The sequence below is a fragment of the Vulpes vulpes genome, chromosome 13, assembly GCF_048418805.1.
Source record: "Vulpes vulpes isolate BD-2025 chromosome 13, VulVul3, whole genome shotgun sequence".
In the NCBI taxonomy this organism is placed as follows: Eukaryota; Metazoa; Chordata; class Mammalia; order Carnivora; family Canidae; genus Vulpes; species Vulpes vulpes.
Window position 1 is genome coordinate 37630205 of NC_132792.1, and position 144179 is coordinate 37774383.

The 144179-nt window shown below is 41.8% G+C and overlaps 1 protein-coding gene across 7 annotated transcripts; it reads right to left on the reverse strand.

The window, feature by feature from the left end:
* Positions 1-53570: 53570 nt before the first annotated feature.
* Positions 53571-110342, reverse strand: MTDH (metadherin). Of its 7 annotated transcripts, XM_072734247.1 has the most exons (13): positions 109654-110342; positions 97993-98094; positions 83722-83806; positions 82823-82999; positions 81359-81424; positions 79748-79984; positions 77176-77265; positions 74883-74981; positions 69212-69336; positions 63284-63391; positions 60111-60251; positions 57322-57478; positions 53571-56638 (listed from the first exon to the last, which is right to left on the reverse strand). In XM_072734247.1, the coding sequence occupies exons 1-13, from the start codon at positions 110050-110052 to the stop codon at positions 56568-56570; spliced, it is 1857 nt and encodes a 618-aa protein (XP_072590348.1). In that variant the 5' UTR covers positions 110053-110342; the 3' UTR covers positions 53571-56567. The 7 variants fall into 7 exon arrangements, with proteins under 7 accessions (XP_072590348.1, XP_072590349.1, XP_072590350.1 ...); XM_072734248.1 differs by lacking the exon at positions 81359-81424; XM_072734249.1 differs by lacking the exon at positions 77176-77265.
* Positions 110343-144179: the final 33837 nt, after the last annotated feature.

The window sequence follows — 144179 nt, forward strand, 5'->3', positions numbered from 1 at the left end:
TCGAAAATCCTCAAATCGAATCGAAAATACTCGAATCGAATCGAAAATACTCTAATCGTATCGGAAATAATTGAATCGACTCGAATCTAATTGAAAATAATCGAATCGCATCGGAAATCCTCAAATCGAATTGAAAATAGAAAATACTCGAATCCATCAAAAAAACTCGAATCGAATCGAAAATAATCGAATCGTATAGGAAATAATTGAATAGACTCGAATCTAATCGAAAATACTTGAATCAAATTGAAAATCCTCAAATCGAATCGAAAATACTCGAATCGACACGAAAACACTAGAATCGAAATGAAAATAATCGAATCGAATCAAATCGAATCGAAAATACTCGAATCGAAACGAAAATACTCGAACGAAATTAAAAATAATCGAATCGAATGGAATCGAATCGAAAATACACAAATCGTAACAAAATACATTCGTCAAATCGAAGGTACGCCAATTGAATTGAAAATATTCTAATGGAATTGAAAAGAATCATATCGAATAGAAAATAATCGAATTGAATCGAATCGAATTGAAATTACTCGAACCGAATCAAAAATACTCGAATTGAATCAAAATAATCGAATCATATCGGAAATAATTGAATCGACTAGAATCCAATCGAAACTACTCGAATTGAATCAACAATCCTTGAATCGAATCGAGATTAATCAAATCGATTCGACAATACTCGAATCAAAAATACTCGAATCAAATCGATTGAAAATACGCGAATCGAATCGAAAAGTCAAATAAAACGAAAATATTCAAATCGAAATGAAAATACTCGAAACGAATTGATAATGATCAAATCGAATGGAATGAAATCGAAAATAATCGAATCGAATCAAAAATACACCAATCGAATAGAAAATAATTGAAACGTTTGAAAATACTCGAATCAATGCGAAAATACTCGTATCGAATCGATTACTCATATCGAATCGAAAATACTCGAATTGAAACAAAAATACTCAAATCGAAATGAAACGAGTTGAACATGATCGAATCGATTCGAGAAAACTCGAATCGAATCGAAAATACTCGAATCAAAAATACTCGATTCGAATCTAAGATATTCGAATCGAATCGAATCGAATTGAAAATACTCGAATCCAATCAAAAATACTCTATTCGAATTGAGAATAATCGAATCATATCGGAAATAATTGAATCGACTCGAATCTAATCCAAAATATGTGAATCGAATCGAAAATCCTCAAATCGAATCGGATTGAAAATGCTCGAATCAAATCGAAAATACTCGAATCGAACTAAAAATACTTGAATCCAATTGAAAATACTCGAATCGAATTGAAAATCCTGAAATCGAATTGAAAATACTCAAATCGATCAAAATACTCCATCGAATCGAAAATAATTGAATCATATCGGAAATGATTCAATCGACCTGAATCTAATCGAAAATACTTGAATCAAATCGAAAATCCTCAAATCGAATCGAAAATACTTGTATCGACACGAAAATACGAGAATCGAAATGAAAGTAATCGAATCGAATCAAATCAAAATGAAAATAATCGAATCAAATCGCATTCAAAATTCTCGAATCGAATCGAGTCGAAAATACTCGATTTGAATCGACAATACTTGAATCGAGTTGAGAATAATCTAATCAAATCGACAATACTCGAATCAAATAGAAAAACCTCGAATCAAATCGAAATCCTCGAATTGCATCGTAATTCCTCAAATAGAATCCAAAATACTCGAATCGAATCCCAAATACTCGAATCGAATCGAATCGAAAATACTCGAATAGAATCACAGATACTCGATTAAAATCGAAAATAATCGAATCGTATCGGAAATTATTGAATCAACTCGAGTCTAATCTAAAATCCTTAAATCGAATCGAAAATACTCGAATCGAATCGAAAATACTCGAATTGAATTTAATTGAAAATACTCGAATCCAATCAAAAATACTCGAATCGAATTGAAAATACTAGAATTGAATCGAAAATCCTCAAATTGAATCGAATCGAATTGAAAATACTCGAATACATTAAAAAATACTCGATTAGAATCGAAAATAATCGAATTGTATCGGAAATAATTGAATCGACTCAAATCTAATCGAATATACTCGAATCCAACTGAAAATACTCGATTCTAATAGAAAATAATCGAATCATATCGGAAATAATTGAATCGATTCGAATCTAAACGAAAATACTCGATTTGAATAAAAAATAATCGAATCGTATCGGAAATAATTGAATCGACTCAAATCTAATCGAAAATACTCAAATCGATCGAAACACTAGAATCAATCAAAAATAATCGAATCGTCTCCGAAATAATTGAATCGACATGAGACTATTCGAAAATACACAAATGGAATCGAAAATCCTCAAATCGAATGGAAAATACTTGAATCGAATCGAAAATACTTGAATTGAATCAAAAATAATCAAATTGAATCATATCAAATTGAAAATAATCGAATCGAATCGCATTGAAAATACCCGAATCAAATCGAATCGAAAATACTCGAATTGAATCGACAATACTCGAATCAAATCAAGAATAATCGAATCGAATCGACAATACTCGAATCGAAAATACTCGAATCGAGTCAAAAATACTCAAATCGAAATGAATCGAATTGAAAATACTCGAATGGAATTGAAAATAATTGAATCGAATCGAAAATACTCAAATGGAAACGAATCGAATAGAAAATAATCGAATCAAATCGAAAATACCCCAATCGAATCGAAAAAAGCGAATCGTTTGAAAATACTCGAATCGATACGAAAATTCTCAAATCGAAATGAATCGAATTGAAAATACTCGAATCGAATCGAAAATACTCGAATCGAATCGAATCGAATTGAAAATACTCGAATTGAATCGAAAATATTTGAATCAAATCGAATCCAATTGAAAATACTCAAATCTAGTAGAAAATACTCGAGTCGAATTGATAATCCTCAAATGGAATAAAAAATACTCGAATTGAATCGAATATACTCGAATCTAATCGAAAGTACTCAAATTGAATCGAAAATCCTCAAATTGAATCGAAAATTCTTAAATCGAATCGAAAATAATCAAATCTAATCAAATCAAATAGAAAATACTCGAATCGAATAAAAAATACTCGAATCTAATCGAAAATAATCGAATCGTATCAGAAATAATTGAATAGACTCGAATCTAATCGAAAATACTGGAATCGAATCGAAAATTCTCAAATTGAATCGAAAGTAATCGAATCAAAACGAAAATACTAGAATTGAAACGAAAATAATCGAATCGAATCAAATCGAATTGAAAATACTCAAATCGAATCGAAAATAGTCAAATGAATCGAAAACACTCGAATCGAAACGAAAATAAACAAATCGAATTGAAAATAATCGAATCGAATGGAATCGAATCGAAAGTACCCGAATCTTATCAAAAATTATTCGTCGCATCAAAGGTACACCAATTGAATCGAAAATGTTCTAATGGAATCGAAAAGAATCATATCGAATAGAAAATAATCGAATTGAATCAAATCGAATTGAAAATACTCAAACTGAATAAAAAATACTCGAATTGAATCAAAAGAATCATATCGGAAATAATTGAATTGACTAGAATCCAATCGAAAATACTCGAATTGAATCAACAATCCTTGAATCGAATCGAGAATAATCGAATCGAATTGACAATACTCAAATCTAAAATACTCGAATCGAATCGATCGAAAATAATCGAAAATACTGGAATTGAATCGAAAATAGTCAAAGGAATCGAAAATACTCGAATCGAAATGAAAATACTCGAAACGAATTGATAATGATCAAATCGAATGGAATCGAATCGAAAATAATCTAATCTAATCGAAAATACATTCGTCGAATTGAAAGTACTCCAATCGAATCGAAAATATTCAAATGGAATCGAAATGAATCGAATAGAACCGAAAATAATCGAATCCAATTGAAAATACACCAATCAAATGGAAAATAATCCAAACGTTTGAAAATACTCGAATCGATGCGAAAATACTCGAATCGAAACAAATCGAGTTGAACATGATCGAATCGATTCGAAAAAACTCGAATTGAATCAAAAATACTCAAATCGAATCAAAATAATCGAATCCTTTCGGGAATAATTGAATCCACTAGAAGTGAATCGAAAATACTTGAATCGAATCGAAAAATCCTCAAATCGAATCGAAAATACTCGAATTGAATCGAATAGTCGAATGGAATCGAATCGAATTGAATATACTCGAATCGAATCGAAAATACTCGAATCGAATCGAAAATACTCAAATTGAATAAAAAATAATCGAATTGTTATGGAGATAATTGAATAGACTCGAATCTAATCAAAAATACTTGAACCGAATCGAAAATCCTCAAACAGCATAGAAAATACTCGAATCGAATCGAAAATACTTGACTCGAATAGAAAATACTCGAATCAAATCGAAAGTAATCGAAGCAAATCTAAATAATCAAATCGTATCAGAAATAATTGAATCGACTGGAATCTAAACGAAAATACTCAAATTGAATCGAAAATCCTCTAATCGAATCGAATTGGATTGAAAATGTTCGAATCGAATCGAAAATACTCAAATAGAAATGAAAATACTCGAATTGAATCAAATCAGATTGAAAATCCTCGAATCGAATCAAAAATACTCAAATCGATTCGAAAATACTCGAATCGAATTGAAAATAATCAAATCGTATCGGAAATAATTGAATCAACTCGAATCTAATCGAAAATACTCGAATTGATACTAATCGAATTGAAAATACTCGAATCGAATCGAAAATACTCGAATCAAATCGAAATAATCGAATCGTATCAGAAATAATGTATCGACTAGAATCTAATCGAATATCCTCTAATCGAAATGAAAATACTCGAATCGAATCGAAAATGATATAATCGTATCGGAAATAATTGAATCGACTCAAATCTAATCGAAAATACTCGAATCGAATCAAATAGAATTGAAAATAATCGAAAATAGTCAAATGAATCGAAAATATTCGAATCAAAATGAAAAATCTAAACGAATTCAAAATAATCGAATCGAATGGAATCAAATTGAAAATAATCGAATCTTATCGGAAATACATTCGTCGAATCGAAAATGCTCCAGTTGAATCGAAAAGAATCGAATCGTTTGAAAATACGTGTCGAAAATACTCAAATCGAAACAAATCGAATTGAAATACAAATGGAATTGAAAATAATCGAATCGAAAATACTCAAATCGAAACGAATCGAATCGAAACTAATCTAATTGAATCGAAAATACTCCAATAGAATCGAAAAAAATCGAATCGTTTGAAAATACTCGAATCGATGCGAAATACTCGAATCGACTCGATATAATTGAATCGTATCGGAAATAATTGAATCGACTCGAATCTAGTCGAAAATACTCGAGTCATATCAGTAATCCTCAAATGGAATAAAAAATACTCGAATAGAAGAGAATATACTAGAATCTAATCGAAAATACTCAAATCAAATCCAAAATCCTCAAATCGAATCGAAAATACTCGAATCGAATCGAAAATATTCAAATCGAATCAAAAATACTTGAATCTAAACAAAAATACTCGAATCTAATCGAAAATAATCGCATCGTATCGGAAATAATTGAATCAACACGAGACTAATCAAAAATATTCGAATGGCATCGAAAATCCTTAAATTGAATCGAAAATACTCGAATCCAAAATACTCGAATCGTATCGGAAATAATTGAATCGACTCGAATCTAATTGAAAATAATCGAATCGCATCGGAAATCCTCAAATCGAATTGAAAATACTCGAATCCATCAAAAATACTCGAATTGAATCGAAAATAATCGAATCATATTGGAAATAATTTAATCGACTCGAATCTAATCGAAAATACTTGAATCAAATCGAAAATCCTCAAATCGAATCGAAAATACTTGAATCGACACGAAAATACTAGAATCGAAACGAAAATAATCGAATCGAATCAAATCGAATCGAAAATACTCGAATTGAATCAAAATAATCGAATCGTATCGGAAATAATTGAATCGACTAGAATTCAATCGAAACTACTCGAATTGAATCGACAACCCTTGAATCGAATCGAGAATAATCGAATCGATTCAACAATACTCGAATCGAATCGATCGAAAATAATCGAAAATACTTGAATCGAATCGAAAGTAGTCAAATGAATCGAAAATATTCGAATCGAAATGAAAATACTTGAAAAAAATTGATAATGATCAAATCGAATAGAATAGAATCGAAAATAATCGAATCTAAACGAAAATACATTCGTCGAATTGAAAGTACTCCAATCGAATCGAAAATATTCAAATGGTATCGAAAAGAATTGAATCGAATCGAAAATAATCGAATCGAATCGAAAATACACCAATTGAATCGAAAATAATCGAAACGCTTCAAAATACTCGAATCGATGCGAAAATACTCGTATCGAATTGAAAATACTCGAATCGAATCGAAAATACTTGAATAGAAATGAATCGAGTTGAACATGATCGAATCAATTCGAGAAAACTCGAATTGAATCAAAATACTCGAATCGAATCTAAAATACTCGAATCGAATTGAAATAATCGAATCCTATTGGAAATAATTGAATCCACTTGAAGCGAATCGAAAATACTCGAATCAAGTCAAAAATCCTCAAATCGAATCGAAAATACTCGAATCGAATCAATTGATTCGATTCTAAAATATTCAAATCGAATCGAATCGAATTGAAAATACTCGAATTCAATCAAAAATACTCTATTCGAATCGAGAATGATCGAATCATATCGGAAATAATTGAATCAACTCGAATCTAATCGAAAATACGTGAATCAAATAGAAAATCCTCAAATCGAACAGAATCGGATTGAAAATGCTCAAATCGAATAAAAAAAACTCGAATCGAACTGAAAATACTCGAATCCAATCGAAAATACTCGAATCGAATCGAAATAATCGAATCGAATCAAAATACTCGAATCGAATAAAAAATAATCGAATTGTAACGGAGATAATTGAATCGACTCGAATCTAATCAAAAATAATTGAATCGAATCGAAAATCATCAAACAGAATAGAAAATACTCGAATCTAATTGAAAATACTCGAATCAATTCGAAAATACTCGAATTGAATCGAAAATAATCAAATCGTATTGGAAATAATTGAATCGACTCAAATCTAATCGAAAATACTCGAATCGAATCAAAAATCCTCAAATCGAATGGAAAATAATCAAATCGAATTGAAAATACTCGAATCAAATTGAAAATAATCGAATTGTATCAGAAATAATTGAATCGACACGAATCTAATCGAAAAAACTCGAATCGAATCGAAAATACTCGAATCAAATCGAAAATACTTGAATTGAAACTACTGAATTGAAAATACTCGAATCTAATAAAAAATACTCGAATCGAATTGAAAATACTCGAACTGAAATGAAAATACTCGAATCGACACTAAAATATGACAATCGAAACGAAAATAATCGAATTGAATCAAATCAAATTGAAAATAATCGAATCGAATCACATTGAAAATACTCGAATCAAGTCGAAAATACTCGATTTGAATCGACAATACTCGAATCGAATCGAGAATAATCTAATCGAATTGACAATACTCGAATCAAATCGAAAGACCTCGAATCGAATCGAAAATACTTGAATTGAATCGAAAATCCTCAAATCTAATCCAAAATACTCGAATCGAATCCAAAATACTCGAATCGAATCGAAGCGAAGCGAAAATACTCGAATAGAATCAAAAATACTCGATTAGAATTGAAAATAATCGAATCGTATCGGAAATAATTGAATCGACTCGAGTCTAATCGAAAATACTCGAATCTAATTGAAAATCCTTAAATCAAATAAAAAATACTCGAATCAAATCGAAAATACTCTAATCGAATCGAATTGAAAATACTCAAATCCAATCGAAAATACTCAAATCGAATCGAAAATACTAGAATCGAATTGAAAATAATCGAATCGAATCAAATCAAATTGAAAATAATCGAATCGAATCGCATTGAAAATACTCGAATAGAATCAAGTCGAAAATACTCGATTTGGATTGACAATACTCGAATCAAATCGAGAATAATCGAATCAAATCGAGAATAATCAAATCAAATTGAGAATAATCGAATCGAATCGAAAATACTCGAATCAAATCGAAAATCCTCTAATCGAATCCAAAATACGCAAATCGAATTGAAAATCCTCAAATCGAATCGAATCTAATCGAAAATACTCGAATCCAATCGAAAATACTCGATTCGAATAGAACATAATCGAATCGTAACGGAAATAAATGAATCAACTCGAAACTAATCGAAAATACTCAAATGGAATCGAAAATCCTCAAATCAAATCTAAAATACTCGAATCGAAAAAAATACTCGAATCTAATCGAAAATAATCTAATCTTATTTGAATCAATTCGCTTATATACGATTCAATTCAATTCGATTATTTTCTACTTGATTTGATTCAATTTTTTCGATTCGATTCAACTTGATTCGATTACATGTTTTCGATTCGATTCGATTATTTTCTACACGATTCGATTGGATTTTTTTATTCGATTCGATTCTATTTAATTCGATTATTTTTGATTCAATTCGATTTGATTTGATTATTTTCACATCGATTCGATTCAATTCGATTTTTTTTAAATGATTGGATTTGATTTGATTCGATTTTTTTGAATCGATTCGATTCCATTATTTTTGATTCAATTCAATTTGATTTTTTTCGAAATGATTGGATTTGATTTGATTCGATTTTTTTAATCGATTCGATTCTATTATTTTCTGCTTGGTTCAATTGGATTTTTTTCGATTCGATTCGATTCGATTCGATTTGATTATTTTAGATTAGATTCGGTTCGATTATTTTTGATTCCATTTGATTTGATTCGTTTCGATTATTTTTGATTTGATTCGATTTGATTCAATTATTTTCGATTAAATTCTATTCGATTCGATGATATTCGATTCGATTCAATTCCATTCCATTGTTTTCGATTCGATTCAAATCGTTTCAATTATTTTCGATTCAATTCGATTCGATCTTTTCCATTCGATTCGATTCAATTTTTTTATTCTATTGGATTTGATTTGATTCTATATTTTCAATTTGATTCGATTCAATTCAATTATTTTCGATTTGATTTGATTCAATTCGATTCGATTTGATTCGATTAGATTTTTTCGATTCGATTCAACTTGATTATTTTTGATTCAATTCGATTCGATTATTTTCAATGTGATTTGATTCGATTCAATTATTTTCTATATTCCTATATATATATAGATAGATATATGTTGAGCAGGTGAGGCTCAACAGGGGATCAGAGCCAAGGATGAGCCAGGTCAGCCCAGACAAGGAGCATAGTCACCAGGAACAAGTGAGACCCTGGGATGGTACCGGTGTCAGTAGGAAGTAAGGGTCCATCCTGGATTACAGTCATTGGTAGTTGAGGAGACCAGTCACCAGGTCCAGGTGAGCCCAGGTGGAGACCAGAGTCACCAAGTTCAGGTGAGGCCAAGGTGGGGACCACAGTCGCAGATCCACATGAGGCTCAGGTGGAGACCAGAGTCACGTAGGTGAAGCCCAGTTGGGGACTAGAGTCACCAGGTCTGGGTGAGGCCCAATTGGGGACCAGAGTCACCAGGTCCGGATGAGGGCCAGGTAGGGATCCGAGTCACCAGGTCAAGTGAGGCCCAGGTGGGGACCACAGTCACCAGGTCAGGTGATGCCCAGGTAGGAACCACAGTCACCAGGTCCAGGTGAAGCCCAGTGGGGGACCACAGTCACCGGGTCCAGGTGAGGCCACGGTGGGGATCACAGTCACCAGTTCCAGGTGAGGTCCAGGTGGGGACCAGAGTCACCAGCTACAGGTGAGGTCCATCTGTGAACCACAGTGTACTGGGTCCAGGTGATGCCCAGGTGGGGACCACAATTACTGGGTACAGATGAGGCCTAGGTGCGGACCAGAGTCACTAGGTCCAAGTGAGGCCCAGGTGGGGACCACAGTCACCAGGTCAGGGGAGCCCAGGTAGGGCCCATGGTCACCAGGTCCAGGTGAGGCCCAGGCAGGGCACCACAGTCACCAGGTCCAGGTGAGAGCCAGGTGGAGACCAGAGTCACCAGGTCCAGGTGAGGCCAAGGTGGGAACCACAGTCACCAGGTCCAGGTGAGGCCCAGGTGGGGACCACAGTCACCAGGTCCAGGTGAGAGCCAGGTGGAGACCAGAGTCACCAGGTCCAGGTGAGGCCCAGGTGGGGACTACAGTCACCAGATCTGGGTGAGGCCCAGGTGGGGACCAGGGTCACCGGTTCCAGGTGAGGCCCATGTGGGGACCACCGTCACCGGGTCCGGCTGAAGGCCAGGTAGGGATCAAAGTCACCAGGTCAGGTGAGACCCAGGTAGGGATCAGAGACACCAGGTCCGGGTGAGGCCCAGGTAGGGATCAGTCACCAGTCCAGGTGAGGCCCAGGTGAAGACCACAGTCACCAGGTCAGGTGAGACCCAGGTAGGGATCAGAGACACCAGGTCAGGTGAGACCCAGGTAGGGATCAGAGACACCAGGTCCGGGTGAGGTCCAGGTGGGGATCAGAGACACCAGGTCCGAGTGAGGCCCAGGTAGGGATCAGTCACCAGTCCAGCTGAGGCCCAGGTGGGGACCACAGTCACCAGGTCCGGGTGAGGCTCAGGTAGGGATCAGAGACACCAGGTCCAGCTGAGGCCCAGGTGAGGACCACAGTCACCAGGTCCGGGTGAGGCCCAGGTAGGGATCAGAGACACCAGGTCCGGGTGAAGCCCAGTGGGGAACCACAGTCACCGGGTCCAGGTGAGGCCCAGGTAGGGATCATCACTGATAGATAGAAGCAGGTGAGGCTGTCAGGCTGTGCCCACTGGGCAGACAGGCCCTTCCTCTGGTGCCTGGCCAATCTCAGAGGGTTGGCGCTCCCTCAGTATTCAGGGGAGGGAGGAGCCCTTCTGCTCCCTCCTGTCCCCATTTCCCTGCTCTGATCGGTCCCCACCATGGAGCAGGCGCACCAAGCAGGGTCTCCGCAGGACCTGTCACTGTGCAAGGTCACCGACCACCAGGGCTTTCTGCAGTGAGTCCCCTGGACACCCCTCATCCATCTCAGGGGGGGTGGCGTTTGCAGGAACACCTCTCTGGAGGCTGACCCCCGCCCAGGTCGGGACCTCGTCCCCTGGAGCCCTCTGAGGGCTATGTCTACGCTGGGCTGCAGCTGAGACACCCTGGAGGCCGACCCAGGGCTTGGGCAGGAAGGGAGCTGGGCCCGGGGGAGGCCCCTGGACACTCAGAGGAGGGGCCCCCATGCCTGCTTCAGGCAGGCCCAGATGTCTGCCTCCTACATCCGGCGGGGGGTGTCCAGTCCCTTCAGCAGGGGCTCCCGCGGGTGAGGGACTCTGGGGCCGGGGCGTGCTCTCCGTAGGGGGAAGGCCTGGTCTGGGGCGAGTCCGCAGGGGTGCTCTCACCCACACCCCCCAGCCAGGGCCCCCACAGTCCCGAAGGCTTCTGCGGGGCTCCAGGTAGATGCCGGGGACCAGGCCAGGGCAGGGAGAGGGGGAGTCCGCAGAGGGAGGGCCTGACCAGGCAGGAGGAGGGAAGAGGAGGAGGGGGCTGCTCTGGACGGGAATGAGGGAGGGGACAGCCCAGTGGCCTCGGTCGCAGGGGACGAGGCTAATGGGTCAACAGCCCCATGAGAACCTGATGGAGGCTGGAGACCCCAGGTGGGGCCCTCTCAGCCCTGCTCACGGCCCAGTGGCTGCTGGGATGGCTCAGGGGTGGTCGTGCTTTGGGGCTCCGACAGGACAGGAGGTGAAAAGGGCCAGAGGCAGAGGGGACAGCAGAGAGGGGAGTCAGGGGACAGCAGGGGGACAGCCAGGGGGCAGGGCGAGGCCAGCTGGACACTGGGCAGTCAGGCCCTGGGGAGGCGGGGGGACCTCAGTGGGATGGTCACGGGGCACCCGGGCCACACTGACAACACTCAGGCTGGTCCATCGAGGAGGGGGGCAGGTCACCCCCTGGGGGCGCCGAGGGGTCCCCGCCCAGCCCACCACCCGCAAGCATCCTTCTCAGACCCCCCAGAATGCTGCCCCTGCTCACCCTCAGGCCGCTGGCAGCCCCTGCCCTCCCTGGAGGAGCCCCACCCTCCCCAGGCTGCTGGGTGCAGACGGGGAGGGGGGTGGCTCTGGGGCCTGGGACTCAGGGCTCTGCATCTCTTGCCTTCCAGGGACAAGGAGCTGTCCGGCCCCAGCTCCCGGGAGGCCAAGGTGAGAGCCCGTCCTGGGCCCCAGGCAGCACGTGGGGGGGCTGGGGCCAGCAGTCTACACCCCGTCCCCCAGGACATCCCCGGGCGTCTCCCCAGTCCCCCGCCCCAGTGCTGCATGTGCCGCCGGGAACGCACCCCAGACCCGGAGCCGCGGTCCGCGGGGGGCCCTGTGCCTTCCTGGTTCCTCCGGGTCCCGCGGGGGACTAGACGCGACCTGAGCGCCCACCTCCCGGGCTGGAACCTCACCTGCGGCCCCCGCTTGTCCTCTTCCAGAAACTCCGCCAGGAGACCCGGCGCACCAACAAATGGATAAAAATGCTCAAGCGATGGGACCACTACCTCCCCAGCGAGAAGGTGGGGTGCTGGGTGCTCCCGAGGGCTCTCCGTCCTGACGGGGCTGGGGGGCCGCCCTCAGTGTCCTCCTGCCCTGTCCTCGGGGGAGCCCCCTGCCTGGGGAGAGTCTGCTGGGAGCCCGAGCCTCCCCAGGCCCCGGGACTGTGGTGGGGGAGCGTCAGGTCGGGGCCATGGTCCCTGCTCATGGGGGATGGGGCCCAGCTCCAGGGAGACCCAGCCTCTCTGCAGATACCCTAGAGCCGAAGCCGGAACCTTCTAGATGCCTCGCTCTCCCTGGGCCCCTCTCACCAGCACTGCCTTCCTCCCCGTAGCTGCAGCGCAGGGTCTACTAGGGGGTCCTGCCCCAGGTGCGGGGACGGGTGTGGCTGCGATTACTGAACGTCGACCAGGTTAAGGCCAGGAATGCCGGGAAATACCAGGTGGGACCCATCCACTCCCTGTGGACCCTCAGTCCCCTCCCCACCAGGGCTGACCCCCTGTCCCCTCCCCACCAGGGCTGACCCCCTGTCCCCTCCCCACCAGGGATGAACCCCCATGTCCCCTCCTCACCTGGGCTGATCCTCCATGTCCCCCCCTGTCCAGGGCTGACCCTCAGTCCCCTCCCCTCCAGGCTGACCCTGCATGTCCCCTCCCCACCCGGACTGATCCTCCCATGTCCCCTCCCTGCCCAGGGCTGACCCCCTGTCCCCTCCCCTCCAGGTTGAACCCCCATGTCCCCTCCCCACCCGGGCGGAACCCCCATGTCTCCTCTCCACCCGGGCTGACCCCCCATGTCTCCTCCCCACCCGGGTGGATCCTCCATGTCCCCTCCCTGTCCAGGGCTGACCCTCAGTCACCTTCCCTTCCTGGGCTGACCCTCAGTCCCCTCCCCACCTGGGCTGACCAACAGTCCCCTCCCCGCCCACGACAGCTGGACACAGGCCCTCATGCAGGCCCCGGGGGCACGGTAGGCCCTCCCGCCGTCCCCGACCTCCCAGGGAAAGGGTGGAGGTTCCTGCAAGACACACTCCCATGGTGGCCCCAGGGCTCCCTGCCCAGGACGGCAGCTGCTGACAGGTCGGGGTCTGTGTCCCTGACGCTGGCTCCTCCTCCCGGGGTCTCCCCGCAGGAAATGAAGGAGGCGGCCCTGGTCTCCTCCCGGGACATCATGCAGATCGACCTGGACGTCAACCAGACATTCCACAGTCACATCATGTTCTGGGACCGCTACGGGGTTGGGTGAGGCTGCTGGGCTTGCGGGGTTCGGGGGCTCGGGGGAGGCCCGGGGGCTTCTGTGCAGGGGACACGGGGTCTCCGAGGCCAGGGGGAGCAACGGCAGCAAACAACACACTGCCACGTGGTAGGGTGCTGGGGATGACCCCCGTGCCCCCACCCCCAGGGTCTCGGGGATGGGGTGGCCCCAGGATGGGGCCTCCAGGGGTCACCGTCTGAGCTGAACCCCAAGGGGTTGAGGGGCGGCCCCGTGAAGAGCAGGGGGCCAGGGTGGGGGCGTGGGGGGCAGTAAGGGGACCTGCGGGCCAGGGTGCATGGCCGCAGCTGGACCGGGACACATGGACCCGACAAGGGTCGGACAGGTCAGGGTGACACCCACCCTCTGTGCTTTATGTACTTCTGAATTCTGGGCATTTTATTTTAGACAATTGGCACTTGGTGAGCACACACAGCATGATGACCCCCAGATGCCGCCCCCGGTCCAGGCAGGCCCTGCGCTGAGCACACGGGGCCCCAGGGGCAGGGGCAGGGTTCACAGCAAACCCCAGAGTGGAGTCGCCTTTATCTGTAGACGTCTCCGTGTGCACCTTAGAGAAGGGGGTGCCCTGTGTCCGCAGCCCCCCACCCCATCCCCTCAACCACCGCCCTCACGCCATCCCCCTACATCACCCCCCACACCATCCCCCACAACCCCAGACCCCCCACCCCTACCTATCGGTCCCGCCCCCACCCCCACCCCCACCCCCCAAGGACGCGGTGCAGCTGCCCCCTGTGGGACATGCTCAGCCTCCCCGGCCACCTTGGGTTTCTCTGGACGGCCTGCTCCCGTCAGAAGCCCGGGTGTCCCGTAGAGTCCCCAGGGGCCGCGGGGAGGTGGCGAAGGCAGGGAGCTCCCAACGGGGGGGTGCAGGTGGGTGGAGCAGAGGGTGCAGCGACCTCTGTGTGCAGCGGGTGGGGTGTGTGGGAGCCTGGGACCCCAGGGGTGACCTGCAGGGGCGCCAGGGGCGGGGCTGGAGAGCCACCAGGCAAGGGTGGCTGGGCTTCCTGGGGGGCCACTTGGAGTGTCTCCCCATGAGAACTCGGTGCTCCTCCCTGCAGGGAACCTGCTGCCCCCCGGGGCCCCCGCGGCCCTCAGAGCGCGGCCGGGTCAGGCTGACCTGTGACCCCCGGCCTGGGGGGAGCCGGCCTCCAGCAGCCCGGGCCCGGGGGCCGCGGAGCCGGGGTGCAGACTCAGGCCGCCGTGCGGGGGGCATCGGGCAGCTCCTGGCAGCGCTGAGGGGGCCGCACCCCGTACTCCCCTGCGGGCTCAGATAGTGACCCCAGGGGTTCGCAGCCTGTATCAGGGTCACACCTGCACGACGTTCCCTGCTCTCCTCACAGCGGCTCAGACCTGGAGCCCCGAGATGCTCTGGGATGGGCGGGCCCGGGGTCCCCCCCACAGAGTCCAACCCAGGGACACCTGGGAAGGCCTGGGGGTGCGCTCAGGGCCACGGACACCCTGGCTGCATGGGCTCGGGGCAGGGGCCACGTGGGGCTGGTGGTGTTCCCAGGACACGGGGCCAGGCCAGGCCAGGGCAGCGGAGGAGAGGCGTCAGGGGCTGCGGGGACCGGGGCAGGGGGATCGCTGGCTCCCAGGGGGCGTGCGGGGGGGGGGGCGCTCCAGGGCTGGAGGGGGCGCTGGCGGCACTGGGGGAGCCCGGAGCTGCACACCCCACGGCGGGAGCCGCTCGGATACGTCGGACACCCCAGGGTGCACTGAACCCCCGGCACGCTGCACGTGTGAGGTTGTCGCCTGTCCCCGTGCACAGACCTGACCCCAGAGATCGGCCCCCGCAGAGGGGCCCTGCGGGCCGCAGGGCCTGCGGGGCGGGTGTCGGCACCTCGGCAGCCTTGCTGGGCGGGGGCTGACTGAGCAGAGCCCCCCGCTGTCCCCCCTCCTAGGCAGCGAGCCCTGTTCCACGTGCTGGCGGCCAACTCCGTTAATGACACCGTGAGTGTCCCTGCCCCTGCCTCCTGCCCCGGGGGCGGCCCTGTCCTGAGTGCTGGTGACCAGCGGGACTCACAGTTAGGGCCCCAACTCCACGGCTCCGAGATGCCGGGGAGGGTCTCTCTCCTCCGGGACGGGCAGGGGGCTGGGTGCAGACCTCCCAGGGGAGGCAGGGCCTGCGTGCCCGAGGGCCGGGGCTGCCAGGGGCCCCCGCGTGCACCGCGGCCATCCTAGAGCTCGGGTCTGGACCCTGACAGACGGCACTACTGACGAGAACCCGGGTGGGGAAGGCTCCCACTCCCCTGAAGGGCATGAGGCCGAGGCGCCCAGGAGGCCGCCCCCTTCCACGGCGCATTCCAGAAGGGTCCCCGAGGACCCCAGCTCACACGCTCCCCAGCCCCGTGGGGTGTCCTGGCCCAGCTCCCCTCGTGGGACCTGCCAGGGGCCACAGTCAGGCCCCCCCCTGACCTGCCCTCCGGGGGGTCTCCAGACCTGGCAGGTCCCCCGCAGCCTGGCACAGCTCACGGAGACCCCTCCTGCTGGTCTGAGGACGGGGGTCCTGGCATGGCGGCCGCAGGGCTCGGTAGTGGGTCCCGGGGTGCTGGCGCCCGAGCTGGTCCGGGTGGCCCTCACCTCCCCCCCCTCGCCCTCTGGGAGCCCCCTCCGGGAGCCCGGGCTGGGAGGGAGCTGGGGGAACCTCATGCCCGCAGGGAGGGCTCAGAGGGGGCATCAGGGCACACGTCCTCCATGGGGCTCTGGCTCTTGCAGGAGGTGGGCTACTGCCAGGGCATGAGCGATCACGGCCATCCTCCTCATGTTCCTGCCCGAGGAGGATGCCTTCTGGGCGCTGGCCCAGCTGATAACGGACGACAGGCACGCCATGCACGGTAGGGGCCCTCCGGGCCGCCGGGCGGGAGGGGAGCTCAGGAGGGCCTCCCTGCAGGCTGCTGCACCGGGGGGCAGGCGGGGACCCCCCAGCCCGCCCCCCCATGGGCAAGGGTCCTGCCTCCCCGGTGGCCTCGGGGTCTCGGGGCCTCGGCCACCCGCCCCACCATCTGCAGGCCGGGCTCGCACTCCCGCTGCTCCCGCAGCCTCCCGCCCTGCTGCCTGCTTGCCCCCAAGGCCCCCCTGCCAGCCCACGGCCACACGGGGCCCAGGGGGCAGTGTCTCTCCCTCCCGGGGGCCCCCAGCCTCACTCCCAAGCCCCACAGCAGAGGGCCGTGCACGCCCATCACCCTCCCCATGGCCTGCACCCGCTGCCCCTTGGAGCTGGGGACCCACATGTCCCTGCGGTGGCCCCTGCAGGAGAGAGGGTGCTGGGTCAGCTGGGCCTGGTCCTCAGCCCCCAGCCCATGCCCTGCGGGGTCTCTGTGAGGACCAGGGTCCCCGGGCCCCGAGCCCCCGGCCTGAGAGGCAGCCCTGCCCTCTGGGAAGAGCGGGTCCAGTCAGGGCTCCGAGGCCGGTGGGCACATGGGGGTCGGGGGGGGGAGGCCCCTGCCCCGACACCCCCCACCCCTCCTGGTGCAGGAGGAGGCCCTGATCATGGGGGGGCCATGATCATCCTTAGTCCCAGGTTCCAAGCTCATCTCGAGTGCATCCTCCAAAGAGCTCTCCCCGACCTGAGGAGGCACAAGGCAAGTGGGAGCTCCTGAGACTCCATCCCTGGGGCTCGGGGCAGGGGGTGGGGGGCACGGCCCTCCAAGCTGCCCAGAGTTGGGGTCACGTTCCTCCCCCTGGGGCCCAGGGGCGCCCTCGGGGCTGGGGGGGCCGTGGGGAGTGCGTCCACCCGGCTCCAGGGGCCGCGGCGTGGGGCCTGAGCACCTCTTGCCCTCCCACCAGGACGAGGAGATGTCCACTGGCATCTATACCCCAAAGTGGTTCCTATAGTGTTTCCTCGGCCGGGTGAGGCCCCCCCGGGACCCCCGCTCCCAGACCTGCCCCCTCCCCCGGGGAGGGCCCAGCTCAGCCCCACCCTCCAGATGAGCCAGGCCCGACCCCGGGGCCCTGAGGCTGAGGCTGAGGCTGAGGCTCGCAGCCCAGCCCGTCCTGGAGAAGCCCAGAGGGTCCCTGGACGAGGTTCCGGGGGACGGGCCGTCTCTGCCTCAGCTCCCCGGGGGAGGCCGGGTCAGCCCGGGGTGTGGACGGGCCCTCAGCCCATCGGGCGGCCAGCTTGGGGTCCTCTAGAGGCGTGGTGTCATCATGTGCAGACAGAGTCTGTGCCCCCAGGGGTGCGGGAGGTGCTGGCCGGGGTCGGAACCCGGAGTGGCCGGGAGCCCTGACTCCATGGGAGGAGGGCACGCACGGGGGGCTGTGGGGCCTCCTCCGAGGCAGCTGGGAGGCAGATGGCAGGCCCAGCCCCCCAGGGGCCCTGCTCAGGCCGCTCCTCCCACCCCACTGTCCCCTAGACCCCTTTCTCGCTCACCCTGAAGCTGTGGGATGTTTACATGCTGGATGGGGAGCAGGTGCTCACAGCCATGGCCTACACCATCCTCAAGGTGCACAGGAGTAAGTGAGCCCCTGGGAGCCCAGGGGTGCCGGGGGGGCAGGGTGGGTGACCCTGTGCTCTGAGCAGCACCCAGACCTGGGGCGGGGGGATGGCAGGGCAGGCGGGTGCAGCAGGGCTCCCTGAGAGGAGCAGCGGGCAGGGGCCACTCCGGCCAGTGCACTGCCCACAGCGCTCCTGGGCACAGCGGGACCCCAGCCGCTGGCCTGGGGGCACCGGGGGCCCCAGGGCAGGGCCCTCTGGGTCTGACTCTTGCCCACCGCCCAGAGCGCCTCCTGAAGCTGCCCCTGGAAGGGCTCTGGGAGTTCCTCCAGGACTCTCTGGCCCAGCCCTGGGCCCTGGAGGACGAGGTGGTGCTCAGACACCTTCGGGCCTCCATGACCCAGCTCCGGAGGATGCGGTGCGACCTGCCCCACCCAGGTGGGCTCAGGGCCCCAGCCCCTCCCGACTGGGCCTGCTGGGGCCGCCCACAGGGGAAGAGCCCCCGGGGCCCCTGTCCTCATCTCTGGGGCTGTCCTCTTCTGCTCCAGCCTCGGGGACCCCAGGCCAGGGCTGGGTGGGTGGGCACCCACAGCAGGGCCCGGGCACCAGTGTGGGGGGCTGAGCACAGGGTCAGGCCGGGGGGCCACGCGGGAGCCAGGCCGCTCCCCCGGGGACCCCCGGGGGCCCCCAGCGGGGGAGACACAGCCTGCCGGAGACGCTGACCCTGTCGGCCTCTTTCCAGCGGGACCTGAGGAGTTCCCCACGAGGCCCCTGGGCCTGGAGCGAGTGTCCCTGGCGCCCGGGCCTCTCCTCCCTTTCCGGCCTCTGAGCCACCGCCCAGGGTGGAGGAGCCGGCCTCCCGGGGCCCAGCCACCCAGCCTGAGCCGCCCGGACCCCCTCCCGGCCAGGCCATCGTCCAACTTCCCCCCCCGCCACAGCGATGGAACTCCCTCCCAACCTTCCCGGTGCAACAAGACGGTGCAGGCAGGTGGCCCCCGGACATGGTGGGCTTGAAGACAAAAAACGGGACTCAGGCAGGTCCTCTTCCCTTCGGCACCTGCCTGGGCCACCCCAGAGGCCCCGCAACGGACCAGGCCCTGGAGCACCCCCGGGACTCCCATCACGGGGTCCCCCCAGCCCTCTAGGGACGACGCTGTCGGGCCCAGGACACCCTTCCTGCCCCACGGCCACTGAAGCTTGTGCCCCTCGCTGGGCAGTGACGGGCACAGCCAGGGCACAGCCAGGGCGGCGCTGAGCCTGCTGCCCCGAGGCCCCGCACAGGCCCGGGACCCTCTGCCCTCTGCGTCCATGGGGCAGCTCGATGTTCACGGGCCTCGGGGGCAGAGCATGGCAGTGAGTGCTGGGGCCCAGAGGCTCTGACCCGCCGTCACCGTGCTCTGCCTCGTCTCGCTGTCCCTCCTGGAGGGCGGCACCCCCCGCACAGGACACCAGCCCCTGACCCAGAGAGACCTGGGCTGGCCTGGCCCCGGGCTCTATGGGGGCAGGGGCGACTTGAGCCCCCCCCCGCCCAGGCCCAGCACTAATGGGATCCAGCACCCCGGGGCCCTGGCCAGGCCTGCGTTCTGGCCCCAGGCTGAGTGAGCCCTCTCACAGCCGCATGTGGCCTCCTGGGCCCTGGGCGTGTCCCACAGATCCAGGTCGCTGACCTAGGGCAGCCCTGGGGATCCCAGGACACCCCAGGGCAGGGCAGCAGGGGCAGTCCCGTGGGCCTCACCCGCACCCACACCAGGAGGCAGGTTTCTCCATGTGCTGGGGCTCCAGCAGTCAGTCACCTGGCCCCAGGGGGCCCGAGGCCAGGGTCCAGCTGCCCTGCTTGTTTGTTTTGTTTCTTAAATTCCACATATGAGTGAAATTGTATGGTATTTGTCTTTCTCTGACTTATCTCACTTAGCATAATACTCTCTAGCTCCATCCAGGGCATTGCAACTGTCAAGATTTCATTGTTTTTCTATAACTGAGAAATACATAAATATGAATATGAATGTGAATATATATGCCACTTCTTTATCCATTCATGAGTCAATGAACACTTGGGCTGTTATAAACAATGCTGCTGGAAGCATCAGGGTGCATGTGTCCCTTTGAATCAGTATTTTTGTATCCTTTGGGCAAACACCTAGTAGTGCAATTGCTTGATCATAGGGCAGTTTCATTTTTAACTTTTTGAGGGAACACAACTGGCTCCACAGGTTTGTATTCTCACCAAAATACAAGAGGTTCCCCTTATCTTCACATCCTCACCTATTGTTTCTTGTGTTCTTGATTTTAGACATTCAGACAGATGTGAGATAATGTCTCGTAGTTTTGATATGAATTTCCCTGATGATCAGTGACATTGAGCATCTTTTCATGTGTCATGTTGATGAATTCATTTATCAGTTCTAACTCTGAGCATTTTCTGAATTTTATCTTTGGCCTATTGGTTGTTTTAGAATATATTGTTTATTTTGCTTAAAATTTGAAATTTACCACTGTAAATGTTCATATTTAAAAGGAAGATAGAACGCAACACAATAATATCATTTTATATATAAAGAAACTAGAAAAAGAGGAGCAAATTTACCCTAGGTCGCAGAAGGAAAATGATAATAAAGATTAGGACAGAGAAACAAAACAGAGTAAGAATACAATAAATTCCGTAAAACAAAATGTTTGTTCCTTGCAAAGATTGACAAAATTGACTAATCTTAGATGGATTGATTAAGAAAAAAAAGAAAGAAGATTCAAAGCACTAAAATCAGAAAAGTAAGTGGGCACATGACTAACAATTTTACAGAAAAAAAATATTATGTAAGAATATTATGAACAGTTTTATATCAACAAACTAGATAACTTAGATGAAATTGACAAATTCCTAAAAACATAAAACTTACCAAACTTACTCAAGAAAATATAGAAAATATGGATCCCTGGGTGGCTCAGCGGTTTGGCGCCTGCTTTTGGCCCAGCGTGCCATCCTAGAGTCCCAGGATCGAGTCCCACATCGGGCTTCCGGCATGGAGCCTGCCTCTCCCTCTGCCTGTGTCTCTGCCTCTCTCTCTCCCTATGTCTATCATAAATAAATAAAATCTTTAAAAAAAGAAAACATAGAAAATAAATCTAAACAGCCCTAAACAAATAAAGAGCTTAAATTAGTAGTCAAGAACCTTTCCCTTCAAAAGAGCTCAGGATCACGTGGCTTAACTAGTGAATTTCCAATAAAAAATTTATCCTAATGCCTCTCAAATTCTTCCAAAGAATAGGAGGGAACAGGGGATCCCTGGGTGGTGCAGCGGTTTAGTGCCTGCCTTTGGCCCAAGGCGCGATCCTGGAGGCCCGGGATTGAATCCCACGTTGGGCTCCCGGTGCATGGGGCCTGCTTCTCCCTCTGCCTGTGTCTCTGCTTCTCTCTCTCTCTCTCTCTGTGTGACTATCATAAATAAAAAATAAAAATAAAAAAAAAGAATAGGAGGGAACAGTGCCTAACATATTCCATGAAGTCAGCATTATACTGATACCATAGCCAGACAAAGGCATCACAAGGAAAATAAAAGGGGGGGAACAAAATCCCTTATGAACATAAATGCATAATTCCCCAACAAAATACTAGCAAACTAAATCCAGTATCATATTAAAAGGAGGACATACTATGATCAAGTGAAATTTATCCTAGGAATGCAACAGTGGTTCAACATATAAAATCAAATACTGTAATACAGCACATTAATGGAATAAGGGGAAAATCCATACCATCATTTCAGTGCATTTGGGAGGAAAAAACAGCATCCTTTCATGATAAAAAAAACCATCTCAATATTCTAGGAATAGAGGGTAACTTCCTCAACATGAGAAAGGGCATATATGAAAACCCCAAAAGTAGCACCATACTAAATGGTGCCTGAAAGACTAAAAGCTCCCCTCCTAAGATCAAGCACAAGACAGATGACTGCTTTCACTGCTTCCCTTCGGTATTATCCTGGAATTTTCAATCATAGCAATTAGTAAAAAAAAAAAAAAAAAAATTCCTCAAAATGGGCAGGAAAAAGTAAAATTATCATATGGTTTCACTCATATGTCGAATATAAGAAATAGTGCAAGGGACTGTATGGGAAGAAGGGGAAACTGAATGGGGAAAAATTAGAGAGGAAGACAAACCATGAGAGACTCTTATGTCTGGGAAACAAACCGAGGGTTGCTGGAGGTGGGTGGTGAAGGGGTAACTGGGTGATGGGCATTAAGGATACCTGTGATGGAATGAGCACTGAGTGTTATACACAACTGATGAATTATTGAAAACTCCATCTGAAATTAATGGTGTACTATATGTCAGGAAATTGAATTTAAATTAAAAAAATAAATTAGTAAAAAACTCAAATAAATAAATAAGTCAATAAAATTAACTATATTCACAACTTAAACTATGACTACCTCAATACTTGTATCAAAATTCCTTGATAAAATTCAAAGTGCATTCAAAATTAAAACAAATGGTAGAAAACAAAGAACAAAATGGTACATGCTTAACTTAGGAAAATAATTATTATCTGGGCCTGTGATCATCCTTCAAAATGACTAAATACTGCAACCTCTCTGTGAACGGGAAAATACCAGGTTGACTCACCATTTTTTGTACCAGAGGAGATGATCTACAAGCTAAGGCAAGAAAATGACTAGCACACATTTTGGAAAGCAAAAAAACCCCTCAATTTTCTCATTAGATGGTATCATTTTCTAAGTATAAACTGCAAAGAATCTAGAGTTTAAAAATTACAAATAAGAATTTTACAAGGTATGGATAAAAATATCACTATACTATAACCATTTGCATTTATATATCAGAAACAAACTCTTTCTATAAAATAAAGTTTAAGGTTGAGATACTACCTAAACAGTATAAAAAATATCAAGTAAGTGTAAATAAAAACAAAAGACATGTGAAAGCAGTAAGAGAAAAAGCATATAATTTTTCATGTTCAAAGCCTCAAAGATATAATATACAAATAATGTCCATGTTTCCACAATGATGCATAAGTATTATAGAATCCAGGTCTGATTCTCAAGATGATTTTTTCACCTGTACAAATGTCTATGATACTCACAATGTCAAAAATAATCAAAGCAATTTTAAAGGAAGAAAAGAATGTAAAGAATTTTTCCATGAAGTATCAAGGTAAATCAGTATGAAGCTACATCATTAAGATATGATGGGTTTGGTGCCAGGAGCACCTTATGAAACAAATTAGAGTTCCCAGCAGTCAATCAACACAGTTTTTTAGTCCCAATACATGTGATCAAGTAAAGAAGTATGGTTTACAACCGTAGTGTAGGTTCTTTTCTAAGTATGACCTGAGATATTTCTGATACCATGTCACATAAAATATCATTTTCACATGCACTGAACACCTAATTGTAGAAACAAATCTATTAAATATTTTATAGAATAATTATCTTCAAGAGATTAGACCCGATATATTTTTCTTGAATTTTTTAAAAGCCCAAGTGTAAATAAAAATATTAAAAGATTTTTATCTCTCTAAAATTAAGACTATAAAGTGAGTGTGCTAACAAGCCCTAGGGAGGAGGAGTTCTTTGCCACAAACATAACTGCAAATTCTGGTATGCAGAATGTTTTTGGGTATGTGCATTGTACTCAGGCTAGAAGAAGGAATATTGACTATAAAAGAAATAAAGGAAAAGGGGAAGAAATGCAAAAGGACAACAAATGTACTTCTGAAAATAGGGTATGGTAGTGAAGATCTTGGAAACAGCAGAAATACCGTGATTATTAACAGAAAGGGAGAGTGACAGGGTTGCAGAAGCAGATAAATGGAATAATGAGAAAAATTACATAAAACACTAACCTGGGGGAAAATGATTAGGTACATAATTAAAAGAAATAAAAGACTGTAGAGTATCTTTAAAAATGGCTTAAAAACAAGTGCATACAGGGCACCTGGGTGGTGCAGTTGGTTAAGTGTCCAACTCTTGGTTTTGGCTCAGATCATGACCTCATGGGTCCTGAGTTGGAGCCGGGTCCTGCTCCACACTCAAAGCAGAGTCTACTTAAGACTCTCTTTCCTTCTCCCCCTGCCCCTCCCACACCCCACACTTGCTCACACACTCACTCTCTCTCTCAAATAAATAAATAAATCTTTAAAAACAACAAAACAACAACAAAAAGTACATAAAAGCTGAAGAGAAAGTGCAACCAATAAAAGAAAGCAAGAAATGGGAATAGAAGGAGCAGTAAGTTGGATGAGCTCCAAAGTTTGAAGGACCAGGAAGGAATAAGGAGGAAAGGCAAAGACTAGGCTACGCAATCAGTACATGGTATATGTCAATCTATCATCAAGTATACATAAGACAATGTGCACTAATAATGTTATCTCAATTAAACGTAGAGATTTTTTTTAATAAATGCAATTAAAGAAGAAAGATGGATATAGCCAGGAAAGCCAAAGAAGAAATTTAAGAAAAGAATTTAATGAATGGGGAATTAACTAATATAATATCAAAAGAAGATAATAGAACAATTTTTAAAAAGGGGTATAGTAGGGGCACCTGGGTGGCTCAGCGTTTGAGCATCTGCCTTCAGCTCAGGTCGTGATCCCCAAGTCCCTGGATTGAGTCCTGCATGGGGACCCTGCTCCATGGGAGGCCTGCCTGTCCCTCTGCCTCCCTCTCTCTCTCTGTCTCTCATGAGTAAATAGATAAAATCTTTTTTATAAAGTGGTATAGCAAAACCAAAATGCTTATTGTACCATAAAAAATTAATACAAAGAAGAAATCTGAAATAAAGGGGAAATTTTAAGAGATAGAAGATCAAGTTTAGATTTGAAAAGAAGAGAATAAAATGAGTAGCAGAGTTCAGGAAAGGACTTAGTATCTCCTTTGCAGCCCTGAGACCCCAGTCACAGCAGCATCCTTACCAAAGCCCGTCTCTGTGGCTCCAGGGCAGGAGGACAACGCTCATGGGCCGTGCTGAAGAGCAATGGCAGGATGTCAGGGTTATGGGGAAGGGGCCATGTGACTTCATCTCCCCCTGGGCACTAACTGCTTTGTTATCCAAAATGGAATTGGCCTTGTGTACAGTGACTCAGCCCGGCATGTACACAGGAGCCTGAGCGGGACTCGGTGGTGCCGGGTGTCTCCTGTTAGGGTCATTAAGACCGTCAGTCACAAGTGCACAATTACCTTCTAATGTAACAGACGGCTCCCAGGTTGGCCTAGTTGTAAATTATTCCTCAGGGTTCCAGAGTAATGATGGGATGCTAATTAGCACTGGGTGTTTTTCTGTATGTTGGTAAATTGAACACCAATAAAAATTAATTTATTTAAAAAAAAAAAAAAAAGAAGTTCAGTTCTCTCAGCTGACCAAACTATGCAGACACTGGCCACAGTGCAGCATCCCTGAGGCTGGGGTGGGTGGTGACTATTCAGGGTTGAATTTCAGGTTTCTGAAATTTCCATATAAAACAAGCATATTGCTTTGTTTTGTTCAATGACCAAATCAATCCAGTTTTTATTTTAATTCTCAATACAGGGTCAATGATATAATGTACACAACTTTAAATACAGGAAAAAATCTCTTTTATTTAAATGTTTCTTTTTGAAATAATTATAGATTCACAGGAGGTTTTCAGGGCAGTAAAGTCATATTAACCCTTCACCAAGTTTCCCCTAATGATTATATCTTTCGCAATAGGGTACGATATAGAACAATTTGATGACGATGCAATGTGTATGTACAGTATTTGGCTCATGTGTAGGTTCATGTAACCGCTACCTCCCTCAAGATACAAAACTATTCCACCCAGAGATGCCTGAGTGGCTCAGCGGTTGAGCGTCTGCCTTCAGCTCAGGGTGTGACCCTGGGGTTCTGGGATCGAGTCCCACATCAGGCTCCCCTCAGGAGCCTGCTTCTCCCCCTGCCTGTGTCTCTGCCTCTCTCTCTGTGCCTCTCATGAATAAATAAAAATAATAAAAATCTTTACAAAAAAACCTATTCCATCTACACAAATGTTCCCTCTTGCTACTTCTTCATATTCACATTCACCCCACCACCACATATCTGTTTTCCATCACTTTATTTTTGCTATTTCTAGATTGCTATATAAATATCATATAATTATACAGCATATAATCTTCTGGGATTTGGTTTTTATCACTGAGCATTAGTCTCTGGATCCATCCACGTTGTGCAGGCATCAGTAGCTAAATTCTTTTCACTGTGGAGTAAAATTCCTGCTATCAGTGGCCCACAGTTCATTTAATGTTTGCCTACTGACAAACTCTGTAGTTGTTTTGCAGTATGGCTACCACAAACAGACAACAGTTTTGCATTACTCTGAACAACTGTATACGAATCTTTGTGTAAACATAAGTTTTCATTTCTCTGAAACAAATGCCCAGAAGCACAACTGATGTACTGTGTGATACAGGTATAGTCAATGTATAAAGTAACTGCAAAACTGTTTTCCAAAGTGGCTGGGACATTTACAACCCTACCACAGTGTAGGAGCAATCCAGTTGCTGTACATCCTCCCCAATATTTAGTATGTGATTATCTTCTTAAAAATTGTGGTACACTACAAATAATGTAAAATCTACCATCTTCACTGTTTATAAGCATATAGCTCAGAGGTATTAAGTATATTCATGTTGTTGTGCAATGGATCTCCAGAACTTTTCCATCTTTCAAATCTGAAATTCTATGCCCATTAACCAATGCCCTCCTTCTCTCCTTAATCCCAACATCTGGTAAACACCATTCTTTCTATTGCTATGAATTTGGCTACTTAAGATACCTCATTAACTGGAATCATATAGTATTTGTCATATTGTGACTGGTTCATAATACTAGGCTTAATGTCCATTCTGTAGTGTGTGACAGGATTGCCTTTTAAGGTTGAATGACATGCCAGTAAATGTATATACCACACTCTGTATATTCTTCCATCCATTCATGGATTTCTTGTGTTTACCTTTTTTTAAAATATTTTATTCGTTTATTTATGATAGACATAGAGAGAGAGAGGCAGAGCCACAGGCAGAGGGAGAAGCAGGCTCCATGCCAGGATCCCGACGCGGAACTCGATCCCGGGCCTCCAGGATCACGCCCTGGGCCAAAGGCAGGCGCTAAACTGCTGAGTCACCCAGGGATCCCCTTGTGTTCACCTTTTGTGAATAATGCTGCTAGGAACAGGGGTGTGGAAATATCTCAAGACCTGCTTTCAATTCTTTTGGATTATACCCAGAAATGAAATTGATAAATTACACGGTAGTTCTACTTTTGCTTTTTTTGAGGAACTGCCACACGGTTTCCCATAGTGGTTTTCCAGAGCTTCTAATTTTTCCACATCCTTGTCAACACTTGTTATTGTCTGATCTTTTGATAGTACTCTTCCTAATGGGTGTGGAGTGATATTTAACTGTGGTTTTGATTTGCATTTCTCTAATGATTAGTGATGTTGAGCATCTTTTTGTAAACTTGTTGGTCATTTGTATATCTTCTTTGGAGAAAGGTCTGTTCATATTGTTGGATCATTTTTAAACCAACTTACTTGATTTTTTTCTGTTGAGTTGTAGGAGTTGTCTACATACTCCTTATATTATTAATCCCTTATCACTAATGATTTACAAATCTTTTCTCCCATTCTATAGACTTTTTTCACTCTGTCCATTGTGCCCTTTGATGCATGAGTGTTTTAAAGTTTGATGTAGTCCCATTTGTCTTTGCTATTATTGCATATGCTTTTGGTGTCACATCCCAGAAATCACTGCCAAATCCAATGTTATGAAGGTTTCCCCTGTGTTTTCTGCTAGGAGTTTTGGAGTTTGGGATCTTATAATTAGGTCTTTAATCCAGTTTGAGGTAACTTGCATATGCCATTATCTTATATTTTAGCTATTTTGATAGCTGTGTAGTGATACCTTATCATGGTCTCAATACTTTACTAAAGGGTAGTGACGTTGAACATATTTTCATTGCTTATCTGTCATTTGTATATCTTATTCAGTGAAATTTCTCTTTGTGTCTTTCTTTTTGGGTGTCCATTTTATAATTAGATTGTTTGGTTTTTAAACATCGAGTTCTCAGGCTTCTTCACATAATCTAGATAGGACTCCTTTGTCAAATAATATAGCATGTAAATATTCTCTCTCAGGATGTAGCTTGTCTTTTTATCTTTTTAACAGAATCTTTCAGAGAACAATGATTTTAATTTTTATGAAGTTCAATTTTTCCTATTACAGATCATGCTTTTGGTGCCCTGGGATTTTTCATTTGTTTTGTTTTTAAAGATTTATTTATTTGAGAGAGATGGGGGGTTTGCAAAGGGAGAGAGAGAATCTTCAAGCAGACTCCCAGCTCAGCACAGAGCCTCACACAGGGCTCAATCCCAGGACCCTGAGATCATGACCTGGGACAAAGTCCAAGGCTTCGCTAACTGAGCCGCCCAGCTGCCCCATTTTTTGTCATGTTTAAGAACTCTTTACCAAGACCCAGGGCACATTCCTCCTATTTTATCTTCTAAGAGTTTTATAGTTTTACAGTATACATATGCTTGATATCCATTTTGAGCTTTTTAATAATGTGTGGGGCTTAGGTGGAGTTCTTAGACAGATGGATTACACAAATCTTCATTTCTGAAGTGTGGGGATCATTAATACTCCTGCCTGAATTGGATCATTGTAGTTTTCCATCAGCTTTAATCACAGAAACTGGTAGTAGTAAAAGTCATCCTAAAGTCTCACTTGTATTTCAGACACCCTTGGCCTTATTTCCACTGTGTAGTAGCAGCCCAATTTCCCCTTGCTAATTGAGATCAATGATCCCACCCAGTACAGTAGCTCCCAAAAATATCTTCATGTTTATTGAACACTCAAAGGTCTATCCACATTTCTCCTCCCCACACCTCTTTCTCACCAATTTTCTAATCATATTCCTTCCAAATTGCTAACCATCCAGCCAAACCGTTGGCCACAGCCCAAAACCTTGTATATACCCATATTTCTGACTACTTCTTCCAAAGCAAAATGAACAATTAGCTGCACCTGATTGTTCCTGCTCAGAAGATTTCCTTTCACCACTGTCCTTCATGGATGTCCCAGAAAGGGACTGTGGTGCCACATTTGTCCACTTTTGAATGATGCATGCATATTATCTGTAAACCAAGCTTGAGCTTTCACTTTCCTAGTCAACTAACAGTGCAGACATCCCTAGGAGGCCATAGGTGCAGGCTAGGAGAGAGAAGGTAATGTAGCAGGAGTGAGGTCCGTGGGCTTTTGGGTTATGTCTTCGTGTAATTTCCTTGTGCCTTCAGGGCATGTACAAGCCTAATCTTGTATGGACTGCTTCCATTCAACAATGGAATACTGCTGTGCATGCCCGACCCTATGGCTTTATTGGTCAGATGATGTCTAGCTTAATACTGGAAGCTCAGGCTGCATAGTAACTTGGTGGCCCGTGGTAGCATTCAGTCTCTACCAAGGCCCAGTAGCAAGCCAAAAGCTGTTCCCCAAAGAGAGATGATAGGGTTTTTGGAGGATAATAGGACTTTCCTCACAAATACTAGGTGTCCACATTGTGACTCACATCAGAAGGCCTCTACCTACCACTGCTGCTTTGAGAACTATTGGATCTGCTGCATCATACAGCCCAAGTAGCAGAGCAGCTTGCATGACAGCCTGGACCTATTGCAGAGCCTTCTCTCATTTTGAGTCCCACCCAAAACTAGAGGCTTTTCAAGGTCACTCAGTAAATGGACCCAAATGAGGAATATGTTGCTTCCAAAATCCAAGGAGGTCCACTAGGCATTCTGCCTCTTTTCTGCCCTTTAGAAGGAATATCTTGACATGCCTGGTGCCAAAGGACCTCTAGAAATTTCACTGAAGAGAAAGGCCTTTGAATTTATCATATTTAGTTCTCACCCTCTGACATGCCAATGTGTTGCCAATAACTCTGGAGTATTTGCTACTTCTTACTCACTAGGTCAATCAATATAATGCCATCAGGACCCATGTGGTGTCCTGTGGAAGGGAAAGGCAATCAAGATCCCTGTGGACCAAATTATGATATATAGTTAGAGAGTAGATATACCTCTGAGGTAGGACAGGGAACGTGTACTTCTGGTCTCGCCAGCTAAAAGAAAAATATTCTGTTGGTCTTTACTAATAGATGTCAAGGTGTGGTAAAGGCATTTTCCAGATCAAAAGCTGCATACTCAGGTATGGGGCATGTGTTAATTTACTCAGCAATAAAACCACATCTGGAACAACACTTACAATTGGAGATACCACCTAGTTAAGCTTACTAGAATTTACCATCATTTTACAAGATACTTCTGTTTTCTGCACAGGCCAGATATGTGAATTGAATAACCTATGAGAGATTCACCACTCACCCCCCAATTTTCCAAGTCCTTTCAAGTCCTTCATGGTGGCACTAATCTCTTCCAGAATGTGGAATTTCTGTTGGTTTACTATTTTCCTAAGTAGAAAGAGTTCTAGTGAATTCTACCCCTCTTCCTTCCTACTGGTATAGTGCTATTCCAGCAGCCAGGGAAGCAACGCAGTCCAGCCAGTTACTGAGTATGTGAATTCAATAAATGTAATTCCGTTACACAAGATCGCTCTGGAAACATACCAGATGTGCTTGGAGATGCCCTGGCACCAAACTGCCTTGCTCACCTGTTCTCTCTAAGCCCCTGTGCTGACTAGTTAACCACAGTGACATTTTAGGTCTCCTGAAATTAGTGTCAGTTTAGAACCAGTGTCCACTAATCTCCAAATTGGAAATGTTGGAAAACAAAGAACAGATGGAACACATTTTTTTTTTGAAAGAGAGTACAAGCAGGGTGGGAGGGGCAGAAGGAGATCAAGAGAGAGAATCCTGGGGATCCCTGGGTGGCTCAGCGGTTTGGCGCCTGCCTTTGGCCCAGGGCGCAATCCTGGAGTCCCGGGACCGAGTCTCACGTCGGGCTCCCGGCGTGGAGGCTGCTCCTCCCTCCTCCTGTGTCTCTGCCTCTCTCTCTCTCTCTCTCTCCGTGTCTATCACAAATAAATAAATAAATGAATCTTAATTTGCATTTCCCTGATGGCAAGTGATGCAGAGCATTTTCTCATGTGCATGTTGGCCATGTCTATGTCTTCCTCTGTGAGATTTCTGTTCATGTCTTTTGCCCATTTCATGACTGGATTGTTTGTTTCTTTGCTGTTGAGTTTAAGAAGTTCTTTATAGATCTTGGAAACTAGCCCTTTATCTGATACGTCATTTGCAAATATCTTCTCCCATTCTGTAGGTTGTCTTTTAGTTTTGTTGACTCTATCACCTTACACCAGTGAGAATGGGAAAAATTAACAAGGCAGGAAACCACAAATGCTGGAGAGGATGCGGAGAAAAGGGAAACCTCTTACACTGTTGGTGGGAATGTGAAATGGTGCAGCCACTCTGGAAAACTGTGTGGAGGTTCCTCAAAGGGTTAAAATTAAATCTGCCCTACGACCCAGCAATTGCACTGCTGGGGATTTACCCCAAAGATACAGATGCAATGAAACGCCAGGACACCTGCACCCCGATGTTTCTAGCAGCAATGTCCACAATAGCCAAACTGGAAGGAGCCTTGGTGTCCATCGAAAGATGAATGGCTAAAGAAGATGCGGTTTATGTATACAATGGAATATTACTCAGTCATTAGAAATGACAAATACCCACCATCTGCTTCAACATGGATGGAACTGAAGGGTATTATGCTGACTGAAATAAGTCAATCAGAGAAGGACAAACATTATATATTCTCATTCATTTGGGGAATATAAATAATAGTGAAAGGGAATATAAGGGAAGGGAGAGGAAATGTGTGGGAAAAGTCAGAAAGGGAGACAGAACATAAAGACTCCTAACTCTGGGAAATGAACTAGGGGTGGTGGAAGGGGAGGAGGATGGGGGGTGGGGATGAATGGGTGACGGGCACTGAGGGGGGCACTTGACTTGATGAGCACTGGGTGTTATTCTGTATGTTGGCAAATTGAACACCAATAAAAAATAAATTTATTATAAAAAAATAAAAATAAAAATAAAAAATAAATGAATCTTAAAGAGAGAGAGAGAGAGAGAGAGAGAGAGAGAGAGAGAGAGAGAGAGAGAATCCCAAGCAAACTCCATGCGGGGCTCACTCTCACGACCCCGAGGCCATGACCTGAGCTGAAATCAAGAGTCAGATGCTTAGCTGATGGAGCCTACCCAGGCACCTCTGGAACAAATTTTCAGAAAGGCAAGGATCACAATAACTGTGAATGGTCTTAGAATGATGTTAGAGAAGGTGGCAAAGCAGGAAGCTCCAGGAAAACATCTCCCATTATAGACAAAAATTGTACTTGAAGAATATGTCTGATATAACTATTTTGAAATTATGGGGTCTTTTCAAAGGCTTTCAGCCTTCAGGGGAAAGACCGGGCAGCACACTGTGGTTTCTCTCCACTCTCAGCATGTGGTGGCCACTCAATCCTCATCTTCGGCCACATGGCAGACATCCATGTCTGCATCCCTGACATGTCATGAATGTGATTTTGGGGGGCTAATGTAGACAATACGGATCTTTCCTTACAAGTATCAGGGATTTATACTGTGATTGCTGCTTCTGATCTTGGAGGTACAGGCAGGGAGGTAGACTGCCATTGTCGCAAACCTACTGGCTAAAGAAGCCGCTGGGGAAATTAAGAGACAGGGTTTTTTTCCAGCCCCCTTTATTTTTCCCTCTTCTCCCTCTGGGAACTGGACATTTGAGGACTAGGACATTCAGAATGAATTACATATATTATGGAATTTAGGAAATCACCACAAATCCCCAGTGCAACACTGGCTCAGGGGCTCTCTGTTTGAATCTCCCACCTGCCAAAGGAGGGAGCACTTAGCTTTCTCACCAACTCACCCAGACATGGGACAAAAGGAAAGAGGAAGGTGAGGCTTGGAGGCTGCCAGCACTCCAAAGTCAAAAACTGAATTGGGGGCACCTGGGTGGCTCAGTGGTTGAGCGTCTGCCTTTGGCTGATGGTGTGATCCTGGGATCCTGGGATCGAGTCCCACATTGGGCTCCCCACAGGAAGCCTACTTCTCCCTCTGCCTGTGTTTCTGCCGCTCTCTGCGTCTCTCATGCATAAATAAAATGTTTTTAAAAAATGAGTCCAACTCTTAATCTTTCATCAAGCAGGCAAGTTTCAGCTATGTTCATGTAAATATTGCTCTCTTCACTACACACCCTGAGGTCACTCCCTTCAGGGCTGACCGTCTGACCTGCTGTCGGGGACTCAGCCCTCCTTGCCCTTCCCTCAAGTTCCACCCCCCTCACCCATGTGCAGGCACATCCTCTCCTCTCCCATAGTGAGAAGTGCTGCTTACAAGCAAGAGAAATTCACTCTAACCACCAAAGCAATGGGGATATACTGAGAGGTGAGGGTCATTCCTCATTGTGCCAAAGGGAGAGACAGACACCTGGGAAGACGGAGTCCCGGCTGCTGTGGGAACGGTGGGTGCCACCTCCATGTCCTCTTGTGGCTGCCTTTGGTCACCGCTCAAGACCTGAGTTCCAGGAAGAGAGAAACTGATGGGCCCCGCAGAGGCAGCAGGTCTGCTCCTTGACCCAGTGACTGTGCCCCGGGGCTGGGGTCCTCATATTGGCCCTGGCCTACTGCAGTGAAAAAGATGGGGAAATCATTAGAACGAATGTTCGAGGCACTATCCTCGGAAGGGTGTGTGAGGGCCATGAGGTTCAGAGCAGCCAAGTAAAATGCCCAAGGTCACACAACAAGGAAATGGCTATGTATTATTCTTTCTATGGATTGCTCCATCAATTTGCCAATATTTTGTTGAGGACTTTTCTGTTCATGGGGGGATACTGGTTTGCAATTTTCTTTTCTTATAATATCCTTGTCTGGTTTGGCATCACTGGTATCCTGGGTCTATGAGATGATCTCAGAAGTATTCCTGCCTCTATTTTCTAAAAGATTTTCTATAATACTGACTTTAATTATTCCTTAGGTTTTTGATAGAATTTACCAAATGAAGCCAGCCAGGCCTGGAGTTTTCTTAGTGGGAAAGTTATAAATTCAATTTGTTTCTTATAATTTTGAAATAATCACAAACTTAGAGAAAATCTAGACATACATTTGTGAGAAAGTTGCAAAACTGACACCACATCACCCCTGAAGATTTTGGCATGTATTTCCTACAAACAAGGACTTTTCCCCACACACAACTGCAGTGCATCCTTGAAAATGAGAGAGCTGTCATGGATGTAGAGCTGACACCTGGTCCTCTGGCTTGTACTCAAGTCTCATCTATAATAACACCCTGCAGAGTAAAAGGTACTCCATGTATCCTCTCCAGTCCCTGGGTACTTTCCAACACCACAGCCAGCTGTTTGTAGAACATGGAAGGCCCCTCATCTGGATCATCTGACATGTCCTCATGCATAGATTAAAGTCATGTGTCTTTGGCAAAACATCTTGAGGTAATGCTGTGCCTATGTCCTTGCAGGAGGCACACAAGTTCTCCTTGTACTACTGACAATCACGCACTGAAGCTGGGATCTCCCACAGTCTCCTCTTTCTCCTTTGAAATTACTAAGCATTTTGTAGGAAAATACTTTCCAACTATATAAATACCCCCTTCATCATAGAATTTTCGATGTAATCACTTATGTATTTATATCTGTAATATGATTTCCTATTTTAGTGAGTTAGTCCGTTCTCTCACTGTTTCTCTTGACATTCAAACCATCTCAGACTTGACCAACAGGAGGCCCTCCAGGCTGGCTCCTGTATCCCTGTAACATGCCTCCAGTCTGTGAGCCCCTCCTTGCTTTTTTGGCACAAGATGCTCCAGGCGTCACCTTGTAATTTTCCTAACATGGCCCTGGAATCATGGAGCTCTGGTTCGTTTGTAGAAGCCAAGACCTGGGATCATTGTTATTGGATGTTATAGATAGAGACTATCTATCTATTATCTATCTACTATCTATCTATCTATCTATCTATCTATCTATCTATCTATCTATCAATCATCTATCTTCATCATCATGTATTACTTATTATATACCTTATTATACCTTATTGTATCAGTATACCTCAGTACCAATTTCTAGATTAATGTTGTTGTGGGCAGAACACAGAGAGTATGAGGCTCACTTCTCTGCAGAACTCCAGTTTCTGTCTCCCCAGGTTCTGGAACTCACTACTTATCATTTGCTTCCAATCAGCCCCATTCTGCCCAATTTCTCAGCCCTGAAACAGCAGGCACTTTGAGGGGAAGCAGCAGGAAGTCAGACTCACTGAAGTCTTGGAATTCAGGCCCCTCGTTTATTTGTTTTTGTGTGTAAAGCATTTTTATTTAAACTCTTAATATAACAAGGACAACAACAGAGCAAATGAGGGAGTTTATAGTTTGGGAGTTGATGCTGGTTCATATCAGAGGAAAGTCAGCCAACTGTGGGCACAGGTTTTGAAGATTTTTCAGACCTTGAGACTCAGACACTATGCCCTTTTCATGTCCACTGGAGCCACATAGCTAAAGTGCTATGTGTTCCGTCTTTGTTTCCTTCAGATGCCTCTTCCTATCATATTCCTTGGCTCCATGACAAGCAGGTCCTGCATCCCTCCCGCCTGGGTTATTCTTTCTTTTTTTTTTTTTTAAGATTTATTTATTTATTTGAGAAACAGATAGAGATTGTATCCACAAATAGGGGGTAGGCAAAGGCAGAGGGAGAGAATTTTCAAGCAGACTCCCTAATGAGTGTGGGGCTAGACTCGGGACTCGATCTCAGGACCCCAAGATCATGACCTGAGCCAAAATCACCAGTTGGACACTGAATCGACTGTTGGACATTGAACCAGGCTGAAAGCACCCCTCCTGGGTCACTTTCTAACCAAAAACTCCAGGCTGGGTAACTTTGCCATGTGTTTCATGTCAAAATAACACAAACTTATATCCATTTATCCAGAGAAAGGGAAGGAAAGAACATTTCCAATTCAATATCTGAGGCTAGCAAACCTTGATACAAAAGCTTCACAGAGGCATTAAATAAAAGGGTAATGAAAGGCAAATCTACAATCACTAAAGAAAACATTACAAAACTATATGATATAAAATGCTATCAAAGTACCAAACAGTATTAAAGGGTAGTACAGTGTGATCAAACAGACTTATTCTAGAAAAGCAAGATTGATTTAGCATTCAAAAATCTACTTAAGTAATTAACCATATCTATAGAACATATGATCATGTCAGTGGAGGGAGAAACATTATTGTATAAAATTAAAAATCCATTCATGATAAAAAGAAAACTATGAATAGAGGTAAATTTACTTAACCTGTTGATGTGTCTTCAAAACACTCAAACCAAACATCATGCTTGATGGTGAAGTCTAAAAAATCCTTCTCCTTGAGGTTTGGAGCAAAATACAAATGGCTGCTCATACCATCCCCATTCAATGATGGGCTGGAGATGCCACCCAGACTCAGTAAGACAAGAAAGAGAAAAGTAATGAGACTGGAAAGGAGTAGATAAAGATGTCATTTGTTATTGATTACATCATATGAACACTAAAAAAATCTAAAGAAGTCTATGAGAAACTACTATGATTAATAGAGTTACTGGACACAATTTTATATTTCTAAACAACAGCAACAATTGGAAAATTAATTATTAAATGACACCATTTATAATTGCTTCAAAAATACCAAACACTTAGGAAAAGATCTAATAAAGTATATGCAAAAATAAAAACCTGAGTGTTTGGAGTGCCTAGGTGGCTCAGTCAGTTAAGTGTCCAACTCTTGATTTTGACTCAGGTCATTGATCTCAGGGTCGTGAGATGAAGCCCCATGTCAGGTTCCCTGCTCAGCACAGAGTCTGCTTAAGATTCTCACTCTCACTCTCCCTCTGCCCCTCCCTCCATTCGCACCCTCTCTAAAACAAATAAATAAATGGATAGATGATTGTAAAACATTATTGAGAGACATAAAGAAGACCAAAATAAAGACAGATATGCCTTATCCATGGATTAGAAGACTCTATTATAGGGGCAGCCCAGGTGGCTCAGTGGTTTAATGCCACCTTCAGCCCAGGGTGTGATCCTGGAGACCCGGGATTGAGTCCCACATCAGGCTCCCTGCATGGAGCCTGCTTCTCCCTCTGCCTGTGTCTATGCCTCTTCCTCTCTCTGTGTCTCTCATTAATAAATAAATAAGATCTTTTAAAAACAAAAGACTCTATTATAAAATGTGAATTCTTCTCCCAAATTATCTATAGAATCTAACAATCCCATTCAAAATTCCAGCAGGTATTGTGGAAGTCAAGTTAATTCAAAAATTTATATGGAAATGCAAGACTAAAATAGCAAATACAATACCAAAGAAGAATAAGAAAGAAGATTTACACTACCAGATATTAAGACTTACTAATTAAAAGCTACAGAAACTCAGACAGTATGATATGAGCATATGATTAAACAAATAGATCAACAAAACAGAATAGTGTTTGGTGAGTACAACCACTTTGGAAAATTATTTAGCAGAATCGGGTAAAACTGATCATATGCAGATTCTATGCTCCACAAGTCCCCCCTCTCCTGAGCATGTAACTGTGGCAGGTGGAATGATGGCACCTCAAAGATGGCCACCTAATCCCCAGCATCTGTATATATATTCTGCTACATGCAAAAAATAATTAAGGTTACAGATAGAATTAAGGTTACCTTATCAGTTGACCTTGAAATAGGGAAATTATCTGGAATTACTCAAGTGGCTCCAATCTAGTGAGATGAGTCCATAGAGAAGGAAAGCAGAAGAGTCTGTGAGAAGCACTGGACTCACCATTGCTGGCACTGAAGATGGAGGAAGGTGTCACAAATCAAAACATGTGAGTGGGCTCTGGAGCTGGGAATGGGGGCACCTGGGTGGCACAGTCAGTTGAGCATCTGACTCTTGGTCTTTGGCTCAGGTCATGATCTCAGGGTCATGAGGTCAAACTCCGCATTAGGCTCCACACTCAGTACAGAGTCTGCTTTGGATTCTCTCTTCCTCTCCATCTGCCCCTCCTACTTATTCTCTCTCTCTAACAAATAAATAGATGAAGAAGGAAGAAGGAGGAAGGAGGAGGAAGGAAGGAGGAAGGGGAAGAAAAGAAGAAGAAGAAAGAAGAAGAAGAAGAAGAAGAAGAAGAAGAAGAAGAAGAAGAAGAAGAAGAAGAAAAAGAAAGAAAGAAAGAAAGAAAGAAAGAAAGAAAGAAAGAAAGAAGAGGAAGGAGGAGGAGGAGGAAGGAAGAAGGGGGAGGAAGAAAGAAGGAAGAAGGAGGAGGAGGAAGGAAGAAGGAGGAGGAAGAAAGGAGGAGGAAGGAGGAGGAGGAGGAAGGAAGAAGAAAGAAGAAAAAAGAAGAAAGAAGAAAGAAGAAGAAGAAAAAGAAGAAAAGAAGAAGGGAATGGCCCTCAGCTCATAACCAGCAAGGAAATGGGACCTTAGTCCGACAACTTGTTGAATCCTACCAACAAGCTGAATGAACAGGAAACAGCTTTTCCCCTGGAGCCTCTAGAAAGAAATACAGCCCTGCTAACCACCTTAAGTCTAGCCTGGTGAAACCTGTATTAAACCTCTGACTCCTTACAGAACTCTAAGAGAACACATTTGTGTTGTTTTAAGCCACCAAGAAATTTGTTACAACAGCCACTGACAATTAATACAACAGAGCAAGCAAAAAACATTACATATTCAACCACAGTCCACCCCTCGGTTCCCGAGTATGCATGCAGATTTGCATACACATGTACACACACCCTTTCCCTAACTAATTATTCCAAAGACTGCACTTCTCATAATGCAACAATCCTTTCAATCACAAAAAAACTCCTCTTCCTTTGGAAGATGGCTCAGGACTGGATCCAAGTAGATCATACTGCAACAAGCTGAAAACCTGGAGGTGCTGTACATGCATCATGGAAGGTGAAAATGTTCAGTTTCATGATCTTGCAACCATGGATTTAACAGTTACCCAGATATCTAACCTAATCAAGGAAGGAAAACAGAGCAATCAGAATAAAAACTCTCTTTCAGAAAAGGAAATGTAAATCCAGTCATCAGTGGTCTGAATAACACATCAGGCCCCTCTGGATAGGGAGAAAGTGACGTCCTTGGCTGGCTGGGATCCCCCTGCACGGAAGACTTGGTTTCTGCTCCCTTCTGTTCTCTGTGGCCCTACTAAAAGGGTTATTCCCTGGGGACAGCATTCTGAGGGTGGAGGTAACAATCCTGGAGGTGGCCTTGGGGACTGAACAGTAAGAGGTTCCTGCGCCAGGGCACCCTTTGCTGACACTGTCCCAAACACTATTTTGATGCCAATTGATTGATTTCCTGAGTCCTGCCATGACTATTGGTCCTATTTCTTTAGTCAGTGGCTTCTGGCCCAGGCTTCTCTCTGCCTCCAAAGCAGTGGGAACAAAGAACTGGGATGGCCAGGCGGCCCCAACCAGTCCAAGAACACCTCTCAGTCCCCAGGCCACCACCCCACCCAGATTTATGGTAGAGCCAGAGGCACAGAGGCCTTCAGCAGCAGCAGGCATATCAAGAGTGGTTTGGGGGGCAGGATCCCCCGATCCTCCAGGCTATCACATCCCGGCTTCCAGAATACCACAGTTTGATGATCCCATCCCTAACGCTGCCATGGGCCAAATAATTCAGCTTTTGCAATTCAAGAAGGTAGACAATTGCTGAATTGTAAGTGGCCCTGGTCCTCTGCACTCTTAAATCTCAGGAGACTTTCCAGCTGGCAGCTTCCTGCTGTCCAATCTGCAGGACTGAAACGAAATGCGTCAGTTGTGCACTGCCTCACTGATGGCCTCAGTAAAGAGCCAGCACGCTAACAATGTTGGCTCCTCCCCACAGGTGCTAGGCACCAAGACCCAGTGCCCTTGCTAACAGTGAGCAGAGCATGTGCAATCATACAATGAAACACACACCCTGGTTCTTTTAGGAAGCCTATGCAGTATAAGCCTATACCCTTTATCCAATTAATTATTACCAAGTTTTCCTTGTTGTAAAGTCCAAAGGGTCCAGTTTAATACTCACATTATCCACATCATCTGTTTTTTAAAAATATGCGGAGAAAAAACACTAGAGGACGCCATGGACAGGGAAATTAGGCAATACCATTGAAACTCAAGTGATTCTAGGAATAAAGATGCCACTGAATTAGCAGAAGTCTTAAAAGTCTTTTTTTGAGAAAAGATTGTAAAAGACTTAGAGACCATTTTTTCAGCACATTAGAGATAAAGAGACTGTGGCGCATGGCTCCCTGAACCTGCAGCACTGGCCCTTAAGTCCCAGGCTATGAAATGTATTCCCAGATTTTGTTGGAAACGGCCTGGCCTCTGCATCACCCGGGAAGAGAAGGAAGAGGGAGAGGAACCCAGGAAGAAGCGCAGTCTCTGTGGCACCACCATGACTCTCTTACTTGTCAGGGGGGTCTCCAGCTATGGCTGTGGAAGGACTGCAAAGGCGCTGCTGGCGGGGATGGGCAGGAAACGCTTCCCTTCCTCCACCTTCAGCCCGGGCCCTAGACCCCTCCGACTGCAGTTCACAGTTGGCCGGGTGCTCTTCTGACGTCTGCAAACACTTGGGGGTAAGCTGCTCTCAGGACTGGGCTCCGTGTTTCTGCCTCCACTCCTCGAATCAACTTCATTAAACTCAAGGAAGGGGTCTGATGTGCAAAGGAAAACACGGAGATGCCTATCACGCCTCCTGGAGCATGTACAGTCGGGTCACTAATGTATGGTATTACTGGTGTTTTTTAAGTGCCCTTGATTATTTTCATTTTATGATCAGTTAAAATAAAAGCACTCCTACGTCATCCCCATACCTGAGGGGTGCGAAGCCTACTCTTCAGGAGCCTGAAGCACCTGGAGCATCACACATGCAGCGGGCACAATGGCAGAGCAGCTCTTGGGCACACGCACACGAACACACACTCGCACAGGCCCCCGCTTGGGCGCTCCCGGCTCCACCAGCAGCCACCGAAGAGCGGGGTACACCCTGCCATGCGGTGTCCCTAACCACCGAGGAGGGGGTACACCCTGCCGGGCGGTGTCCCTAACCACCAAGGAGTGGGGTACACCCTGCCGGGCAGTGTCCCTAATCACCGAGGAGCTGGGTACACCCTGCCGGGAGTGTCCCTAATCACTGAGGAGGGGGTACACCCTGCCGGGAGTGTCCCTAATCACTGAGGAGGGGGTACACCCTGCCGGGAGTGTCCCTAACCACCGAGAAGGGGGTACACCCTGCCGGGAGTGTCCCTAACCACCGAGGAGCTGGGTACACCCTGCCGGGAGTGTCCCTAACCACCGAGAAGGGGGTACACCCTGCCGGGAGTGTCCCTAACCACCGAGGAGCTGGGTACACCCTGCCGGGAGTGTCCCTAACCACCGAGAAGGGGGTACACCCTGCCGGGAGTGTCCCTAATCACCGAGGAGCTGGGTACACCCTGCCGGGAGGTGTCCCTAACCACCGAGGAGCTGGGTACACCCTGCCGGGCGGTGTTCCTAACCACCGAGGAGGGGGGTACACCCTGCCGGGAGTGTCCCTAAGCACCGAGGAGCAGGGTACACCCTGCCGGGAGTGTCCCTAACCACCGAGGAGGGGGTACACCCTGCCAGGAGTGTCCCTAATCACCGAGGAGCGGGGTACACCCTGCCGGGAGTGTCCCTAATCACCGAGGAGCTGGGTACACCCTGCCGGGCGGTGTTCCTAATCACCGAGGAGCGGGGTACACCCTGCCGGGAGTGTCCCTAAGCACCGAGGAGCGGGGTACACCCTGCCGGGAGTGTCCCTAAGCACCGAGGAGCTGGGGTACACCCTGCCGGGAGTGTCCCTAACCCGCAGAGCCCGGTCCCCCGGCCGACCCTAGGGGACCCCACAGAGCCCGGCCGGCGTCCACAGGCTTCAGAGCGCTTCCCCAGGGACGCAGAGACCCAGAGCAGCCTCCAGGGGCGCAGGGTTCTTTCCCAGCACCTGGAGGCAGGTTTGTGAGAAATTTCCAAAGCCTCTAGAAGTACCGATCCTAATTCTGCGTAAAGTGCCGCGATCGAGGCCATGTACAAAACGGCAAATGGCCCATGACACCATGTGTGAAATGTCCAGAATAGCTAATCCAGAAAGTAGATGAGTAGTTGCAAGGGAGTGGGAGAGGGGAGGCGACTGCTACCGGGTGAAGGGTTTCCCTGCCCTGATGGAAAAGTTCTGGAACCGGATAGTGGTGATGGTTATACAGCATCCGGAGTGTACTTAATGCCACTGAATGGTTAAAATGGTAACATTTATGGTGTGTGTATTTTACCACAAATACATATATCATAAAACTTCCTGGTAGGGGCATAGGTATCCCAGAACCAGCTCATCAGAAGTTATTTTTCCAGGGCACGGAAACCAGTCATGACTGGTTAATTGAAAAAGAGGTTTAAGCACTGGGTGTTATTCTGTATGTTGGTAAATTGAACACCAATAAAAAATAAATTTATTATAAATAAAATAAAATGGGGCGAGGGGTCCCTAAGAGTGTTACATATACTGAAAACTGCATTTCTTTTTTTTCAAGAGTAAAAAACATCAGCATATACCAATTTGCCCATTTTGTTCTGCTGAATCAAATCCGGGTGTTGGTGGCATCATCCTGCCCTACAGACCTCCTCAGGGCTCTGTTTCAAAGCAGTTTGTGAAGATTTAACAAATGAATCTACCCAAAGTCCTTTGAACTTAGTTACATCCTCCAGTGCCCTAATTTTTTTAAATGTAAAATGAAATCGTCCACATTTCCACATAATACAGTGATGGGACACACAAACTAACATTGTCAGCAAACCACACGAGGATGGCACAGGTTCTGCACCATGGCATCTGTTTTGTCATTGATCCCCAGGCAACCTAAGAGATGGAGACTTCTGTTACCCTCCAGGTTCGGGCCGAGTCACCAAAGCTAGGTGGTGAGGGGGCTGCCCAACCTCTGTTGGGCCCCTCTCTGTGGCTTGTTCAAAGGGGCTGGGATCCGGCTGGAGAAGACCAGGGCAGACCTCGTGGGACAGGGTCCCCCGGTTAGCAGGCTCCAAGGAGCTTTACAGGGTGGGGGTGGGAGCTGAGCTATTGAGCCCCTCCTCACCCACTTGGCTGGCTTGTCCCATTTGGGGCCATTATGAATAAAGTGCTATAAATAGTCCCCAGCAGACACATGTTTTCATTTCACTCCAGTGGGTAGACAGGAATGGAATTACTAGGTCATGTTTAACATTTTAAAAAACTGAAAGTTTAAAAAAAATAAAAAAGAAACAAAGTTTTCCACTAATGGCAATTCCAGTTACTCTAAATCCCCTCCAACACTTGGGTGTCAATCTTCTGAATTTTGGCCATTTTAATATACGTGTACAAGTAATTTACTTTAATTTGCATTTTTCTGATGAATTATGATGGTGACTATGATCTTACATGCTTTTTGGTCATTAGCATATTTTCTTTTTCTTTTTTTTAAGATTTATTTATTTATTTATGATAGACATAGAGAGAATAGAGAGAGAGAGAGAGAGAGAGAGGCAGAAACACAGGAGGAGGGAGAAGCAGGCTCCATGCCGAGAGCCCGATGCGGGACTCAATCCCGGGACTCCAGGATTGCGCCCTGGGCCAAAGGCAGGCACTAAACCGCTGAGCCACCCAGGGATCCCCGCATATTTTCTTTAATGAGGTATCTATTCAAATTATTTGCCCATTTCTAATTGGTTAGTGAAAGTCCTTCATGTGTTCTGGATACAATTCCTTTCTCAGCTACATGCATGTACTGCAGGTATTGTTTCCCATTCTGTGGCTTGCCTTTTCGGTTTTTTAATTTTGGTGAAGTCCAGTTTATCAATCTTTTTCTGATATGGTTAGTGATTTTGGTGTCCCATCTAAGGCATCTTTGCATATTGCAGGGTCACAAAGATTTTCTCCTTCAATGTCTGTAGGATCTAGAACTATCTCCCTTTTTTCCTTGCTGTTGGTAATTTGCATTTTCTTTTTGGCGGGAACTGATTCCTCTAGCTGGATGATTAACAATTTCGTTGATATTTTCAGTTTTTGGTTCATTTAGCTCCTCCATTTTCTGTTTTATTGTTCTGCTTTAACTTGATTATTTCCTTTCCTTCTACATGCTTTGGGCTTAGTTTACTCTTGTGCTTCTAGCTTCTTAAGGAGGCAACTCAGATCATTGACTGTAAAACTTCCTCCTTTACTTATATAAGATTATAATCTTCCTTCTACACAATCCTTTAACTGTACCCCACAAATTTTGGCATGTTGTCTTTCATACCACTTAGAAATGTTTTTATTTTCCCTGTGATTTCTTCTTTGGCCCATAAGTCATTTTAAAATGTATTGATTTTCATATATTTGAGGATTTTTCAGATATGTTTTAATTATTGATTGATAAATATTGTGGTCTGAGAATATACTTTATGATAAATGATTAAATGATTTGAATCTATTTAAATGTACTAAGACTTGTTTTATGGTCTCCCGTGGTGAATTTTTGCACGTGCATGAAAAGAATCTATACTCTGCAGTCATTGGGTACACTGTTTTATAAATGTCAGTCATACCAAGTTAGAGGATAGCGTTCATGTCTTGTATGTCCTTGATTTCCCAGCAATCTGTCCTATTAGTTACTGAGAGAATAGCGCAGAAGTCCCCAACTCTAGTTAATGGATTCGCCTGTCTCTCCTGGCAGTCATGTCAGTTCTTGCTTCACATATTTGAAACTCTGTTATTAAATGCATATATGATTGGTATGACCTTTTTAATATTATGAGAATATCTTTCTCTTTGGTGAGTCTTCTTTGTCAGCACCTCCAGATTTCCTATGTCTAGTGTGTACATAGTATGTCTTTTTTCAATCTTTTCACTTAAATCTGTGTCTTTACCTTTTAATTGGGTTTCTTCCAGACACTATATATCAGGTCAGTCTGATATCCTCTGTTTACATTTTTGTCACTATCAATAGGGTTAAGTCTGCCATCTTGCTGTTTTCTTTGTTCCATCTGTTCTTTGTTATTTTTCCTCTTTTCCTTACTTCCTTCGGATTTCATTCTTCTTTAGTATCTCATGTTTCTCTTCTAATAAGTACAGATTAGCTGTACTTCTGTTTTATTTTTTCAGTGGTTGCCATAAGGCATAAAATGCACATCTTAACTTATTACTGTCTACTTTCAAATAATATTGTACTACTTCATGGATGACATAAGCACCTCACAACAATGTAATTCCACTTCCCATCCTTTGTGCTATTGTTTTCACAAATTCTACTTCTACATATGTTGCAAACCCCATGATGCAATACTGTTTTTATTTACACAATTACCATTTAAATAAAATCATTAAACTTTTTATTGTCTACAACATTGTTCATTCATTCGTGGAGATCCACATTTCTACCTAGTGCCATTTTTCTTCAGCTTGAAGAAATTTCTTTAATATTTTTGTAGCTCAAATCTTCTGGAGATACAATCTTTGAATTTTTGTCTGAAAATTTCTTTAATTTGCCCTCATTTTGAAGGATCATTTCTCCAGATACAAGATTCTGGGTTAACAGCTTCCTTCTTTTGGAACATTAAAGATATCACCCTGTTGTGTTTGGGTTTGCATTTTTTCTGACGAGAAGTCATTTATTCTGTCTTTATTTTGCTGTATGAAATGGGTCTTTTTTCCTTCGGCTCTCCCCATTCCTGGTTTTTAACAATGTAATTATGATGTACATTGGTCTGGCGTGTGCATGGGTGTGTGCATGCAGAGAAAGAGAGTATACATGCAGATGTATGTTAATGTGTGTGTGTGTTTGTGTGTGTGTGTGTGTAGGCTCAATTCTTAACTATAATTTCTTAAATGGAGCTTCAGCCTTTTCGGTGTTAATTGTGGTATGGAGATTTACTCATTTAAAATTTATGTAGATGTTGGGGCCCCTGGGTGGCTCAGCAGTTGGGCACTTGCCTTCGGCCCTGGGCGTGACCCCGGGATCCTGGGATCGAGTCCCACGTTGGGCTCCCCGCAGGGAGCCTGCTTCTCCCTCTCCCTGTGTCTCTGCCTCTGTGTCTCTCATGAATAAGTAAATAAAATCTTTTGAAAAAATGGTTGCAAACATGTCAGGCTAAAGTTGGGAGGGGATGGCCAGTCCCAGGCCCCAAGTGCCTTGAGGGTCACCAGGTCTCGCATGTGCACAGTATGAATAGGGCCCGCCAGCCAGGAGGGCAGTGAGGACAGAACCCGAACCCGAAGGACAAGGGTCCCTGCCTCCAAGCACCAGGACCTGGGTCCAGATGGCGTCCGGCATGGCCTGGGGGCCCTGCGGGTGCCTTGGGTGAAAGTACAGAGGGAGGTAGAGAATGATTCCTGCTCTCTCCCCGCCAAGTCCTGAGCCACAGCCTCCAGAGGGAACCAAATGAAACCCTTCGAAGCAGCACCGGGACCGTCGGAATCCTGAGTTGAGCAAACCGACCACCTTGCTGCTCTTCCCCGAGGACGTGCAGCCCGGCTTGACAAGCTCTGCATCCTCAGGCTGGTCGTGGGCTACCTGAACGTGAAGAGCTGCTTTGCAGGTAAGCGGCCGCGTGGCTCCAGATCAAGCTACGAGAGGAGCTTGCCCACAAGCTCTAAGCGTTGACCTTCTGTGAGGCAGAAGCGGCACCGCAGTGTTTGGGTCCCGGACACAGGAAGAAGGCCCCACGTTCAGCTCAGGTACAATAGGTGACCCAGACTGCAGGTGTGTCTCTCTGCCCAGCCTGTCATATGGACGCTGGGCTCTGCTCTCTGTGGAAGGAGACAGGCATGGGCTTCCCGCCAGGCTCACAGAATGGCAGGTGCAGAGGAGAGGTCCTAGCGGATGGTCTAACTTCTTTCCTTCCTTTGCTTTATCATTTCTTGTGATAAATTAAATGTTCCTCCACCTTCCAGAGCTTTGGCTCAGAACAAAGGGCTCATTTTTCTGAAGCTATGAACTGGGCTATTTCTTATCATCTCCCAGAGCGCTTGTTCTCCTAAACTTCCTTACCATGTAACGGGCACAGTCTACTCTTTCGTGTCCTACCTGCTAATCCACTGTGTCATTGCTGAGAGCTAGTCCTAACCCATTCCTGTGCTTGGTACTTGTATGCAGTAAACTGGGTGATGCAGCTGAGCACATCCCCTCCATAGCTAGTAAGCAGCCGCACAGGAAGATGGCCACAAGGAAGACTCTGGGCCTGAAAAACACGGGACAGACGGTTACAGCTGCTCGAAAAGAAACTCAAAGATGAAATGGGTCTAGTCAAACTTGAAAATACACTGAGAACTATGAAATTACCCAGCTGCAAGGGTAACTGCAAAGCAGCAGCACCTGTGGAGTCTCGTACAGCAGTGCTGTGGACTGTCCATGCAGGGGTCCACTGTGACCCCAGGGGCTGGGGTCAGGGCATCGGGGAGGGCCGCTAAATGGGTACCGGCTTTCCTTTTGGGGGTGTGGACAGTATCTTGGATGGAGAGAGAGGTGGTGGTTTCTCAGTTTAAAATGGTTAATTTTAGGCTACGTGAATCCCACAGGGGCTGGGATCCTTTGCGGGGAGGGAGGCAGGGGTCCTTTGCAGGCCTGTCAGCCCTCGAAGACGCTGAATAGGTCCTCTGCTTGCCTCTGCCATTGTCTCCAGGCAGCCTGCCCACGTGTCGCTAGTTTGGGCCTGTCCCCACCTACTGGGCTGTGCTGCAGGCCACTGACAGTGGTAGAGACCTCAGACCCTTGCCCTCACTCTGACCCCCTGCCCAGGATGGCCCAAGGGAAGGGGCACACATGGGCCCTGGGCTGCCCTGGAGAGCAGCCGTCTACCAGTCGTGTGCTGTGAACTGCTTTCGTGGGGAACACCTTGATCCTCAGCTGGTCCCGGCCCGGGTCTGGACAGAGCTGGGGGCCTGAGTCCTCTCACAGTACATTAAGAAGATAATTCACCATGACCAAGTGGGATTTATCCCCAGGATGCACGGTTGGCTCAACACTTGTAAAACAATCAACATGATAGATCATATCAACAAGAGAAAAAACAAGAGCCATATGATCCTCTCAATAGATGCAGAAAAAGCATTTGACAAAATACAGCATCCATTCCTGATCAACTCTTCAGAGTGTAGGGATAGAGGGAACATTCCTCAGCATCTTAAAAGCCATCTATGAAAAGCCCACAGCAAAGATCATTCTCAATGGGGAAACACTGGGAGCCTTTCCCCTAAGATCAGGAACACGACAGGGATGTCCACTCTCACCACTGCTATTCAACATAGTACTAGAAGTCCTGGCCTCAGCAATCAGACAACAAAAAGAAATAAAAGGCATTCAAATTGGCAAAGAAGAAGTCAAACTCTCCCTCTTCGCAGATGACATGATACTGCACATGGAAAACCCAAAAGACTCCACCCCAAGATTGCTAGAACTCATACAGCAATTTGGTAGCGTGGCAGGATACAAAATCAATGCCCAGAAATCAGTGGCATTTCTATACACTAACAATGAGACTGAAGAAACAGAAATTAATGAGTCAACCCCATTTACAATTGCACCCAAAGGCATAAGATACCTAGGAATAAACCTAACCAAAGAGGTAAAGGATCTATACCCTAAAAACTACAGAACACTTAAAGAAATTGAGGAAGACACAAAGAGATGGAAAAAATATTCCATGTTCATGGATTGGAAAAATTAATATGGTGAAAATGTCTATGCTATCCAGGGCAATTTTCACGTTCAATGCAATCCCTATCAAAATGCCATGGACTTTCTTCAGAGAATTAGAACAAGTAATCTTAAGATTTGTGTGGAATCAGAAAAGACCCCGAATAGCCAGGGGAATATTGAAAAAGAAAACCATATCTGGGGGCATCACAATGCCAGATTTCAGGTTGTACTACAAAGCTGTGGTCATCAAGACAGTGTGGTCCTGGCACAAAAACAGACACATAGATCAATGGAACAGAATAGGGAACTCAGAAATGGGCCCTCAACTCTATGGTCAACTAATATTCGACAAAACAGGAAAGACCATCCACTGGAAGAAGGACAGTCTCTTCAATAAATGGTGTTGGGAAAATTGGACATCCACATGCAGAATAATGAAACTAGACCACTCTCTTACACCAGACACAAAGATAAACTCAAAATGGATGAAAGATCTAAATGTGAGACACGATTCCATCAAAATACTAGAGGAGAACACAGGCAACACCCTTTTTGAACTCGGCCATAGCAACTTCTTGCAAGATACATCCACGAAGGCAAAGGAAACAAAAGCAAAAATGAATTACTGGAACTTAATCAATATAAAAAGCTTCTGCACAGCAAAAGAAACAGTCAACAAAACCAAAAGACAACCTACAGAATGGGAGAAGATATTTGCAAATGACATAATCAGACAAAGGGCTCATATCCATGATGTATAAAGAACTTATTAAACTCAACACCCAAGAAACAAACAATCCAATCATGAAATGGGCAGGAGACATGAACAGAGATTTCACCAAAGACACACACATGGCCAACAAGCACATGAGAAAATCCTCCACATCACTTGCCATCAGGGAAATACAAATCAAAACCACAATGAGATCCCACCTCACACCCGTGAGAATGGGGAAAATTAACAAGGCAGGAAACCACAAATGTTGGAGAGGATGCGGAGAAAGGGGAACCCTCTTGCACTGTTGGTGGGAATGTGAACTGGTGCAGCCACTCTGGAAAACTGTGTGGAGGTTCCTCAAAGAGTTAAGAATAGACCTGCCCTACGACCCAGCAATTGCACTGCTGGGGATTTACCCCAAAGATACAGATGCAGTGAAATGCCGGGACACCTGCACCCCGATGTTTCTAGCAGCAATGTCCACAATAGCCAAACTGTGGAAGGAGCCTCGGTGTCTGTCGACAGATGAATGGATAAAGGAGATGTGGTCTGTATATACAAGCCATTAGAAGGATGAATACCCACCATCTGCTTCAACGTGGACGGAACTGGAGGGTATTATGCTGAGTGAAGTAAGTCAGTCAGAGAAGGACAATCATCATATGATTCCACTCATACAGGGAATATAAAAAATAGTGAAAGGGATTATAGGGGAAAGGGGAGAAAATGAGTGGGAAATATCAGATAGGGTGATGGAACATGAGAGACTCCTAACTCTGGGAAGCGAACAGGGGTAGTGGAAGGGGAGGTGGGCGGGGGGATGGGGTGACTGAGTGATGGGCACGGGGGGGGGGGGGCACTTGATGGGATGAGCACTGGATGTTACGCTATATGTTGGCAAATCAAACTCCAATAAAAAAATATACCAAAAAAAGAGCTAAGCCAAACAGGAACATTAGACATTTGCTTTCAATGACATTTTCTCTTCCTCAGCCACCCTAAAGGACAGCATTGCAGGCTGCCCAGCTGACCGACCCATGAATCCAGGAGGAAGTGAGCATGCCTCTCCACAGGTCAATCTAGAACTGTTTTCTGAAGGAGACTTGCTTCTTCGGGTACCATATGACATTTTCCAAATCTATCTCCTGTCAGTGGTTATGATAATAGCAGAATCGGGGCCTCAGAGGTTTTCAAAAATCATTTCATTTCAAATCTTGTTGAATTTATCTTTAATTATCAAGTCAATTTTCTAGTTGGATAAAGTATTCTATATCTATTCCTTCCATTTTTCAGACAATTCTATAACCAAAGTGCCATGTGGGTGAGAGTCACACAGGGCAGAGTCAGAAACCCTTGATGTCCATCCCTGACAGCCACCTGCTAGTCAAAGAGCAGCCACCTCTCCCCACAAGGGTGATGCTGCATGTGTCCTATCTGTTTCAGGAGGTGTGAGACTCGGGGCGGGGGGGGGGGGTGTATGTGTAAATCATACCGTAAGCCATCAAACACAAGAAAGGAAACAAACGTACAAAAGAAAAATATCTTTTGTGTATATGGAAATGTTAGCAATATTAGCATACCATATTTCATTTTTACTACCTTTGGGCACTTGAACATTTTCTTTCTCTGAAATTTTCTATCTAAATATGATATATTGGGCAGCCTGGGTGGCTCAGCGGTTGAGCGCCGCCTTCAGCCCAGGGCGTGATCCTGGAGACCCGGGATCGAGTCCCACGTCGGGCTCCCTGCATGGAGCCTGCTTCTCCCTCTGCCTGTGTCTCTGCCTCTCTCTCTCATGAATAAATAAATTAAATATTTAAATAAATAAGTAAGATATATTGCTGGTACCTTAGCAAGGAATCCAGGTTCTGGGTGGCTCAAATGTGACAGATCTTCACCTCCCAAACCAGAAGTACAAAACTTCCAGACAGTTCAGGAGGAACATGCATCACCATATCTTTATTTGTATGGTAAGGGCTTATTTATCTATTGAGACAAATCATCACTTTTCTCAGAGTAACTTAAAAGTCAATCTGTGATCTCTCCCCACTCTCAAGCTGAAATAACTACATTTTTAATGATTCAGATCTTAAAAAAAAAAAAAAAAAAAAAAGGAAGGAAGGAAGAAAGGAAAGAAAGGAAGAAAGAAAGAAAAGAAAACAACTCCCGGGACTCCCTTCCGAGACTGGCTAAGTTACCTGGGACCTGCAGCTAGTTTGGGGCAGGGAAAACGACCCGTGCAAGCCTGGGACGCCTGAGAGCAGCGGTCTTCATCCATGCCTTTCCCCCTTGATCCTGTTAGTGAACAACAGCGGAAGTCAGGCTCACCCCCAACATCCCCTCGGCTGATAATGTTCTATTTCTTAAGCAGAATGGTGGTTTCAGAGGCGTTCATTTTATTATGCTTTATAGTTTATGTACATGTTACATATATTCATTCTGAATGCTTCGATACAATAAATAAATAAAGGAAAGCACACATATACAAATAAGAATATCATTCTCATGGGGAAGATTTTGAATCTGCTGAAATTTTTCTCCCATTAGCCTTGTCACCAATCTCAGTAATGTAACTATTATGAGTTAGCATGTCACAATGCACCCCATCTTGATGCTAGAGTTAGAAATCATTCTTCCGTTAAAGCATTTAGAAAAAACAGTGATGTATTTTATTTTTAATTACTTTATACACCAAGGTAATTTTTCTATTGACACTTGTTATAGTTGCAACATAGGCATGATAGCAGGCTGCTCAGTCTCCCTCAGCCTGTCTCTGCAATTTAAAGCAGTCGAGTGGCAGGAATTTCTTACAGAAAGCTATTACACAGAAGTTTGAATACTTCTATTACATAGAAGTTTGAACATTACTAGCTGCTACTCTTGAGTGGTACCCAAGAGATTTCAAAATTTTAGTTGGAAAAACTAAAACCCAACCTTAAGTGATGCTTGGGTGCAGGACAAACGCAGTGCATGTCCAGCCCCATGACGGCGACTGCTAGCTGTGCTTCCTCAGTCATGAATCCTGAAATGTTAATTGGCCTGTGACAGCTGGAATAAAGACGATTATTTCCTGTTCTCTTTGTAGCTAGTAGGATCAAGTTTGAGTTGATGAGCCTATGTGGTGCTAACTTTTAAGAAGTGTTCCTAAAGGAAGAGGACAGAAATGCTGACAGGTTTCTAGCTGTGCAGCTGCCTGCAACTTTGATGTGGAAGCTACATACTGAGTAACAGGGGGGACCAATGTCGAGGGAACCTGGGTTCCTGACCCCGCAGCGCTACAGCAGCCGTGGACTGCCTTCCGGACTTTTACACGCACAAGAAACAAAGTTCTATCTTGTTTAAGTCACTATTGTTTGGGGACATAGCCAAAAGTAATAAATAGTGCCAAATTTGAGTCTCAGTTCCTTAACTTAAAAACCCGATGCAAGTCATATACTGAACCTGGTGGCAGTTACAGCTACTGCTAAGACGACGTCAGATGGAAGAAGTTTCCCACAGAGAACATCATGTGTCCCAACAGCTATTTTACAGGGTGCTTAACTCCAAACATTTGACTTCCCACTAGTAAAGCCTCAAAGTGCACCCAGGCTTTTCGAAAGAAGCATCAAGAACATCAAAAAGTAACTGCCCTTAGGCTAGCTGCTTTGGATGCAAAATGACTGAAATCCCTTCCCATAAGAGAACTGTAACGAGCAATTACACAAAAAAATGGTTTATTTACAAAACTCAATGCATTTTACAAATAACATATTTGCATTCCCTAAACCTTTTGGAAAGTAATTCCAGTTTGTGCAATGAGTTCACAGAAGAAAGTCGTAAGACATCTCTTAGACATCTTAAACCTAATTAATTCTCAATTTTGAAAAATATTTCACACTCTGTTAATAGAGGACTGTTTTTAAATTCTGTAGTTAAATGTTGCCCTTCCATTATCTTTAACCCAAATACAAACTGGATTAGCCTGTGAAATAATTCCATTAGATCTGGATAAATTATTTCCACTGCCCCCCCCCCCCCATCCCATGCATGCACAAAGTAAACATGGTAAATTACATTAACGACATTTTATTTCAACATCTTTTTTTTTTTTTTTTTTTTTTTTTAACTCTCTCAACTATTGTTTTGCTCAATCTGGGGTACGGATAGGTAGGATTCCAGTCTGGGGAAATCCCAAGCCCCTCTACAGAATAGGGAAGGACGGGTCAGGGTCAGGGGGATCTCTACATAGGAGGCCTCGTTTGCTAATCAGAACAAGGTTTCCCTTCAGGTCTCAGGACACCTAAAGGGATCAGCTACCACCCTCCTAACAGTCTGGGAAGCATCCTATTCCAAGCCTCCAAAGGACAACAGGCTCCTCTCTTTCTCCTCCCTGAATCACTACCTTCATTTTAGTTCCTTCTGAGGTTGATGATGGAGAACAGTTCCTGTGTTCACATTCCAGAAACTGGCAGTGCCATACAAAAATCTTCTGGAACAGGTAAAGAGCAACAAACAATGATACTTTAATTGTGCAAGAGTTTTCATCTCATGCGTATGAAAGAAAATACTTTTATCACTCGTAGCTGCCATCTCTCAAAAACATAAAATCCACGTCCTGGGTCTTGAGCTAGAGAGGAGAGACAGAGGCATCTCCACTCCAGGTCCACCCATTTAGCAATGCACTTCTTCATCTCCACACTAGATCTCTCCTCGAAAGACAGTGTCTCTCACGCCCGCTGTCGGTGGCTGTATGGGAGACGCTAAGCTGGAGAAATAAAGTCCAACACCTGACACGGCCAACAAAATCCTAAGCTAAAGAAATGGTGAGGTAGAGTTGAGAGAGTTCAATTTTCTGAGCATAGATCTTTTGGCACATTCTAAAGACTTACACAGACTCCTCAAATCCTCCTCTGGGACACCTTTACAAAGTGCTGGCAACTTAGGAACCCTCGGATCTATTTAAGAAACATCTATGCAAAGCTAACAGAAGAAAGTCATCTGAAGAAATGAATTCCTGGCAGTTGAGCTTATTTTACCCCAATATTGAAGCAAATAAAAACAATGCTATCCATTTGCTGAATTTATTTAAAGAAATCAATTTAGAAATATCATAGAATGAAACGAGACTTCTGACATGTAAACACACTGCCGTATTCCTGAAACAGATGTTAACACCTGATAAAAGCTAATAATCCTCGGCTGGAAAGCTGTCCGTTAGTAAGGCCGGTCTTCAGCAGTCACTAAAACCATTTTGCTTCTTCAGCTTTCCTGGTGTGACAATGCAATACTATCAAACCACAATCAGATATAATAAAGGACAAGATTGGATGGACAGGTCAGTACCATTGGTTACAGCTGTTAAACAGTTTCATTCTTGGCGCCACGTAAAAACAAGCCAATCACATCAAATAAATCATGGCTTTTTTTTTTTTTTATCACAATTCACTAAGTGATGTTAATTATGGTCCTTGTCAAACACGTTTGGTGAAGGCTATTTACAGTGTACATGGCTGAGCATGCACTATTTATAGTTACAAAGATACCTGCCAGTTTATTACAATAGAATTACACAGTGCCTGAAAATGGTGAAACATCTCACACGTCATTTAAATCAATAGTCTCAAGCAGAAAACGTTCCTTATTTGACCACGATTGCAATAATTACATGAAAATTTTTATAAAAACACGAATCCCCCTCAAGAAATTGATGCATATTCTACGCACTATAGGTTAAGGCAGTAAAAAAATGTATTCCTGATAACTGGAGGTCTTGACAATGTCAATTAAAGCTGTCTGACTCTAGTTTTTCATTCTCCATCACATACTCAAAGTTCTGTCTGTATAACTAATTTGTGAGATTTCATTTTTAAAGTTGAAGTATTAGCAATGCAGAAGAGTTGATGCTGGAAAAAAGAAACTGCTAGGGAAAAGGAAAAATGTTAACGTGGATTTTGCCCGAAAGTTTTCAAATTCTAAACAAGAGCATTATTTGTGAGTCTGAACCTTACAAGTATAAAACAAACACATATAGTTTACCTTTCTTAATTTAAAATATACTGAACTTTGAACAATTCAAGTAATGTAAGACTATCAAAAATAACTTCGTAAGCCATACAAGCCATCAACTGCATGTTCAATGTTTTAATTAAGAACTTTTTAAAAACTGTAATCTAAACCAGGAGTTTAGTTAACAAATGATAAGTGACCTTTATTTGCACTTGTGATTCCTTTAATACAAACGGCTGCCAACATAGATGTAGGAGACAGCAGATTATGCATTTGATCAAAGCACTTGGATTTAAGCATAAACAGCCTCAGATGGTCTAAGCTCCGTGCAGAAGACCGCCCACTTGCAGACAGCCCCCTCTCCTCAGAACCCTGGATTCCTCAGCTGCAGAGGCGACAGGGACAAGCTGTTGTAAACAGGGCACTGCTGTAAAACCAGGATATATTCTTAAATTAAGATCTTTCTTGTTCAGTTGAAAAGACTCTCCCCACCTGTCTCCCAGCACTGGAGTATATTCTGCTGACCTCTTAATTTCATAAATTAACTTTCCTTTGATTCCATTTTTACGGTGGTTGTGTTCACAGTTTTGGTTTAAAAATTGGTTTAAATTTATATAAAACTCTGTACATGTTCACAAATTATTGCATAAACAGCATAATCTTCCAGACAGTGTTTGCAAACACATGTCCAATTCAGGAAAAATATATTCACGTTTCCCGTCTGGCTTTTTTCTTCTTTTTTATTTGTTTGGGAGATTCCCAGTTAGTTTCAGACTTGGCTAAAGGGGGGGAAAAAAAAGAAAAAGAAAAAGAAAAAGAAAAAGAAAAAGAAAAAACAGGAGTAAATACTCCAAAGTCTCAAAAATACAAAAGTAGCATTAATGAAAACATGTTTTGAAATCCACTAATAATGCTTCAACCTTTAAGTTTTCAAGTTTCAGTGACAAGTTTTTAGATTCTTCTATGGCTGCCTTCCTCTTTTCCTTTGAATCCCAATGTATTACTTAATCACATGGAAGATATTTCACTGATTCTGATCTAGAAAACCCATCATTTGATATGGCTCAATCTAAGTAATAAAAGTGATAATGGGCAAAATTGACCCTGAAGGTAGCTGAAGGGACAAAAGGAGGGAAAAGGGGGCAAAGAACAATTCATAGTCCCAAGAACATGTGCACGGAAAACAAGCGGGACCAGATAGATGGAGAGACAAGCATCGAGTCCTCCGCTGTCTGTCACCGGCCACCCCTCTTGCTTGGAGTGGTGTCAGTCAGCCCACTGGCCCTCAGAGCTGAGGTCCACAAGGTTCCAAGGAGTCTAGCCTTTGCAAAGGAAGGGAGGGTTGCCCTACTAATCCATCAGACTTCTAAGATCAGAAGTCTACTATTTCAGACTTCTAAGATATTAACACTTATAAAGTGTATGAGAATATAGAAAAAAATAAAAAATGAGGATTACTTACTCTGTGAAGGAGGCACACTATTTTGCTTAGTATTGGACTTGGATTTATCTATCTCTTGTAATATCGGTGGCACTTGGGAAGAGCTCTTGTCAGAATCACTTTTTGATAAAATAATGGATGGCTCGGTAGAAATAGCAGGTGGAAGAGTCTTGATAGGCTATTTTGGAATAAAATTATTTTAGGTTCTTTTATAAAAAGTTTCAGATAAAATTAAGTATCACGGTAATACCAAGAGGCTGTTTAGGAATAAGTAAATACACCAAGACAGTTTCCAAATAATTACCGGCAGAAACACCACAACTCATGCCTGCCCTCTAGCAGCATAACCAAGTAAATCTTTACCTACAATATCCATCAATAAAGGTCAAGAAAAAAAATGGATGAAAAGTATTAAAATTACAAGATGTTTACTGAATCTCAAATAAGAGTGAAGAATTCCATTTCCATGAGCTTTTATGTTCTTTTGCATTACAAATATATTTTATATGTTCTAGTGATTCAATGTTCTGTCCACTTTTCACCATCTCTCAATTCCTCAAAACTTTTTCATATGAAAGACAAGAAGAAAATGGCTAATTTCTGAACTTCCAGTGGGTGACATTCCCTCCTCTGTTTCTTGAGAGGTAACTCAAACAGGGCAGCAATCACTTCCGTTTCCTACCCATGGAAAAAGATGGCATCAGACAAAAGCAGACTGAAGCTACTAGTCCTTTCCATTAAAGGAAGCAATAATCCAAATTTTCCAGTTCTATCCAGTCTGGTAGTGAAATCGTAAGGATGAGGGCCTAGACTCAGTCCTTGCCTCCCCTCTCCAACCTGGGAGCAGAAAGGGGGCAAGTCAACTGATTTGCCTAAGTGAGGCCTAACTGTGAGTGGGTGGTTAGGAGAGGTAAGGATGGAAGCTCCAGTATTTGGAGTGCCTTGAGGCTGTAACAGAGGAGGAGATCCATTCATCCTTTGGTGTTACTTATCAACATGATGTGAATACGGGAACAGGGCAGGTGACATTTCTCCTGCCCCTAGTTCTTCCAGGCTCTGTGGATGTTAAGAAAGCTCAACTGAGGGGCGCCTGGGAGGGGCACCTGGGCTACGGAGTTGGTTAAGCATCCGACTCTTGGCTTCAGCTCAGGTCATGGATTTGTGACTGTGGAATTGAGCCCCACATCAGGCTCTGTGCTCAGTGCACAGTCTGCTTCAGAGTCTCTTTCCCTCTCACTCACTCACTCACTCAAATAATTAATTAATTAAAATTTTAAAAAAGCTCAAAGGAAAAGGAAACTGGAGGAAGCTCTGTACATGCAGGTAATTACTTGGATTCCCTCCTATTTCACATATGCATTTGTCTTGCTCAGTTCAGCTTTCTTAATGTTCTCTATATTTACTTCATACTCAAAAGTTTTAGCATTTATTTCCAGTATTCTCCTATTGTCTCACTTAATCTGTTAAATCCCAGAAGAACTGAAATAGTTTACCAGATGGCTTCTGAAAATGACTTCCTAATAAGTAAAACATCAAAATGTCAAATGACCCTTTGCAGCCCTACTATTAAATCTATGCTTGTACTGAGATCACATCCTTTTATCTCAAAAGGGAATTTTTCTCTTAGGGAATTAAAAGCATCAAATCCCAATAGGAAGTATGGTTAAGATTTTATTTTAGCACAAGACCATTACCAATTACTTCTTTTAGTGGTAACTCAGATTCTTTTCTTTTTCTTTTTTTTAATTTTTATTTTAAAATACTTTATTTTTAAGTGAGCTCTAACTCCAGTACGGGACTTGAAGTCACAACCCCAAGATCAAGAGCATATGCTTCACTGATTGGGCCAGCCAGGTGCCCCAGTAACTCAGGCTCCTATCTGAAGCTGTTTCATTCAATATGTATGCTCCACAAAGGCAGAGATGTTTTTATCTGCTTTGCTCTTGGATATATTCTTAGAACCTCAAATAGTGGGTGGTGTGTAGTAGGTTCTCAATACATTTTTTTGAATGAGCACATAAACGAGCCATGCAACTCTAGTAGGATTTCATATATTTCTATATAATTTGCCTTTCTAGAAATCAGATTTTTAAAAACTATGTGTCACTGGCCTAGACTTTTAATATGGTCCCTTCTGACATATTAAAATTTTCTACTGAATGGCACATATTTCAAGAACCTGTCACAAGGGGGCCTGGGTGGCTCGGCTCAATGGCTGGGAGTCTTGCCTCTGGCTTGGGTCATGATCCTGGGTGCTGGGATCAAGCTCCACACATTGGGCTCCCTGCTCAGTGAGGAGCCTGCTTTTTCCTCTGCCTGCTGTTCCCCATGCTTGTGCTCTTTCTCAAATAAATAAATTGTTAAAAAGAAAAAAAACAAAACAAAACAAAAAAACGAACCGGTCACCAAATTTTAAACAAATGTTGTTACATTTTGAGAAGTTGGACCGGAGTCCTATTATGTACTATGTGCCTGCTTTTAGCAAGATGCAACCAGTTACATTTCCTCTAAGCAATCTATCCTCTGTATGTTTAGATATTTAATAGGAGAAAATACATTCTTGTGATCCTGGTTTCACCAGAGATAGTTATGCAGCTTGGGACAAGGTATTCAACTTCCCCAACTTCATTTATATAATAGATCTTACGTCTCTTATGGGGCTGTGATGAGGGCTAAACTATTTAGTGTATTTAAAATGCTTAGCATTTTAGTGATTAGCGATGCTTAGCACTTAGTGCTTCAATAAAATAAGAGTTATGGCACAATTCTTAAGTCATCAAAATTTTATTCCTTAAATATCAAAAAATTACCTGGCTATTTTTGATGAGTGCTTCAGCTGGATCACTAGTGCTTATGGTCTTCAAAGAAAAAGCTTTTTCCTGCTTTGGACGGACTTTAGAGGTATTCACTGGATGATCTTCTCTAATCTCTTTTTCTAATTCTTCTGTGTCCTACAGAGAAAAGTAGTCTATTAGATGATACAAATAACTCTTTTTTTACTAATTAAAAATCTATTTAGCTTGTAATATTAATATCCAAAAGATAGTCCAAGAAAGTAATTTAACTTCAATAATTGTCCAAATAGCTTAGCAGAGCATACAAAAACAAGCATTCAAAGATTGAAAATACACAGGTTCATCTGGAACAACAGTGATCACTCCTGCTATCCCCAGGGACTTCAATAAATTGGGAATTAAAAACCAATACACTCCCATCCCCAAATGCAAACCATTCTAATTTACTAAACCAACTCAAACAAAATAAACTGTTTTTTTTTTCTTTTAAACAAAGTACACAGTGAATTAGGTGATACTCAAACCAAGACTTTAGAAATAACATTTCACTTAATGAATTCTTCAAGGAACAAAATATTTGTACATATGCACATTCTGTAGATAACTGAGGCTGACATAGCAGAAAGGACATTGCGGTTTTGGCCTCCTGCAGTCTAGCTGCATATGGTCAAGGACAAATCATTTCATTCCCTGAACCTCAGTTTTCTTAACTATAAAATATAATGTGCCTAGATAATTTCTAAGGTCCTATCCAAGCTGTAACATTTCCATTCTTAGGCCTGCAGACTTTAAAAAGGAGTTCCAACAAAGTAATTCTAAAGCACATTATATGCTTGGGTGTGTGAAATAAATATGAACGAGAATATATCGAACAGGACTATCACTGTTAATTGTATTGTTTTTTAGCGAACACATACATACAAACAACTGGCTAGGATTATCTTGAAAGTTTTCTGCCAATACTGGTAATTTATAAAACTTGTTCAGGATGGTAGTGGGTTTAGACAGCAAAACAAATTTTGTTGTGATTTTAAGTTAAATGAATAGGTTTGGAAGTATGTATGTAAGATTTGCAATCTGTACAAAATTAATGTGAACACATCAGTTAGTTCTATCCTAAGCTATACTCTTTTCTTTTTAAAAAAAGATTTTATTTTGACAGAGAGAGAGAGAACTTGCAGGGAAAGCAGCAGGCAGAAGGACAGGGAGTAGCAGGCTCCCCACAGGGCAAGGAGCCCAACATGGGGCTCAATCCCAGGACCCTGGGATCGTGACCTGAGCTGAAGGCAGACATTTAACCAACTGGGCCACGCAGGTGCCCCTCTAAGCTGTACTCTAACAGTAAAGACGCCCACCAACTACGTACACACAAGTAAAATGAACAAATTCCCAAATGTATTATGGGTAGATTACTATGTTCTATATACTTGGCACAGAATTTCATGATGTCTCATTTAATTTTCAAAGCAACCTATGCAGTTAAGTCACTTTTGCAAAGTAAAACAAAAACTACTAGTTTACTAAATGGCAAGACTGAAATTTGAATACAGATCTGACTCTAAATCCTGTATACTTACTCCTTGTTATTTATTTAAAAGATTTATTGACTTTGGGGGGGGGGAAGGGAGGGGAAGAGGGAGACAGTCTCAAGCAGACTCAGCGCTCAGTGCGGAACCCCATGTGGGGCTCCATCTCACGACCCTGAGGTCATGACTCAAGCTGAAACCATGAATCAGACACCTAACCGACTATGACACCTAGGTGTCCCATACTCACTATTATTTTTAAAAACAGATCAAAGGAGTATCAGAATACCAAAAGAACTTTCACAAGTTAATGACCTTTGCCAGTAAGTTGAACTTTACAGATTACATCTATTGCACAAAATTTCTTCTAAAAGGAACTCATCTAATTCACAAACCAGAAAATCACAAAAGTCCAGGAAAGTCTGGCTTAAAAGAGTTCAGACAGTATTATCAAGCTGTCAATAACATTTTTCATTAGCTCACTCAGCTAACCTCTATTCCATAGTTTTAGTTTTTCATATCCATTGATCTCAGTTGTGTTAACCTTAATACCCAACCACTACTTGTGAGAAAAAACTAATACTGAAAATGGATTGGTATCATTTATGATGGGCTGTGCTTCCCTTAACAAAAATGAATGCAATGCATATTTCCTTTAAAAAAGCCTTATGCAGCAACTTTTCCCAAAGAAAACAATAAACAGGAAAATTATGTGGGCTATCCTCTATAGAAACTCTGGCTATGTCCTACATTTATTTACTAACTTATTTTTTAAAAGATTTTATTTATTTGACAGAGAGGGGAGAGCACAAGCAGGGAGGGGGCGGGGGGAGCAGCAGGTACAGGGAGAGGGAGATGCAGGCTCCCTGCTGAGCAAGGAGCCGCACATGGGCCAATTGCAGAACCGTGAAATCATGACCTGAGCTGAAGGCAGACACTCAAAGGATTGAGACACCAAGGTGCCCCTATCTCCTAACATTTAGAGGAATAAAAAGAACTAGCTGCATGTTGTAAGTAAGGAGTAAGATTTCCGTAATTTGTAATGTAATGGTGATAGTGTTTCAAAGAGAAACCCATGCATACTTCTAGTGATCTAGTATATTTCAAATTAAAATAGCTTTGCTTTCACCCATATTATAATATAAAAATTTTCCTAATAGGTGAGACCATGAAAAAAGAAGGAAAATGTAGGAGTGACATAAATAAAGCTCCTGTCAGAAGCCAAACAAGCAGAAGATACTAAGCGAAACAGAGCAAACTCAGAGTGGATGACACTTCACTCGTGATGCACACGATTGTTCTAATTGAACTAAACTTCTAACTTGCTAATAAATTCCAGTTATTCAAAAAGACATTCTGTGAGAAACACTGTTATCTCCTTTTCCATTTCGCCTTAATATAAACCAAAATGTATCTTATTTTATTTTTAGTAACTTTTGGTTTTACATCTTTGGTTATGATTCTTTTAAAGCAACAGTTTTTATTACAGTAGGATACAGAAGATCTTTAAAACATTCTGTGACTTTTCCAATGCTTTGCAAGTAAACCTGCTATCTCCTATTATGTCTTTTATTTCTACATATTCTTAGTATCTGCATATTAGCCTTTCACATTTCAGCAGTAGGTGCTTAATGAATGACGTCTGTTGTTCTGATACCCTACCTGAGCAGGAAAGTTATCTTCACTTTGCTTCTTCTTTTTCTTTTTTTTCTTTTTAGATTTTCCAGTTGGAAGAGCTCCCTCTCCCTTTTCTTTATCATCATCTGAAACCTGATGTTAAAAGCAAAATATTAAAGTGAACCAATTGGTTAATTTTTCATTATTCAGGAATTATGGAATAATTTCATTCATTAGGCTCGGTCTTTATCTCCTAAATGCTAAGAATTAGTAATGAGTAATGAAATGTATCTAAAATTACACATTAAAAAAGAACAAGTACATGGAACTTCCTTCTCCTATGTCTATGACAGACCACTTCTTCTTCTTTTTTTTTTTTAAAGATTTTATTTATTTACTCATGAGAGACATAGAGAGAGAGGCAGAGGCAGAGGCAGAAGCAGGCTACACGCAGGGAGCCCAACGCTGTCAATCCCGGGACTCTGGGATCACGCCCCGAGCCCAAGGCAGACGCCTAACCACTGAGCTACCCAGGCGTCTCTCTTTTTTTTTTTATATCTTTTATCGCCTCCACGATAAATTACTAGAGCTGTGCAAACCTTGGTTTTTAAAAACTCACTGGTTAGGTCATTCTGTTTTATTTCATAGTTTAAATGCAAAACTATTTGCAGTAAAACGGAATCCTACCCTGTTAAGAGAATGACAAGCTACTGAGTGGGAGAAAATATTTGCAAACCATATATTCAACAAAGGACTTATATATCTAAGACTATATAAAGAACACTCAAAATTCAATAGTAAACAATCCAATTAGAAAATGTGCAAAAGATATGAACAGACATTTCACGAAAGAGGACAGACAGATGGCAAAGCACATGCAGAGATAGATGTTCAGTATCATTCATCATTAGAGAAATGCAAATTAAAATCACAATGAGTTCACTAGACACTTATCCGCAGCTAAAATAAAAAATAGTGACAAGCAAGAGCTGGCCAGGATTCAGAGAAATACGATCATTCATTTATTGTAAGTGGGAATGGAAGTGATACAGCCACTCTGAAAAATAGTTTGACAGTTTCTTAATATGCTAAATATGTAACTATTTACAACCCAAGGATTATACTCCTAGGCATTTGGGATCCCTGGGTGGCGCAGCGGTTCGGCGCGTGCCTTTGGCCCAGGGCGCGATCCTGGAGACCCGGGATCGAATCCCACATCGGGCTCCCGGTGCATGGAGCCTGCTTCTCCCTCTGCCTGTGTCTCTGCCTCTCTCTCTCTCTGTGACTATCATAAATAAATAATAATAATAAAAAATTTAAAAAAATTATACTCCTAGGCATTTATCCCACAAAAATACTTATGTTTGCACAAAAACTTGTACATAAATGTATATGGCAGCTTTTTTCATGGCAGCCCCAAGCTAAAAACAATCCTGATGTCCTTCACCAGGAGAATGGTTTAACAATCTGAAGCAGATCCACACTGTGACTACTCAAAGTAAAAAAGAGCCAACTAATGAATGCATACAACGACCTGGATGAATCTCTAGAGAATTATGCTGAGTGAAAAACAAAACAAAACAAAACAGTATGAAAAGGTTACATGCTGTATTATTCGATTCATAGAAAATTCTTGAAATGACAGAATTATAGAGATGGAAACAGACTACTGGTTGCCAGGCATTACCATGGGGGTGGTAACAGGAGGAAGAGTGGCCGTAACAAAGGGCAACATGAGGGATTCTTGCAGGACGGGAATGTCGTCTATATCTTGATGCAGTAATGGCAACTCCCTAGTTGTGATACTGTACTGCAGTTTTTCAAGATGTTACCACTGGGGGACACTGGGTGAAGAGTCCAGGGATCTCTCTGTATCATTTCTCACAAATGCTTTTCACTCTACAGTTATCTCAAGATAAAAGGCTTAATTTAAAAAACAGAGTGAGACGGAATGTCACTGAAAATAACATCCCATATGACAAAAATAGGGACTTAGGACTTAAATTAATATTCATAGTATCCCTTCACACAAAGCATATAGTTGACTTTTCTCTGAAAAAGTGCTTTTTGTTTCTCCATGACAGGCAAGATTCCTACTCTACCCTTATAGGAAGAGATGATGGGGTAACTACTACTTCTCTGCTCAGCAGAACAGTCATTAGGATGATTTTGGAGGTCTCACGAACCACCAACTAGTTCACAGAAATTACCAGTAGATGGAAAAAACAAAATCCTACACAAACTTAGCTAAGAGATGTCCGGTACAAATTGGATGCCAGTTGTGGAGAAACTTCAACAGAAGTTTTTTTTTAAATATTTAAAGATTTTTAAAGATTTCATTTCTTTATTCATGAGAGACACGAGAGACATAGGCAGAGAGAGAAGCAGGCTCCATACAGGGAACCCGATGTGGGACTCGATCCCAGGACCCCGGGGTCATAAGCTGAGCTGAAGGCAGATGCTCAACCACTGAGCCAAACAGGTGCCCCTCCACCGAAGTTTTCACCATGAGCTCATAATGACTGAAATACGTGAAAAAAAAAAAAAAAAATGCATCCTATGGGGGATATTCAGGTCACAAGGACTCTGGTCATTCTGCTTCTCAGCCAATTATAATCCAATCATAAGAGAAATTTCCTCATGGCAAAACACTATTTTTTGTTCATGGGGAAAAGGCTGAAATCAACTCCATACCATCTTTTAACTCATATGAAACTGACATTTTGCCAAATTTATTTTAGATCATTAAATGTAAAAGACATTACTCATAAAATTCCTTTACACCCCCCCTTCCCAGTCCACACCACCTTCCCTAGGGGTAAACCACTAATTACCAAGAACTTTTTTGTCTATCCAACTAAGTTTTTTAAATAAATTCTGGTGTGTCCACGCATATAAAATTTACATAAAAGGTATCATACTGTATCTTTCTGCAAACCTGTCCATCATTCAGCATGTTTCTGAGTCTACCATGTTGATATCAATGTAACTTATTTCATAAATTTCTAACTTCTAACATGTGATTGTACAAACCCATCACATTTTATTTCTCCATTCCTCCAAGGTGTCCCATTTTTGCTAAGAAAAGTGAAAGACAATCTTGGAGTATACTCAGAACACGAACTGCTGTACGTGACAGTCTTTACTCCATTCAGTGGTTCTACTGTCTAATTCTGATCATCAAGCACCAGGAAATTTCAGGTAGAGAAACAGATTTTTGGTTGCACATTCATTAAACATTCAACAAATACCAGAATGATTACTGTGTGTTACGGGACTGTACCAGGAAGCTTTTCTATCCTAACAGGCTTTATTTTTAGAGCAATTTTAGGTTCACCGCAAAGCTGAGCAGGAGGCAGAGATGTCCATGTGCTCCCCACCCCCCCCATGCTCCCTCCCCAAAGTGGTACAGGTGTTACAACTGATGAGCCTACACGGACACAGGATTATCACCCAAAGCCCCTAGAGTTTACCTTAGGGTCGTACATTCTACAGCTTTAGAACAAAATGCATAATGACATCCATTCACCATGCTACGGTGTCTATATAGTTTTACTGCTCTTTAAAATGCCCTACGGTATGCCCATTTATCCCTCTCTCTTCCTAACCCCTCAACTTTCGTATCACCTATTAACTGTCCCCCTCTACATTTATTTACACCGTTAGTATAAGTCCCATGGCCACCTCTTCCTTTCTCTAGTCTCTATAGATCGGAGGTAATACCATCCTAACTGGATCAAAGGCCAGCCGACAATCCACTCACGCCTAAGGCTCCCCCACCTCTACTGTCAGGATCTTACTCTATGAGCCAAACCTCTCATTTATGTCTAACTTTTACTTGATTCTAGATCCCTTTTCTCTGTGTCTACAGATACATTAAATCACGGGTTGACGAACTCCAAACCTGCCCTGATGCCAGTTTTTGTAAAGAAGGTTCACTTCCTTACTGCTGATGGTTGCTTTTGCACTACTTATGGAACTTTAAAGTTTACCCCGGACTAAAGTCTCTATAGCAAAACTCAAACAACCCTCAACAAAACCCTTCCTGATACTACCACCTCACCTTCATTTCCATCCAAACTTAATTAAAAGAAAAAAAAACAAAACTTCTCAACCTACAGCAACATGGTTTTGAGTCCAGGATCTCTAACAAAGCTGCTCTTAATCAGCAGAGCGCAAGCGGCTCACTTCTGTCACCCAGCGCTCTCTTCCTTCAGGCTTTCGTTTCCTCCTTAAAAGCTGGTAGTTTCCCAGATTCCATGTTCATTCCACTGCTCTTTTCAACTCTAGATTTTTCCTGCATATTTCACCTACTCTCAAGGTGCTGAACCACTGTATACTAGGAACTTCCAAAAACATCTTTCTCCCTAAGCTTTAACCTGGCACAAAACCAACTTCTCTCAGGCATTTAACATATTCCAGATGGAGCCAATCATCCTTCCCCCAATTAACTAGCCTTTGGTCCTAGATTTTCTCTGTTGGGAGCACCACTTCCAACTTCCCCAGTAACCCAAGCAAAAATCCTGGAAGTCATTTTGATGACTCTTCCATTCAACTCTAACCACATGCTCTGTTGATTTTATTTCAACGTATTTTTCAAGTCTATTCAGTATTCCACCTACCATTCTTAGTAGTGACTGTCCTGGACTACTAAGCAACCTCTAAACTGGTCTTCCCGCCCCTATTCACATGTGCCTCTGCTCCTTTTCCTACCTGCTGGGCTGCCAGTGTAGCCCACGTAGAAAAAAACACTTTAGCTTAAAATCCTTCCATTACTTATTGGATAAAATCCAGGTTTTAAATACGTCATTCAAGAACCGCTAGCATCTGATCTTTGCCTCCTTCTCTAGTTTAATTTCTAACTGCTCTTTGCTCTACGTGCCACCTCTATCTCTAGGATGCCTTTGCTAAAACTCCTAAGTGCTTCCCTAATACCTAATACATACCTTACTTTTATCTGCGGACATGCTGGTCCCCTTCCTCTCCTAACCAGACTGTAAGCTCCTTGAAGGCAGTAACTGTGTCTTATTTATCTTCTCCACTAATACCTGATTCATGGCAGATGTTCAATTAGTATTTGTCAAATACCAACGGCTCTATTACCTTCAGAGCCTCTTTGGCTTTTCACCCTTATTCCTACAACTAGTCAAGTTTTGATCAGTAGCTTTAGGTCTCTGGTAAACACCACTTCCATTTATTTTTTGAAGCTATCAATTTAGTTCATTATCTCCTACCTGATTCATGTAATTGCCTCTTTACCACTTATCCCAAAATAGCTTCCGAAGCTTCTTGTTTTTCCACTGTATCCAGCCCAAATGTTCCTAATCCTATGAGGATTAGGTTATCCTTTGTTTAAAAGCTGTCATCAGGTTATCACTTACAGAATTTCATGAAAATGTGGCAAGGTACGAATCATTCCTTTATTTACTGCATGCCAAGCATGCTGTTAGAGCTACAGACATAAACTCTTCACAGTCCCTTTCTTTAAGGAATACAGCCTAATAGGGTGAGATCCTATCATCAACGGACTCCACACATGTGTACTATTTACCTCTCCACTAAACATTACCTATTTTCCTGCATTGATGTCTTTTTCATGATGTTCTCAGTCTTGTCTGTGCTATGAAGCCTTCCTTAATCTATCATTGGCAACTGATCTATTCTTTGCTAAACACACTAAGAGTTGATATATCACAACTATTATAATAATTCTCTTAAGAGGAAAGGAACTGTATTTCCTGATCAGTGCCTAATAATGCTTTCGACATATCTGAAACCTCAATAACTTTTGGAAAGAATAAACAGTGATTTAGAGAAGGCATGCAGGCATAAGGACTGAAGCAAACAGGGTCAGAGTGGCTCAGAAGCAATTCTACCACGGGATGCATTTATAATAGAGAACGTAACCCCTAATAATTCTAATGTAGTTGGGTGCACAGAGAGACAGACATACCCGCCAATGCCTTTACTCACTTTTTGATCATCAGGAATTGGTTCCTGGGACTTTAGCAGTGAAGCTCTTTCTTCATCTACCCAATTTCCCCACTCTTCTGCTGGTGCATTCCAATCAGAGCTGGGATCAGCAGAAGACAGACCATCTAAAATTTAACAGTGTGAATTAGGTATCTATCATTTCTGCCAGAAGCTAAGATGCAAAAACTACAATTCCTTCTGCTGAACTAAGCTACAATTTTAAACTATTGCTCTTCCTTCTTTTTCCCAAGCACATTTTAAGAGCTAGAAGAAAACCCAAAAACGTGATGGTAAAAAAACCAGCTGCTCCACTTCTGCTAGGCACCTCATATGGCTGAGTAAATGGAATTTCTTTTTTTTTTTTTTTTGTAAATGGAATTTCTAAAAAAACTCCTGGAAACTTAAGAATTACCCATTTAATTCCACTCTCCCTAATTCCTTGGTGACCAACCTCCTGACTCAGCTCTTTGTACTGTTTATATGTCTAACTTGGTCCGGGACCTGCTCCTTTTTTTCCCTTGGCTGTAATATTATATGTATATTAGATACATATAAACTTGGTCCGGGACCTGCTCCTTTTTTTCCCTTGGTCATTCCATTTTTGTACTTGACTTTAGTTCCTAGAATTAGTCGAGCTTATTATACTCCCCCCGCCTGTCCCTTTACCCTCCTTAGGAGCTCCTCAAGGTTAGGGTCTTCCAATCCAAGTCATGACAGAGTATTTAATGTTTTCTTTCCTATTTTTTTTTTTTAATAATTACTTTAAGACATTTAATGGCTGTAACTTCCTCTTTAGTACTTAACCTGTACTTTCTTACATTCTCCAGATTATTCAATGCTACTTTTATAATTCCAAAATAGTCAAGTCACTTTCAGGGTTTCTATCTTCTATTCTTGAGAATCTAAGATTCCTTTCTTTCACTCTAGAAGGCCCTGAACTTTACCTCCTTCGCTCATTCTAAAAAGGAAGAAACAATCTTTGGCTTTATCCTGGTTAAGTAGCTCTCAAAGTCAATTCTCTCCTCTCCCTGGATTTCATAAATGCTTCCACACCTACTTCTGCAGCAACTACTTACAGCCAGGTTTCATTTCCAGTGGTTTAAGATGAGAAGGGTTAAGCTCTATTTCTAAATAGTTAACAAGTCATTCTACACTGCTTTGTTGAAAAATGCAATCTTTTCCCATTAATGTCAAATGCTACTTTTATTAACTCGTAAGTTCTTTCACATACACTTCAGCCTATTTCTAGAATCTCTATCCTATTTCACAGATACATTCCTGGGATGGTGCCATATATAACTGTAACTCATTTTAGTAACTAGAATGATGAATCTGCCTGCATTCTTATTTTCTTTGCTGTTCTTTTCTTGTGAACTCTATTTTTGTTTAAAGGGGGGGGTATTATTATATACCTCATGAAGGCTCTAAAACCCATGTTTTGGAAGAAAATAATAATCTGGGAAAAGGCTCACAGAAAAAAAAGAGACAAAATTGTCTGTAAAACATGATCCCAAATTTATATGAGGAAGAGGTTGGAGAAAATAATACAGTAACAAGATATATCTTAAGAGTGGAATTACAGGAATTTCACCTTATTAAGCACTTACTATATACCAGAACTGGAGTGGGGTAGATGCTAGACATACAAAACTGAGTATAATGTACTCCCCCCGCCAACGTGGAGCTCCTGGTCTTATCTATTCAGAGATGAAGACAGGTAAGTACAAGAGACAAGTACAGAGTGAGACAATCTGTCACAGGGGTATGTAAAGGGAGAAGAGGGGCTAAAACAGTAGAGGATGGCGAGACTGAAAACATAAGAATTTATGGTCTAGTGGGAGGAAAACATGGAACAAGTGATCACAAGTGTGAAGTCTGTTACAATAAAGGAAGTCCACTCCTAAATTTACTACCACGAGCAAGCATCCAGAGGCAGTATTAACACAGGGGTTAAGAGCATGGACCTTAGAGTCAAAACAGATCTACATCTGAATACTGATCACCTCATAACTACATGATATGGGTCAAATTTCATAATCTTAATGGGTTATACACTAACTTCACAGGACTGCTGAGAAGATTATATTAGATACATATAAAGCAGTGCACAGCAATGCAGTAAGTATTCAATGAGTGGCAGGGATTGTGTTTATGTATCACTGATGATATTAACAATAGAAAGCCCGTTTCTAAGCTATCAGGCATATATAGCTAAGAATTTGTTTCTTACAAACCTGATAAATCTCTCAATAAGATACACTGAGAACCAACTGCTCATCTTATATTAAGCTTTCATTAACAACACTGTTGGAAGATCTGAATGCAGATTTGGAAAACTCTCCATATGCCAGGTCTGTAAGGTCTTTTCTTATTAGAATAAAAAAGGTTAGACAAGTGGGTGGGCAATATACTGACATATAAACTATTTTCTTAATAAATATGGTGGTGTGGAGGAATAATGGGTAAAAATCTAGTATTTTAGTAACATTACTTTTTTAAAGGCTTAGATAACCAGAAAGTCTGAGGTATGACCACAGCCTATGGTTTAACTTCTGTAAGAACATTAACAGAAGCACAAATCTCTACTGGCTCTATAAAGCTTTATGGTGATTTTTCCAGGTTTATTGATTGGAGGTTTGTTTTGTGTTAACTGAGATCAAACAGAACCACTTTATAAAACAGCAGATCACCTAAACATAAAAGTTGTCACTAGGAGACTTCTCAACAATAATTCTTAAGATTCGTGGGCCTAATATGCTAACAAAACACTTTCCTTTAAGAAACTATGCAGTATAATGTAATTCATTATATCATTTTCTCCATTTATAAACGGAGTAACTTCTCATTTCTCACAATTCTCCCATTACTTTGCCAATATCTTTTCAAAGAGCCCTATTAGTGTCTTTTCAAAATGGTAAGGAATTTATTTAATTTGCTTAAATAATATTTTAGGTTTAAGCATCTCACAGCTAATCTGTTTTACATCAGTAAAATATTTGCTCAAATGTTTCTGGTCAGAACTTACTTTAATATTAACTTTAATACAACAAAACAATTATGTCAGAAAGAATCTCCAGTGTTCAAACAGACAATACTAAAGAACTCCACTGAGAAGGTGAATGTCGCCCCAGAAGATTATCAACAGCTCCACTGCACGTACTGGGTATTTACTGAATATATTCTTAGTGTTCTATATGGACTTTATCATTGAATTCTCAACAACTGTGGAAGAAGAACTATTATTTTTACAGATGATGAAACTGAAGCAAACCTGTCCAAGGGCTAAGGCTAAGTAAGATTCAAACCCAAGTAGTCTGTCCTCAAAGCTCATGCTCTCAACCCCTTTAACTATGCTGCAGCAAATTCACTCACTCTGGTGTGCCAACAAGAACAGAGTTCTATTCAAAATCTGACTTTTACAGGGGTTATGATGATGTTCTTTTATGATCAAGACAATCAATAAGAGTAACATCTGTCTTAAAAAACGTTACCTTCTGTACTTTAGCATCTTAACTTTACATTCAAGTGTTTGGCTAAATCCAAGGACTTTTTGTCAGATAATGATGTTTATGCCTCAAACCAGAGGGTCGATATATTAATCATATCACACTATTAAATGTAAAGCTAGTGTATATGTATGTATCTACGTATACATACATACACACATATGTACATACTCTGTGGATTAGTAGTTTCAAATACTAAATTATTCATTTTGTAAATGTAGAAGGAATGATTAAGTTCATGGAGTACTAAAATAAGCCACATTAAAGATGGTAACACAAAAAATAAAAAATCACAGAAAAAAGAGGTTAAAGAGAAACTGGATTTAACAAGACTATCAACAGCCTAACCAATGAATGATGGTGTTTCTGATACTTTAGCTTTCAGTAGAGTCCTGTGGATACATCCTTTTCCTTTAGTCTTTTATTTTAGCAGCCAATCATGTTTTCCATGTTATAAGAATTCTAAAATAGACAAAAGTGGAGTTATTCTATGCAAGCAGGGAAGCCTAGAGCCCTGATGGCTCAGGTGTCTTCCACTTCAGCCCACCGCTGCCTCACTGCTCTTCTCTTACTGTCATTCCTACAATCACCCTTCAATTCTATTCTGCGCAGAGCTGATCATTCTTCCCAAAGTACCAAGACTATATTTTCCAGCACTGTTATTTTCACATCTTGTAATACCTTGGATTTACAGGATGCTTTATAATTTGCAAAAAGCTTTCATGTTCATTTATTATCGCATTAATACCTCACAACAATCTAGAGAAGTAGATATGAGAGATTATTTGCTCCATCTTATAGCTCAATTAATCTAGATTCCAAGATAAGTGAAGTACAAGCCATACGAGGTACGTTTTAAAGTGATGGCTAGAAGTAGGAAATACCTTTTCAAGTAGTACACCAACCCCACCACCCTAATCTTTAGCCAGCAATTCAAGACTTCTTATAGCCTAATCTACCTTTTCATCTCACTTCCCTTAATCTTTAAGAACTGTGCTTCAGCTAATCTACAGAGACTAAGTAGTCGACAGACTAATGTTTGTATTGCACTGCAAGTTTACCTTCATGATTACAATCGTCACTAGGGTAGGACCACGTGGTGGATAAGAGCATGAACTCTGGAGCCAGACTACCATAGTTTGATACCACCACCTCCATTTAACTAGCTGTGTGATCTGAGTGAGATAACTTTCTTTGCCTCAGTTTCTTCATCTGGGAAGTGTGGGGAAAAAAAATCACCTACCTTTTAGAATTGTTATAGGCATTAAAATAAGTTAATAAAATGCACAAGACTTAGACTAGTGCCTGGCACATAGCCAACTGTTCGCTTTTCTTATCACTATTCCTATTGAACACCTGTATATAGTAGTGTAGTGTATAAAGCACTACACTAGGTACCCAGGATGTAAGAGTTATTGAGAGTTCCTATTTTTAGAGGGTTTAATTTCAACTCTACTTGAAGAAACAAAAGAAGTTTATTTTCTTTTTTGCACTGGCCAAATGGTAGAGAAGTCCACAAGGTAACATATAATTGCTAAATAAATATTAGAAAAGGATTTCCTATAAAAATTCTGAGAAAGTAGTATAGAGGTTTGATGTTGTGGTGGGGAAAAAAAAAAAAACCCTCAGGTTTTTGGATTTTTTTTTTTTTCCAAGTGAAGTATAAGTTTTCTGAACATAAAAACTGAATTCTTTTTCCCTTCCTCTTTTTTTTGCCTCCTTAAATAACTCTTGTCTTTAATTTTCCCAAGCAGATTCTACTGGGAATCAGACTAAGAAAATGGTTTTATAATACAAAACTGGCATACCTCATAAACTGAAAGCCATTTCTATTATATTCATTCTATTATACTAAAACTAAGAAGAAAAACAGAACATTCATGTAAAACAAAAAAATTTAAAAATAAAAAACTATAGAGCAACTGTAAGAAAACATCATGTTTAAATACTGCCTGAGTCATGAAAAGTGTAAATTTAGTTAAATTCTACAGTTATTTAATAATCAGTTTACAAGTACTACACATTTGGTATTAAATTATATTATGGCCTAAGAGGTGAAAATTAGGGTTAAAATTAAAACATAAATCATGAATTTAGGGTGTTAGAAAGAAAATTCTGAAAACAAAACAAAACAAAACAAAAGCATAATTTTTAAAAGGACATACTTAACCCAGACCATTCATCATCGATATAGGGTTGATTACGGCTAACATCCCACTGATAATCAGAAGTGGTAGAATGAGAAACTGGCTCAGCAGTAGACCCTTAAATGAAAACGAATGCAATAAAATTAAAAATGGAATTTTCTAATGATGTTTCATAACAATAGTTCTATACTTTGCACACGGAGTCTAAATTATTTTTTATTTCCCCTAAAAGGAAAAATGCAGACATTAGAAGAGTTAAGGAAAAGTAGAGTTGAGGGTAATTTCAGATTAAGCGTGATAATCACTTGACTGAATTCACTGATCAGAACTATATATTGTCCTTAGTACCAATCCATTAGTGTTTGTCATTTATAATACAGATTTGAAACTGATTATCTACAAATTTCAAGAAGTTGGAAAAAAGTCGTTTTATTTTTGTTCTTAATGAAATATAGTAAAGCACAAAAGAAATCCTGAAGGTTTCAGGATATGCCTATAACCTGAGAACCTTGAAAGAGAGCTAGAAAATGTCTGAGTTTTCTGGAACCTTCTGCCTAAGAAAAAGTTAAGAAAACATGATTATCTAGAGAGGTGAGACAGAGGGAAGCTCGTGGTTTAGAGGCCAAGTTAAGCTCAGGTGCACTTAGAGAGAAGAGACTATTATCTTCTAAGTTTCTTCTGTTTTCATTTTTGGGGAGGAGGCAGGGGGTGAGAATGGGGTCACACAGTCTTTAGAATCTGATGAAAACTGTGATGGACTATATCATCTAGAACTTACATAAAATTTTGCATATAATTTTGGTGGCACAGAAATTCATGGGTGCCAGGTCTAAAACCTCTGTTCTTTAGCTATTAATTCATTTTAGAATGTGAACATAAAGCAGGGATTCTCCATGAGGGATACATACACCCCAGACCTTCTGAATCAGAATTTCCACATGTACTGGAATCCTTGGGAGACTCTGATACTCACTCTGGACTCAGGGCCACTGATATAAAGAAATGGTTAAAAAAATCTGTTAGTAAAACACTTATATGCAATCAAGTTCTCTTATAAAAGTCCATCCTAGCTTACACATTTTCACCTGGTTGTAGATGATCTTAACAGCCATCCACTAATATAATGGCTTGATACATACTCAAAATAGTTATGTATTTTTAATATAAATTTTAACAAGCAGAATAACCCTATAAATTCACATATAATCAGCATATTAGCTGCTTATAAGCACCACAACAACACTACTGCTATTTCTTTAGCAGCCCATGTTGCTTTCTCTTTCTCTGAATATAAGAAGAGAACAGTATCTGTGTTGTACCAAGTCACCAAATAAAAGAGGCAATTAATTTCTATCTCTGGAACTGAAATGTAGTCTATGAGAGCAGGGGTTGGCAACCTATGACCCATAGGCCAAATGCAAACACTCTTTTTTGTATGACCTATGAGTCAAGATCACTTTTTATATTTACAAATGATTAAAAAAAATCCAAAGAATAGGATTTCAAAACCAGATACAGTTATCTATGTATCCTCTCTGGCTGCCTTCTGGCTACAATGTCAGAATTACATAGTTCCACAGAGACAGTATGACCCACAAAGCCTAAAATATTTATTACTGTGCCCTTTACAGAAAAAGTCTGCTGACCTATAATTCTAGGGACTCCAGACACTGTGGAGCTACATAATTAGTACAGTGGGTCCATGAATTCTAACGTGAAAAAAATGTTGCCAACACCTCCCACGTTTATGTAATATTTGTTAAGTAGATATGACTTCTATGTGATTAATAAAAGGCATATCCATTTTTAATGCTGAATTCATAATAGTTTATTAGTAATACTGTATTTTCTAAATCAACAGATACTCTTAAGTTATTATGTGACGGTCTACATAACCGAAAAGTATTAGTTGTAAACTCATGATAATGGGGGCAAATAGAAAGGAAAGAGCAAACTGCAAGTAGAAGTATGGTAGAAATATGTGAGTAACAGAAAAGTATCATGAGCCTGAAGGGAAGGCCTTCTATTTGCATTTGTCTGCCTGCCAAGGAACTTTCAGTTATGTTAGGCCACAGAATCTTCTATCTTCACTACAGAAAGGAACCAAGCTACTGACAGATAAGAATTTAGGTCTTCCTTTCTTCCCTTTTATTAATGCTAATATATAAAGTAATGCTACTTTATGCATCTATTATTTATGTCGATAGCACGATAGCAGTACTTGACTCAATTATTTTTCAAATAGCGAGAGCTAAAAAGAATTGAAACAGAAATTCTTTTGTTAACTAAATGAAAGACTGTTTTCACATACCAGAAACAGCAGAGTTAAGTGTGAGAGATGCAAAAGAAGCAGAATTCTGTTCAGAGGTATTCATTCCCCTATCCACACTAGACCAAGCAGCTGTTAAAATAAAGAACGTCACTTGGAACCTTCAATTTGCAAAAGAAAAGTTGAAAGATATGTACAGGCTTAAACTATGATAATAATATTTAAAGATAACCTTAGAAATTAGGACAATACAGCAATAGCTACTATTTATTGAATGTCTATTATAGGCCAAACTTTTCATACCAGTGCCTCTAATCCGTAGGGTAACCCTGCTAAGGCTCAATATCAGAGTACTTAAGTGACTTGCTGACAGCCAGAAAACAGCTGGGCCTTGACTGGAACTTAAGTTTATCTTCAAAGCCTTTCTCCACTTTAACAAGCTACCTTATTATTTACCATCATTATGCTACTACTTTGGGACAAGCACTGAACTTGGTTCTTGACCTTCATTACAGCCAATCCTCATAACTACTGAAACTAGGAAATTCACACAGGTTAAAGAACTAGCCTGATTTCCACAGAAGTTAGTATGTGGGAAAATAGGGACTCATGCCAAATAGGTCTGTTTCAACTAGTCCACACTCATTCTACTATACTTACTATTTCCTCAACATTTTCAAGATATTTCTTACTTGCAAATGAGTATTTTAAAGAACATATACCTCCATGAGACCAGTCACACCAGTCTCTTCTTAGTGATTTACTACAAATCCAGTTTAATATAGTTCTTTCAATTTCAACAAAGGTCCTAATCCACCTAGACAGGAACTCTAACCTGCTGCTTAATTTTATCTGCAGCAAATATTAAGCAAGTACCATCTAATTTATGTCCTAACAATAAAAATGCTACATAGCTTTTATGAGTAAACTGCAAATATCTGAAAAGGCCATAGTTTCTAACATTACTCCATAAAATGTGACTATCTTTTGTTAAATATGAAAAGATGCTTTACAGCATTTATGTTTTCTTCATTATTGAAAATGAGGCTGGGCATTTAGGGACTGTCTTCTTCTTCCAAGCCAATTTTGATATTTCTACACAATTTCTGGACATTGTATGAAAGAATGAGCTTAAAAATAATTATCAGTAAATGCTACTAACTGCATTCTTGGGGACAATAGTCAACAAGAGTTTCTAGGCTTAAAAATGATGGGAAAAGCAAATAACATTGGAAGAAAGTTTTTTCTACTTAAACACTAAACACTCTGTAGTGTCTATTGCTCTTTCAAATAAAAGAAATAAAACAAAAGTATCTGCAACAAGCACAACAGAAAAAAGTGTATGTTTAATGTACGGAGTTACAACTTGATTTAAAAAAAAAAACAACAAACAATAAGAGGCCATTAGACAAATGGGCAAAGAACATAGACAATTCATAACATAGCAATGATCAAGAAAGTCGTGAAAAATACTCAACCTCATTAGTGATTTAAAAAGTTAACCAGAACACTTTATGTATTTTTTTGTTTATCAAGTTAGAAAAGATGTATAAATACCAATCTTGGGTCAGCACATGATAATTGGCCCTCATAGTGATGCTGATTGTATAAATTAGAACTACTTTCTTAGAAAATATCTTGACAATGTTGTCACAGAGCACTGTATGTTTATACTCCCTTTAACCCAATAACCTCACTCCAAATAAGCCAAAAACAAATATATTCAATGCAATGTTATTTACAATGTTTTTTTAAAAAAAATTATCTTTATAATATAGGAATAGTTGAATAATTTATATGCTATGTTTATACAATATATCATAGGGTCTTCAAATAAAAATACTTACAAAGAGGAAAATGTTTATGTTACAAGTGGGGACATAAAAATGCATATCCAAATTGTATTATGTAAAAAAAAAAAAAAAACCAAAAACAAAAAACTGTACACAGGAAAAAAATAAAAGGTCATTAAAGATTTATAAAAAACAGTGGAAAAAAAAAAAACAGTGGTTGTCATTGGGTGATGTGATAACAGTGGCTTTTTCTTTCTCTTTTTGTAGTTTTCCATATTAAACATGGATTTCTTTTCCATCACACACACACACACACACACACACACACCGGAATTAAGTTGCTTTTAATTTGATTGCTTTCAACAAGAATAAGCTTTCTCAACTACTGGTCTGTATTTTTAAAATTGAGGGGGAAAATTAATTATAAATAGTCATTTTGCGGACTGAAAAACAGCATCAAAGTGGATGCTGTAAACTGCTTTCATTATTTTTAATTAAACTCAACAGAACTGTTGAAATTAATCAAAAAATCTACTCACATGTTACATTTATAACATCACTAAAAATACACAATTATACCCCTTAACTACACTGATAATCAGAAGTGATAAATGTGAGAGCACTAAGAGGAAGTATTACATGCTATTATTGACTTTTTTAGTTTCCCCTTTGCTCTACGTGAAGGTTGAAGATGAATTAATTATTACTATTATTTCTGTATAGCTTCACTCATTTTTTTTTTTTTTGCATTCCTTGAAAATTCAAAATGTACCAGAAATAAACAACTGTAAGTGAACTTAAAATTTTCTAACACTTCTTACCAATGCCAGAAAATATTGAACGGTCACTCCAACTCCTTCCCCAGTCTTTTCCATTTGCATTAGCATCTCCAGTGTCTTGACCCCAGGCAGATGGCTCACTTTTCCTCTTGCCTGCGGAAGCAGGGGACACGGAGTTCCACTTCTCCTCACCTGCACTGATCTGTGAGGAGAGTTTGACAGACTTTTCATTCCAGCCTCCTCCGTTTACAGTGAGGTTTTCGTTCAATCCTGAAGAAACTTAAAGAAAAGAAAAGAAGATTAAAAACTGATACATGACTCCTTATTCTAAAACTGGGATATTTTCAAATTTCTATGACTGCTTGGTTTATACTTATCACTCATTTTCCCCCCTACTGTCCTGTCCTCTAAACAGCCTGAGCTTTAAAGATAAAAATGAAAACTCTTCAAAGTGACATGACCATCATGGATGACTTTTAATTTAAAAACTAAGGGTAGGCTTGAACTTTATATGTTAATGATGTTTTCAACAGCAGAATGAAAAGAAAGTACAACAGAGCAAACAGGAAAACAACACATATTCTGCTATACTCAGAATACTCACCCACTAAAAATATGAACACTTCTCTTTAGTTATATGTTCTTTTTTACACACACACACGCACACACACAATGTATAATAAGGCAGTGATTCTAAAACCTGGCTGCATATTAAAATCAACTGAAAAATTTCTTGAAAATAGACACTGGAGCCTCAGCCCAGACTAATTAGAATCAGAATCTCTAAGAATGCCTCACTGGCTTGTCAGTAGATCATGTGACTCTTAAATCTTGGGGTTGTGAGTTCAAGACCCACATTGGGCATAGCGATTACTTAAGAAAACAAAAATCAAATCAGATCAGAATATTTGTATGCAGGTATATGTACATATGTGTGTATGTTGTTTTTCTAAGCTTCCTAGACAACTGTAAAGTGTAGCCAGGATTAAGAACCATGGGAATGAAGGAAGCTGACAAGGTGAAAACAAGCCTGAAACAAGAAAGTGCTTTTTCATTTCTCGATTTATATTTTTCAAAAACACTTTTAGTTTCTAGGTAAGGTATACCACTCTACTTAATTCAATCTTTACCATAAATGAGTAAATAAAGTATATTTTTCTAATTGTGAAGCACAGTACACCTTTAGATTGCAGTCCATTTATTGTAAAATATTTGATTTTGCTAAGGAATCAATTTAAATGATTATAGGTATTAGGGCTTTTTCCTCTAATAAACAGGGGTAAAGTCTTTTATCCCATATATGCCTATATTAAAACCAAGTCCTCCCCAACCCCAAATCTTTCTTTTCTGTATTGGCTTACACAATGCAAGCTGGAATAAAAATTGCATATAAACTATTACTAAAAAAATGTTTTTACGTATGGGGAGAGGGAGAAACAACTAGAACATACCAAAGACTGTTAGAAGTGGGAATGATTTTTCTTTTTATCCATTTTCCAAAATCTCTGGATTGTGATTATGTTACTTTAGTAATTAAAACTCATTTCTAAGTCTTTTTTTTTCCTTCTGTATCATTCATGTGAGGAAAGAGACATGTATGTAAGTTTCTATTTTGATGGGCCTTCAATTTAAGTTACATGTAATTTCTCTCACCCTGAAGTGTAGAATCTCCTTTTCCAGACTTAAAGTTGCTAACTTGAACATTTAGATGAGAATCACCTGGTTGAAATAGAAATAAAATTTATTTAATACTAAATAGGCCACACTATGCACATTAAATTAGGAGTTAACAAATTAATTTTTACTTGTTAATTTTAATAACTTGCTTCTTCAAGTACTAAATTCTTATACTGGAAAAGAGTCAGTTTTACAACATATCTAACATGTCCTTAAGGAATTGAGTTCTATAGTTAGCCTATTCTTAGTCAACTAAAATGGCAACATAGGACCTGGAAAATTGTTCAAGTATACGTAGAGTCTGCTGTTCTGTAAGGCTTATCAAGATTCTTTTAAGTAGGAACTGGAGAACTGGGGCTCTGTAATTGGATTCAACTTTGCCACCTCTCAATAATACCAGCTGCCTTTTCAATAATCCTGGAAGCAAACACATCCAACTTAAGAACACTGCCAGTATTTGGGACCAGGACTTAGGAAATACAGCAAGAGGTACGATGTTACAACAAAGATACCATTTCTCTGACACTAAAAAGCATAATGATTACAATGTATCAAAAAACCAGCATGACAAAGGATTGTGCTAGCAAGGAAGGCATGCACCAAGACAGTGAAAAAGGGCCACCAACGGAAAGCAGCACTAAAGCATGGCTAATATGTAACGGTGAAAATGCATAAATAGAAGCCACTGCTATACCAAAGCAATAAATTCTGGCAAGTCATCAAGCAAAAAAAGTAAAAGATAACAAGGCTAAGAAAGTGGTCTGGAGACAAATGCAGGGTAGGCAATTAATAAAAAGGAGGAAGAAAAGTCAATGTGCAAGTTGAAGAGTACCCTGACTGATGTCTCCAGGGTAAAAGTGACGGCAATGTAGAGCTACTAAGAAGCCATCAGTATTGGATAGTGTGAGCAATTTAAATACATGGGAAGAACATTAGCTCAACAACCTCTGAAGTTCCAGTCTAGTTTATCAAACACCTATGGCATTCTCAAAAAGTCAGGGTGATAAGAAGTCCAGACAGAGCCTGCACTATCCAGAACATGCTTGTTTCATCTTGGAATGAAAGCACTCAACATGCAGAATGGTGACAAATAATTTTATTTAGTAAATGTCCCATCCACTATAAGAAATGGAGATGTAAGAGAGTTGGGGCAAAGCAATGCACACAAGAAAAAAAGGCAACATCATTTTCTCATGTGACTCAAGGCAGAAAGGCAATTTTAACTTAGCAGGCCATTCATTAGGCAGTAGTAAGTAACAAGTAACACTGCTGGTTTTCAGTTAAACCAATATGTGGTCCACAGTGCTCTCACGAAGAAGGGTATATCAGCACAATCATGTAAGCAGTTCAAAATAGCCAAATTTTGACGTAATGATATTTTGTACATCTGATTAAAAGGAGCTGGATTTGATGTATGACTCTTATGTTCCACTAATATACCTTTATTCTTCTTGGAACCAACAGGAAATGATGCAGTTGTAAGTTGCTCGGTGGTAACTGTGATGGTATTTTCTATCCCAGGGATAGTTGAATCCAATGAACCAGAATCAGTCTGCACCTTATCACGTTTACGCTGCTGTCGTTTCTCTCTGTGACTAATTTTAGTTTCCCAGGCTCCTGACATAGCCCCAGAAAAAAAAGTGTTATTCAGTAAAGGGGAAGACAAAAAAAGCTGTAGTTTTGAGGAGGGAAATGGGGCAGGGCACATAAAATATCATGATAAATTTAGAGAGTAAACTAAAAGCCAAGACTATTGATTATATTAATGTATCCTAAGAATTTATTCTAATCCCAGTATGTTGTTTTAGGCAGCTAACTGCCATTTTTATTTATTCTGGTCATTTTTATCAACTCTGTCATCTATGAATTAGGAGAAATAATAGGTAGGTCATCTTGTGTATCTTTTTATCCTGCTGGAGAGAATTGAAAGTGTTATAAATAGTTACTAATAAATGGGTTTACTTGGTGATTGACAATAAGGGGCTTCCTCAAGAATTTTGTACACAGCCTTCTAGGGATAGTATATTTATAAACAAGAGGGATAAAGTCCAAACCATATTTCTGAGAAACAAAGACAAAAAACAATTGCTCAAGATACTGAGCTAGACCTTAAATTTCAAGGTGGTTCCCTTCAGGAAAAACACTATTAGATCCTCAAATAATTTAGATTTTTAAAAAAGTGTTTTCTAACAAGGTCACAGATCTACACAGTAAAATCTGTAATTATTAAAATAAAAGCTAGATACAAGATCAAGCGACACAAATGCAGCTTTTATATAATGCACCATGGTAAAAAAGGATTTAAAATTTCTCTATAGTCCTTTCACTTGCTCAAGTACCTTCATCAACTTCCTTTCCATCATGGCGTGAACTGTTTTGCACTGCTTTAGCATCTGATTTTGATTTCTTCTTATTTTTCTTTGACTGAAAGTAAAATAGAATGTTACTTAATATTTCATTATGTTTTTGAAAAGGTAGGAGTCAGTAAAATACATAATGAAATGTATGATGCTGACAACCGAAAAATTTAATGTTTGATTAAAAACCTTAACATTAAATGGCAATAATAATAATAGGTCACCATGTATTGAGTGGGTTACTCTGTGCTAAGTACTTTACACTCATTTTCTTCTTTATTCCCTAAAAAAAACCAAAAAAACCCTCACTAGAGAAGGTATTATTTCCATTTTAGAGATGAGGAAACGGAGACTTAGAGCTGTTAAATATTAAACAGGCTGTCTGGGATCACATTAAGAGTTAGTAAATGGTAGAGTCAAATTAGGAAATAGGTCTATCTGGCTCCAAAGTCTGTGCCCTTAGAAACATGCTACCCTAACATATCATAAACAAGGTACTATAATATAATGGGTTCAGAACAATAAAATAAAAATCTGCTAATGTTCAAAAATAAAATGATGCACTGATTATTGGTGTTTGGATTTTATAAAACACTTGTTGGAATCCCTATGGTATAACAAATTAGCGAGTCAACTATACAAAGCAGGTAATATTTTGTCAGTTTCAGAGCAATGTGAAAATACCTCGGATTTGCATATGGTAGATGTTTAGTAATTCATTAAAGAAAAAAATACCTACACGCACGCAAGATATGGATATTCTGAAATAGCCTTCCAATTCCCTTCTGCCAAAATTTTCTCCTTTCAAAAGTTCATTAAAACTTTATAAAGCCATGATTTCTATACTTAGATTAGTGCTTCCTGAAGAGTATTAACATTCAAGAAATAGTGATTTTATTTATTTATTTATGTATTCATTCAACTATTTATTGAGATTGGCTACATATGTATTCTTGTACACTATCTCTAAGTTTACCACCAAAAAAAAATTTTATCTTGATAATTAAGTCTTTTTTATGAGTAAAGCAGTAAATGCTAATTTGAATAAGCAATAAACGACAAGTCTGAAGAGTGATTAAAAATTCTTTGACAGGGATCCCTGGGTGGCGCAGCGGTTTGGCGCCTGCCTTTGGCCCAGGGCGCGATCCTGGAGACCCGGGATCGAATCCCACATCAGGCTCCCGGTGCATGGAGCCTGCTTCTCCCTCCGCCTGTGTCTCTGCCTCTCTCTCTCTCTGTGACTATCATAAATAAATAAAAATTAAAAAAAAAAAAATTCTTTGACAACAGGAGTATGTAAGAAACAATTCAAAAACAATTTTTTTTTTATATTCCCCACAGTTGACTTGTACTTGTTTCTTTGCATGTTCTCATCAACACATACCATGTTTCATGTACTGCTTTATTACATCTACCAAGCCAGGCTCACATTCACTTTACAAAAATTGAGATATCATCTACATACCATAGTATTTACCCTCTTTAAATTCAGTGGTTTTTGTATTCAAGGTTATTCAATAGTTGTACAACTATCACCATTATCTAATTCCAGATTGCTTTCATCATCACCAAAGAGAAATGTGGTTCCTATTATCAGTCATTCCTCACCACCTTTCTCCCAGTGGCGTCCACCACCAATCTACTTTCTGTATGTCTGTCTCTCATATCCACTCTCAAGTAAAGATAATACACTGAGCACTTTTCAATTACAGCCTAGCGTAGGAGTCAGCAAACTTTTTCAATAAAGGACCAAATAGTAAATATTTTAGGCTATGCAAAGCATATATAGTTCTACACGTAGTAATTAATTGTACAACTCTGCTGCTATAGCATAGAAGTAGCTATGTGCAATATATAATTGAATGGGTATGACTTGTGTACCCACAAAATTTTATTTACAAAAACAGGCACCTGGCTGGATTTCCGGAGCCAGAGTTTGCCAACCCCTGGTCTAGAGCAGCACTGTCCAAAACAGAAATATAATACAAGCCATGTTTGTAACTCAAAACTTCCTAGCACACAGGTTAGAAAGTTAAAAGAAATAAGTAACATTAATTTTAATAATATATGTAAAACCAACAAGTCCAAAATACTATCTCAAAATGTAATTAATATAAAAAACTATTAAGAAGATAGTATGAGAAAGAGTGCTAAGTAGCCATGCAAGTAGCTGCTACATTGGATAGTACAGACCTATAGAAACTAACTAAAGTACACCCTTTTTACAGATAAGAGAATTGAGACCATAAAAAGATTATATAAATTGCCTGATTAAGGTTATTAAGTGGTAAAACTGGAACTAAAATTCAGTTCTGACTCTAGATCCTGCCTTCACAAATACTCTGCTATGCTGTCTCTCTATATTGAACTCTAAATACAAACTTAATCATGTATTAGCTATGTGAGATTTTGGGCCAAGTAGTTCTAAACCCTCTTTCCCAACTGCCTTATGCGACAAAAATTCCTAACCTCACATAAGGTTCTTTTAAGGATTACATAAGATATGAAAGCAGACTGCTAACTATGAGGCAGTATACATAAATAAGACTTTTTCAAGGAGAGAGCGACTATGATAAAAGGATAGAAATTATATTCACATTGAAATACTGTCATTTGTCACTAAAGTGAAATCTGGAGAAAAATAAAGACAACTATCTTGGTTTTAGGCTAGGTATTGTTTGATTTTTAGTTACCTTTAAAAGTCACTAATCAAAAAATCACGCTTACTCAGATGAGATTTAAGAACGTATTTTAAAAAGCGTTAAAATAAATATGCATACATGCTACTATTTGCCCAAGCCATCCTACTGAGATAAAACACCTTACTACAGTTAACACTTTTGAAGGAAACTGCAAATACAAAGTTCTGGCTCCCTTGTTAACCACAGTTCTTTCCCATTTTTTGTCAGACTACCATGGAGCTGGCCTTAGCCTTTCTTGATTGGGCAGCATGCAAGAAAAATTTATTAAATATCTACAATATGCAAAGACATACACTCCAAAATGTTTATTTGTATATTTTGGAAGGCTATTACACATATCCTACTACAATAATGTATATATGTATAAAACCTATTTTTTTTAAGATTTTATTTATTTACTCATGAGAGACAAAGGCAGAGGGAGAAGCAGGCTTCACACAAAGGGTCCAATGCAGGACTTGATCTCCAACTCCAGGATCATGCCCTGAGCTGAAGGCAGATGCACAACCACTTAGCTACCCAAGTGCCCAAAACCTATTTTTAGTGGAAGCAGTATAATTGAATATGCTTCATTACTTTTTAATAATCTTCTAAATTCATGCATTTTAATACTTTAATATTTTTAATATTAAAAACTATCATACCTGACAAAGGTACTGAGATCCATTTAAATTAAGGCCATGTTTACTAAAACATGACAGCAATTTTTCCACCTTACCTTCTAATTCTAAGTATGCAAAGGTTTTTGTGGATATGCAGTCAACATACAGTTGTTGTGTATGGAGTACATACATCAGTGGATATGTACTCGACACCAATATTTCCTGCAATTGAATCTGATGGTTTTACTTTATTTTGGCATTTTTAACAAATGGATTCACTAAAAAGACTTAAAAAAAATTTTTTTTAAACTGGTTGTATTGGGGCGCCTGAGTGGCTCAGTCTGGTTAAGCAAGTGCCATTGGCTCAGGTCACGATCCTAGAGTCCTGGGATTGAGACTGGCTTCCTGCTCAGTGAGGAGTCTGCTTCTCCCTCTGCCACTCACCCTGCTTGTGCGCTCTCTCTCTCTCTCGCTCTCTCAAATAAATAAAATCTTAAAAATCTCCATTAAAAAAATAAAAAACTGGTTGTATTGCTATCACTTATATGGATCTTTCTAATTAACCCAGTCAAATCTCAAAATTTAACTCTATGAGGCAGATGCTATTATTTCCACCTTACAGATGAGAAAAGGGAGGCACTGAGTGATCAACTAACCAACCCCAAGATCACATAATTATTACATGCCAGAGCTGGGATTTGATAAGCATGCTCCAGAACCTTTCTGTTAGAAAACTACTAAGCTATTAAATTATGCAGATATGAGAATTTTCACAAATAATAATTTTTAATAACAAAACACACAATGATGTAAACTTCTCAGAATATACTTTTTTTTTTTCTCAGAATATACTCTTGATTGCATGAGTTTCTTAAAAGAAAAAAAAAAATCAGCCACCTTGTGGCACATCTGTTAAAGTTTCCTTAACACCGAAGGGACAGATTAGTAAGCACAAATTTTTCCCCAAAAGATCTGCTAAGTAGACAATCACTTGTTATTATAAAAAAGATCAACACATTTAAAATGCTTGAATTTTAGTAAAAGAAATATGTGTGGTTCATTTTTTAAGTTGGTCAGCTTTACAAAAGTATTTTGAGAAATATAGTCAACGAATCTCTTCTTTGTACAATAAAAGATGATGACTTCCACTTTGCCCTTACTATAACTTAAAGGCCTTGTTTTCCAGTTTGTAGTCTGGCTTTATACCTTTTTTTTGCCACCATTGATTTATAGAAATAATGTAGTGAATGAATTTCATGCATGGTACTATCTCTATAATTGTATTTCCCTACTCCCCAAATTTTATTTTTTTTTAATTTCATTCCAGTTCACACAGGCCTTTCATCAGTGGTTTTAATTTACTTTTTCCACACTAAAAAATTTAAATTAAGTGATCTATTCTTGAGAATCTACCTTTGTAGGTATTTTTTTAATCTTTAGTAGTTCACAAAAATAGTTCTTTATGCGTTTCATTACTGAAATAGAATATACCAAGTTCTCCAATGTCAGAATCATCTGTACATTTTTCCAATTTGAAATTTGCTCTGCTACTGATTTACTCAATTCATCAGCAATGTTTTTATGCTGTACCCAACAGTAAATACTGATAAAGAATGTGTTCTGGTTGATTGTCATATTGTTTTTTGCGAATTTTATTCATGGCAGAAAAGAAAAAGTGTTTTTCCCCCACATATGTTTTTCCTCCTGTAAGTAACAAACCTAAAGAATGCCTTCTAAGCATTCATAATTATATTTAGTTAAATTCTGTCTTATTGGGTACTGCATAAATAATCACCTTTAAAAATGCAGAGGCCAATCTTCACATTCTGAAGGCTTAGATATCCTGCTTATTTAGACAGTTTCAGAATATTATTAGCTAAAATCTCAAGGCACAGTATAAATGGGCAAGGTTTCCTACCAGAAGTAGAAATGTATTTCTATTTCAAAAATCTTCCTTGATGATTGGAATTTTTTGTGACCAACTTCTCACAAGGTATGATTAAATGATCTTAACCTTATGATATGGTTGACAAAGGTCTCGGTAGGCATAGCAATGCCCACTCAATTTTTCTAATTGTTTATTTGCATTCTTATCATCCACAATTTGCAGCTTCTTAGCAGCCTGTTCTCTAAAGGTTAGTCTAGTTTAAACTGGGTAACACAATCAAGTAACCCACGGAGTTGAGCACACATCAAATGCAATCTGTCAAAATATGTTAAGAGAAAAGAACAAATGAGAGTAGCCTTTTCATTACCACTTCCCATTCTTCTCAGGATCTGGCCCATGTAGTGTCTTACTACCCTCTAATATTCCAAATGAGGATGCCAATGACTAGCCATACACTAATATGGATAAAGCTTAATTTGTTTTAATAAAAAATGAAGTATAAATACAAAGCCTAATATTTTCCTCCTTCACATCCCAATGGATCTTCTTGTGTACTCCAGTGTGAAGACAACAGTCTTAAAAAAGTACATGCTGAAGTAGTTCTAGGGCTACAAGTAATATGCATTCAAATTCACAGAACTTAAAATATCATAAAATTATAAACTGGTTATTTAAAAAAGACACAAAAATGACTTCCACAGATTAGCTCATCTTTTACCTTTGACTTTTTTTTTTTTTTAAGATTTTATTTATTTATTCATGAGAGACACACAGAGAGAGAGTCAGAGACACAGGCAGAGGGAGAAGTAGGCTCCATGCAGGGAGCCCGACGTGGGACTCGATCCCGGGTCTCCAGGATCACGCCCTGGGCCGAAGGCGGCGCTAAACTGCTGAGCCACCCACCTTTGACTTCTTAACATGAATGAATATTTCTAATATTAGACAACACCCAGAAATAAGTGATATCACTTATTAGAGCAACAAAGGTATATAGTAGCAGCAAAAGTAGATCTACTGAAATGGCTAACTGCTTTTTTGGGCAGATTTTGCTATTTTAAGGAATTGCAAAGTATATATATATATATATATATATATATATATATATATATATACATACATACATACATACATAAAGCAGAGCATAGCTAAATTCATGCTGAAAAGATCAACTTAGGGAGTATAACTTAATATTTGTATACAGTCATGAACTAACATTAAGAGAGACACTGTACAAATTTTAAGGGAAAGAATACTTTATTTTGCAATTAGTTATGTATACCAGGGTAAGCAGTCAGATTCTAAATGTAATCCTTACTCAATTTCTTAATTCTCTATTCTGGGAAATACTGGTCCTTAAAATTTTGGCAAACTGACATATCTAATATTTAAAGCCCTATAATTATCTAAAGCCGCTGTTGGTAATGTCAGGATTGGTAAAGGAAATAAAGCCTGGAAAAGAGGAATGCGGAGTATTTCCTAAAGGTTAGAAGCAGATACTGTGATGCTTTTGTGTGCAGACAAGTGGCTAGTATGTAAGATTTTCCACTAACTCATGGCAAAAACTCTTGTTTTCTGAGATTTTTGTTCTTTCTCTTTCCATTGTGTCAAAATTCCTTTTTTTCTTTTTGGTAATGATGACAGTGGTGGTTTTAAAAATGTATGTACCTAACAAAATTAAAAGCAGTTAGTCAAATTTGTTTTGAAAACTTGAAACAACCGTGACTTGAAAAATCTAAAACTACTGCATTAGGATCAATTTCATCCACTTTGTGCCTAAACAAATACGGCTAGTCCCTATACTGCTGCACATTTAGTACTATTTATTTTTCTCACCTGTCTCAAACATGTAAACAAGCTCGGCGTGGTTAAATGGCAAAGGATAGATGGTCCAAAGAGCATATTACTTACATTTATGTATACCATCAGTTCCTAATCTTAGTAACTTGGTGACACAGTGTAAGGATGAGATTTAATTATAAAAAATGTCACAAATCTGTTTAAAAGGAAAGTTACAATTGATGTTCCCCCTTTTCTGGGGCGGGTGGTGGTGGTGGTGATGGCTAGTGTTCATGTGATTTAAACTAGAGCCAAGACTAGTCAATTCACTACCATTCTGATGCATTTTCCTGAATGCAAGGAAGGAGCAGGACTGCAGGTGCAGGAAAAGTGCCCACGACTTGCACTTGACCTCTTTCTCCTTACCCTGTTGAGGTATATTTTTGTTTACAGCTCTTAGCACAACCTGATATGAGAGAATATATTTGCTTGTTTTTAGTTGTCCACCCGCCCCCGTTTTATCTACTATATTCCTAGTGCCTAGAATAGTGCACCCTGCAGACAGAAGATATTCAATTAATAGTTGGTTAATCAATGAAAGAGCCTAAAAGTAGACTACATTACATATGGCTTTGTCTGTCCAACTCTCACTGTCCCCAAAATAAAACCCCTGGGCTATTATATTTGTATACTCAATCCATCATCCAAACCATCCATATTTAAAGTATTTAAATATGTTTAGCGTGAGCACATGAATTATGGTACACCATGTAAGTAGCATGGCTATCAACCCAGAATCTTAAAAATTTACAAGAAACCTTTCTTAAGAACTTCTAAATCTAGTCCTGAACTCTTTTCCCAGATATGGTTCTCGTATTTCCAATAGCCTAATAAATTAATTCCACTTGGAGACCCCATTTTTACCTCAATCTTAGTGTTTTAAAAACTAAATTCATTATTTCACTGTATTTCCATCCCCTCTTGCCTCATACAACTACAGCATCATGGAAAAATGATGGGCTAATGTAGAAGTTTTGGTTCTGGTCTCACTCCTGCTGTTTGTCAGGAGTTTAGACAGAAAATTCTAGGCGCAGAAATGAGGTTTCTCTGGTAAGATACTCCCTCCTTTATAGAAAATACTGTATTTACCTTAAAGAAATTGAAAACTAATTCCTTAGATAGGAACCCAAGATAACGAAGCTACAGATTTTGGGGCCTAAGGAGCCCAAAAGGTCAAGAGTCCAAGACCTACACAATTAGACTCAAAGCATTCCAGATAATGAAACGCTTGAAGGAATCCAAAAACACTACATTAGGAGTTTAAAACAGAGTTTCAGCAAAAAATAAGTCAGGCAGTAAATATTTTAAGCCTCTGTTGCAACCATTCAACTTTGCTGTTTTGGTACAAAAGCAGCCAAAGACAGTAAGTATGTAAGTAAGTGTGGCTGCATTACAATACATTTTCAAAAATAGGCAGAGAGCTAGACATGGTAAAAAGGGTCATGGTTTGCCAATCCCTGGTTTTAAATTAGTTTCTAAAAATAAAAAATAAAAAAAAAATAAATTAGTTTCTAAGATGTATTTTAGAAGGTAAACCATAAATGTATGTAAGCTCACTGGGCGTGCAGGTATTCTCTGTTTTCCTAAGAGCTGCTATACCTTACACTTGCTTAAAACCTATGCGGTCTTGGAATAAGTTTGTGTTTGGTCTTCTAAAAGACAGCTCAGTTTGCATACCTGCTTTTGTATTTAATTTTATTGCGTGATACATTATTTGAAGCATATGAAGGAAATCTGGCTACATACACATACATACGTAACAGGAAAAAGGAGGATTGTCTTAATAATTTTCCAGATAACTACATCATTCTTTAATATTACACCAAAGATTAGTGATTAACAGGGACTGGGGCTAGGGGGAAAGAGGGGAATATGGAGCATGACTGGTAATGGGCACAAGATTTCTTTTTGGAAAGAGGAAACGTTCAAACACACTGTGGTAAGAGCCGTACAACTCTGCAGGTACACTAAAATCATACACTTCAACAAAGTAAAATTTTATAGTAGATCTTAAAATAAAGCTGTTTAACAAAACAAAAGACAGAAAACCAATGTGTGTGTCCTTAGGGAGGGTAGGGGTAGGAAAAGAGACCTGAATCACAGGCAGGGCCTTTAGGTTATGGTTAAGATTGTAGAAGAAGAGGGGCACCTGAGTGGCTCTGGTAGTTAAGTGTCTGCCTTCAGCTCAGGTCATCATCCCAGAGTCCTGGGATCAAGGGTCTTGGGATCCAGGCTCGTGTTAGGTTCCCTGCTCAGCAGCGAGTATGCTTCTCTCTCTGCTCCTCCCTCCTACTTGTGCTCCCTTTCTCAAATAAATAAATAAATAAAATCCTAAAACACACACACACACACACACACACACACACAGATTGTGGAGTAAGAGCAATGAGAAGTCTTGAAGGGTTTTAAGAGAAGAAGGAAAAAAATATTACACCAAAATTTGTCAAGTGGGAGTTTCTTAAAAACTGTTGCAATGTGGAATCTGTATTGGTGAAGTTTCCCATACTCTATTGGTCTATCTTGCACCTTGAATGAATCTTTTACCCTTGCCTGATTTTGTAACATGCAAGCATTGCTCATTTGGAAAATACTGGTTCAGTGAGTTACACACATCTTCTACAATGTTAAAATATTCCACTGTATAAAGTATTTTTAAAAATCATGTTTCGTTGGCGCTCCTCCCTTCGGCCCAGGGCGTGACCCTGGAGACCCGGGATCGAGTCCCAGGTCGGGCTCCCTGCATGGAGCCTGCTTCTCCCTCTGCCTGTGTCTCTGCCTCTCTCTCTCTCTCTCTGTGTCTCTCATGAATAAATAAATAAAATCTTTTTAAAAAATAAAAATGTTTTTAATATCCTAACTGATCTCATCAGAAATTCTTTAAGCACTGGGATGCTGTCAAACTCATGGTGGCAGATACAAATTTTCCAAATTTCTAATGTTCACTTGGAAATATATCATTGTATCATTTGCAACAAATACTGTTATTCTCCTTGAAGTGACAGGATCATCTTGTTTTTGAGAAAACAAATACCCTAAGTCTAAATAACCACAGCCTATCAGCTCTTCTTTCAAATTAAGATGGAGCAACATGAAATAAATGGCTAGTCCAGACTGTAACTCAATTGTACAGGTGTTTTTCCTCAAGACAACCACTCTTCTTCAGTACACAGCATGCTGTATGCATACTTCCCATTTCATCATACGAAATGACTAAAAAGCATGTGTTTAAAGGTCATGATTTAATTAAACCAATAATGATCATTTTTGCAACCTTATTAAGGACACTCTTAAGTGAAATTGGCTTTTTTAACTGTGAGTGGATTGCAATAAAGATTACAGCTAATAGTAATTTGTAGTAGTTACTATAGTAAACTGTCATGATTTGTGCTAGAAGTCAGCAGTTTTACCTGCTATTGCTCTTGTACCATTCACGCATATATCAACACAGTGAAAAAGGCAAATAATGTCTCAATTATTATGAAAACAGTTTTGTCTTCCAGGACTCAACAAAAGGTCCCCTGGACTCCTTCTCAGGGGTCCACAAACCACACTTTAAGAGAAATGCTGCCCCAGCAAAATTGAGGGATCATTATTTACTAGCTATGTGATCTTCGGCAATCCACTAAACTCTTTTTAATGAGATTGGTTTAAAAAAATGATAATATTCCCCTCCTTCCCCAACCAAGAGTTATTATCAGTGCTAAGAAATGTGAAAATATTTGTATTATATAGCATCAAAAAAACGTAGGAGCGTATTAGTACTTACAATGAGTGATATTAGTATTTCAGCGGGACACCACTGCATCCTGAAAACCTGATGGTGGCCAAATTTCATATTTTTGTTTCTGTTGTTTCTCTTACTTACAACCTTTGCACTTCATCTTAATTCAGACTCTCATAAATCACTGATACAAGCCTGATTTGTTTTCATAAGTGTTGTTGCTAGCTGTATCTATTTTTATCATCCCCCCACCCAACCCTGACCGGTCAAACTCGTTTAGGGCTGGCTTTCCATTGATTATGTCTGAATACGTTTTTTTGTTTTAGCTGAATAATGTCTGATTGTGTTCATTTGTTTCTTTCACCTGCCAGAACTGGCCTCCTCACTACTAGTTACTGAAATACCATCCTCATCCTTACAAGTCCAATTAGGTCAATCTTTTGTGGCCACCCAAAGAGGACAATCTTACTTCTCTGAATAATTGGCACTCAATTGTTACCAGTTATCTTCTCTTGTGCTTGCATTTCCTTAACTAGACTGCAACCTCTCTGAGGGTTAGGTACATCTTCTATTCTCCTCTGCATCTACTAGCACAATGCTAAGCCTAGCTAATGGTCCTATGTATACTCCACCAGAGACCAGTACCAATGAAGCACTGACCTTCAGAGCCAAATAAAGACCTAGAAACTATGGTAAGTTTAACTTGCTTTACAGGCCCAAGATCTATAATTCCTGTCATATATGGTTCTTAGACAATGTTTGTCTTCATAAGGTTTATTCAAGTGAGAGCAAGGATTCAACATTACAGCTTAGAGTGTAATTATTCCATAGGCAAAGTGTACTTCTCAAAGTGCCCAAGATATAGCTCTGAGAGGAAAACAAATGTACAATAATGTATATGAAAGTTCGATCTATGGTAAGCATCTTTACAAAAAAAGCACTAAAAAGTCTTTAAAAACACACATTTAAAACACACAAAAACACACACAGTGCAAGAGCATAAAAAATTAACTGAAATGAGGTCTCTTGGATGGAACCAAGTTAAAAAAGCATAAATCCAAGATGCAGATGGCAAAAAGAAACACTAGCTGTGAGTTGCAGCATTTACTATTTTGCCAAAAGTCGAATCAAATAGGCAGCAAACCAAAGGCAGAAGCTCCGTCCTGAAAAAGCAACAGCAACTGAAAGGAGGAGGTACCATCAAGTTAACAAGTACATGGGCTTTGGCATCAGAATGAGCTGGATTCAAATCCTACTTCAGAAACTATGAAATGAATGAAATCACAAAATCCCTCTATGTCTCAGAGCCCTTATCTGTACAATGGGGTTCTTACTGTCTGTCTGTCTGGTAGAGTTTATAAAAGGATCAGAGATCATTCAGAGTAGTAAAAAGCACAGACCTTGAAGTCAGATGGGTCTGGGTTACAAGTGACTACTTTCAATAGGTTTGATTAACTTTTGCCTCAGATTTCTTTTTTTTTTTTTTAAGACTTTTTATTTCTATTTATTAAAGACACAGAGAGAGAGAGAGAAAGAGAAAGAGAGAGAGAGAGAGAGAGAGAGAGAGAGAGAGAGAGGCAGAGACACAGGCAGAGGGAGAAGCAGGCTCCATGCTGGGAGCCCGATGTGGGACTCCATCCCAGGCCTCCAGGATCACGCCCTGGGCTGAAGGCGGTGCCTAACCGCTGAGCCACCATGGCTGCCCCAGATTTCTTATTTGTAAGATAGGTATAATACCACCTCCTCAGTGCTCTGGTAGAGCATACATAGAGTAATGTATAGATATTCTGTGAAGTCTTAAAAGTACACCCAGTAAGTACCTAATAACTTGTCTCTACTAGACATACATAAATATATTCATACATATACACATACCTCACCTTGCAAAGTGCCTGCCATGTTACAGATACTTAACAAATTGTCAATTATTATCATTATTTCCTATCAAAAATTTCAGAATGATTATAAACTCAACTGGTTTTATAGCCTAATATACCCAATCTACATATGATTCATCAATCAGAGATTAATGGTAGTTCATCGGTTATTCCAGCTATGAATTCTTCAAGACAATTCAGCAAGTGGAAGCAAGAATAAACATAAAATGCTCACTACTACACAGAAAGCCCAGAAACAAGGAAACTTTAGATGGAAGAAGTATAAATCCATATTAGACATATAAGATATGCAATCTGTAAATTCGCAATCCTGAAATCGTATGCTTATTTGCTGATACAAATCATTTATTATTTTATTTTTCTGCTAAAGGCAAAACAAAGGCATAAATTTAACTCTTTTCTATAATGACCCTTCATTTTAAGCCACCCTACCTGGAGCTGTCTTGGCCCTAGACCAATTTTACTGGGCTACAGAGGGAGAATTATCTTGCCAATTCTTCAAAGACATTTTGAAATCATAAGCTTGGGACGCCTGGGTGGCTCAGTGGTTTAGTGTCTGCCTTTGACCCAGGGCATGATCCTGGAGTCCCAGGATCGGGTCCCATATCAGGTTCCCCACAAGGAGCATGCTTCTCCCTCTGCCTGTGTCTCTCTCTGTGTCTCTCATAAATAAATAAATACAATCTTAAAAAAAAAAAATGAAATTGTAAGCATTAAGAAACTGCAGCAACCATTTCTTACTAGTATTCTGTAGGACTGCAACTGTTGTATTCCAGTTACTGGAAAACACTTACCTATCTCTGGTTATCTTTTGTTTTGTCTGTCTTTCTTGAAAAGGAGTTATGCATGCGTAGGGTTTTAAAAAGGGGGGGGGGGGGCACAAGTATTTAATGTACCAAAAAGACTTAAATGAAAAGCCTTTCTCCTATAGCAGGACAACCCACTGTTAACAGTTTTTTACATTTTCCCTACTTACAAACTAAATTAAGAAAAAAAAAAAAGGTCAATTCTAACACTGAAAACTGAATAAAATCCCAGGAATGTATCATTTATGAGGTATGATAGACTGTCTTATTTGAAAACTTAAAAAGTGCACATCCAAACATTTTAATAATGACCTGAGTACAGAATATTCCCTTTTGTCAAACAAAGTCAAACTGTCTACAGTAAATAGACAATTATGTCTCCATGAGAACAGCAATCTGTTTCAACACTGAATATTACGGAACAATTGTGGTAAGCTTTTTATGTCAGAAGTGCACTATTAACAAAGATAACACAATTCTGTTTTCAAGTAAGAGGCATGTCACATACCTGGAACCTTACTCATACAAAAGATGTTCAAGTCATGAATAAACTTTTGGCAAAATGAATAGTAATGTCACATGATATTTAAAATACTTAGTGACAGCCTTCCTTTTAAAAGTTAAAAGACAAAACAACTTACTTAAACCTTCACCACCTATATGCTATGAAAAATCCAGATTTTCAGTTATCCTTAAATGGGCTCTATAGGTACACTTTTGTGAAACAGAAAAGCATCATTTTTATATGTTACTCTCTTATTAAGAGCCTTGCATATAATTTCATATGTTCCCAAACTTACCTTTTCATTTTTCTTATCTGTCTCTAAGGGCTGCTTTGCTGTAATACTTCGAGGAGTTCGGACAAGTTCCTCATCAGCCACTTCAACAGTCCGTCCATTTGGCTGCATGAGCAATATACAAGAATCTTGTTATCAAACTGCTTGATAGATCAAACAAAAGATTTATACTCAGGAAACAGAATATACTACAACCAAATTCCACCGCCCAACCCAAATTAAAAAGGTTTCTGTATAGCCATGTTATCTAACACCTGGACTACTGTTCATGGTTAACTGCGTTTCATAATATAATTAATAATGAACCTATAAATAAAATACTATACCACAAATATATTTTCCGATCTTACCCATATATCAGTTCCTCCTGAACGAAAGCAGGAAAAAAGGGAACCAAACTGTATTTGCGCTCTAACCACCAATTAGTTGTATAATCTCAGAATGTTTCACTCATTATCTTTGAATCTTATTTCCATATAGATAAAATGATAGGTCTGATCTACTCAAAAGCTGGCATACTTTGTCAGTAAAGGGACAGGAAATATTTACACTCTGTAGGCCACATCATCTCTGTTGCACTACAAAACTCTGCTATTATAGTACAATGGCAGCCATAGATCTAAATTAATGAGTGTGGCTGTGTTCCAATAAAGCTTTATTTATAAAACAGTGGTAGGGGGCCAGATTTGGTCCATGTACTTACCAGTTGGTTATATTATCTTTAATGTCTCTTGTAATTCTATTGCCTAAATCTCTACTGTTGTGGGATTAAGAAATTTACCAATCTGCTGCTACAACTTAAAAAGTCCACCTCAGCTTTAATACTTCTAAAATAAAATTATAGCTCTTAGAGGTGCTCATGAATAAATTAAGTCTGTGAATTCTTCTAAATCTGACTTTTAATCAGAATCACTAGGTTTTGGGGGTTAACCTCCCCCCTCCCCAGTAACATTTCTGAGCCCTATCACCAGAGATGTATTGCGAATTAGGAGTTTGAAGAATGAGGTCCAGGTATCTGTATTCTCACCTCTTCTTTCTGGATCCTACTACTACTACTTTTTTTTTTTTTTTTTTAAGATTTTTATTTATTTGAGAGAACGAGTGCATGTGTGTACACACATGCGTACACACACACACACACACACACACACACACGGGGGAGGGCAGAGGGAGAGAGAAAAACAGACCCCCAACTGAGCAGGGAGCCAGACACAGGCTGGATCCCAGGACCCTGGGATCATGACCAGAGCTGAAGGCAGCCACTTAACTGACTGAGCCACCCAGGCGTCCCTGGATCCTACTTCTGCTCACTTGCCTATCCTCATATTCCAACAGTGAGTCAGTAAATCAATATACGAGTTTCAGTTGCCTTATCTTCCAGGTCTTGCAGGATAGACTTCCACCAGATTACTCGTTATAGTAGAGCCATACTCAAGAGAACAATATGAATGTTCAAGTTTCTATAATGTAACTTCTGTTTGTTCAAAATTATCAGGTATATACAATTAGAGAGACTATTAATATTCTAAATCCCAATTGGTAGGCTTCCTCAGATTAATGGCAGAAAAACCAAAACAAAAGCAGTCTTCTAGCTGATGGATTTCGTACTTAATCCCAATGCAATCTGCTGGCTCTTAACCAACTTGTGGAAGTCAGATGCCAAACGCAGGTCTCCTTACTCTTCATCTGGTTTTCTCTCTCCCGTGCTGTTCTGTCACTTTCATGCTGCTTCCTCTAGCTGACCTTCCTGTACAGGTATATGCCTGTGTGGCAGGGGTTACTACACAGAAAAAGGTAAGAAAACCCTTAGCGGAATCTGGACTTAGAGCCATAACCACAGCAGGAATATAAAACTGCTTAATACTACTTTCTAACATCACCATCTTACCTGTCAATTCTCATATGCTAGTTCTTAGTTCATACTGTCCTCTTTAGCCAAACTTGTCCCGATTTCCTATGGTTGGCTTTACCTTTCTATACAAGCCTTATGCCACCCGAGTAATCCTGCAGCTCTAATTCCAGTTTCCCATCCCGAACTGGCAGCTCACAGGCTTACCTTTCTAAAATTTAACTTAAACCCTTCAGGAAACTTTCCATCATAGTCACTTATACAGCACTTCCATTCTATTCATGTAAATGACTACATTGAGCCATTTTAATTTATTTATTAAGTGCTAAAAGGTGAGAAATTAAGTGGTTAAAAGTACATAAAAAGTTCAATGCAATTCCTTTGAGACCAACTGCAAACACTGTTGATATAGGCTCCCAGATGAAAGATGAAATAATCTTTCCTCTTGAACAAACAGGAAATCTGGAGTCCTCTAATCAGTGACCCCGTTTCCATTTCATAGACTCTGAAATGACCACCAAGCCAGAGGTGGTCCCACACCAACCTGTGACCATTTTACTTCCTTCTTTGCAACAAAAACAAGCAATTGCCGTAACTGCAGCTGTTCCTTTGGTCCGTGCAGATTTCCCACTGTTCCGCTAACTCTTGGGCTTTCTATAGCTCTTACTACTACTGGGAGTCCGTAAGTCAGCAACAACTCCCCCAAAATGCCTGATAACATGAAATAATAAGCATCCTATCCCAAGAATAAAGTCAACAGAGCTCTTGGCAGCAGGAGAAAAGGACACATTTTGGTGGCTGTGCCCTATTCTACCCAGCAACACCAATCTGTCCTCTTACTCTGCCACTAGCTGGTCAAGAAGGCCCGGTCCCGGAAAATTGTTAACCATGCTTAAATCAGCAAATCCAGAAATGGAAGCATATTATGTAGATCTGCTCACATGAAAACTAACTGCAAATCAACACTTTAAATACAACCTGACTGCCAATCTGGGTTTTACACAAAGGTATTATCTTCTCTCATCATGAAGCCTTAATATATATGGTGTGTTTCTACAGATTAACCATTACACGGGCCTCTAACTGTATCCTAGTGTAAAATTTTCTAGAAAACTCCAAGGGTCCCTTCCAGGACTAACCAAAGTTAATTTCATATACGGCATACAATCTAATCTGTATTTTAAATTAGACAAGAACATCCTCCAACTCTGATGAAAATCAACCAGTAACAGAAAAGTAATATAATCATTTCTTATATGGATAAACTCCTTGTAGGCAATTCTCTATCTGCCTTATTATTATACATTTCCCAACTCTGACGCCACGTTCTTTTAAAATCTCATTCATGAAAGAACACTGTGTGTGTTTGGAGGGGTGGTGATATATCAGAATGAAAATACCTAGCTGACAATCAAGAAAATAAAATGCAGGAGGGGGACACATAGCAGTGGAGTAGGGGCTCTTATTTAATAATGCTTGATTTAAAGATACTAAAATTCTTCATGTTAGTCAACCTTCAAATTATTAATTCTATACAATTCCATAAACATTTATTAAGTACTCCAATACCAGGCACTGGGCTAAGGACCTCAGTAACAAGGATAAATGAAAAGACTTTACCCTCCAGTTTTTTTTTTTAAGATTTTATTTATTTATTCACAAGAGACACAGAGAGAGGCAGAGACAAAGGCAGAGGGAGAAGCAGGGTCCCTGCGGGGAGCCCAATGTGGGACTCGATCCCAGGACCCGAGGATCACGACCCCAGCCAAAGGCAGACGCTCAACCACTGAGCCACCCAGATGCCCCCTCTTCCAGCAGAAGTTTTGAGGTTCAGAATAAGATGATGTGCTTAATAACAAACATCTACTCCATTTGAGCAGCCTATACATATTTGTTAAACTGATTATAAACTGCAAAAAAATCTACATCTAAGATAAGCATATATAAAGTTTAACATTTGACTTCTAAAATGAAACCAATTAGAACACTATTTTCATTTACCTATGTAAATTTTATTTCTATATATAAAATATATAAAAACCCTAACATCAAATTACTTGGAAACAGCTTAAGTTTAGAAACTAGAGGGGCAGTCTACCAACTACCAAAAAAAAAAAAAAAAAAAAAAGGAGTATGAAAAGACCATGGGCTTTGGAATTGCACAAAGCTGGCATTAATACTTAACTTCTAATATAAATAAATAAGACTTGACTTCTAGGGGTGCCTGGGTGGCTCAGTGGTTGAGTGTCTGCCTTTGGCTCAGGTCATAATCCCAGGGTCCTGGGATCGAGTCCCACATCAGGCTCCCCTGCACGGAGCCTGCTTCCCCCTATACCGGTGTCTCTGCTTCTCTGTGTGCCTCTCATGAATAAATAAAATCTTAAAAAAAAACTTCTATACTGTGATTATAATAAGCATTTTCCTTGACTTAACCTTTGATTTCATTATCTATAATATAAATGAAATAGGTTGTCTTTTTTTTAAAAAAAAAAAAACCTGCTTATAGTTGAAAATTACATCATATTCACTTATGTTCATTCACTCGACATACAGTAAGTGAACATAATAGAGTAATATGTAGAACCCTTAAAATCTTGAAACAAAGACAAGTGAGGCACAATCTCTGCCTTCAAAAAGCCTAGAACCTAGCAAAAGGAGGAGGCAACATTAAAATACAAGACAAAGGTATACTCTTACCTCTTCTCCCTACCCCTCCAACCTTAACCCTTAAAGGAAAACAGTATGGGATATGAAGGCAAGCTGAAATCAGGGCTGAATTCCCAAATGTGTGCCACCCTGGACAAGTTACTACTTCACTGGAGTTTCAACCTTCCTAGCTCAAAGTTGTACTGAACACATAGGAGGCATATATATATATATATATATATATATATATATATATATATATTACTCCCTTCATACACAAGATTAAAAAAGGCAAGATGTTACAGAAATTCAAGGAATATCACTGATAGCTGATAGATCAGTCTATAACAATTTCCAAGTATCTGCCAAGTGCCAAGTACCTTGCCAGATGATTTACATGATCAACACTTAATCTAATGAACTGAGACCTTGTCTCAGTTTATTTTAGGTTTGAAGAGTTCTGATACAAATTCACGATAGAACAATTCCTTGTTATTTATTAGAAAGCATAAAACTGTGTCTTTTTCCGTCAAATGTCAATATATCAATTATGTAAACTAAACATACAATAAATTACAGTTTCAGTGACAGTAGTTTACCAAATTATTTTTAAATTCAACTCCAATTTTAAACTCTGAATAACTGAGAACAATCTTACAAATATGGCCTATAATTCAAATTTGCGAAATCCTGGTTGTATACCCTAAGATATTTCCTTTAGTGGTAAAGATCTCTCTTGCCTAGCCAAAGACTCAACTCTTCAGGGATTCCAAACTACCTACTTGTTGACTGCATCACTGACGTTCAGAGCTACTCTCACAGGATAGACCTGACACTCCACATCTGTCACCTGGCCAAATTATGCTAAGAGGATTTCTGAAGAATTCAATACAGTATTGATTTTACCATCAAGATTTTACCTCTGATGGGTACTGAGATAAGGGCTACACATGATACAGCGGATACACAGCCATGTACTTTCTTGGATCCTGTTGGATGATCTCTGGTATAATAGCAAGCAAACTTTAAAAGTGGTCAAATAACCCCAATTCCTCACTTAGAGCTCTTGATTTTGCCTGAATAATAATATTAATTTAAAAATATTTTCAAAGCTTTCATGACCTTGAGAAGTAGTACATTAACCAGGAATGCCCAAGTGTAAAAGAAACCCAGAGGTTCAGAGGGCTTACTGCTTGATGCTCTCAGTATCTAAGATAAGCAGAACTATTAAAGGTCTTCTCTACTAGGCCCCTGGCTGGATAAAATGACAAGATGAAAAAGTCCTGTCATATAACCAAACAAGCCAAAATGCTGGAGCTTTGGTAAAAGTCTTCACAATTTTCAGCACAAATTTCTGATTCTAAAAGTAAATTTTAAAAGAAATACAGAGAGCTTTAAATCACTGGGAAAACTGGACTTGTTCTATGAATGAAACATCCTTGAACATGCTATGGAAACCACAGTAGAAATAACAGCCGAGTCAGTAGACTAAAAAATAGGATGCTGTTTATTTTGCCTTTGAAACTTTTTTGCTCTGTAACTTTGAGTAAGTTATTTAATCTTTATGAATCTCAGGATTCCTTTTCTGTAAAATCGGGAATATTTGTTTTAACTATGACTTACGATTTTTTAACCTAATGATTATTCTTTTATTACTTAAAACTAAGAGGGCTAAGTCCAAACTCCAAACATTAGGAACTGTCAAATTCCTAATCATAAAGATATGAAACTACAATAAACCTTGTACTTAAATTTAAAAAAATAATTGTCAAATTTTCCCTTGAATAATCCTGCAAGTCACCATAAAAAAGAATGTTGATCACTTTAAAGTGTATTATGACTTATTGCAGGAAGTTCAACACACTCAAAACATCCAGCTTGTCCTGACATTGGAGTAAGTGGCTGTTTTTCAGCTGGGAAACATAGGGGATACTTGGCTTATTTTCAGAAGCCATGCTACATGAAAAATATATTTCCACTCAAAAAAAAAAAAAAAAACTGAGAGGGCTAGTGATTTAAAGGTAAAAAGAAAATCCTGTATGTAGGTGGCAAGTGATATAATTTACACCTTTATAATACCTGAAATAATACAGCAAAACTACTACCTAAGAAAAAAAGATATAATTCTTTAGGAATATCTTAAAAGATAAATTTATTTAATGAAATAAATTATCCAATTAAGCTGTGAGATATCATTATAGTACTTCATTCAGAATTTAGTCCAACAGAAAGTTATCAAAGGCTCTTACATGCCAGGCACTGTTTTGCAACTGCATAGCAAGGTGAGCAAGGCTTTTTCCCTAGTGGAAGCAAAAGACCTCAAAAAAATTAATGGGCAAGTACACAGTTTACAAACTGTGATAATTACCAAAAAACAAAAAAACCAAAAAACAAAAAACCCACATATAAAAGGTTGAGACAAAATAAAAGAGGATGCCTATTTCAAATAGGGTGATCAGAAAATGATTTCCTAGGATGGTGAGAGTTTTAAGGTGCGATCTATAGGCTGATGAGAACAACGGTGGGGGAGGGGGGGGATTATTCCAGAAGTGTTAATAATAGTTCATGTAAAGGCACTGGGTTGTGAAAGAGTCTGCAGAACTGAAAAAAAGATCACCATTGCTGGAGGTTATAATGAGAGGAAATTAACTTAAAATCAGCTTAGAAAGAAAACCAGGTGCTGAGCCACTTAGGAAAGAAGTTTAGATTTTAAATGCAAAAGCTACTGAAGTGTTGATTTTAGATCAGTGTTGGCTTTAGGACTGGAGGCAGCCTTGCAGAAGCTACTGCTATATAAGTGAGCTAAGGTGCCAGACAAAAGAATGAGAGTTGTCAGACTGAATATACACATCTCGGAAATAAAATGGATGGTATTTGCTCATAGATTAGACATGAGGTAGGGAAGATATAAAGAGGTGAGGAAAAGGGAAGAATCAAGAATGATTCTTAGATTCCTGGCTTGAATAACTGAATGGGCGGCAGTCTTTTACCATTTACAGAAATGAGGAAGACAAGGAGAGAAAGCAGGGAATCGTATCGTGAATTGTTTTGCAGATATTAAAATTTGAGGCCAATGTCAGATTTCCAAGTGGAGAAGTTAAGTATACACACCTACCATACGAGGAGATGAGAGAAATGGTCCAATTATAGATAAATACAAAGTTGATGCCCATTATTCAGAGATTCCCCATTGGCAAGTTCACCTACTAAGATTAATTTCTAATCTCAAAATCAATACTCGAGGTGCTTTCTTGATCACTCAGGGGCATGCACAGAGCTAGGAAAAAAAAATGTGGAATTGTCCTACAGGTACATTCCTAGACAATGCTGTCTTCTTGTTTTAGATATCATAACAGAACATAAAATAAACATACAAAACTACATACAAAACTAGAGACTAACTCTAGCTAGGGAAGGCTTTATGGTAGAGATAGTTGGGCCTTGAAGGATAAGTAGAACTTGTAGAAAAATACAGAAAGACAGACTTTCTAATGGAACAAAATAGTGTGAATAAAGAGATACTGTAGTCTAGCTAATGAGAATGCATTTGGGATAATGGTTAGGAGATAAATCTAAGATGGGGTTCCATCGTGGCCATGTCATAGACTGGATTTTACTCAACATATGATGGGGAAACTACTGACAAGATATGAACATGAAAGTCATGATCAGAACTGGGCTTTAAAAGATTTAACTGGCAGGAGCCGGTAGAAAGGAATGGCAACAAAGAGACTAGAAGCAGGAAAACCAGTCAGGATGCTGTTAGTATAGTCTAAACAAAAGACAAAAAAGTCCAAAAGTAGGGCAGTAGCAATGAAACTGGAATAGAAGTAATAACTACAAAAGACACCACCCACTATCAGAATGATTTATTGGCTGTAGAATGACGGGACTTCACAGGATTTTAGCCAGAAGAGGCAAAGATAGCCACCGTCCACCGTAAAAATAAAACGGTGGCTCGTATGGCTACTTACCAGGCATGAAGAATGGGAACGGTAGGACATGTGACTACTTTACGCATTCAGTAATTATTTACTGAATGCCAGTTACGACGCAAGGCTACACAGAACAAACGGAGACAAAACACTATTCAGCAAGCTTATAGCTATCGACAACTGCACTACGGCTAATTCTGATGAGAAGTCTTACGCTAATATAAAAATAACTTTTTCACTAAGATGAATTTTCGTCAAAGTTGATCCTGAGTTAAAGGCTTCCAGCTAAAATTCAGAGCAGTTGTTCAAGACCAGTTACCTGAGATTTTACATATACCTAAATTAAGATTAAGTCAAGTTAGGGATCCCTGGGTGGCGCAGCAGTTTGGCGCCTGCCTTTGGCCCAGGGCACGATCCTGGAGACCCGGGATCGAATCCCACGTCAGGCTCCCGGTGCATGGAGCCTGCTTCTCCCTCTGCCTGTGTCTCTGCCTCTCTCTCTCTCTCTCTGTGACTATCATAAATAAATAAATAAAAAAAAAAAAAAAAAAAAAGATTAAGTCAAGTTAAAAATACTTACTGAGTGCCCATTTAATATTCACATTGTACTAGGTGTCACTGGAAATAATTATCAGTAATTTCCAAAAATGCCAAGAAATAAGCCCAGCAAAAAGTGCCACCTCCGTCACTTTCAATAGGGAAACAACCTGCAATTCATACCCTAAAAGACCTATGTCAGGATACTCTTAGGGGATAAAAACCAAAATGATATTAAAAAAAAAAAAAAAAAAGTGCTTATGGGTAGATTTTAAAGAACTAAATACCAGCCACTCTACAGATAAAAATAAGTCACTAGAAACAAATTTTAAAAACTTGAGTTGCAAAATTTGGAATGACTTGAGAGAACTAAAAATAATGGGATAAAAAGATGAAAATAAAATATTTAAGTAAATATGTAACATCCTTTCACAAAACTAGTAGTTTAGCTGGCTCAGAGTAAGGTAGATCCTAAGATGTGTATCAGAATGATGTGGTAATGAGGAGATGGAGTCTAAGATTAAACATGACTCAACTTAGAAAGCTCTCCTATACTAAGGATATCATGGTCCGACACCAGTGAGTGATTTTTAAACTAATAGCAAGGATTTACCAAGGGAGTTCATTCAAAATGCAGGTTCCCTGGACTCAGTCCCAGAGCTTCTGAATTTTAAAGATCTATTCTGGTGCTCAGGAATCTGTAAGTTTTAATAAACATTCAAAGTAACTCTATCCCAAGTAGTTGGAGGTAACATTTTGAGGAATTCTGCAGTATTTTAACGCAATTAAGATCCCCAATTTATAAAGCTAACCACCAGAGCAAGGTTAAATGCCTTACTTAACTCTGGTTCTCTATTCCTGCCAGGCTGACAGAATTAAGTCTTCCTCTACTTCCTTTTCTGCTACTTGAGCCTCTTTCAGGACCTTGCTCCCACCCACTTTCAAAGCCAGATTGTGTGATAAGGTCATACACAGCCTCCTGGGCCCACACTGGGTTTGCACTGTCAACTTTTTGTTTTTTAGTGTTATCTTTTTCCACAACTGGAATAAAAAGCTCCCTGGGGAGCAAATGAGCTTTTACTTTTGTAGCCCCTTCACAATGAGACATACAAATACTGTATTCCTTTTTACTGCCTTTAGTTCTCAAGCAGTGTGCTTTTCTCCAAGTAAATCCTTAGCACTCGCAGTACAAAGCATCTGAGCAGGACACAAACGGGTGCTTTCGCTTCTCAGTCCCATAGGCAGGACTGTTCTGTGGGTCACGCGTCGCTAATCCGACGGGTCACAAATATGATTAAAGAAAAACAGAATGGTCTGATATGTGGAGTGGAGGGCAGGTACTGTAGTGTAAAATGTGTTTCTTACTTCAAGTTGCCGTCAAAAAAGTCTGAAAGCTAGAATTTTGTTAATGTCGGCAAACTTCAACACCTCTGCAGCTTGGGAGAGGCAGAGTATTTTCTCACTCAGCACGCAACCATTTGCTTAGTGGTCTCACTCTCCATTCCCTGAAGCTCAATGTTAGATTTATTTATTCATTCACTGCCCCACTCCTTAACTAAAGTGAAAAAGAGAAGGAGCAAGTCCTAGGTCTGATGAGTATTCTTCACAGTGCAAGTTTTCACAGGCGTCTGTTCCTTCTGCAGAGGGTCGTCTGAGTGTTACGAGGCGCTCCGGCTGGGCTCCTGGAGCACCTGTCTCTCCGCTCAAGTCTATCTGAAATTCTAGACCTCCCAAACAGGGCTTGGAAATTTTCACAACCTGCTTCATCCACGCAGCGTCTGGCCTTACTAATGCACGTAGTTTTTCCAAGATCACCTTCTTTGCTTACTTGGAGCCAAGTTCTCTTCGTCGACCATAGCGTTACTTTCCGGTAACCTCAACGAATTTAATCATATCATGTTCCACATCGTTCTATTTCCTCTCCTAACCAAGGTAGAATTCATGTTGATAAAGCTGTACTGTCTTCTAGCTTTTGTAAGCATCTTACATCCTCGTAATCAGCAGGCAGAGCGTCACCACTTATGTGGGCCTCACGGCGCACTGCCCGTGACCTGTCCCTTCCTCAGCACCGACTTCAGTCTTGGTCGTAGCATCGACAACATACTCACTGCTTTCGCGTGAACTCAAATCGCACTTTTCCCAGCGCCTTTCCTCAACCCCTTCAACGCAATCAGTCCGCCCGGGTCCAGGCCTCATCGCCACCCGTCGCGGTCCGGTCCGTGCACTGTGCACTGCGAGCGGAGCGCTGAGCGTCGTTCCCGGGGTCTCCAGGGCTGGCTCCACCTCCCACGCGCGTGCCTCTCGCCGCCGACACACACCAGCGCGTCCCACGCAGCACGGCCGGGGTCACACTTACTTTACCGGGCTGCGGGGTACAGAGCTTACCGCGGTGCGTGTAAAACTAGGCCAGGGGCGGCTCGTCGCTGTGCGCGGCCTCCGAGCTCCGCTCAGCGGTAAGGGCGTCCGGCACGCACCGCCACGGGCGACACCGCGGGAAGGCGGCGGGCGCGGCAGGGCGGCGCGGCGCGGCGCGGCCCGGCTGCGCCCGACCCCAGGCAGCACCGTTCTGCTCCGTCATCCCCGCCGCACCCGCCTCCCGCTGCGGGCCGGGCGGCGATCGCGAGGGCGGGCCCCCGGGGGCGGGGGCGGGAGCCGCGGGCGCTCCGGGCAGCCCCCCGCCGCCCCACCGCGGCTCACCTTGGGCTTGTCGGGCGCTTTCTTGCGGCTCCGCTTCCTCGGCTCGTCGCCCCGCAGGCTCCTCGGCAGGCCCGCGTCGTCGGGGCCCGGGCCCGGGCCGGGGGCCGGGGCCGGGGCCGGGGCCGCCTCCTCCCGCCGGCGGGGCGGGCTCCTCCGCTTCCTGCGGGCGCCGGCGCACGCCGCGGCCCAGCCGTAGCAGAGCAGCAGCGGCAGCAGCAGCCCGAGCGCGGCGGTGCCCACCAGGATCACCCAGCCCGGGTACCGCCGCGGCTCCAGCCCCAGGTCGAGGCCCAGCTCGCTGCGCAGGAAGCCCAGGCCGAGCGACAGCACCTCGCGCAGCCGGGCCGAGCCCTCCTCGGCGCGCCGCGCCAGCTCGTCCTGCCAGCCCTGCGCAGCCATGTTCCCCCGCTCGCGGGCGCGCGGACGCCGGGCCGGGGCCTCAGGCCCAGCGCATCGCGGCCGCCCCTCGCGCCGGGGCCGGGGCCGGGGGTCGGCAGTCGCCGCCGGGACAGGGGCTCGCAGCCGCGCCGCGTCCGCCTCGCTCGGCCGCCGGGGGCACGGGGCGGCGGGACGGCGTGTCTCCAGCGGCGGCCGCTAAGCGGCGTCTCGGCGCCAGGGCCGGGCCCCGCTGCCGGCGCTCGCGGAACAATGGCGGCTCGGGCCGCGATCCACGCCGCGCGCGGGGACGGCCGCGGGTCACGTGGGCGGCCTGGGCGGGGCGCGCGGGTCACGTGGGCCCCGGGCGGGTCACGTGGGCGGGGCTCCTGCGGGGGGTGGAGTCCGAGCGCGGGGAGCGCGGAGCGGGGCGGGGCCTGGCAGCGGGAGACGCGGCGCTCTGCGGAGGCGGGGGAGGGGCTTAGGCGGGGGCGGAGTCCGGGGCGCGGGGGTCGCAGAGAGGGGCGGGGCCTGGGCGGGGCTTCGCGCCGGAAGTCTCCGCGGGCCGCTGGGGCCGGGGCGCTCGGAGACGTGGCGCTCGGCGGGGGCGGGGCCTCGGCCGCGGGGGCGGGGCTGCGCCCTCCGCTCTCCCTGGGGAGCGGTGCCGGGCGGGCTCCGCCGCCGCCCTGGGTCCCGGGGTGCCGGGGTCCCGGGGTCGCAGCACCGGTGCGTCGCTGGCCGGCCTCTGCCGGGACCCGGAGGCTGGGAAGCCCGGGGCGGCGCCGTCCTGCGGCTGCGGAGCCTCGGGGGACCCGGGGCGGCGGCTGCTCCCGGGTCGGGCCGCTGCGTCCCCGCCGGTCGGGTTAAGCTTTCATGCAGCTCTGCACGAGGAGTTTGCAAAAGCCTGTTGTTATGACCGGTGTTGACCATCTCTGGGTGCTTAGGAAGAAGTGAAGCGCCTCTTTTTTTCATTGTTTTTTTAGCGGCATGTGAGTCCATTTATTTATGTTGGAGGCCAGTTGGCCCCAGCCTGCACAGCCCCAGCGCTCTCCCCAGTGCCCCCTGCGACGGGGTACAGAGGCGGCCTTGGCCGCGGCTGGCCGGGCTTGGGCAACAAGCACGTGTAAGCTCGGGCCGAGAGTGGCCTGAGCACTGATGACCCTCCAACAACTCAAGGGCCGGGCACCGCCGCCTGGACAGCGGGTGGAGTAGCCTGCTAATGCCTGGAGGCCTTCCCAGGAACAGGGGCCGTCACCTGACGCACGCTGCGTGTTACATGCTGCAGGAAAAATACGATTGAGGAGACCATTAGGAAGACGCGCCTGCAGCACTGTACTTACTGACAGCGATCCCTGTGTAAGTGGGCCCAGGCATCCCAGGCATTTCAAACTCATGTTCTTCAAGCGTCAAGTGTACAGGCCCTCTCAACAGAAAAGGGGGGTAGGATATAGTAAGCACCCAAGGCCAAAAAATGTATTGAAGAGTATTTTGACCTACTTTGCAACAGTGCTGTAATGCATGTTGTGATCAATAGGTGGAAGGGAGTTTTGTAAGTGATGAATAATAAAAGTGAACCACTACTCTTGCTGAGCTTTATAGAGACTTATAATTAAAGACAGTGTAAATTACAAGGCCAAAAACTTAGCAGATGACATTGGGATCTGCTTTAACTCTAAAAGGTTCCCGATTCCATTTGTATGTATGAAAATAAACAGTTTGTCTCCAGAGACAGGAAAGATGATGACTGTCCTAAGAAGTTCAGCTGCCCATTCCAGGTTTACACCTGTGGATCTGTGAACTAAGCTGTTATACAAATGGTAGTAGCAGGGCTTGCCTGTTCCTTTGACAGCCTAGCAAGTATCTGTTAATGTAAAATAATGTCACCTTTCCTTTTTTGCTGTGACTGTCCCTAAAAATACCTTTTTAAAAAAGGTAAAAATATATTTAAAAATATATTTAGTAATACAAATATGTATTTGTTAAATACAGTTAAATTATATTTAACTGTATTTGTTAAATACAGTTAAATTTATTTGTTAAATTTATTTGTTAAATAAAGTTAAATACTTTATTGTTGGATACTAAATACAAATTTAGAAATACATTTTTCATATATGATTTTGTAGTCATTCCTCCAAGTATTTATATTTTATTTTATTATCATTATTTTTTTTAGATTATATTTATTTATTCATGAGAGACACACAGAGAGAGAGAGGCAGAGACACAGGCAGAGGGAGAAGCAGGCTCCACGCAGGGAGCCCGACGTGGGACTCCATCCCGGGTCTCCAGGATCAGGCCCTGGGCTGAAGGTGGCACTAAACCGCTGAGCCACCCGGGCTGCCCGTATATTTATATTTTAAAAACAGAAATAAGGTCATACACTATTTACTGTTTTGCACTTACTGTAGTCATGAACATTCATGTCACTTGATAAAGCCCATCTATTCAGAATCCTACTTCCTCAGAAAATGAAGATAAATGTGGAATTTTTCTGAAACCTTTTACCTGAAACGTGGGTTGGAATTAAAGACTGCTTTTTCTAAGTGTCAAAGTGACTCATACAATGGAATGTCACTCAGAAATAAAAAGGAACGACTTATAAATACATGCAACAACACAGATGAATCTCAATGTAATTATACCAGGCAAAAAAAAAAAAAGTATATATAATATGATTCCATTTATATAAAACCAGAAAATGCAAACTGCAGTGACAGCAAATCAAGGGTTACTCAGGGGAAGGAGTGAGAGCGAGAAGTGGGAGGGAAGGATGACAAAGGGGGTACCAGGAAACCTCAGGGAGTCGGTGATGGTTTGACGGTTATATATGTATGTGAAAACTTATAAAATTGTATACTTTAAATATTATAGTTTATGTTGCTGTACCTCAATAAAGCAGTTCAAAGAACTTTATAAAAAGTGACCTGCATGGCTCAGATCCTTATAACAGTGGGATGTTCTATTTTTATTGAGAAGACTTCTAACTAAATTTTTGCCAATCTATGATTTTATATTATTTTAAATATTTTATTTATTTATTTGGGATAGCAAGAGAGCACCAGTGTGGACCCTGAGCGAGGAGCACAAGGGGGAGCAGAGGGAGAAGCAGGCTCCCTGCTGAGCAGGGAGCATTATGTGCTACTCAATCTAAGGACCCTGGGATCATGACCTGAGCTGAAGGCAGACACTTAACCGACTGAGCCACCCAGGCACCCTCAATATATAATTCTGAAAAACAAGTTTTCTCAATACTATATCCTTGATACTTCTTTGTTAACTAGGCTCCACACTGAGCATGGAGCACAATACAGGCCTTGAACTCAAGACCCTGAGATGAAGACCTGCGCTGAGATTAAGAGCCACCCAGGCACCCCTATCCTTGATGTTTATAAACAAAAGCACAATAAGTATTCACTTATTCTATCATCTGGCTCTACTGTAATTTAACATACTTTATTGTTGGATAGTTAGATTACAGGGTCTAGTGTATGTTTTTGTTTTATGCTATTGATGGCAACTCTGGTATGAACATACTTATAACTAAATCTTTGTGACTATCCATAATTACTTCTTAAGCATAGCATCCTGGCAGTGTAATTGCCTGAGTCATAGCCCACAATATGTAATCTAACCCTTTTAATTAGGAAGTTTCAAGGGACTTGAAGAGGTTCTACTTAAAGTCTCTCATTTCATAGAAAAAGAAAAAGAAGGCTTTAAAAGGTTGTCATACCTTAGAGTTGCAGTGGCCAAGCTCAGATTTGAGCCCAGTCTTCCCATTGCCTTTGACCCTTTGGCTTCTCCTCTTTTTCAGTATACTGTGTGATGGGTTCTTGGGATTAGAATGTGTATTTGTCTGCTCAGGCTGCTATAATAAAAGTCCATAAACTAGGGATGTAAAACAAAAGATTTATCTTCTTACGGTTCTGGAGGCTGGAAATCCAGGATCAAGATTCCGTCGTGGTCAGTTTCTGGTAAGGACTCTCTTCCTGGCTTGCGGATGGTCACTTTCCTGCTATGTCCCAAGAGGTGAATAAAAGGCCGGTGAACTCTCTTGTGTCTCACAAAGATACTAATCCTATCAGATCAGAGCCCTACCCTATAACTTCATTTAACCTTAATTATTTCTTAAAAGGCCTTATCTCCAATTACAGTCACATTGGGGGTTAGGGCTTCAACATATGAATTTGAAGCAGGGACACAAACATTCAGTCTATAACAGGGCATGAAGCTTCCATTCAAGTAACTTACCTTTGAGGGCTGATGAAAGGATGATGTAGACTTGGGTCTTCAAAATGTAGACGGTTGCCATTATAAACTCCTGGCCCACAGGATTATATACCTAGGAGGGTGATTTTATGGTAAATCAGGAAACTACAGTTCAGTGTGCCAAGACTGTGGAACTATAGTTAGGAAAGGGTTATCCTTTCAGGATAAATTGGTCATAATTAGTAAATAGTGAAATTATCTGCAGAAGTGTCTTAAACTGAGGGGCTGCCTGGATGGCTCAGTCAGTTGGGCATCTGCCTTCGACTCTGGTTGTGATCCCAGGGTCCTGGAATCGAGCCCCATATCAGGCCCCCTGCTCAGCAAGGAGTCTGCTTCTTCCTCTCCTGTCACTCCCCCTGATTGTGCTCTTTCTCTCTGTCAAATAAATAAAATCTTAAGGGAAAAAATTGTCCTAAGCTGAAAGATGATTTATAAATGCATTGTTCAAAGGGCCAGGATACATCAAAGTCTCTTTAAAAGATCAGAAGATATGCTAAGAACCTGTATGAAAGTAAAAACTGATTGAGGCATGGATGTAGTGGCCAGGGGAAGCAGAGAAGACTGAACAAGATAACAAACGCCAAAGGTTCACCCAGTGAGATGCCATACCACAATAAACGTAGCAAAGAAAATTTACATTCTGATAACATGTATCATGTAAAGTTTAAAAAACAGGTTTATAGATAAAAATGTAAAACCATGCATGGGAATAATGAACAACAAATTCAGGATAGTGGTTATTTCTAGGAAGAGTGAGAGAGACGTGGGACTGGATTGAGGTATACAGGGTGTAGGGGGCACTCCAAATGTATCTATAATGTTTTATCTCTTTTTTTTAAAATTTTTTTTATTTATTTATGATAGCCATACAGAGAGAGAGAGAGAGAGAGAGAGAGAGAGGCAGAGACACAGGCAGAGGGAGAAGCAGGCAGAGGGAGAAGCAGGCAGAGGGAGAAGCAGGCAGAGGGAGAAGCAGGCTCCATGCACCGGGAGCCTGATGTGGGATTCGATCCCGGGTCTCCAGGATCGCGCCCTGGGCCAAAGGCAGGCGCCAAACCTCTGCGCCACCCAGGGATCCCTATAATGTTTTATCTCAAACTAGGTTATGGGTACAAGAGTCTCCTTATATTATCCCTACTTTTTATTTGCCAGAAATACTTTATAATTAAATATAAGTGACAAAAATTAAATGACTAAAGCAATAATTTGCACAGAAGCTTGACAAAATAATGGGGGCTCCCTTGACTACTCAACTGTTGGGTCACTATCATCTTACAGTGAGGGAACAGGGTATCAGACCATCTTAGCTCCACAAGTAACTGCTAAGGTCACGTAACTTCCTTTGCACTGATTTCATGCCTGCACAGCACACCCGTGTGGCCTCTCATATAGACTCTGCTACATAACAGAGAATGAAGAGCTGATGTGCATACTCTCTGATCCTCTTAAGTTACATTTATTGGTATAAATCGTGCATTCTTAAAGGACCAATGTTGCTCCCATGGGGGTGAAAATGACTGGTTCTCAGGGCAAAAAAATACTTTTAAAAATGTATAACACAGAGATAAAATATACTAGATGCATAGATATGCAATGTATCTATAGCATTAAAATTTCATAGGTGGTAATTAGGGAAAAATATCTAAAAAGGCATTTGGAGGAATGATAATTAAGAAGTTTAAAAATCCTGGTGTATAGGAAGAAATTGGCATTTGGTTTCATCAATCAGGCTCACATGTTTTTGGGTCATTTCTTTAATCGTATCTTCACTGTACTTTCATGAAATCACAACTTTGATTTAAATGTGTATTGTCCTCAGAAATCTCAGAACCTAGTGAGTATGATGGTCCCTTTATTAAATAGTCTTAATGCAAGAGAATATTGGGGCACCTGGGTGGCTCCATTGGTTAAGTCTATGCCTTCAGCTCAGATCGTGATCCTGGGGTCCTGGACCCCCTGCTCAAAGGGGAGTCTGTTTCCCCCTCTCCCTCTGCCATTCTCCCCACTTGTGTTCTCTGGCTCTATTTATCTCAAATTGATTTGAAATAAATTTAAACATAAATAAAATCTTTAAAAAAATACAAGAGAGTATTGCTGTAATCAGTCGATTTGAGCATTGGGATTATACTGGATGTTGTGATGCCCTCCCAGATGCCCCTTCAATAACGAGGGACTTATTCCTCAACTCTGGGAGCATTAACAGAAGACATCTGTTAGGTGTCAGACTTTTGGGAAGATTACTAAGGAAAACCTGCTGCGGGATGCCTGGGTGGCTCAGTGGTTGAGCATCTACCTTTGGCCCAGGTTGTGGTCCTGAGGTCCTGGGGCTGAGTCCCATATTAGGCTCCCCATGGGGAGCCTGCTTCTACCTCTGCCTGTGTCTCTGCCTCTTTCTGTGTCCCTCATGAATAGAAAAATAAAATCGAAGAAAGAAAGAGAAGAAGAGAGAAGAAGAGAAAGAAAGAAGAAAGAAAGAAAGAAAGAAAGAAAGAAAGAAAGAAAGAAAGAAAGAAAGAAAGATCCTCAGCCAAGGTCATGTCTCCTTCCAGGGATGGCCCATATCCAGTCACTCAGCAGCCTAGGGGGTATCAAGTCCTGGCCTTCTTGCTCTGACTTGGAACAATTTTAAAGATTATCCCAGCCCCAGAGCACTTCATGGCTCGACTGAGAATTGTTAGCACTGCATCGCAGCTCAGTTTTTCCTCTGCCCAGTCCTACTTCCTTCTCTCCCTTCCACAGGCATTGTTCCCAAGAGCACCTCCTTATATGCTGATCTATCTCAGAGTCTGCTTCCCAGAGATCCTAACCTGTAACAGGGGTGATGAGGTACACAAAGTGTTTGGTATCACCAAGGAGAGGGAGATTATTTCTGCACAGAAGTGGTGGAAGGTGGAACGTCCACAGCAGTTATGTTTAGGGCAAGTCTTGGAGGATGAGTAGGATGTTGCTAAGAAGAGAAGGGAGGGGGTGGAGATGAATTTCTAAGCATGGACACCAGCAAAAGTAAAGGCTTGGGACATAAGAGAATATGGTATATCTGGATTGTGGTGAGCGCTGCTGTGATTAGTGATAAAGTCCTTCAGATTTTGGTGAGGGGCTGAGGAAGATGGAATGGTCAGGAGTGACTCCTAGGTTCCCCACTTCCAGCAGGACACATGGTGATGTCATTCACTGAACTAGAGAATATTGGGAAAGAGCTAAGTTTGGCAAGCCAAAATCAGTAGCATGGTTTTATATGAATTGATTTTGAGGAGTGCAAAATATCCAGATGAAGATATCAAATAATCACGTGAATATATAGGTGTAAATTCCAAAGGACAGATGAGAATTTGGAGGTGACTCTTGGTTTCTTTGCTCTAATCACACTTTTCGTTGCTTAATCACTTGATGCTTTCCGCTCTTATAAGCCCCTTTTATCTGCTCTTCATTGGGCTTTCCCTGGTTAATTCCTGCTCATTCTTCGTATCTCGAAACGTCCTCCTACAGGCTGTGCCCAACCACCAGATCGAGTCACTTCCTCATGTTACATATTTTCATAGCACCACAAATTCTCATAGCATTTGTCAAAATTGTAATTTCACATTTATTCATAGAATTATTTTCTCTCTTCCTCTGACTATGATTTTCGTGAGAACAGGAAACTTTGCTCATTATTGAACTTCACCTTATAACTAGTATAATGCCTAGCACATGGTAAATGTCAGGACTTATTTATTTATTTAGAAAGATTTATTTTTTTATTTGGGGGGGAGAGAGAGAGAGAGTGAGCACAAATGAAGAGAGGGGCAGAGGGAGAGAACCTTCAGGCCAGCTCCCTGCTGAGAGCAGAGCCTACACAGAGTTTGATCTCAGGACCCATGGGATCATGACCTGAGCTGAAATCAGGAGTCAGATGTTTAACCAACTAAATCACACAGGTGCCCTCAGGACATGTTTAAAAGAATAGTTGATACTCATGGAGTTTTGTTTGTTTGCTTGTTTCTGTGGGATTTGTTTATTTATTTATTTATTTATTTTGAGAGGGAGAGAATGTGTGTGTGCATGTGCGCAGGCAGGAGGTGGGGTGGGGAGAGGGGAAGAGACAAAGAGAGACAGACTCTTAAGCAGGTTCCATGCACAGCATGGAGCCTGGTGAGGACTGGATCTCATGGCCCTGAGGTCAGATCAAGAGTCAGATGCTTAACCAACTGAGCCATCCAGGTGCCCCAATACTCAGGTTAAGGTGAATAAAAACACAATAGACATTTATTCAGGATGCAAATGTTTCCCTAATTGAAGGCATAAGTATTTGGTGGATGAAAGACTCTAAGATGCCCCCCACTTATCCTGACTCCTGGTATGCATATCCTTGTGTAAGTGTAATCCCCTGCCCTTGAGCTTGGGAGAAACCCGTGACCTACTTTTAACAAATGGAATATGGTAAAGGATGATCGTATTACACAAGCTATAGCTGCCATCTTGCTAGAAGATACTCTTTTCTCTTTGCTTGCTGGTTTGGTAAAGTGAATTTCCCTGAGAAAGCTCTTCCTATGGGGCAAAAAACTGAGGGTGGCCTTCTACCAGCAGTCAGCAAGAAAACAAGACCCTCAGTTTTAAGAACCAGAAAGAACTAAGTCTTGCCAAGAACCACATGAATTTGGAAACAGAGGGATCCCTGGGTGGCTCAGTGGTTGAGCACCTGTCTTCGGCTCAGGGCGTGACCCCCCGGGTCCTGGGATCGAGTCCCACATCGGGCTCCCTGCAGGGAGCCTGCTTCTCCCTCTGCCTATGTCTCTGCCTCTCTCTGTGTCTCTCATGAATAAATAAATAAAATCTTAAACAAAACAACAACAACAACAGACCCTCAGAAAGATCAAGGGATCAGACAATTCAGTCACATAAAGGAGATTTGGGAGAGATTAAAGGTAAGCTTCAAGAAACCTCTCAACCCGTAGGTCCTCTAGGAAGTTTATGGGCATTTTTTCTTCAGCAACATCAACAGGGGCCCAAAGTAGAGAAGGTCTTACCCTGAAGAGATTTTGGATTGACTTTTGTCCAGTGGAATCAACTCCACAGAAATTCACAGCTGACCCACACAGTTTTTGAGAAAATTACATCACCAAAAACACTGCCATTTTGGACCGAAGGGAACAGAGAGAAGATGGACAAGATGAAGAGAAGGTGTTAGGGTTCCGAAACTCTACTGGCAGGAGGCAGGCTGGCAAAATTATGTACATGGCAAACTTGTACTACCTTTCATGAAAAGGAACAGAGAAATTCAGAATATGGAACCAAGAGTCTAGAGGGTGGAGCCGAGAACCACAGAGAATTATACCTAGACCTTGAAGCCTAATCAGAGAACATCTAGCATTCGCAGAGATGTATTTCTGAATTGCTCTGCACCACTGTGGCCCTCATACCTACATTTCCCCCACATTGATTGGGAATGCCAAGAGCTGTTTTCCTTTGCCTGTCACACCATTGTATGATAGGTGTTGAGGAGGAAGAAAAATCATCTCTTTCAGAGTTTCCCCAAATTAAAAAGAGTCATGCTCCAGGAGGTATAATTAACAAAACTACGCCTTCATCTGTAGCTGTACCTAATTTAGATAAAAAGATTCTGGACTTTGAGCAGATGCTGTAATGGGATGAAGCTCGTGAGGACCTTAGGAGAGGATGATGTGTTTTGCACGTGGAAGTGATGTGAATCATTGGGGAGCAGAGGGTGGACCATGGTAGACATTTTCCAAGATGGCCCCTAATGATCTCTGCCTTCTGGTATTTATGGCTTTGTATAATTCCATCCTCTTAAATAACTTGGTTCTAAGAACAAACAGACGATCTCAACATTGAGGTAATGTTCTTTCTTTTTTTTTCTTTTTCTTTCTTTCTTTCTTTCTTTCTTTCTTTCTTTCTTCTTCTCTTTCTTTCTTTCTATCTTTCTTCTTTCTTTCCTTCCTCTTTCTCTCTCTTTTTTGAGCCAGAGAGGAGGGAGAGAGGGGCAGAATGAGAGGGAGAGAGGAATCTCAAGCAGTCTCCCGTCCCAGCATGTAGCCTCACTCAGGGCTTGATCTCACAACCCTGAGATCATCACCTGAGCCAAAAATCAAGGGTCAGAAGCTTAAGCCACTGAGCCACCCAGATGCCCCAAGGGAATGTCATTTCTATGATCATACTACGAAAGATTCTGAATTCCACCTGTCTAGTTGACTTACTCCCTTGATGGTTTTGATGAAGTGAGTTGCCATGTAGGAGAGGCACATGGGGCAAGGAACTGAGGACAGCCTCTGGCCGATAGCTGCAAACTGCAGCTCTCAATCCAACAACCCAAAAGGATTTGAATCTTGCCAACAACCATGTAAGTGAGCTTAAAAGCAAACCTTTCCTTACTTAAACCTTCAGACGAGACCCCAGCCCTGGCTCATGCCTTGATTGCAGTGAAAATTGTGAGGGAACTTAGGGGGCCCAGTGAAACTGTGCCTGAACCCCCAATTCACAGACCCCAGACTTAAAATGTATGTGTTTTAAGTTGCTATGTTTATGGTAATTTGTTAGACAGAAATAGAACTAATAGACTTATTACATTGCCAGAGTTGGAAAAGATGGACAAAACTTGGTGTTTGCAAGGCCGTGGGGGAACACACATTCTCACAAAGTGTTGGTGAGAGTGCAAACTTTTTTTTTTTTTTTTGAGAGTGCATACTTCTTGAAGGCAATTTGGCAATATGGATTTAAGAAAAATCAAAAGCTTGAAGGGTGGATATGTTTGATCCAGCAAAGTTTATTGCTAGGAAATTGTCCAAAGGAAATAATTGGACAGATACACAAAAGTGAAATCACATAGTCATTACCTTATTATTCTCTCAAAAAATTAGAAGCAACCCAAAGAAGGATTATTTGAATACATTGTGACATATACGAGGGTAGGAATGCTATGCAGCCATTAAAGAAAATAACATATCTATGCATATCAATTATCCACTGACACGGAAAGTCACACTGCTAAGTGAAAAAAACCAGGTTACAAACTAATATGCTTAATATTAGCTCATCAATATTTTAGAATGTGTATATGTGTATACATGAATAGAAAGACATCTGGAAAGATAGTCCCCAAAAGCTTTTCAAGAATTTACAACAGTCACATTTAGGAACTAGAGTTTTTAGATGGTTCCTACATTTTTCTATATAATCTTCAGAATTGTTTGAATATTTTATATGAACATATATTACCCTTTCAATCATAATAAAATAAGTTCTTTTTTTCTTTGTTGAAGCTTAACCTACAGAATGATTGTGCACCACATCAGATATATAATCTCAAAAATCATAGAAACAGAATAGCATAGCTGTGTCAATATGCTCAGAGAAGCCATTGAGTTTTGGTGACATTTAAAATCTGAACAGTGACTAAGAATGGAAACAAACTCTGAATCACACAAAATCATTCATTGTCTCTCTACCCAATAGGGCTGAAGCAGTGGGAACTCTTTTATATGGCACATGTTTGGGCTTCACACATGAGCAGGATCACAGGAGGAATCTGTCCAGAGAGGCCAACCTCTGAAATATTCTTTTCTTCTTTCTTCCTAAAAGAAGTTTTCATTTACCTTTTAAAAATTGGAAAGAAGTTTATCATTAACCCCTAGAACATTTTCCCCAAGAGGATAATCTTTTCTGGGTAATATATATTAGTTAGTATAGTTGACATTTAAAAAGCCTTCTTAGGAAATGTTTCATAAAAGCTAGAATATTTATTCAAGTATTATGTTTCATTGAGGCCCACTTTGCTGAATAATGCCAGTACTAAATTTGAAGATATGCCAGCCCATGTCATTTGTTAATATAACCAGTGGCTACTAAAGTTCCAGTTAAATTTTAAGATTTATTTCTGAACCTGTGAAACGTTTCTTACTTAAAGGAAAACTTTAGAAGGTGATAAGTAGCCTCTGCCGGAAGAGAGGAAAAAGATATAATACCTCAAACCTCATTTGAGACCTCATGTCCATAAAAATGAGTAGCTATTCTGGTGGCTGAGCAGAAAGGAAAGACACAGGTGTGCTTGCTGGGAAAGGCCAAAGTGTTTATGTAAATTAGGAACCTCAAATACTCAAAAGCTCACAAAGGAACCGATACTGTAATCTAAAAAAACAATACAAAACTTTGTCAGTTAGTAAGTTTACTACTCCAATGTGGCCTTACTAACATCTAATAAGTCCTAAAGTTGATGACTTATTTGAAGTCAGTGTGCGTGTGTGTGGGAGTGTGTGAGCACGCATGTGCTTTGTTAAAGATTAGAATATGGGGATCCCTGGGGGGCTCAGCGGTGGAGCATCTGCCTTCAGCTCAGATGGTGATCCCTGGGGTCCCAGGATTGAGTCCCACATCGGGCTCCCCGCAGGGAGCCTACTTCTCCCTCTGCCTGTGTCTCTGCCTCTCTCTCTCTCTCTCTCTCTGTCTCTCATGAATAAATAAATAAAATCTTTAAAAAAAAGATTAGAATATAGTGCAAGTGAATTGCAAATGTGAAGTATGGTTGCTATTTGGAGAAATTCCTTTTGTCCATGTTGTGACCATAATCCTCATCACCCTGATGCATCACATTGTGAATATATGACAGTGTCAACCACTTCAGTACAAATCTATGGTCTTCACCAAAGAAGAATACTTTTTGATAAATAACATATCTTTTTCAGATAAATTTTTATGGCATTCTTTTCCTGGAAAATAAAAACAACAAGTTGTAAAATGGAATACCTAATCACTTTAAAATACTATTTCATAGTTGTATCTAGTTTGGCCAAAATAATGATCAGCTTCTTGCTCTTGTGTTGGCATCGAATGAACCTATGTTTGTGAAAGGGATGGACATCTGCCAATTTACCAAGCAGGCAATCACCTTCGGATTCCTGCCCTTAAGAGGTTCTCCAGTTGCCTTTGTGCGCTCTGTCTGCCTCAAGAGTGGGGAAACCCCCACTAGTGCTTTAGTTACAGCTTCCTCTTCTGAAGACACTTCAGTCACTGGCCGGAAGCGCTAAGGGAGAGATTAACGAACTTTGCCCACAACTGCGCCTTAAGAAATGATGAAATTCTTTATTAAAACAGTCGAGTAGAGTGATGAGGAGGACTTACATGAACAAAGGCTTAATATAGAGAAATGGGGTGTCTTTGGAGGCTTTTCCTTAACTGGAGCGGAGACCTGGCGTTTAAGAACAATGCCTGTGCGGTGGGGAAAAGAGTAACAGGATGTCTTTAGTCAGCTTGGGCCGCCATAAAAAATTACCACAGATGAGTGGCTTAAACAACAGAAATTAATTTCCTTATAGTTCTGGCGACTGGAAGTCTATGACCAAGGTGGCCGCAGGATTGGTCTGTCTTGGCGCCTCCCTCCTTGGCTCCTAGATGGCTGCCTTCTCCTGACGTCTTCACATGACCTTTCTGTCTGTGTGTACGTGGAGGGAGAGACAGCTCTGGCGCCTCTTCCTCCTTTTATTCTCTGTTCTATTTACTTATTTATACTTTCATTTGTTCATTTAATGTAAGCACTATGTCCAATGTGGGTCTTGAACTCACAGCCTGAGATTAAGAGTTGCATGCTTTACCACTGAGCCAGCTGGGACCCCCCTTCTTTATAAGGCCATCAGTTCTATAGGATCGTGGCCACCCTTATGACCTCATTTAACCTCAGTTACCTCCTTAAAGGCCCAATCTCCAAATGTACGGATTCAACATATGAATTTAGAGTGGTGCAGGGGTGTGTGTGGGTGTCTGTGGTGAATTCAGTTCAAAACACAAAAGATGGCGTAAGAGTAGGGTCCCCAAGGCACCTGTCCCCACCAAATTACCTAGATCACCTTCAAATCATCCTGAAAATCTACGAATTCGGCCTGAGATTTAAAGAGACCAGCTGGAACGCTACAGTGAGAAGAGTTCGCGCTTCTATCAAGGTAGGAAGACGGGGAAAAAAGAAAAAAAGACACAAAAGGCCTCCAAGGGGGAGGGGCCCCGCGAGGAGCCGGGCTGAGGCCGGGGCGAGTGTCCCCAGGACAGGAGAGCCCCGTCCCGGAGGAGCAGGAGCTGCACCAACCTTCCCGGGGGAAAGGCCTCCCGGGGAATTGGAGCAGGATCCCCAGAAAGGCGGGGACGCCCTCGGGCTCCCGGGGACAGTAACAGAGGAACTGCGCCCCGGGAGATGCGCCGAGCTCCCTAAGGGCTGCAGCGCTCGGCGGGACCCGGAGCAGCTCGGAGGGGCTCGGGCGGCGGCTCCGCGGAGGGGGCTGCGGGGCGGGAGCGAATCCAACAGCGCAGGCCCCGGGGCACAGGGCGACGGGACACAGCCCAGGATCCGGCCTCCCCCGGGACAGGCAGAGGCCGGGAGGGCCCAGGACAGCAAGGACTCTCCTGCCCGGGGCTGAGCAGATCAGCGGCCCCGCCCCGGAGCCTCCAGGCCCTGCAGACGGAGAGCCCCGGAGCTACTGCGGGAGCTGACTCCAGGGTCCCAGAGCTGCCCCCGCCACTGTGGCTTCCTCCCGGGGCCTCACGGGGTAAACACCCCCACTGAGCCCTGCACCAGGCAGGGGCAGAGCAGCTCCCCCAAGTGCTCACACCTGAGAATCAGCACAGCAGGCCCCTCCCCCAGAAGACCAGCGAGACGGACTAGTTCCAAGGGAAGTCAAGGGATTTAAAGTATACAGAATCGGAAGATACTCCCCTGTGTTATTTGTTTTTTTGTTTTGTTTTGTTTTGTGTTTTTTCTTTCTTTCTTTTTGATTTCTGATTGCTTCTCCTACCCCCCCTTTTTTTCTCCTTTCTTTTTCTTCTCTTTTTTCCCTTTTTTTTCTTCTTTCTCTTTTTTCTTTTTCTCTTTCCTTTCCTTCTCTCTCTTATTCTCCTTTTCCCAATACAACTTGTTTTGGCCACTCTGCACTGAGCAAAATGACTAGAAGGAAAACCTCACCTCAAAAAAAAGAATCAGAAACAGCCCTCTCTCCCACAGTTACAAAATCTGGATTACAATTCAATGTCAGAAAGCCAATTCAGAAGCACTATTATACAGCTACTGGTGGCTCTAGAAAGAACCATAAGGGACTCAAGAGACTTCATGACTGCAGAATTTAGATCCAATCAGGCAGAAATTAAAAATCAATTAAATGAGATGCAATCCAAGCTAGAAGTCCTAACGATGAGGCTTAACGAGGTGGAAGAACGAGTGAGTGACATAGAAGACAAGTTGATGGCAAAGAAGGAAACTGAGGAAAAAAGAGACAGACAATTAAAGACCATGAGGATAGATTAAGGGAAATAAATGACAGCCTGAGGAAGAAAACCCTACCTCTAATTGGGGTTCCCGAGGGCGCCAAAAGGGCCAAAGGGCCAGAATATGTATTTGAACAAATCCTAGCTGAAAACTTTCCTAATCTGGGAAGGGAAACAGGCATTCAGATACAGGGAATAGAGAGATTCCCCCCCTAAAATCAATAAAAACCGTTCAACACCTCGACATTTAATAGTGAAGCTTGCAAATTCCAAAGATAAGGAGAAGATCCTTAAAGCAGCAAGAGAAAAAAAGTCCCTGACTTTTATGGGGAGGAATATTAGGGAAACAGCAGACCTCTCCACAGAGACCTGGCAGGCCAGAAAGGGCTGGCAGGATATATTCAGGGTCCTAAATGAGAAGAACATGCAACCAAGAATACTTTATCCAGCAAGGCTCTCATTCAAAATGGAAGGAGAAAAAAAAAATGGAAGGAGAGATAAAGAGCTTCCAAGACAGGCAGGAACTGAGAGAATATGTGACCTCCAAACCAGCTCTGCAAGAAATTTTAAGGGGAACTCTTAAAATTCCCCTTTAAGAAGAAGTTCAGTGGAACAATCCACAAAAACAAGGACTGAATAGATATCATGATGACACTAAACTCATATCTGTCAATAGTAACTCTGAACGTGAACGGGCTTAATGACCCCATCAAAAGGCGCAGGGTTTCAGACTGGATAAAAAAGCAGGACCCATCTATTTGCTGTCTACAAGAGACTCATTTTAGACAGAAGGACACCTACAACCTGAAAATAAAAGGTTGGAGAACCATTTACCATTCAAATGGTCCTCAAAAGAAAGCAAGGGTAGCCATCCTCATATCAGATAAATTAAAATTTACCCCGAAGACTATAGTGAGAGATGAAGAGGGACACTATCTCATACTCAAAGGATCTATCCAACAAGAGGACTTAACAATCCTCAATATATATGCTCCGAATGTGGGAGCTGCCAAATATTTAAACCTTAATTTAATAACCAAACTGAAGAAATACTTTGAAAATAATACCCTTATACTTGGTGACTTCAATCTAGCTCTCTCTATACTAGATAGGTCTTCTAAGCACAACATATCCAAAGAAACGAGAGCTTTAAATGATACACTGGACCAGATGGATTTCACAGATATCTACAGAACTTTACATCCAAACTCAACTGAATACACATTCTTCTCAAGTGCACATGGAACTTTCTCCAGAATAGACCACATACTGGGTCACAAATCGGGTCTGAACCGATACCAAAAGATCAGGATAGTCCCCTGTATATTCTCAGACCATAATGCCTTGAAATTAGAACTTAATCACAACAAGAAGTTTGGAAGGACCACAAACACGTGGAGGTTAAGGACCATCCTGCTAAAAGATGAAAAGGTCAACCAGGAAATTAAGGAAGAATTAAAAAGATTCATGGAAACTAATGAGAATGAAGATACAACCGTTCAAAATCTTTGGGATGCAGCAAAAGCAGTCCTGAGGGGGAAATACATCGCAATACAAGCATCCATTCAAAAACTGGAAAGATCTCAAATTCAAAAGCTCACCTTACACATAAAGGAACTAGAGAAAAAGCAACAAATAGACCCCACCCCCAGCAGAAGACAGTTAATTAAAATTCGAGCAGAACTCAATGATATCGAGACCAAAAGAACTGTGGAACAGATCAACAGAACCAGGAGTTGGTTCTTTGAAAGAATTAATAAGATAGATAAACCATTAGCCAACCTTATTAAAAATAAGAGAGAGAAGACTCAAATTAATAAAATCATGAATGAGAAAGGAGAGATCACTACCAACACCAAGGAAATACAAACGATTTTAAAAACATATTATGAACAGCTGTACGCCAATAAATTAGGCAATCTAGAAGAAATGGACGCATTCCTGGAAAGCCACAAACTACCAAAACTGGAGCAGGAAGAAATAGAAAACCTGAACAGGCCAGTAACCAGGGAGGAAATTGAAGCAGTCATCAAAAACCTCCCAAGACACAAGAGTCCAGGGCCACATGGCTTCCCAGGGGAATTCTATCAAACGTTTAAAGAAGAAATCATACCTATTCTACTAAAGCTGTTTGGAAAGATAGAAAGAGATGTAGTACTTCCAAATTCGTTCTATGAGGCCAGCAGCATCTTAATTCCGAAACCAGACAAAGACCCCACCAAAAAGGAGAATTACAGACCAATATCCCTGATGAACATGGATGCAAAAATTCTCAAGAAGATACTAGCCAATAGGATCCAACAACACATTAAGAAAATTATTCACCATGACCAAGTAGGATTTATCCCTGGGACACAAGGCTGGTTCAACACTCATAAAACAATCAATGTGATTCGTCATATCAGCAAGAGAAAAACCAAGAACCATATGATCCTCTCATTAGATGCAGAGAAAGCATTTGACAAAATACAGCCTCCATTCCTGATCAAAACCCTTCAGAGTGTTGGGATAGAGGGAACTTTCCTTGACATCTTCAAAGCCATTTACGAAAAGCCCACAGCAAATATCATTCTCAATGGGGAAGCACTGGGAGCCTTTCCCCTAAGATCAGGAACAAGACAGGGATGTCCACTCTCACCACTGCTATTCAACATAGTTCTGGAAGTCCTCGCCTCAGCAATCAGACAACAAAAAGACATTAAAGGCATTCAAATTGGCAAAGAAGAAGTCAAACTCTCCCTCTTCGCTGATGACATGATACTCTACATAGAAAACCCAAAAGCCTCCACCCCAAGATTGCTAGAACTCATACAGCAATTTGGTAGCGTGGCAGGATACAAAATCAATGCCCAGAAATCAATGGCATTTCTATACACTAACAATGAGACTGAAGAAAGAGAAATTAAGGAGTCAATCCCATTTACAATTGCACCCAAAAGCATAAGATACCTAGGAATAAACCTAACCAAAGAGGTAAAAGATCTATACCCTAAAAACTATAGAACACTTCTGAAAGAAATTGAGGAAGACACAAAGAGATGGAAAAATATTCCATGCTCATGGATTGGCAGAATTAATATTGTAAAAATGTCAATGTTACCCAGGGCAATTTACACGTTTAATGCAATCCCTATCAAAATACCATGGACTTTCTTCAGAGAGTTACAACCAATTATTTTAAGATTTGTGTGGAATCAAAAAAGACCCCGAATAGCCAGGGGAATTTTAAGATTTTTTTTAAATTTTTATTCATTTATGATAGTAACACAGAGAGAGAGAGAGAGAGGCAGAGACACAGGCAGAGGGAGAAGCAGGCTCCATGCACCGGGAGCCCGATGTGGGATTCGATCCCGGGTCCCAGGATCGTGCCCTGGGCCAAAGGCAGGCGCCAAACCGCTGCACCACCCAGGGATCCCCTAGCCAGGGGAATTTTAAAAAAGAAAACCATAGCTGGGGGCATCACAATGCCAGATTTCAGGTTGTACTACAAAGCTGTGGTCATCAAGACAGTGTGGTACTGGCACAAAAACAGACACATAGATCAATGGAACAGAATAGAGAACCCAGAAGTGGACCCTGAAATGTATGGTCATCTAATATTCGATAAAGGAGGAAAGACTATCCATTGGAAGAAAGACAGTCTCTTCAATAAATGGTGCTGGGAAAATTGGACATCCACATGCAGAAGAATGAAACTGGACCACTCTCTTTCACCATACACAAAGATAAACTCAAAATGGATGAGAGATCTAAATGTGAGGCAAGAGTCCATCAAAATCATAGAAGAGAACACAGGCAACACCCTCTTTGAACTCGGCCACAGTAACTTCTTGCAAGATACATCCACAAAGGCAAAAGAAACAAAAGCAAAAATGAACTATTGGGACTTCATCAAGATAAGAAGCTTTTGCACAGCAAAGGATACAGTCAACAAAACTAAAAGACAACCTACAGAATGGGAGAAGATATTTGCAAATGACATATCAGATAAAGGGCTAGTTTCCAAAATCTATAAAGAACTTATTAAACTCAACACCAAAGAAACAAACAATCCAATCATGAAATGGGCCAAAGACATGAAGAGAAATCTCACAGAGGAAGACATGGACATGGCCAACATGCACATGAGAAAATGCTCTGCATCACTTGCCATCAGGGAAATACAAATCAAAACCACAATGAGATACCACCTCACACCAGTGAGAATGGGGAAAATTAACAAGGCAGGAAACAACAAATGTTGGAGAGGATGCGGAGAAAAGGGAACCCTCTTACACTGTTGGTGGGAATGTGAACTGGTGCAGCCACTCTGGAAAACTGTGTGGAGGTTCCTCAAAGAGTTAAAAATAGACCTGCCCTACGACCCAGCAATTGCACTGTTGGGGATTTATCCCAAAGATTCAGATGCAATGAAACGTCGGGACACCTGCACCCCGATGTTTCTATCAGCAATGTCCACAATAGCCAAAATGTGGAAGGAGCCTCAGTGTCCATCAAAAGATGAATGGATAAAGAAGATGTGGTTTATGTATACAATGGAATATTCCTCAGCCATTAGAAACGACAAATACCCACCATTTGCTTCAACGTGGATGGAACTGGAGGGTATTATGCTGAGTGAAATAAGTCAATCGGAGAAGGACAAACAGTGTATGTTCTCATTCATTTGGGGAATATGAATAATAGTGAAAGGGAATATAAAGGAAGGGAGAAGAAATGTTGGGAAATATCAGGAAGGGAGACAGTACATAAAGACTCCTAACTCTGGGAAACGAACTAGGGGTGGTGGAAGGGGAGGAGGGCGGGTGTTGGAGGGGAATGGGTGACGGACACTGAGGTGGACACTTGACGGGATGAGCACTGGGTGTTTTTCTGTATGTTGGTAAATTGAACACCAATAAAAATTAATTAAAAATAAAAAAAACAAATACTTCCAGTTTTTTAAAGATATTTATTCATTTATTTGTTTATTTATTTATTTATTTATTTATTTATTTATTTATTTATTTAATTATTTGAGACACAGAGAGAAAGACCATGAGCAGGAAGAAGGGGCAGCAGAGAAGGAGAAGCAGACTCCTTGCTGAGCAGAGAGCCTGGCTCCAAGCTCCATCCCAGGATCTGAGATCGTGACTTGAGCCGAAGGTGGACACTTAACCCACTGAGCCATACAGGTGCCCCATCCAGTTTATAATCCTAATAAATTAGACATTAATTCGATGCAACAAATCTGGGCAGTCCTTCCCATGCACAATACCACGTTAGATAATAAAAAATACATATAGTGGCCTCTGCCCCAGTTCCTGGCAAAGGGCTCCTGAAAGCCTTGTAAATTCCTAAGCCGTAAGAGCACTAGGAGCATCTTTTGTTCTAATGAGGTGACTCTGGGGCTCCTGATAGGGGCTGGTCACCAGACAGACCAAGCCATGATTAGAAGCTTGAAATGTTCGGGGATCCCTGGGTGGCTCAGCAGTTTGGCGCCTGCCTTTGGCCCAGGGCGTGATCCTGGGGTCCCGAGATCAAGTCCCGCATCGGGCTCCCAGCATGGAGCCTGCTTTTCCCTCTGCCTGTGTCTCTGCCTCTGTGTGTGTGTGTGTGTGTGTGTGTGTGTGTGTGTGTGTATCATGAATAAATAAATAAATCTTAAAAAAGAAAGAAGCTTGAAATGTTTAATTCTACTCCCCTACACACACTTGTCTAGAGGGGAGAAGGGCTGGAAATGGGATTAATGATTGACCATGCTTAAGTGATGAAGTCTCTATAAATCCCCCAAAATATGAGATTCAGTGAGCTTCTAGATTGGTGGACAAATCCATGTACCAGGAGGGTGACACTAATTCCATGAGGACAGAAGCTCCTGTCCTCGGGATCCTCCCAGACTTCACCTGGCGTATCTCTGCATCTGGCTGTTCTTCTCTATCCTTGATCACATTTGTTAATAAACTGGTAAATGGTAAGTGAAGTGTTTCCCTGAACTCTGAAAGCCGCTCTAGCAAATAGCCAAACCCAAGGAGGAGGACTTCATGGAAACCTCCAACTTGTAGCCATATCTGACAGAAGTTATGCGTGACCTGGGGACCTTCTACCTCTGATTGGCATCTGAGGCCCCTAACCTGTGGGAGCTGATGCTATTTCCAGGAAGATAGTGCCAGAATTAAATTCATTTGTGGGACACCTAGCTGATGTCACAGAGAATTGCTTGGTGGGAGAAAGCCTCCACACGTTGGTGACCAGAAGTGTCGGAAGCCAAGAGTTCTGTGTAAGTAGTAAATGGAACACAGAGGAAAAGGAACTGGTTGTTTTTTGTTTTTTGTTTTTTGTTTTTTTTCTAATACAACCACCGCCCGGGACAATCACACTCAATAAAATGCAACCAAACTCAAAGGACATCAGAAAAGGCATGCAGAATGAGAATAACAATCTCCATCCAAAGGGTTAAAATATATATATATCGTTGGCTGTATATACCTGAAATATCTTAGTAGCGACCAATTACCTTTCTCAGTGCTGGACTTTGAAGTCAATCAACGGGGGGGCACCTGGGTGGCTCAGTCGGTTGGGCATCTGCCTTCGGCTCAGGTCATGATCCCAGGGTCCTGGGATCTAGCCCCACGTCAGGCTCCCTGCTTGGTGGGGAGTCTGCTTCTCCCTCCTCCTCCCCTCACTCTCTCTCTCTCAAATGAATAAATAAAATCCTTGAAAAAAAATGTTTGAAGTCAACCAATAGGTTAATGTGATCAGCTTTACACAAACTCAGGAACTTTTCTCCATAACAAAAATATTCTGTGCAGGGAGTCCATGTGCACTAAGTCGTGGTGCTTTCAGAGGTTACCCCAAGAGCGTTGTCACTGTGAGCACCGCTAAGATGGAGGGACGTCATCTCACTAGAGGCGAAGCTCTGACTGTAATGATAGTATCTACCAAAGCAGTAAGTGTGCGAGTGACAGTGCCTTGTGTAAAGTGTGTAAAGGCCTCCACTTGTCCGTCGTTCATGTTACCTGCCATTCAAGTTCTAGAGCCTAACTAACCCCTTCCCTGTTCCCATATCCAATCAGGATCAAACACTGCTCTTGCTTTCCTGCGGTCTGTCTGCAGGATGCTGGCAATGACGTGGGACGGGGAGGGTGGGAGCGGGCCCTCCCGCCGGCCACCCTCTACTCTCACTGCCACCACCACACGGTCCAGCCTTCGCTCTCTCTATGGCACGTCTTCTAACTGGGGAAATACTTACAAATTCAAACCCTAAGTGCGAGAGGCATCTCTCTCTCGATTATTGCGGGATTTAATTGAAACAAGAGGCTGGTTTGGCCCAAGGTAGGTCCTTTGTCATCATAAATCGTTGAAGGATGAATGCAGTGGGGTATGCAGAAGTGCTAATTTAAGAGTCCTGCAGTTCTGGTTGCAGTGCCCCGCCACTGGGCTCCTGCCGGTGCCCCGGGTGCCCCTCCTGAAGGCAGCAGGGTAGGCCCCGGGGTGGCCCATGCAGTCTTTCTTAGCATGACCAGCTCAGCCTCAAGGCCTGTGTCGGAACCGCCCACAGGGCATTCTTTGGGCTCCGTTTGGGTCCCCACCTGTACTCTAGTTAAGGGGCTGAAGGTTAAAGCTGACCCAGAGAAATAGCAGGTGACAGCAGCTAAGCCCTTGAGGCTTTAAATAGAATAAGACACCGACCGCCCAAGGAGCCGCTGGGGAGTGTTCCCATGCGGAGGGAAGGATCTTTCAGGAAAGTCCCTCTGTCACCACTTGGGCTGCACCAGACTCCGGGCCCCGTGGCAGGTGGCAGCAGAGTTAAGCCAACGGTGGGCAGCGGGGCCTCCCCCAGCCCAGGCCGCGCCCCTGGCATTACAGCACACAGGAAAATGCCATTCCTTAGGCCGGAGAAAAACGCGTCGCTTTATAAAACAGGGAGAGGGATGTCCCCAGTGATGGATTATTACTTCATCTGATGCTAGGGATCCGGAGCTTGGGACACGGGACCCTTCACACAGCAGACCTTAGACCCCAAGGAGCCCTCCGAAGGCCGGGCCACGCGCGGGAGGGGGTGACTGCCAAGTTCACCCCCACCTCAAAGCATTCATATTGTAAAAGATCATAAAACCCTGAACTGGCCCTACAAAACCCAAACACAGCTGCAGGCCAATCTGGCACGCACGCTGCCCTCCCCGCCCGCTCTTCAGTTAAGCAGAGATTATAAAGATCATCAAAGCCTTGGAAATCCTGCTGCTGGTTTGTTTGTTTTTTGTTTTTGTTTTTGTTTTTGTTTTTCCCTAACTACATAGCTTAATTTTAGGTAGCATGAACTGACTCTCTGCTCCCAAGATGAAGGGACACAATTTTGTTATTCCTCCCACCTACGCTTTGCCCGGTTCCATTTTTCATTGCTCATATTTTCACTTTGCCAGGTTATAAAGCATCACGCTGTGTTCCGTAATTGGGATTCTCAGAGTTATTTAATCTTTGTTCTTTTTAAAAATGGATTCAGTGCTCATTTTTCCCTCACCACTCCTAAATTCTTGATCTTCATTCGTTTCTTTGGCAGAATTTCACTGTTAAATGTATTTTTGTTTTTTGGGGTTTGTTCTTGTTTTTCAGAAAGACTCTCAGGTTTTGTATCACTTATACACCAGATTCTAAATATGACTTTTCCTGTGGGTTTTTTTTTTTCAGGTTTGAAAAACCCTGCCTGCTGACTTTATGACTAAATAATTTTTGACTGGGTCAAAATGACACTTTCTCATCCCCAGAAGTTTGTAAACATTGTGCTATCATGTTCTGGCTTTGAATATTGCTGAGAAATCTAAGGCAACCCTAATTTTCCTCCTTACGGGTAACTTGCTTTTTCTTCCTGTACAGCTAAGGATTGTTCTTCTTTAATTTCAATACTTCAACCAAAGTATATCTGCATGTGTATTGTGCTGTATCAATTTTTCTAGGGTACTGAGTGCCCTTGTGGCTAAAGACTTAGTTTCTTAATTTCAGGGAAGTTTCTTTTAACATATCTAACTACTTTGCCTATTCCATTTGTTGTCTATGTTGGCTGGACTCTGTCCTCCGTCCCGACTGCCTTCTACATACTTTAATTTCTTTGTCCCTTTTCTCTGCATTAGCTGATTAGTTCAAGCATTTCCTCCATTCCACTAATTTTATTTTCAACCACTGCCCCTCTTGTTCCCTGCTCTTCCTAAATAATTTACTAGCTCTATGATGGCGCCCTTTGGAGTTTCAACGAGTTTTCTTAGCTCTGCCATGGCCTCGTTCGTTTTATTCAGTTGTTTTATTATCTCATTTTAAGGCCTGGGTTTTATAGAATAATAGTATCATAAAGCGATTCTGTACCTTAAAGCTCCCTCAGGGAGTCCTGTTTGTTTGGAGAAGCTATGTTTTTATTATTTTAAAACCCATTCTCCCCCCTTAAAACATCTGCCTTTTTGTACTGTGTTCTTTCTATCATTTTCTTCTCATTTTTCTTTTCCTTCTCCCCTTTCTTCTCCTGGTTCCAAGGGGTTTGCATACTGCCATGCCATTCCTTTAGATGTTTCATCAGATAGCTCCTTCTGGACTTCCAATCTGATCTCATATAATGTTTCCACCTTGTTTAGGGCCAGTCTGTCTACCCCTTTTGGAGCTCCAACGTGTTGGAGTTGCTTTCGAGCCACTGACTTTAGTGGGTAAGATCAACTTGCCCACCGAGGGCACGTGGGAGGCGCGTGAGGGAGGGCCGGCTGTCCTACTGAGGGGGCCTCTGACTTCTCCCTTGAAGTCCCGTGAACACCTTGCACCTGTGCCCGCCCGCCAGCCGTGGGGACATCCCTCCGGTCACCCCACCCGCCCCCGCCCAGGGACCCGGAAGGCCAGGGCCCTGAAAGCCCTGCCTGCCTGGGGCCAGACCCCGCAGGGAGCAGAGCCAGCGACACCCGAGGGTCTCCTGTACTTTTCCAGGGCTGCCCACACGCCCCCTCCGCCTGCTGCTACCCGACTAGTGACACCAGTCCCCATCCTCAGAGTGCTCAGTGCCACTCCTGCTGAGCGAGTGCGAAGAAAGGGGCTACAGCACAACCCCTCGCACTGTCCTTAGCCATCACCTTAGAAGTTTAGGCCCTAAAGTTGTCCTTTGTTCATTCATGCATTGTCACCTTTTTTTAAGATCATTTAATCTGGCTTTGTTTTGCCATTTGTATTCAGAGGTCACTGTGCCCTTCTGTTTTCAAACCTTATAAACTTATAATAATAGGCATACAGAAAATATCTGGAGAAATATTGCCACTACACAATTTGTTAAAAAGTAAACATTGTTGGGGGCGCCTGGGCGGCTCAGGGGTTGAGCGTCTGCCTTGGGCCCAGGGCGTGATCCTGGATCCCGGGATCGAGTCCCACATCAGGCTTCCTGCATGGAGCCTGCTTCTCCCTCTGCCTGTGTCTCTGCCTCTCTCTGTGTGTCTCTCATGAATAAGTAAATAAAATCTTAAAAAAAAAAAAAGGAAGCATTGTTGATTGGACTGTTTATTGCTCTTGGGTTCATTCCTCAAAACCACTACTGCGTGACAGTTAAGAAGCAGTCTTCAGCCTCCAAACCCTGGAGCCTCACGTGCCGTGTTCAGAATCTCAACTCCACCACTCACCAGTTGTAGGACATTGAGCAAGTTCCCTAACGCCTATAGGTCTCAGTTTCTTCATCTTGTAAAAAGGGGATGATAACAATACCTACCTCATGGATTGCGAGGAGTAAATGAAATAATGCACAGTAAGTGTTTATCACTGTGCCTGCCACTGAACTCATCTACCTTCCAAAGGCTTCCCTTCGCCCCGATGCAGACCACGCAATAGGAATTTTCAAAATTAAAAGGAACTTAAAAAGTTGTCTTATCCAAACCTCTAACACTACAAAAGATAAATTAAGATCAAGACCAATTACATCAGAAATATTATACCAATTTCCCAATGCCCTTAATACTTAGACCCTCGGTCATTGGTCATAGACCCTGATATGATTGTTCTGATCATGGGGAAGGTGTATCTCTCATTGTAAGTTAATAACTAGGTATCCAGTTGATTAAAAATACAACAGGTCATTTCAGCAGGACCTGTGACAACAACCTAGGACCTCTGGGTGCAGGTGCGGGGCTCTTTCCCTGTTGACAGTCTCTCTTCCATTATTAAAGGAACTATCTTCAGTCCCATAAAGGCTTATAAGAATATTTATACTTAAAGAAATGTAGTTTTTTAAAACTTGTTTAACTTAGATAAAGAGACATAATATCATTAAAGATCTGTACTATTGGGCAGCCCCGGGGGGCTCAACGGTTTAGCGCCGCCTTCAGCCCAGGGCGTGATCCTGGAGACCCAGGATTGAGTCCCACATCGGGCTCCCTGCATGGGGCCTGCTTCTCCCTCTGCCTGTGTCTCTGCCTCTCTCTCTCCCTCTCTGTGTGTCTGTCATGAATAAATAAGGAAAATCTTTAAAGAAAAAAAAGATCTGTACTATTCATAAGATACAGATCACATAGAGATACATTAAGCTCATTGAAGACTATAGTAAAAAGCTTTAATCCAAATTCGTGATTCACCATAATATATCTATTTAAAGATCACAGTATTAAAATGCAGCGGTATGACTAGCTAAAAAATTATAAATCCTTAGAGGAAAAAATATCCCGCTTTATAAACCACAGTGAATTGGACAACCATAATAATGTAGGCTGCTCCCAATCCAGACATTCTAAGCCTAGAAGAAGTCCGAGCAGGAACAGCCTTGGAGGATGTCTCCCTGGATGACACTTGTGTGTCACTTCTACTTTTCTGGTCCACAGCCACAAGGTACCACTCTGTACAAGGCAATTCCCAGGCCCTGCCCTCCTTAGCTTACCCACCGCCAAACAGCTCCTGGCCGGTCAGACTGGATAGTTGCAGACAGACTTGTTTACACTTCTCTTACTTCCAGTGTGGCAAGCGGTTAACTGGATAAACAGGTCAGTTATACATGACTATGAACTAAAGAAAACAAGAGCTACAACATCCCACTCCTTTGTCCTCCCAGAAAATATAACAGACTGTGGCTTCTGGAGACAGCGTCTTCACTTCTTTTGCTCAACGTGAAGGATTGCTTTCAGTAGTAGAGAATTCATGTCCCTAGAGCCAGAAGGAAGCTTTGGTATCTCACATTTGTTAGCATCCCTAAGGACTGTAGCATACTACCAAATGAAATATGAAATGGCTGGGGGACACGTGGAAGACCCCTCAAAGGACCCCAAGCAGATAGCTATTTAAACCTGGTCTGGTATATTGAACCCCTGAAGCCATAGTGGCTCTGGAGTCGAACAAGATGGCCATCCCAGTGGCCACTGATTCCTTACCACAGGCTGAGAGGTTCTGAGGCTCTCAAATGGATCAGAGCAGAAGAGCATCATGTGATTCTTCTCCCTACTAAGTTGGCACAATCTCTTCTTGACCTTTCCCATAGTCTTTCTCTTCAGGCCACCAGAACCCAGGCTGGTGCATGGGCCCTCCACACTTCCTGACACTTCACTTGTCCTCATGCTGTGCTCTTCTCCCCTTTCCCAGACAGGTGAACCGTCCCACACCAAAGCACCTGCAGGATACTAGAAAACACTGCTTCCCTTTAGAGCAGCTGTGGCTAAGATGGATGCTGATGATGCCCGATGACCAAGTCTTCCTTGTACACAAATTCAAAAGCACTTTCTAAGGTTCAATAGAGAAGCTTCATCTAGAAAGTCTTGACACCACATTACACTCTTTACTGAAAACTTGGATACTCAAAGCTTCTAGTTTTTACAGTAACACTAATTCAACCATAAATTTACAAACAAAGGATAAGCCAGAAATTTTCACTCAGATATGTTGCTCATTGTTCTCAAAGGGTGTTACTCTAAATAAAGCCAAAAGCCAATCTTTGAAAGTCAAACAATAAACTTGCGAGTTATAAGCAGAGCTTCCATTACCGAGACCCATAAATTTTATAAAATATTTATAGTACATCTTAGAGACTTGGTATTTGACAACGTATTTTCAACATTTTGCTAAGGATGCTTACTTCTGCCTCTGTTTCTTTTTTTTCCCCCTCACCATTGAATCCACAACCAACCAGCTTAATCCAATGAGGGTTCATCTGAGACTGAAGAGTCACAACCTTTGGCATGTCATATCTGTCTTCCCATATTCCCTCAGGCGATGGAATCCCAAGTTTTAGCTCGGTATTCCCACCCTCTTTTGTAGCTAAGTGTGGCCACATGACTAATTTCTGACCAATGGAATGTGAGCGGAAGTGACAACTTCTGAGTTGTTCTCCTTAAATGGAAAATATGTCTTTTCGTTCTGTCTCCTCTTCTGCCATCCTGGTGCCTGGACATGGCGGCAAGCCGTCTAGAACAAGCAGATGGGGCTAATACTTGACGGATACTTGTGGTACCACAGGATGGAAGGAGCCAACACATCAATATTACATGATTTATTTAATCAGACTATTAAATGAAAATAAAATTCTATATTGTTTAAACCTGTTAAAACAGATCAATGTGTATCTTTAATTGAAACACCCTACAATTTCAATTTCAATTAGATTACATTTAGAATTTTTGCTTTTGGTGACTCATTGCTATTTCATGTTCACTAGTTGTTGAGAGTATTTAAGTTAAGGAGCAACAAAACATTCAAAGAATTATACAAATTTCTGTATGAAGAAAGGTGATAACTGCTAAAATTGATGGACATTGATATCATCTAATAATTCAAAAGGATATTTTTTGGCTGATTATAAAAGTCCACATCCAGTGAACAAATCCTATGCTAAAAGTTATGCACAATACTGTTTATTCATGAAGAAAATGAACATAGGTTATGGGGGGGGAATGCACTGAAACATTTTACTTTTGGTGGAATTAGGGTAAAAGCTAAAAGACTGTGTTTCCATTATCTGAGATAATTTCCTTTTGCTAAATCCTCTTAGTAGATGTAAACAATTCTATATTTAACAACCTGTTGAGTTTCAGTTGTGAAGTTGGCTAAGAGCAGTTGGTTCAGAAGAGGTAATGAATATGTTCAAAAAGTCTCAGACCTAAACTGAGCTACTGTAACTACCAGCAATTTCAGAAGGTAGATTGCTTTTTGATGCAAATTTCCACTCCCAATAACTCAGCTAGAGAGAGAACTAGGTGTGAAAGGACATTATGAGTCATTTCTATTAGAATTATGAAGATAAGAAAGCAGTCAGGAAAAGAGGAATCATCTTAAAGCAAAGAGCACTCAGGACTAGAAATTTTATTCACTGTGATGCCCACTATGACTATAATTTCTATTTTCTATTGTAGCTACCACAAATAAAAGCAGTAAAGGGAGAAGTAGGATTATTTAAAAAGGAGAAGAAATGTGTGTCTCCAGTCTTTCCAATTCACTTTGGGCTACCAAAAATGGGGTGAGAGTGCTAAGTCAGAAAATAAAAGCCATGAATGTTGCTGGAAGAGAAAGGAATCACATGGCCTCCAGGGAAACCTTAGGGGACACCTGGGAGAAGCTACAAGCTTTCAGTTTCACAAACTGTGAGCAAATCCTAAGAGGCATCTCATTTCAAAATGAGGATTCATAGTAATAAAGTCTCTCAATTTCTCTATTTTCACCAATGGGATAGTGATCTCCATGTCACTTAATCACTGGATCACAGTCCTCTATGATTCCTGCCTACCCTTTATCCCATCTTATTGTCACACTCATTGTTGCCCTTTCCCTTTATTTCTACCACCACTAAGATCAGGCATTTGGTACTTCATGTAACAGACCATTGAAACAGCGTCCCTTCCACTCTTTTCTCCAATCACTATGTTCATTAATTCATTAATGGAACAAGTATTTATACTAATAGGCACTGCAGTACGTGCTCGGGTATCACAGGACACAAGTCAGACATTCGTTCTGACCCCATCGGGCTTATGTTCCAGCAAGGGGAGAGAGTAAATCAACTTATGGTATCTTGTCCTCCAAGACTCTACAGAACAATCCCAGATCTTTTGTGGGTTTTTTTTTTTTATAAATTAATTTTTATTGGTGTTCAATTTACCAACATACAGAAAAACACCCAGTGCTCATCCCGTCGAGTGTCCCCCTCAGTGCCCGTCACCCATTCCCCCCCACCCCCTGCCCTCCTCCCCCTCCACCACCCCTAGTTCGTTTCCCAGAGTAGGGGTCTTCATGTTCTGTCTCCCTTTCTGATATTTCCCACACATTACTTTTCCCTTCCTTTATATTCCCTTTCACTATTATTCATATTCCCCAAATGAATGAGAACATACACTGTTTGTCCTTCTCCGATTGACTTACTTCACTCAGCATAATACCCTCCAGTTCCATCCACGTTGAAGCAAATGGTGGGTATTTGTCGTTTCTAAAGGCTGAGGAATATTCCATTGTATACATAAACCATATCTTCTTTATCCATTCATCTTTCGATGGACACTGAGGCTCCTTCCACATTTTGGCTATTGTGGACATTGCTGATAGAAACATCGGGGTGCAGGTGTCCCGACGTTTCATTGCATCTGAAACTTTGGGGTAAGTCCCCAACAGTGCAATTGCTGGGTCGTAGGGCAGGTCTATTTTTAACTCTTTGGGGAACCTCCACACAGTTTTCCAGAGTGGCTGCACCAGTTCACATTCCCACCAACAGTGTAAGAGGGTTCCCTTTTCTCCGCATCCTCTCCAACATTTGTTGTTTCCTGCCTTGTTAATTTTTCCCCATTCTCACTGGTGTGAGGTGGTATCTCATTGTGGTTTTGATTTGTATTTCCCTGATGGCAAGTGATGCAGAGCATTTTCTCATGTGCATGTTGGCCATATCCATGTCTTCCTCTGTGAGATTTCTCTTCATGTCTTTTGCCCATTTCATGATTGGATTGTTTGTTTCTTTGGTGTTGAGTTTAATAAGTTCTTTATAGATTTTGAAAACTAGCCCTTTATCTGATATGTCATTTGCAAATATCTCCTCCCATTCTGTAGGTTGTCTTTTAGTTTGGTTGACTGTATCGTTTGCTGTGCAAAAGCTTCTTATCTTGATGAAGTCCCAATAGTTCATTTTTGCTTTTGTTTCTTTTGCCTTTGTGGATGTGTCTTGCAAGAAGTTACTGTGGCCAAGTTCAAAAAGGGTGTTGCCTGTGTTCTTCTCTAAGATTTTGATGGAATCTTGTCTCACATTTAGATCTCTCATCCATTTTGAGTTTATCTTTGTGTATGGTGAAAGAGAGTGGTCCAGTTTCATTCTTTTGCATGTGGATGTCCAATTTTCCCAACACCATTTATTGAAGAGACTGTCTTTCTTCCAATGGATAGTCTTTCCTCCTTTATCGAATATTAGTTGACCATACAGTTCAGGGTCCACTTCTGGGTTCTCTATTCTGTTCCATTGATCTATGTGTCTGTTTTTGTGCCAGTACCACACTGTCTTGATGACCACAGCTTTGTAGTACAACCTGAAATCTGGTATTGTGATGCCCCCCGCTATGGTTTTCTTTTTTAAAATTCCCCTGGCTATTCGGGGTCTTTTCTGATTCCACACAAATCTTAAAATAATTTGTTCTAACTCTCTGAAGAAAGTCCATGGTATTTTGATAGGGATTGCATTAAACGTGTAAATTGCCCTAGGTAACATTGACATTTTTACAATATTAATTCTGCCAATCCATGAGCATGGAATATTTTTCCATCTCTTTGTGTCTTCCTCAATTTCTTTCAGAAGTGTTCTATAGTTTTTAGGGTATAGATCTTTTACCTCTTTGGTTAGGTTTATTCCTAGGTATCTTATGCTTTTGGGTGCAATTGTAAATGGGATTGACTCCTTAATTTCTCTTTCTTCAGTCTCATTGTTAGTGTATAGAAATGCCATTGATTTCTGGGCATTGATTTTGTATCCTGCCACGCTACCAAATTGCTGTATGAGTTCTAGCAATCTTGGGGTGGAGGCTTTTGGGTTTTCTATGTAGAGTATCATGTCATCAGCGAAGAGGGAGAGTTTGACTTCTTCTTTGCCAATTTGAATGCCTTTAATGTCTTTTTGTTGTCTGATTGCTGAGGCGAGGACTTCCAGAACTATGTTGAATAGCAGTGGTGAGAGTGGACATCCCTGTCTTGTTCCTGATCTTAGGGGAAAGGCTCCCAGTGCTTCCCCATTGAGAATGATATTTGCTGTGGGCTTTTCGTAAATGGCTTTGAAGATGTCAAGGAAAGTTCCCTCTATCCCAACACTCTGAAGGGTTTTGATCAGGAATGGAGGCTGTATTTTGTCAAATGCTTTCTCTGCATCTAATGAGAGGATCATATGGTTCTTGGTTTTTCTCTTGCTGATATGACGAATCACATTGATTGTTTTATGAGTGTTGAACCAGCCTTGTGTCCCAGGGATAAATCCTACTTGGTCATGGTGAATAATTTTCTTAATGTGTTGTTGGATCCTATTGGCTAGTATCTTCTTGAGAATTTTTGCATCCATGTTCATCAGGGATATTGGTCTGTAATTCTCCTTTTTGGTGGGGTCTTTGTCTGGTTTCGGAATTAAGATGCTGCTGGCCTCATAGAACGAATTTGGAAGTACTACATCTCTTTCTATCTTTCCAAACAGCTTTAGTAGAATAGGTATGATTTCTTCTTTAAACGTTTGATAGAATTCCCCTGGGAAGCCATGTGGCCCTGGACTCTTGTGTCTTGGGAGGTTTTTGATGACTGCTTCAATTTCCTCCCTGGTTACTGGCCTGTTCAGGTTTTCTATTTCTTCCTGCTCCAGTTTTGGTAGTTTGTGGCTTTCCAGGAATGCGTCCATTTCTTCTAGATTGCCTAATTTATTGGCGTACAGCTGTTCATAATATGTTTTTAAAATCGTTTGTATTTCCTTGGTGTTGGTAGTGATCTCTCCTTTCTCATTCATGATTTTATTAATTTGAGTCTTCTCTCTCTTATTTTTAATAAGGTTGGCTAATGGTTTATCTATCTTATTAATTCTTTCAAAGAACCAACTCCTGGTTCTGTTGATCTGTTCCACAGTTCTTTTGGTCTCGATATCATTGAGTTCTGCTCGAATTTTAATTAACTGTCTTCTGCTGGGGGTGGGGTCTATTTGTTGCTTTTTCTCTAGTTCCTTTATGTGTAAGGTGAGCTTTTGAATTTGAGATCTTTCCAGTTTTTGAATGGATGCTTGTATTGCGATGTATTTCCCCCTCAGGACTGCTTTTGCTGCATCCCAAAGATTTTGAACGGTTGTATCTTCATTCTCATTAGTTTCCATGAATCTTTTTAATTCTTCCTTAATTTCCTGGTTGACCTTTTCATCTTTTAGCAGGATGGTCCTTAACCTCCACGTGTTTGTGGTCCTTCCAAACTTCTTGTTGTGATTAAGTTCTAATTTCAAGGCATTATGGTCTGAGAATATACAGGGGACTATCCTGATCTTTTGGTATCGGTTCAGACCCGATTTGTGACCCAGTATGTGGTCTATTCTGGAGAAAGTTCCATGTGCACTTGAGAAGAATGTGTATTCAGTTGAGTTTGGATGTAAAGTTCTGTAGATATCTGTGAAATCCATCTGGTCCAGTGTATCATTTAAAGCTCTCGTTTCTTTGGATATGTTGTGCTTAGAAGACCTATCTAGTATAGAGAGA

What these genes read in the sequence shown, in the direction of transcription:
- MTDH (XM_072734247.1), bottom strand. Translation starts at nt 110,052, where the DNA reads ATGGCTGCGCAGGGCTGGCAGGACGAGCTGGCGCGGCGCGCCGAGGAG. An exon ending in TTCAATATTTTCTGGCATTG is followed by an intron (nt 77,266 to 79,747) that starts GTAAGAAGTGTT and finishes TTATTTTAACAG; the next exon opens with CTGCTTGGTCTAGTGTGGAT. An exon ending in CAATTCCTGATGATCAAAAA is followed by an intron (nt 63,392 to 69,211) that starts GTGAGTAAAGGC and finishes TTTTAACATCAG; the next exon opens with GTTTCAGATGATGATAAAGA.